At 36.6% G+C, this 130,490-nt stretch overlaps 18 protein-coding genes across 20 annotated transcripts; 9 read left to right on the top strand and 9 right to left on the bottom strand.

Annotated features, from left to right (window-relative positions):
* The first annotated feature begins 6,403 nt into the window (after window positions 1–6,403).
* LOC149400024 (F-box/RNI-like superfamily protein) lies at window positions 6,404–7,752 on the top strand. The gene is made up of 5 exons (XM_089612841.1): window positions 6,404–6,677; window positions 6,789–6,935; window positions 7,014–7,149; window positions 7,230–7,328; window positions 7,405–7,752. The coding sequence occupies exons 1-5, from the start codon at window positions 6,583–6,585 to the stop codon at window positions 7,615–7,617; spliced, it is 690 nt and encodes a 229-aa protein (XP_089468967.1). The 5' UTR covers window positions 6,404–6,582; the 3' UTR covers window positions 7,618–7,752.
* Window positions 7,753–10,198: 2,446 nt separating this feature from the next.
* On the bottom strand, window positions 10,199–14,028 carry LOC149400023 (serine/threonine-protein kinase/endoribonuclease IRE1a-like). The gene is made up of 9 exons (XM_089610380.1): window positions 13,487–14,028; window positions 13,252–13,417; window positions 12,936–13,141; window positions 12,701–12,866; window positions 12,367–12,590; window positions 11,871–12,174; window positions 11,704–11,790; window positions 10,367–10,443; window positions 10,199–10,232 (listed from the first exon to the last, which is right to left on the bottom strand). Exons 1-9 carry the CDS (start codon window positions 14,026–14,028, stop codon window positions 10,199–10,201), a joined length of 1,806 nt encoding a protein of 601 aa, XP_089466506.1.
* A 3,887-nt stretch (window positions 14,029–17,915) lies between these two features.
* Window positions 17,916–20,806, top strand: LOC149400022 (PLC-like phosphodiesterases superfamily protein). Its single transcript, XM_089613142.1, has 8 exons — window positions 17,916–18,126; window positions 18,211–18,333; window positions 18,798–18,938; window positions 19,060–19,158; window positions 19,234–19,537; window positions 19,652–19,875; window positions 19,960–20,046; window positions 20,131–20,806. The coding sequence occupies exons 1-8, from the start codon at window positions 18,022–18,024 to the stop codon at window positions 20,323–20,325; spliced, it is 1,278 nt and encodes a 425-aa protein (XP_089469268.1). The 5' UTR covers window positions 17,916–18,021; the 3' UTR covers window positions 20,326–20,806.
* Window positions 20,807–22,398: 1,592 nt separating this feature from the next.
* Window positions 22,399–29,110, top strand: CLF (SET domain-containing protein). 2 transcript variants are annotated; one of them, XM_089611959.1, is made up of 17 exons: window positions 22,399–22,735; window positions 23,529–23,630; window positions 23,757–24,070; window positions 24,158–24,319; window positions 24,406–24,490; window positions 24,648–24,803; window positions 24,892–24,939; window positions 25,019–25,090; window positions 25,188–25,924; window positions 26,493–26,625; window positions 26,722–26,945; window positions 27,125–27,256; window positions 27,698–27,788; window positions 28,084–28,131; window positions 28,244–28,372; window positions 28,456–28,533; window positions 28,632–29,110. In XM_089611959.1, the coding sequence occupies exons 1-17, from the start codon at window positions 22,673–22,675 to the stop codon at window positions 28,821–28,823; spliced, it is 2,766 nt and encodes a 921-aa protein (XP_089468085.1). In that variant the 5' UTR covers window positions 22,399–22,672; the 3' UTR covers window positions 28,824–29,110. The 2 variants fall into 2 exon arrangements, with proteins under 2 accessions (XP_089468085.1, XP_089468086.1); XM_089611960.1 differs by lacking the exon at window positions 22,399–22,735 and having other exon boundaries at window positions 23,762–24,070.
* A 1,792-nt stretch (window positions 29,111–30,902) lies between these two features.
* LOC149400020 (phosphatidylinositol 3,4,5-trisphosphate 3-phosphatase and protein-tyrosine-phosphatase PTEN2A-like) lies at window positions 30,903–33,872 on the top strand. Its single transcript, XM_089610379.1, has 12 exons — window positions 30,903–31,235; window positions 31,317–31,418; window positions 31,503–31,559; window positions 31,661–31,726; window positions 31,857–32,033; window positions 32,110–32,196; window positions 32,286–32,350; window positions 32,433–32,509; window positions 32,713–32,759; window positions 33,015–33,145; window positions 33,267–33,336; window positions 33,419–33,872. The coding sequence occupies exons 1-12, from the start codon at window positions 30,903–30,905 to the stop codon at window positions 33,809–33,811; spliced, it is 1,605 nt and encodes a 534-aa protein (XP_089466505.1). The 3' UTR covers window positions 33,812–33,872.
* A 1,737-nt stretch (window positions 33,873–35,609) lies between these two features.
* On the bottom strand, window positions 35,610–37,487 carry SKIP2 (SKP1/ASK1-interacting protein 2). The gene has a single exon (XM_089612960.1). The coding sequence runs from the start codon at window positions 37,312–37,314 to the stop codon at window positions 35,704–35,706; it is 1,611 nt and encodes a 536-aa protein (XP_089469086.1). The 5' UTR covers window positions 37,315–37,487; the 3' UTR covers window positions 35,610–35,703.
* Window positions 37,488–39,985: 2,498 nt separating this feature from the next.
* On the top strand, window positions 39,986–42,071 carry LOC149400018 (cyclin-D3-3-like). Its single transcript, XM_089611848.1, has 4 exons — window positions 39,986–40,741; window positions 40,852–41,053; window positions 41,147–41,277; window positions 41,391–42,071. Exons 1-4 carry the CDS (start codon window positions 40,283–40,285, stop codon window positions 41,640–41,642), a joined length of 1,044 nt encoding a protein of 347 aa, XP_089467974.1. The 5' UTR covers window positions 39,986–40,282; the 3' UTR covers window positions 41,643–42,071.
* A 7,916-nt stretch (window positions 42,072–49,987) lies between these two features.
* Window positions 49,988–50,628, bottom strand: LOC149400017 (uncharacterized). The gene is made up of 2 exons (XM_089611210.1): window positions 50,426–50,628; window positions 49,988–50,344 (listed from the first exon to the last, which is right to left on the bottom strand). Exons 1-2 carry the CDS (start codon window positions 50,444–50,446, stop codon window positions 50,120–50,122), a joined length of 246 nt encoding a protein of 81 aa, XP_089467336.1. The 5' UTR covers window positions 50,447–50,628; the 3' UTR covers window positions 49,988–50,119.
* A 1,936-nt stretch (window positions 50,629–52,564) lies between these two features.
* On the bottom strand, window positions 52,565–54,770 carry EB1C (end binding protein 1C). The gene is made up of 6 exons (XM_089613817.1): window positions 54,521–54,770; window positions 54,275–54,430; window positions 53,952–54,058; window positions 53,338–53,557; window positions 53,143–53,256; window positions 52,565–53,044 (listed from the first exon to the last, which is right to left on the bottom strand). Exons 1-6 carry the CDS (start codon window positions 54,626–54,628, stop codon window positions 52,769–52,771), a joined length of 981 nt encoding a protein of 326 aa, XP_089469943.1. The 5' UTR covers window positions 54,629–54,770; the 3' UTR covers window positions 52,565–52,768.
* Window positions 54,771–63,660: 8,890 nt separating this feature from the next.
* LOC149400015 (putative LRR receptor-like serine/threonine-protein kinase At4g37250) lies at window positions 63,661–67,252 on the bottom strand. Its single transcript, XM_089611823.1, has 2 exons — window positions 65,390–67,252; window positions 63,661–64,575 (listed from the first exon to the last, which is right to left on the bottom strand). Exons 1-2 carry the CDS (start codon window positions 67,074–67,076, stop codon window positions 63,896–63,898), a joined length of 2,367 nt encoding a protein of 788 aa, XP_089467949.1. The 5' UTR covers window positions 67,077–67,252; the 3' UTR covers window positions 63,661–63,895.
* A 3,539-nt stretch (window positions 67,253–70,791) lies between these two features.
* Window positions 70,792–73,542, bottom strand: LOC149400014 (FAD-dependent oxidoreductase family protein). 2 transcript variants are annotated; one of them, XM_089611309.1, is made up of 3 exons: window positions 73,104–73,542; window positions 72,159–72,618; window positions 70,792–71,263 (listed from the first exon to the last, which is right to left on the bottom strand). In XM_089611309.1, the coding sequence occupies exons 1-3, from the start codon at window positions 73,512–73,514 to the stop codon at window positions 70,848–70,850; spliced, it is 1,287 nt and encodes a 428-aa protein (XP_089467435.1). In that variant the 5' UTR covers window positions 73,515–73,542; the 3' UTR covers window positions 70,792–70,847. The 2 variants fall into 2 exon arrangements, with proteins under 2 accessions (XP_089467435.1, XP_089467436.1); XM_089611310.1 differs by having other exon boundaries at window positions 70,793–71,218.
* An 8,428-nt stretch (window positions 73,543–81,970) lies between these two features.
* Window positions 81,971–83,107, top strand: LOC149400013 (transcription factor MYB44-like). The gene has a single exon (XM_089611311.1). It carries the CDS (start codon window positions 82,052–82,054, stop codon window positions 82,745–82,747), a length of 696 nt encoding a protein of 231 aa, XP_089467437.1. The 5' UTR covers window positions 81,971–82,051; the 3' UTR covers window positions 82,748–83,107.
* A 1,475-nt stretch (window positions 83,108–84,582) lies between these two features.
* On the bottom strand, window positions 84,583–91,439 carry HMA1 (heavy metal atpase 1). The gene is made up of 13 exons (XM_089612304.1): window positions 90,750–91,439; window positions 89,306–89,456; window positions 89,050–89,234; window positions 88,811–88,957; window positions 88,153–88,348; window positions 87,504–87,616; window positions 86,902–87,143; window positions 86,413–86,518; window positions 85,958–86,122; window positions 85,582–85,798; window positions 85,307–85,494; window positions 85,130–85,216; window positions 84,583–84,986 (listed from the first exon to the last, which is right to left on the bottom strand). Exons 1-13 carry the CDS (start codon window positions 91,239–91,241, stop codon window positions 84,804–84,806), a joined length of 2,472 nt encoding a protein of 823 aa, XP_089468430.1. The 5' UTR covers window positions 91,242–91,439; the 3' UTR covers window positions 84,583–84,803.
* Window positions 91,440–93,044: 1,605 nt separating this feature from the next.
* LOC149400011 (putative cinnamyl alcohol dehydrogenase) lies at window positions 93,045–94,905 on the top strand. The gene is made up of 6 exons (XM_089612305.1): window positions 93,045–93,129; window positions 93,258–93,342; window positions 93,413–93,526; window positions 93,650–93,877; window positions 93,978–94,417; window positions 94,504–94,905. Exons 2-6 carry the CDS (start codon window positions 93,266–93,268, stop codon window positions 94,719–94,721), a joined length of 1,077 nt encoding a protein of 358 aa, XP_089468431.1. The 5' UTR covers window positions 93,045–93,129; window positions 93,258–93,265; the 3' UTR covers window positions 94,722–94,905.
* On the bottom strand, window positions 94,846–99,966 carry LOC149400010 (MRG family protein). The gene is made up of 11 exons (XM_089612306.1): window positions 99,729–99,966; window positions 99,516–99,569; window positions 99,370–99,383; window positions 98,736–98,881; window positions 98,109–98,144; window positions 97,144–97,184; window positions 96,431–96,532; window positions 96,193–96,272; window positions 95,714–95,883; window positions 95,424–95,508; window positions 94,846–95,251 (listed from the first exon to the last, which is right to left on the bottom strand). The coding sequence occupies exons 1-11, from the start codon at window positions 99,864–99,866 to the stop codon at window positions 95,161–95,163; spliced, it is 957 nt and encodes a 318-aa protein (XP_089468432.1). The 5' UTR covers window positions 99,867–99,966; the 3' UTR covers window positions 94,846–95,160.
* Window positions 99,967–104,796: 4,830 nt separating this feature from the next.
* On the top strand, window positions 104,797–105,890 carry LOC149400009 (uncharacterized). The gene has a single exon (XM_089613078.1). It carries the CDS (start codon window positions 104,861–104,863, stop codon window positions 105,623–105,625), a length of 765 nt encoding a protein of 254 aa, XP_089469204.1. The 5' UTR covers window positions 104,797–104,860; the 3' UTR covers window positions 105,626–105,890.
* A 5,571-nt stretch (window positions 105,891–111,461) lies between these two features.
* Window positions 111,462–112,933, bottom strand: LOC149400008 (large ribosomal subunit protein eL31-like). Its single transcript, XM_089610246.1, has 3 exons — window positions 112,787–112,933; window positions 112,254–112,361; window positions 111,462–111,853 (listed from the first exon to the last, which is right to left on the bottom strand). The coding sequence occupies exons 2-3, from the start codon at window positions 112,334–112,336 to the stop codon at window positions 111,574–111,576; spliced, it is 363 nt and encodes a 120-aa protein (XP_089466372.1). The 5' UTR covers window positions 112,337–112,361; window positions 112,787–112,933; the 3' UTR covers window positions 111,462–111,573.
* Window positions 112,934–126,131: 13,198 nt separating this feature from the next.
* Window positions 126,132–128,520, top strand: LOC149400007 (putative indole-3-acetic acid-amido synthetase GH3.1). The gene is made up of 3 exons (XM_089612314.1): window positions 126,132–126,585; window positions 126,673–126,774; window positions 126,854–128,520. The coding sequence occupies exons 1-3, from the start codon at window positions 126,263–126,265 to the stop codon at window positions 128,208–128,210; spliced, it is 1,782 nt and encodes a 593-aa protein (XP_089468440.1). The 5' UTR covers window positions 126,132–126,262; the 3' UTR covers window positions 128,211–128,520.
* The last annotated feature ends 1,970 nt before the right edge of the window (window positions 128,521–130,490 follow it).

Below are 130,490 nucleotides of genomic sequence, written 5' to 3'. Positions count from 1 at the left end.
CTATTTTTCTAATGAACCAATTAAATTTCACATGTATAATCATTCGAAATGTAACTAAGAACATGGTTGTATGTAGATGTAAACGAATGCGGTCAATCATTGAACATATATTTCTCAATTTTTAGAAGATATGTTTTTTAAGTTTCCATCGTCGATGTAACTAAGAACATGATTGTAGACTTAAACAAATGCGGTCATACCTAATAATACCAATTACTTGGAAATCATCGAACATATATTTCTCAATTTTTAGAAGCTATGCTTTTTAGGTGTCCATCATATTTGAGATATTTTGTTAAAAACCATATGATAAAAAGTACCAATTTTTTTTAAAGTGTAAACTATATCCTCAAGTGTACCTAATCTTTGATGCTAACATAAATAAATGCACATAAACGTATGGTTCCACTAGTAAGTATGTGCTTAGTTCCGAGCTCTTGTCCATGTGAGCTCCTCTCCTTATGTCACCAAACCTTGCAACAATCTCCGAGTTTATGTAACGAGATAGAGTTGGAACATCGAGCACATTTATAATCACTTCATCTGGTATTCTCATACATGTGATTCCAAAAAGACTAATAAAACTTTTAGTGTATTTTGTACTCCTTTTACTAATACGTTCTTCACACGTTCTTCATCAATTAAGAGAAACATTTAAGAGGAATCGGGTCTTCGAGAAGTACAACTTAATACATATTCCTCTTATAATACGAGATAGAGAAAGAGAGATAGATTGATAGTATACTCATCCTTCATTGGGCCGAATCCCATGATTCCTCGAGGGTGTATGCGTAAATGGAAGATATGATGCCTTTTTTATCAACTAAGAGGAGCTACTTATAATACAGTTATTGAGGGTTCGAGTGTTGTACCTCTCATAGTCAGAGGGCACGTCTTCGAGTACATGCTCTCACTTTTCCAACCCACGACTGGCATTCATATCGATATGAGTCTTCAACGAATGTTTGAATATTAGTTTGATGATCAAGTAGGGTCTTATGCGAGACTAACATATTTTCGTCTCTTCTCAATTCAAAGTAGGCCATTGTCATGTTGGACTTTCACAATCTCGAGGCCCTCACCGAATGCCCATTTCCAGCACCAATGAGTTGAGCGTGGACCGCTTGAGGCGGAAACTCTTATATTTTTTCAATACACTATCAATAGAAGAAGATATCACTTCATATTAAAGCTTATTCATGTTCACTTAGTTTAAAAGAGAGAAACGGTAAAATTAAGTCAATTTTGTTATGATTGGTTAATGAAAACGTGGTATTTCAATTCAAAGGGTATACACGTCCATTTAGGATTGTTGATATTCGCTAACGACTATTTTTGCACCATTAATTAAATGTTGGCTATTTTGCAAAATCCACGTTTTAATTTAGCTAGCTAGTCAGACTACCCAAAAATAATATCAACTATCATATCGTACGTAAGGCTTAAAAGAGAATTAGCCCATTAAGGCGTGTTGGACTTACTCAAACCTTAAAGCCCACTCAAATTTATTATTAACATATAAAGAAAATATTAATTTCGCAATATGCTCCGTGTAATTGAATAAAGGGTAATTTAGCAAAATAGCCAACTCAAACCTTTAAAATTGCTAAATAGCCAAGGTTTTGTAAATACTAAGTAAATAGCCATTCCGATGACGTTGCCCAATAATAGGTTTTTTTATTTTCGAAAATTGTCCATGAGCGTTTGAATTTTGAATTACTAATTTGAATTTTCGGATGAAATTTATTCCCGAAATTTTTGGAATTGTATTTCCTGATATAAATGTGAACATGATTTAGTCTATTAATGATCATTTTATTTTAGGAATTAAATGGACGTGGCAGTTGTAATTTTTTTGTTTCTTTTTATATATTATTTCTTATATTTTTCGTCCAGATTTATATTGCATTCTTGATTTCTGTAGGGATCAGTGAACTAATGTAAATAATGTTGGTTGAGTGTTCATTTACATTTGCGTCGATAGGTTATTTACCCAGATTTACATAAGTCAAGTTTCAGTTTAACCAATAACATCAAAATATATAGGTCTTAGTAATGACAAAGTTTACTCATATATATGTTTCTTTGGATTAACGAAGAATCCAAAGTACCAAAAGAGTTAGCAAACATTAATCTCAAAATGCACATCATTAAGTAATAGAATAAATTTTGAAATCCTGATGGTGAATTAAAAAGCAAGATAAACGGTTTAGACATCGTCGATGTTGAGTGAGAAACTAGGCTGGCTGCTTGGATTCTCATCAACCTGCTTTGTTACTTTCTTCTTCGTGACATATGGTGAATGTAGCATTGCCGGTTTCTTTATAACGCGTTTTGGTCTCTCATTGATGGCAAGTTTCACTGCAACTGGTTCGCCGTTCTTCTTGCGATGTAAATATGTGTAAATAAAGAAAATGTCAAAAAACTTAGACTGTGTGATATTTACTCAGATTTACTGCAAAATATGTCGACTACTATTATTTTCTTCTAACATCCAAACTCAGCAGTAAATATGTGTAAATAAATATTTGATCCAAAAAACTTAGACTATCCAATATTTACTCAGATTTACTGCAAAATATGTCGACAACTATTATTTTATTCTAACATCCAAACTCAGCAGTAAATATGTGTAAATAAATATTTGATCAAAAAAACTTAGACTATCCAATATTTACTCAGATTTACTGCAAAATATGTCGACAACTATTATTTTCTTCTAACATCCAAACTCAGCAGTAAATATGTGTAAATAAATATTTGGTCCAAATAACTTAGACTATCCAATATTTACTCAGATTTACTGCAAAATATGTCGACTCCAATTTTTTCTTCTAACATCCAAACATCCAATTTTCTAAACGCATTCACAATGGTATATCGGGAAAACTAACACACTGATACATGATTTCATTTTACTGCGCATCAAGATATAGATATAACACATCAAGATTTATACATCAAACCCGTTCCAACAACATTTAAACATTCAAAAGGATTTACAATAAACATATTGTAATCACTGAAGAACATGCATTATGTTTTTAAATCACAATAGTCGGTTCCCCCAAATTTCGTTGTCATGAATAGGGTTATGTGTAAATGTTAGGATTATAGACCAATAATGCACGGACTCATAATACATAGGGAGAGGAATGTTCAATACCGTATATTTTCATAATCGATTCCAAAAAAGAACAATTTTTTCATAGTTTAATATGTAAATCGAGGTTGAATATTAGTAAATAAGAGTTCCAATTGCCAAAAAATCACACATGCATACCTGTTAGAGCCGGAGAGAGGAGGTGGTCTGAAAAATCGTTCCAGTTCGTCGGTTGTCGCCAATGGAGTTCCTGTTCGTCGGAGAGAGGAGATGTTTTGAAAATATTTTTTAGATAGATTTTTTCTTAATGGCAGATTGAATATTGGTGGAGAGATAATCAGTAATTAATTGCAGTTATTATTCCTCGATTCTCGTTTACACGTTACCTCTTTTATTTTATTTTTTTAATTTTTTTTAAGTCAACCGTGTGTTTATGGACGGGAAAGCATGGGCTTTTTAGTAAATGCAGATGTGTCTTACATGATATCTGGCTATTTACTTAATATTTACAAAACCTTGGCTATTTAGCAATGTTAACGGTTTGATTTGACTATTTTGCTAAATAATTGTTGAATAAAACTAGCATACCAAATATGATAAAAACAATTCAAAATTCAAACTATTTTTTAGAATATGTGGAGAAATTAAACAAAATACATTTTTTTCTAAAAATGATGGGGCATAATAATACAAGAGAATGTGTATGCACAAAGAGATTTACATGGCGCTTGTTAATTTTTTGTCTTAAAACCTTAGCCACATATCCATTATGTTATGTATATGCATTACTTAAGTTATAAACATGGATTTTTTAAAAACAATAACTCTATTGAATGTTTCCTTAGATAACCTTCCTTCTTATTTCCAATGAAATATCATCATGTGTCCAAAGGAAATATAATACATTTTACTTAATATTAAAATGAGTCAAACTCATGGGTTTCACTCAAGCTTACAAACAAACAATAAAATGATCGAGATCAAATTATTTTAAATACAATGACATGATAAAAGAAGACAAAACTTCGAATCGCGGTTTGATTGGACAAAAATTTATTTTACAATAAAAGAACTAAATTCTCTATTCGTTTTCGAACATTTCTGAATTAACAATATTCACAATTCACATTCAAATTTTAATATATTTTGTATGGAAATCCTGAACAAACCAAAAGCTCATTTAAGCAAATAAACAAAATTAACAAAGCAACAAGTAGTATGCGTGGATCATTGCTACTTATAGTAGTCTTTCTAATTTTATGATGACATCCCCTTAGATCTTTTTTATCTTTTTTTTTTTTTTTTTGGATACCAGCCGACTTTTGTAGTATTTTCTATTCCGTCGCTCTCTAGTTTCTAAAAGGAAATGATGTTGCGTATAGAACTTTTGAAAGTTTTGTTATAATTTTATATTGGTTATTTTATTAATTTCATGTGATTAAATGCCAAGTCAATTTTTATTTGTTTAACATATACTTTACTTTCTATCAAGCCAAGTCAATTACTATTTCATGGACTTTCGTTTATTTTTTGAAATACACATTCAATAAGATAACGCATAACTTATACGGTATAAGAAAAAAATGTATATTAATTTGTGAAGTGTATTATCTCAAGATTTGAAAACTACTGAAGGCACATGGGTGCGCGAACTCATTGTAACATTTCGGAGCAAAAAAAGAAGGAAGAAAACTTATTGTACAAGGTTCTCCAACTTTTGGCAAACATTTCAATAATAAAGGCAAGAAAATTATACAAGTTCTTCATGTTCTTTGTCAGCCAAAGAAATAATTATAAAGTTGATTATTACTCAATTCCACTGTAGATAAATACTATATTGTAGAATAGTCGTTGTTAAATAAAAACACGTGTATTGAGGGATATTTATAGTGTTTTGGAAGAGAGAATTTTTGAATGAGTTTGCTTAGGTTTTTTCTATTATTGGGAGAAAGTGGTGGAGTGCGAATGATATTTATAGTGTTTTGGAAGTGTGTTGAGAGTTTTGTGGTATTTTGGTGGGCCCAACCGATAAAAAATGATGAAAAATGCACTTTGGACAAATTAATTTACATAATTTAGTGGGCGGGCGCGCCGCGGAGGCAGGCTAGATGCGTGGCAAGTGTGTGTGTAGCGTGCTGGAAGGGGAGGCTTTTGAGCCAGGCGAGAGGGCCCAATCCGTGTAGAATATTTATTTTGCTTAATGCAAAATAAATATGCGTTTTCTAGGATTTGATCCTAGATGACTTCCGTCGCGAGATATGATAAGCAAGCCGCTAGACCACGCCTTGTCTTTGTTTACTTTGGGAAATTTATGATATAACCTAAATTATATAGTTAAAACGAGAGAAGTTTGTAGAGTCAATATTAAGGGGATGACAGAGTGGAGCTGAGGAAATCAAGTTTTTTTTTTTTAAAATATCCTCACTGTGATCATGCTGGGCCAACGGTACGGAAGTTAGCGGAAGAAAGACTACCATTTACTTTTTTTGTGCCTCACGGAAGTACCATATCCGTAGCTAACGGTATCGGAATGAACTCTTTCAATAGTGTTTTGAAAGTGGAAGAAGGCTATCGAAAGACATTCCTTTTCCTTCCATTAATTTCTATTAGTCATTTGTATTTTTTAATTAAAAATTATAAACCGTTGATAATTAAAGATCATTAATTTTTTTAATTAAAAACTGGAAATTACCATTTTTGTTAAGTAAAAAATTATCTAAGAGAAATACCACTTTCGATTAATCTAAAATTCAAAAAATTATGTAACAGAATTGAAAATTTTCGTTCTATAATGACAAGCAAAAAAGTGGTTTGTCCAGTGCTACTACATGAGCGAGGAAATAATGTCTGTTTGTTTGATACTATGACGGTATGACCTCATTTCTTTCCAGTATGTGAATGTGATGGGTGATTTGCCTTCTGCTAATTAATTGAATTCTCCCAAATTTTCATTAAAAAAAAAATAACGCTACTCACTCATGCAGTTAATTCTTAGCCAATAAAAAAAGGAAAAAAGAAAAATAAAATGGATGCCATTTTATGTAAAGATGACAATAACATGAGCACATCCCTTCAGTTTAGTAGTACCATACTACCACCATTATTAATCCTCTCTCTCTCTCTCCATTATTTTATTATGTGACAAAGTACATCCCTTGATTTGATAAATGTTTATTGTTTGTTTGCCTGTATTTTTCATATTGATTATATATAAACCTACATTTATCATCTTGATACCTATTAAAACAATTTTTTTAATATTTATAGAATTATCATTTAATAATAAGCACCGCAAAAACAAAAAAGTAATAAGTTTTACAAGACTACGACATTTTTTATGTTTCTTCTGCGTGTACGTGACCACAGAAAGGAACTAATCAATATATCTTCTAAGAAGAAGAACAAGGAAATACGAAAACTTCTGGAAACAAAGAAGAAAGAGAGAAACAAAGGCAATTGAATAAAATAAAATAAAATAAATGGCGATGGAGAGCGAGGCAGAGATTGATCGGCTTCCGATAGACTTGCTGGCTCATATCTTTCTCATGATCACTTCCTTCACTGATTTGGCTCAGTAAGTTCATGTATTCCTTCAAATTTCCCTATTTTATTTGTCTCACACTTTTTTCTTCTTCTCATAGTTTTTTTTTTTTTTTTTTTTTTTATGTTTGGTTTTGGGTTGCAGAGCAAGCGGTGTTTGTCGGAAATGGAAAAAAGCGGTGAAAGAGTCAATGGGAGGAAGAAAGAGTCTGAGCTTCGCTGGATGGAAGATGGACGATGATTCCACAGCTCGCCTGGTTCGCCAAGCGAATTCCCTAAAAGAACTTGACATGTAAATTTTTTACCTCTCTGTTTCTCTCATGTTGTTGTAATAAATGATCATTATGAACATGTCAAACTTTTTTCCCAGATCGAGAAGCCGTTGGGGATGCCAAATCTCAGACGATGGATTGAACAAAATATCATTGGCTAAGTGCGTCGGAAATTTAACTTCCGTATCGCTCTGGGGTATGACTGGAATCACTGATAGAGGCGTTCTTCAACTGGTATGCAATGCATGTATGCCCTTTATTTTCAAATTTTATTTACTCATAAAATGTGTTAAATATTAATTTATCATTAACAGATTTCAAGGGCTAAGTCTCTGCAGCACCTAAACATTGGTGGTACGTTTATCACCGATCAATCTCTGTATGTCATCGCAGATAACTGTCCGGAATTGAAGGTGCGATTTCAAAATTAAGTCCTCAGGAATTAGAATATGAATTTTTTTTTAATTTTTTTTTTTTTAATATTGGTAGAGCATTGTTCTCTGGAGCTGCCGTCACGTGACGGAGAAGGGGCTTGTGGCGGTGGTGAATAAGTGTCGGAAGTTGGAAGTGATCAATGTTTGGGGAACGAGAGTTCCGATGGATTGCTTCATTGCTTTAATGGCTATTAGCCCAGCTCTTCAGATTAAGTCCAGACTACTTCTCATGAATGTTGGAAATGTGTCCATTCCTTCAATTATGTAATTACTTATGTCTTTGTGATTTCTCATGAATACGGCTATTTGCTGTTTGTTTGTAAAGTGAAGTGGTGTATGATGTTTTTAACATCATAGATTTGGAAACTTTTGTTGGGCAAATATCACAAATAATATTGCGGAATACTAGACAATTGCGACTTTTTTAGATAACTTATAAAATAAGTCCGAACTCCGAAGTAAACATTAATTGGTATAAACGAAAAGGGATCGTTGAGGCAAGTTGGAAGTTTTTTATTTTTTTATTTTATAAAATTTATTTTCGGCCTTGAGCTGAGGTAATTGGTACAAATGGAAATAAGAAGAAACGAAAAAGGATCGTTCATTGGACGAAATTATTTCATTTTTTTCGTCCTTGCGCTGAGGTCTGTGCAATAATTATTGAGCGAAAACTCTCAAGATACAACGACGACGATGCGAGAAGTTCAGCACAAGGTTTTTCTCCGGAAAACTTGAACTATACAAGTCAGATAGTACCACACGTTACGTATTTAGCCATTAGAGATGGACAGTCTAGCAAATAGCTATATTGAAACGTTATAATTATAATATGACCAATATGTCAAAAAAACTAAAAAAAATAGTCGTTGCAATGACGTGTCAATAGTATATTGCTGATCAAAATTTCATTTTTGTCTTTCATTTAAATACACGTTTTTTTCTTCTTCAAAGTTTGGGATCAATTAGATGCATTAAATTCAAATAATCAATTTTCTTTTCATATTTCTTTTCTAAATGCCTAATCAAAATCCTAAATTCGTAATAATAACAATACATAATTATAAAAATGAATTGCAATATTTAATTAGCCTAATTTCATAAATTAAAAGTCCAATTTCCATAATTAAAAGAGCGCTCTAGCAAAATAGCCAAATCAAAATGTTCAAATTTCAATTCGGTCAATGTTTTATAAGTTTTATTCAAATAGTCATGTGATGATGTTACAAAAAGAATTGCGTGTAAAAAAAATCAATTTTGTCCTTACTTAAAAAATCGCCCTATATACACAAGACATGATGTCAATATCATAGTACATGTATTGCAATTCAATTTACCTCTCATTAACTTACAACTCCATGTCACTAATTTACAATGATGATGTTGCTATTGATGCCAGGCTATTTATTCATGTATTTTTTTTCCTTACCAATTTTCCTCATTTCATTTGCTCAATACACTAAAAAAATGTGGTTTCCTTACCAATTTACTTCATATGTCTGTCGCTCAAAAACAATCACGAACAGACATTGCGATTTATGTCGCGCAATATTTTTTTTGAACTTTTTGCGCAATAATATCCGTGCTCTATGTGCATCGGTCAATGAGTGTGCTGTGCAAATACTAATTTCTGTAGTGATATTGAGTTGCAATTTTTTTTTTGGATCAAGCGGCTAAATGGCCAAATAGAACTTAAGGATTTGCAAAATAGCCAAAGTTTATCAAGTATAAGCAAGATAGCCAAACTGCGATTAATCTATGCAGGATTAAATTTAATCCAGACAGAATTTCTGGATTAAATTTAATCCAGGCAGGATTAATTTAATTCAGAGATTTTATTCAGCCCTAAAATTTAATCATCGACTTCCTTCTTCTCCAACCTCCTTCCAGTCACCGCAATCGCACAGATCTTACCTCCCGTCGGACTCTCCGTCACGGCGGCGAAGGCGAGGAGATCGACGGAGATTCGGGACTCTCCGTCACGCTACGGCGATGAGGAGGGCCACCAGGTCGGAGCTGCTGCGGAAGTGCGCGACGCAGCTGGCTGACGCGGCGGTGGAGGATCTGGTGAGGAAGATCGGTGACGACGTGCCAGAGGCAGGCGACGGTGAGGAAGGTCGGGAGGCTGGTTGATCGGTATCTTCAGGTGGTGGCCATGGATGTGAACATGCATGTTTCCAAGTTCGTGACTTTGGCTGAGTGTGTAGTGCCTGATCTGGGAGACTATGGCTATTTTTCCTAACCTGATGAAACTATGTCTATTTTGCAAAAGCCATAGTTTGAATTGGTTAGTTCATGCCATTTATCTTTTTTTTTTTTTGCAAGAGGTCGTGAATTAGAGCACAATAATCTAACCTTCAAATGCTTTCTCCTCTAAATGACTACGTTCTTACTAGAGAAATGGAAACAAACCACTTCATGGTCATGCTTAACACCAATTTAATTTACAATGGCGAGTAGTAGTGTTTGCAAAGAAGCCAAAACGCGCTCATATTAACTTTATTACCAAAATAATAATAATATAAGTAAAAAAAAATGGTTGAAATTTTACTTGAAGAAAAAGAATATTTATGATTGTCAATGTCTATGTCCATACGTGCAAAATTGAAGCTCCACAATATATTACACCTAAGAGCATAAAGTCGTCTTTGATCACTCAAACATGCCAAAAGTAGCAAGCTCCAAAGCATCAAGCGCTGAATTAAACGGTATCAATAGCGGAATAATCCAAGGAAGACTATCGCAAGGCCATGCGAGCATTTTCATTCTGATACGGTATGATTTGTTGTCTTGGAATCCAAAACTAATAAAACAATAACAATCCTAAGGGGGTTGGTCGAATGGTCTAGGGGTTAATTATACAACCTCTCCACGATCTCCATGTAACTGCCAAAGCTCACATATAAAGACAAACTCAAGGTAAAAAGCGGAGGTGAATTCATTTTACTCACAATTCCACTATTGATTTAGATTTATAGAGCCTCGTGTAATATTTTGTATTTTTTCGCCCAACTCTTCACCGTGCCTTCACCAGAGTACTTCCCAACGACCACTGATGATTCAAGTCTCTATACGTTTGTGTTGCGAAATTGTTGTACTAAAGTACACGTAGTAGTACAAATAGTATAATCGTAAAAATATGTCGATCCTACAAAATCTAAACTAAAATTAATAACTTGATTAACTAATGACGAATTGAACCCAAAAGATTGATGATGATGATGATGATTATGACTAAACTGCACGAATAAAATAAATAGCAAATTAATGTGGATTTTACGATAAAGAGAAGGCAAAGACAATGATTTACAAGTCTATCATATGATCGGGATTAACGCTCGATTCAAACACTCATACTTTGCTAATCACGCTCACTTACTCGTATCGCTAAATCTCTCTCGTGCTCTAACACTTTAAACATATGCTAAAATATTATCTCTCGATCTCAGCTCCTAAAGACACAATTAACATTAATATCAAGAACGTACATACGACTCCATGACAGTCTGGCTATATCTAGTCATTAAAAATGTATAACCGTAAATTTTTATGGGAAAGTTGAACATCAAGGCTCTTGGTGATAAAATGAATAGCATGTGTTTCACTGCCCGTGATCAAAACAGCAACTACATATGTATGTAATGTCTATATTAGTGCTTGATGTTACCTTCATCAATGTCTAGAGCAAGAATTGACTTTTTGGGGAAACCACCTTACCGGAGATGACCGGTACCTGTTCGACATTTACTGTTTTCGTTCCAATTTATCGGTGCTTTCCGGTACTTTCCAGTGCTTTCCGGGGGTTTTCGTTCGTCGCAGGCTTTTTTTTTTTGTCAACTTTCATTGGTTTTCGGTAGGTAAGTTTCGGGGGTTTCTCAAATTTTGGGATTTTTTTTCATTTTTTTGATCATTTTTTTTACTTTAATCCATGATTTCAAGGGTTTGAGCAATGAATATTTATTGGTTGTTTTGTATGGTTTTCTATGTATTTTTAGGTTTAATCCGAATTAAAATGTTGATTTTTAATCAGAATTTGAGATTTTTGATGTTGTAGATGATGAATATGATGATTATGGTGTTTAATATAATTAATGATGTTCTTGAGTTGAATATGATGATTTGATGATTAATATGATGATTTGTGATTATGAATTGATATCATGTATTCGTTGTATGAACTATGAAGTTTAAACTATGAAAAGTATGTTTATTTTTGCAAAATATTTGTTTGAATAACGTTTCCTACATTTTTTGTTGTTTTCTTCTACGATAAGCGGTTTCTTGCCGGTACCGATTTCCTCATCCTGGAAAATTATCTGTAAAACGTTAAACTTTCTAACATCTAAACTCTTCAAACCATTAATCTGTACACTTCAACCACCAATTTTGGGAATCTTTCGGTTATGTACTTTTCTAAGTCAGCGTCTGCAGGACCTACCAGCGACTGAAACATAAACAATAGCAGTGATTAATGTTTCATATGATCAACTCAAGGTCACATTTTACAATAAAAAAATAACCTACCTCTAGCGGTGCTGGTATTCTTTGGTAATGAGCGAACTTGTTCCTTATGCCACGCAATAGATCTTCTACGCTCCTAAAATTATATGGACCCCTAGTTTGAAGCTCCATGATAAAACTTTGGTCGAGCTTTACACCCCATGTTTCCCCAAAAACTTCAGAACTAATACTCTCTATTGTAGGCACAAGGACAGAGTGCTTCTTATTCTTCTCTGTAAGTAGCCTCTCATTTGCAACAGACAGAAAATTCTGGCTATTTTCCGAACACCAAAAGAGTGGATGACATAAAACCTGTGTGGCGTTGGGCCTGAAAAGATCAACGAGAGTTCAATATCCTTAGATTACTTACAATATATACCATACGGGGGAAGAGGCAGTAAGTAAACTTAAGGAGGGCCAAATGTCATTAAATTGGGGCAAAAACTAGAAGCTAAAGATCATTTTATAAGGACTCGAAAATAAATCTTAAATAAGGTATATATGTCTAAAAGATGCTTACCTCATATCCGGATTGAGATTCAACAGGCGTTTAATTAAATCAAATGCTTCGGGATAGTCCTCCACCGCCTTGAGATCATACAGGTTTTGCTTGATATTCAAATCCCGCTCAACGTGATCCCCAAAAGGGTATTGACCACCAGTTACAAAGTAAGATAGAACACACCCCAGTCTGAACATGTCTACCTTTTTCGTTTGCCTCTCTTGACGATGCACTTCAGGAGCCTGCCAACCCAACGTTCCACATCATAAACATATAAGTAAATTGATTAGGCTTAATGAAAGACTGTAGGATTTCTGAAGTTTGGGGTTGCTGAACAATACTTGCCGGTTACTGTTTGACCCAAGGAAGTCTTGTTGCCAAGTAGACGGTGGCTTATTCCAAGATCAGCCATCTTTGCTCTGTTTGATGAGTCTCGACTAATCAAGATGTTCTGTGGCTTCAAGTCCCGATAGATCATGCCACCATCATGCAATTGTTCGATGCTAGTAGCAATCTCTCTACAAAACAAGCCATGCAGTTACGTGACTGACATTTCCATTTGAAAAAAAACTTGAAATTTTATATACCTTATACAAGCTATTATCCAACGTGTAAGGCGTTCATTTTGATCCACCGCCTTGAGATCATACAGGTTTTGCTTGATATTCAAATCCCGCTCAACGTGATCCCCAAAAGGGTATTGACCACCAGTTACAAAGTAAGATAGAACACACCCCAGTCTGAACATGTCTACCTTTTTCGTTTGCCTCTCTTGACGATGCACTTCAGGAGCCTGCCAACCCAACGTTCCACATCATAAACATATAAGTAAATTGATTAGGCTTAATGAAAGACTGTAGGATTTCTGAAGTTTGGGGTTGCTGAACAATACTTGCCGGTTACTGTTTGACCCAAGGAAGTCTTGTTGCCAAGTAGACGGTGGCTTATTCCAAGATCAGCCAGCTTTGCTCTGTTTGATGAGTCTCGACTAATCAAGATGTTCTGTGGCTTCAAGTCCCGATAGATCATGCCACCATCATGCAATTGTTCGATGCTAGTAGCAATCTCTCTACAAAACAAGCCCTGCAGTTACGTGACTGGCATTTCCATTTGAAAAAAAACTTGAAATTTTATATACCTTATACAAGCTATTATCCAACGTGTAAGGCGTTCATTTTGATCCAATAATTGAGCATTCGAAAGGCTACTTCTCCACGATTCAACCTTGGCTCTATGTTCAGCCAAAGCTCCATCTGGCAACTCCGAAAATATCTTTATCACATTTTCTAACGAACATATACACCTCTCCAAAGAGATGTATATGAAATCTTTATCATCGCTCACACCATAATATTTCACGATATTCGTATATGGTTCAAAACTGAGAAGATTCTTGATCTCCTTTGTTGCGGACTGATAATGTGCTTTAACGAGCCGCTTCACAGCAACATCCCGACCGTTGTGAAATCCTTCGAAAACAACAGTTCCGTTGCATCCTTTGCCGATCTCTACTTCAGTTAAAAGCAACTGTCCAACTCTCTTTCTGTCTTTGTCAAAATGCAATATTTTCCTCAACTCGACACACCAAGGTTCTTGATCCTCGTTCCAACTTATTTTCGTCATACCATTTCCTTTACTAAATCGATTGCAAAAAACACCAATCAAGCCACCGAGAATCATTGCGCAACTAAACAGATTGTTCATCACAAGCTTCCGAAATATTTCAGATCTTCTGTGCTGATCCTATTATGGATTCGGTTGAGGACACCACAGATGGAAAATCTAATGCCCTGCTGAGAGGGATGGGAAATTCCTTCGATTCACATGGAAATGGAAAAGTGATTTCGTCTTTTCCATTTTCAATTTCACACATTGTAACAACTTTCACTTCAGCAGCTGTCATACCCCACGACACGCGGGCTGAGTCCGGTAGGAAAGAAGAGAGCGTATAATCTGTCCTAAAAATCCTTAAACGCACGCCTAAAATACTAGGAGTGAAAAAAAGTCCCACATGGGAAATGGAGAACAACTTTGTGAACTCTAAAAGTATATAAATAGGGGCCCATAGTGTGTATTCTATTCATCCCAAAAACAAGAAACACTTGTATACTGTAAACACATCCCTATTGGGTTTATAGTGATTTTGCAGCGGTAAAGTGGCATCTAAAGCATAAACTCTAATTCTATGTATTATACTCCCTTTACAGTATAAAAGTGTTTCTTGTTTTTGGGATGAATAGAATACACACTATGGGAGGAAATGGTATGACGAAAATAATCCTCAGAACCGAATCCATAAGAGGATCAACATAGAAGATCTGAAATATTTCGGAAGCTTGTGATGAACAATCTGTTTAGTTGCGCAATGATTCTCGGAGGCTTGATTGGTGTTTTTTGCTATCGATTTAGTAAAGGAAAGGGTATGACGAAAATAATCCTCCCTGAATTTCGACGCGTTGCAAGGAAGCTCCGACGACCACACGATTGTAGCCCATGGCACAGAAATCCTTTCATCGCCATGAAATGAAGTTGTCTCCGATTTGGGGTTTGGTTTCTGTTTTGGGGTTTCTAGGTTCGATAAGGTATTTCTCCTATTGGGTTCTTGGATTTCTCGTTATCCTTCATCGCCTCCGATTTGGGGTTTGGTTTTAGTTTTGGGGTTTCTCGATTCACTCTGATTGGGTTCTTAATTGGTCGTTATACTATGAAGCTCGCGTATTTATTTCCTCGTGTATACCCATTTAAACATTGATCTCTCTCTTTAATTCATTTAATTTTAAAATATTTCATAAATACATTGTTATTTTTATTTCAGATGATTTCGCCAAAATTATAAGTTACTAATAAAACGTGAAATGAAAATGTAAAAAGTAAAAAAAAAAAATACGTCTAATAAAACTATAAACAATAAGATTTTTTTATATATAAAATGAGATACCTTTATCATTAAATAAAGTATTTCCGTAATAAAAATATAAAGTGAGTTCTCTAATTTCCGTAATAAAACCCCTACACCATTCGACCAACCTCTTAGGATTGTTATTGGTTGATTAGTTTTGGATTCCAAGACAATAAGATCATAGGTATCAGAATAAAAATGTTCGTATGGTTGCGATAGTCTTCCTTAGATTATTCCGCTATTGATACTGTTAAATTCAGCGCTTGATGCTTTGGAGCTTGCTACTTTTGGCTCGTATGGCCAGCGCTTTATGCTCTTGGGTGTAATATATTGTGGAGCATCAATTTTGCATGTATCGACATAGACATTGACAATTATAAATATTCTTTCTCTTCAAGTAAAATTTCAACCATTATTTTTTACTTATATTATTTATTATTTTGGTAATAAATTTTATATGAACGTGCTTTGGCTTCTTTGTAAACACTACTACTCGCCATTGTAAATTATATTGGTGTTAAGCATGACCATGAAGTGGGTTGTTTCCATTTCTCTAGTAAGAATGTAGTATCATTTAGTGGAGAAAGCATTTGAAGGTAAAATTATTATGCTCTTAGGTAGAATGTAGTCATTTTTTGTTTCTTTTTTGAAATAATACACTATTAAGTTATCATCAGTCTCATTTCGTTCTTATAAATCCGACAATTGATGAGTTTTTTTTTTTTTTTTTTTTTTTGGTTCTTTACAGGAAGACATTGCCCTTGAAGCTGAAACCGGTGAAATCTACAGAGCCACAACACTCATTTGAAATAAGTTTATATAGGTCTAGAGTACGAAAGCACCATGATACAAACAAAAGGCCTCTTCCTTTCGATACCCGTCGTCGTGAATAATTTTTACTTGACTTTAGGCCATTACATTCGAGGAGTTATAATGATTTTTTTCAAAAGGTCTATTTAAGCACGATTCATGAGGTACTACACAAAGACAATAGAGTCAAGCAGGACTACTCAGGTCGCTTGTCAACCTGTAGATGGGGATATGGGCATGCATCGACAAATTCATCGAACTATTGACCAACCTAAAGGTCAAGACCTATGTTCTTATTTGGAGAGTCGATACATAATATTCTTTATGAAGTGGCGGACCTTCGAATGTTTACCTACAAATAACAACATATGATATGTGTTGACGTGATAATTCACATCAAACAATCTCGATATTTCAAAGAATGACGTCTATTTTTTTAAAATCATATTTTCTCATTTTTAAAGATTATTGTTCTCACTCGATTTATGAGAATAGTATGATAGAGGTAATACGAGTTCCTATAAAATAAAATTGCACTTAAGGAGAAGTAAAAAGATAAACAACGAAATAAATGAGATGAATACTTTTATTAAGATCAAGATTAAACAATACACTTAGAGAAAAATGAGCTCGTGAGCTTAGTATACAGAGAAGATGAGATATGCGTGAATATTGATAATAATAATAAGAAAAACAGATACATTTTTTAGGATCTGAAATCTATTTATAATTGTTGGACACTTCTTCGAGCTCTATCTACTGCGAAGCATGAGTCGTGGTTAAATTAGTTTTCTCCGGCCATCTCGCAATACTGTTTTCCTCGACCCATAGTGAACGAAGTAGTTGAGGAAGCCTTTATTGACTGAGCTTGGTCTTCCGTGTAATTCTCTATTCGTTAGAAAATCTTTAGCTTGACACTTGAGGATATAAGCTTCCGCTTATGGGGAGTGTGGTCTGAACATTTAGAAAGAAAGACGGAAAGAAAAAAAAATAAAAAATTGAAGGGAGAGTAAAAGAGTAATGACATTGTGCTCACTAGTATATTTGTCCAAATTATAATTTTTGGTGAAAAATGATAAATAAATTATCAAATAGTGAATGATCAATTTCTCTTCGAAAATATTGTCCAAAAAAAAAACTCCAACTAAAGCAAGAGAGAAAATAAAGTTATTTAGAACGTTTGACTGAAAAAGAAAGACAGAATAAAGATCCTAAAGCATAAAATAAAAATGGTCATTATCTTCGCTTCTTTAGGTTTGTCTCTATATTACACTTTTAAACCAATTTTCACTTGCGTTTAATTGTTTAGTTGATCATGTAATGAAAAAAGCTGGAGATTAGTTAAGCTCGTCTATTTAAATATGACATGCAAAATATTTAAAAGTCTATTTCTTTTCTGAGCGACTTTTTTTTTAACATAGAAAGATTCACTACAAAAATAAAATTCACTATATATATTCCCAAGTGAGTGAATTTGAATGTCTATTTAAAATATCCAAATGACCTATCCATTTGTGAAGTTTTGAGTACTTTCCCATCATTCCTGATTGGCTCACCGGTCAATCAATACCCTATTTTTTATTTATTTTTTTTTAAAATTTATACTGGAATAACTTCACTATTTTAATAGATCGGTTTTATACTGTTAATTTCAACCGTCTTTGTAAAGAAATCTTAGCTAATGTTTTAACATCTAAGTAGTGATTTAAAATTAAAATAAAAGATTAGATCGTGGGAATGATGCTACATTATGTAGAAGACAGTGACAAATAAACGCTAGATCTCTCATTAAAGAAAACATTTGATTGTTAGATTTAAGACAATAAACGCGGGTTTAAGAACCAAAAAAAACTTTTGTCTTTTTGTCCACAGTACAAAATTCTCTTCCATTTGTACCATCAGCACAAAACACGGATTCTCTCTTCTCTCTCTCTCTCTCTCAGCTCTGCACGGTCGAAGTTGCCATGTTTGCGTGCTTCGCTCAACACCGAAGCTCACGCAGTGCCTCCGCGTCTGGCTTACTCATTCTTCTCTCGCTCTTCATCGCTTGCTTCAATGGCGATTCCCAGGTTCGTCTCTAGTTTCCTCTTTCACTGTCGCCAATTCCATAAGATCTGCGCGAAAGCTGAGCCGAATCTTCGAGAATTTTGCAGGTTCGACAGCCATGTACGCCAAATACGAACTGTGGGCCAGGAATGTACTGTGGAAGCTGCCCAGCCTCTGCATTGGTTCAGCCAGTGTGTACCAGAGGCCAAGTCACCTTGCCTCACACAATTGTATTGCTCTCTTTTCCTTGCTTCGAATTGTGTGAATTTTATTCAGATTTTTTGTTGTTGTCGAATTCAGTCTTTTCTAGTGAGGTTAGTTTAAGAATTTTGAAGCTGGTCAGTCATGAGTGTGCAATTATGAGAAACGAATATCTTTGTTTTTCCGGATTATAACGTATCACACATTGCCAAGCAACTGGGCATAAAAGGAGAGTCATTTATGTTATGTGATTTTATTTTATTTTATTAGGTGCTGATACTAAAGCAATAATCTGTGTTTTTTTATTTTATTTTTTATCTTTTTATTTTTAACTACAAGTCATGGTAGATCAGTCGCTTTGTATTCTGTCTAAAATGTTATTGAAATGGTACTAGTTTCTGTGAAGTTTGCCGAATTTGGAGGTTGAACATGTAATTTTTGTATTGTTTGTCATCTTATACTGTATCTATGTGCAATATGTTCGACATTGTAGATTCAGGGCTTGCCGTTCAACAAGTACGCATGGCTAATGACTCACAACTCATTCAGCATTGTCGACGCGCCACCGATCGCTGAAGGGGTTCAGAGATTGACGTTCTATAATCAAGAAGACACCGTGACTAATCAGTTAATGGTATTCCCTTTTGATAATAAACCATTCCTTTGCCTTTACTGTTCTGGCATATATTTAACTCTTCATTTGTAGACCTTTTGCCAACCGTATATAATTATTTTGTTTTCTACTTTTTTTCTAGAATGGTGTCAGAGGATTAATGTTGGACATGTACGACTACGAGGATGATATCTGGCTGTGCCATTCGTTTAAAGGGCAATGTTACAACTTCACTGCTTTTGTAATCCAATTTCAAACTTTCCGATTTCTTTCGATTTCCTTTTTTAGCTAGTTTCTCATAATATTTGTTTTTCAGCAACCTGCAATCAACACGCTGAAGGAGGTGGAAGAGTTTTTGAGCAAAAACCCGGCAGAAATTGTGACCATTGTGATTGAGGACTATGTTCACACTCCCAAAGGCTTGAAAAATCTATTCATAAAGAGTGGATTGGACAAATACTGGTTTCCCGTGTCGAAGATGCCGGAAAAGGGCGAAGATTGGCCGACAGTGACTGAGATGGCTCAAAAGAACCATCGACTCCTCGTTTTCACTTCCGACTCTTCAAAGGAGGCAAAGGAGGGGATAGCGTATGAATGGAGGTACATGGTGGAAAACGAACGTAAGTCAACACAAAGGAGATAAAAACTGCATCTGATTTTTTTTTTTTATCAGATCAAACACATTGTGAACCATCCAACTAAATTTCTGACGTGGTACAAAAATTTCGTTTCAGCTGGAGACCCTGGAGTGGTTCCAGGTTCATGCCAAAACAGGAAACAATCGAAGTCGTTGAAGTCGAGAAGCGCGTCCCTATTTCTGCAGAACTACTTCACTACGTATCCAGTTGAGTCGGAGGCTTGCAGAGAGAATTCAGCTCCACTTGCTGCCATGGTCGGGACATGTTATAAAGCAGCTGGAAACTTGATGCCTAATTACGTAGCTGTTAACTTTTATATGGTATTATTGAATTCTATAGTGCATTTTTTCTTTCTTATTTTCTTCTAAGATTCAACAATTGAGCATACAATGATCCCAATGCAGAGGAGCGACGGAGGAGGCGTATTTGATATTTTGGACAGAATGAATGGCCAGATGTTATGTGGCTGCAGTACTGTAGCTGCTTGCCAGGTTTTGACTTTTGAACATGAAACTGTATCTTTGCTAATACTAATTGGATTGGAAACTTGTTCATTATTATGTTTCTTTCCACAGCCCGGTGCACCGTTTGGGTCTTGCAAGAATCTCGCTGTATCCAATACTAATGTTGGGACCAACTCTTCGGCCGAATCTTCGGTTGGATTTACTGGATCTGTTCAGTTTGAGAAATCCGCTTCAGCTATTCCCTCCCACACTCGCCTGATTTCCACGTTCTCGTTTCTGTTATTGGCAGCTTGGCTCACTAGTTAGACCAACACTTGATGCCATTTCTTGGCAAGTTATTTCAGGGGAAGTTGAATATATATATATTTATAGTGTCTTAGTCCTTACGTAAACTTTAGGGTAGTGAGAGTACTATAAATTTCCTTGCTCGGCGGGAGGTCAAAGAATAGTAGCTATTGTTGCGTATCTGTTTATGACTATAGTGGGAAAAAACTTATGTGGTTGTACTTTAGATGGTACGGACTTGTTTAATCATATCACACGGACGTACAGAGCCGACCAAGAGAAACACAGAAGGCTGTGGAGTTGGTTTATGGTACGAAAAATTGCTATTAGGAGATAATGCGATCTTCAACACCTCATCCAGCTTTACCTGAACGACATTGTGATTTAATCGATACCAGTCGTTTCAATGTATGATTAATGTCTTGACATAGTTGTGGTATGTATGGATGATGATAGGCTATCCTCATTTTGTATTCCAGCTTAAAAAAATATTTTTAGTTCACTTTTTGTTGTACCAGAAAGCCTTGTGTCTGTTTTTTAACACAATCTCCAGCTATATTTTGAGAAAGCATTGTTAAAACCTCGAGAGAGAGCAAACCAAACAAGAAAATCTCTAGAATTAATGTCAAGGTAACGATGTGTATCGAGAAAATGTGGCCACCAAACCAAGTTAGTCTTTACGCAAAAGGTCATGTTTAGCAAGAGCACGGACCACGCAAAAGGCCATGTTTAGCAAAGTCGCTACATGAATCGAAAATGTCATAAATGACCAGGCAGGGCGAAGAACCAAGACGCCGAAGCCATGGTGATAACGAGCTCATCTCTCACGATGGTACCATAACCCACGCTGTTTCTTTATTCGTTACATTGGCAGCTTGGAATTAGCTGAGATAACCAAGTGCCCAATGGAAGATAAGTCCTGCAGAGAGCAAAATAATCCCCTTTTAAGGCTTGTTCCAAACATACAAGTTAGCGGGAACAAATATTACTTCTTTCAGGACCAAGCCTTACGAAAATAAAAGGATGTCAAAACAACAAGGTATCCGAAATCAAGGTTTGACTTTCCGAGAAAACCGATCGGAAACCGGCCGAAAACCGTCTTACAGGAGAGGACCGGCAACGGTTCGCTAGTAACCGTTTTCGTTCCAATTTTCTGGTGGTTTTCGTACGGCGTAGTTTTTTTTTTTTTGTCAATTTTCCTTGAATTTTGGCAGGTAAGTTTAAGGGGTTTCTCAGATTTTGAGTTTTTTTTTTTTTTTTTTTTATAATTTTTTACTTTAATACATGATTTTAAGGGTTTGAGAGCAATGAATATGAGTTTATTATATGTTTTGTATGATTTTTTTATGTATTTTTAGGTTTAATCCGAATTAAATGTTGATTTTTAATCATAATCTAAGTTTTTTGATGTTGTAGATGATGATTTGATAATGATTATAATGTTCTTGAGTGGATGTTTTTGAGATGAATATGATGCTTATGATGTTTAAAGATGATGAATGATGTTCTTGAGATGAATATGATGATTTGTGATGATGAATTAAATCATGTATTCGTTGTATGAACTATTTTATGTGCATGAACTATGAAGTATGAACTATAAAAAATGTATGTTTATTTGTGTAAAATATTTGTATAAATACTCCTCCGTTTCTCATATTTTTTACCGGTTTCTTCTACGGTAAACGATTTTCTGTCGGTACGTGTTTGTTTTTTGTTGTCTGAATATCCCTCCTTCCGGTAAACGGTATACCTCTAAAATTGAAGTTTCGATACGATAACGGTCAAACGAACTTTGTATGAAATAATAAGGTCTACGTCTGAATAGCTTCATAGTTCATACTAGTTCCTTTAGTAGCTAAAAACAGCCATTAATAAATAAAATAAAAAATTACAGGCTGTCCAGTTTTGCAATTACACAGTTGTCTATGAAAATTCAAAAGAGGTTGACGCTCCTCTTTTCCCACCAACCTCATAAAATAAAGAAAATAGTTTTTTTATTTTAAAGGGAAATAAAATAGATTTATGGAACAATAATATAACTTTATTACGCTAAAAACCCAGAAGTCAATAATTCTTTACAGTATATTGTTATTCACCGTAGAATTAAAAACATAAACAAAAAAAATTATAATCCTTTAAACCAACCTATCTCCCCCCAAAATTGGAAGTTGTGGCACCTCCTAGGGTTTCAACATCCGAAGCCCACAAACCCGCCAAATCATCCCGCCTCGGAACCCTAAAACAACAATCTCTCCCTCTCTCTCTGTATTCCTTGACATTGTCTCTGCATGAATCGAATCCTGAATCGGACCGCCATTTCCGACCTGCATCCGAGCTCCCTTCCTTTCCTCCCCCTTGGTTGCCAATGGCCTCGGAGGCTTCTCCTTCCGCTTCCCCCGACGGATCGGAGCCTCGTCCAGAACTTCCTGTACGTTTGCTTTGCGATTTTTCTTGTTTTGTATGTTTGTTCTTCGTCGACTCGGATTATTTTAGTTTTTGAGCTCCGTCTCTGATGACTGTTTTTGTCGTGTTTTTCGTTAGCATTGTGAAATTGAAACGGGCCTATGTGCGATGGCTATGAGTATTGTCAATGTAGGTTGCTTTAGATATGAATTTTCTGTGATTCTTCTTGGTATTTTTTAGGTGAATTTTAATCTGGCATTATGCCTTTTCCATTTACAGTGTTACATGGATAAAAGTAAAAATTTACAGTTGTTCTCCTTGTAACACACCTAGCTAAGTAAATAAATTCATGTCTTTTAGCAAATTAGCCAGTTCAGGAAGACCAGCTTTAAGTCCAGCATATTTGCGCCGGAAAATAAATTCTATTTCATGGATTTGAGTATTTTTTTGGTGCCAGAATTATTTCGCAATGATCACAAACTAGCTGGTGAGTATCCCCTCAAGCAGTGTACAGCGTTGACCGTGCTGTGCTTTTTTATTTGGAACTTGTTGCAGTGAATAGGATTGTTAAGAATTTTTTGCTTAATTTGCAACATTTTTTTTAATGTGAAACAGCCACTCGTTTGAGGGGATATATTTCAAACATCCGTTGATAGTGATTTCATTTGACGATTTATAATTTTTGGTGCACAGCTTACTCAAATTTGTGACAAGAAATTATTTTGGGGTCATTTAAACTTTGATTTCGATATGACTTTGATGAGCTGACTTGCTTGCTGTTGTTGGTTGATCATTTTGCTTTAAATACAATAAAACAGATAATTAGACCGGAAGAAAATGCTTCTGATCTTTTGGAGATATCATCACTCATAGATTCACTGAAGAAGCAAGTTGTGTCCAGCCGCTGTCTCTATGTGCAGGTGTGCCTTTCTGTTTAAAAGTTGTGTTTTTTAGATAGTTAAATGCTCTTATTTTTCCTGTTTCCTTACCCCAAAAAAAAAAGGTTAAATGCTCTGCCCTGAATTGGATTGTAATTTTACATGTAGAAAAGAATGGAGGAAAACAAGAAAAAATTAGATGGTATCACAAACTATCTGTATAAATTGTCTTCGGAAAGAAAGAGTCAGTCTATAGATTCTGGTAAAACTATCGATCTACTGTCAAAGAGGATGAAAGATGCTGTTGATATGCAAAATGGTAACGATCGGAGCAATGACGAAGATGATCTTGAAGAAAACTGCCATGCGTCTACAGCTGTTCTTCTGGGATCTAATGTTGCAGTAAAGAATGCTGTTCGTCCTATTAAGCTTACCGAAGTTCAAAAATTACCCCCTTATACCACATGGATATTCTTGGACAGGTTTGCTGAACCTCCAACATTGTTCTCAGGCCTTTTTTGTGGTTGGATATATTTGAGGATGCAACTGATTTTTGGATATTCGTGCAGAAATCAAAGAATGACCGAGGACCAGTCAGTGTTAGGTCGAAGAAGAATTTATTATGATCAAAATGGAGGTGAAGCTCTAATATGCAGTGACAGCGAGGAGGAAGCAGTTGATGATGAAGAAGAAAAACGTAACTTTGTTGAAGCTGAAGATTTCTTACTTCGGTAAACTATTCAACTGTAGATTGAATTTGGTACATGGATATACATCTTTTTCATTGTAACTAAATGTTATTTTTTGCCTTTACAAGTATGACGATAACGGAAGCCGGCCTTTCCGATTCAGTTCTACTATCATTGGCGAAGTGTTTTTCTAGAAGCCCCAGTGAAATTAAGGTGCGTAGTTCTTATCTTCCTGGATCTCATGCTCAGCTTCCATGTTTTCTTTATCATGTAATGAAAACTGGCCAGTGTAAGCTTTCGTCCAGCTGTTTCCCATTTTCTTTTTGCTGGCTTTACAGAGATATGAAACACCATCAAACATCTTTTACAGGCAAGATATGAAAATATTGTAAAAGATGGAAAAGCGGGGAAGAATTCTGCGAATGGAGATACTGGAGAAAATTCATATATTGGAAATTATTTTCTTGATAAAGATGTAGATGCAGCTCTAGATTCATTTGATAATTTGTTTTGCCGTCGTTGTCTTGTAAGTATACAACCTACCTATGTTAAGTTAGCTGTTACTCTGTGTTTTGTTTCTCTACTCATTCTTTCTCTTTTAATTCGTTGGGCAGGTATTTGATTGCAGATTGCATGGATGTTCCCAGGACCTTGTATATCCTGTTAGTATGTGGTTTATTGTCTAATAGTTGTCTGACTATCTTAATTTATTATATTTGCTAATATGCAATATATTTCCAGGCTGAGAAACCAACTCCGTGGAACCATGTAAATGTTGTAAAAGAACCTTGTGGTCCACATTGTTACCAATCTGTAAGTGTCATTCATCAAGCAGTATGGCTGGTTGATTTTTCTTTTCTCCGCTTTTGTGGTTGGTATTTAGAGCAGTTTGTAACTCTAATGATGACAGGTACATAAGTCCGACAAAAGTGTTAAAGTTAGCTCACCCGTCAAGAGTGATTTCACTGAAAAGGTGGTCACGAGATCAGATAGTACTAGTGCTAAGATATCATCCAGGAAAAAATCGGCTGGTCCATCCGCTAGAAAAAGGGTCAAGTCTAGTCGAAGCGAAAGTGCTTCATCTAACACAAAGAACATGTCAGATAGCAGTGACTCGGAAAACGGACCCAGACAAGATTCTAACTCTAACCCTTCACCATCGCCCTCCAAGTGTAAAGTCGGGGGAAAGTCGGGAGCACTTAAGAGGAACAGCAAGCGTGTAGCAGAGCGTGTTGTAGCATGCATGCAGAAAAGACAGAAAAAAATGATATCAACTGATTCCGATAATATTGTTAGTGGGGTTATTACCCCCAGTAGTGCAAAGCTTAGATCCAATACGTGTAAAGGAAATGAAGATTCTAATTCCTCACAAAGGATTGTCAAATCTCCTGTCAGTGGTAGGTCTAGAAGGAAGCTTTCACCTATGAAAGACAGTCTTATAGAGATTCAAGGAGAGATGCCTGATGGTTCATCAAATGAGATCATAACTGATCGGCATGCTGCTAGTTGCAACGATAGCTTACATAAAGACGAGTTTGCGGATGAGAATCTATGCAAACAAGAAAGGAGTAGTGATGCTGCGAAATCTTGGAAAACTATAGAGAAAGGCCTCTTTGAGAAAGGTGTTGAAATTTTTGGTCAGAATAGGTCAGTATACTTGAACATGATTTCTCTAGTCTTGTCTATACTTTTCATTATACTTTGTAATGTGATCAGACACCTAAATTTTATTGGTTTCAGAGGCTTCATTGTTACAATTGGAATTTGTCTTTTAAAGGGCTAAAAAAAAAAAAATTATGGGGTCATGTTCTCGTATTACATAGTAACTGGTTTTCATTCGTTTGCCTTTTATACTCGGCCAACTTAAAACAACGATACAGTTATTTTTATTTTTTTTTAATTGTGATGCCCCTTGAATGGGAATGCTAAGTGACCTGGTATCTCCTTATTGGTGAAGTTGTCTGTCCAAGTGAAAATATGTACCTGGGAGCTTCACTTTTATTTTTAATGTGATTTAGTAAACTGACTGTGCTGCTTTGTTTGTTTCTAAGCAAGTCATCAGCTTTCTTGGAGTTTAACGGTTACGACTTTTTTTTTTTTTTTTTTTTTTTTTTTATGTTAATTCACGTTAATAAAATATTTCAATCCCTTGAAAACTGATAATAAATTGTATTTTCTTATGTTGCGACTGATTGCTGTTCATCTTTTGCCACAGCTGTTTAATTGCAAGAAATCTTTTGAGTGGCATGAAGACTTGCTGGGAGGTTTTTCAGTACATGAATAACTTCGGCAGTAAGATGTTTGGCCAAGCCGGAGATGGCTCAAACTCTCTTGAAGGCTATTCCAAGGTTTGACTTTAATGTAACCATTCCGAGTCGTATACGTGATATTCTTCCGAAAAGGACAATCCTTTAGGCTGTTTACTTCTTTTGAATTTTTTTTAGGGTAACAATGAAGCGAGGAGAAGGTCAAAATTTTTGCGCAGGAAGGGTAGGGTTCGTCGTCTAAAATACAGTTGGAAATCCGCTGCTTATCATTCAATCAGGAAACGTATTACTGAGAGAAAGGATCAGCCGTGCAGACAGTATAATCCATGCAATTGCCAACCATCTTGTGGCAAGCAATGCAGTTGTCTTCTTAATGGAACTTGCTGTGAAAAGTATTGTGGGTGAGCTTTTCTACTCACTTTACTTTTTGTCATCGCGTTTTAAGTTTCATGTTTTATAGCATTAGCTATTCACAAATTTCACCATCTAGAATTTTAGATACACAATTGAATCATTTACTTTACACCTGAAGTATATATGGGTGCATAAAACCTGAACCTTTTAGTAATCATTTCTGTAGATGTTCTAAGATCTGCAAGAACCGATTTAGAGGCTGCCATTGTGCGAAAAGTCAATGTCGAAGTCGTCAGTGTCCATGCTTTGCTGCAGACAGGGAATGCGATCCAGATGTTTGTAGGAACTGTTGGGTCAGGTAAGTTGATACTTTCTGATGGTTTTGTTCAATTGAATTCTGTCGAATCTGTTCCTTAGCTGTAAACTGGTGTCAAAATATTTGTCAATACCTTTTATAAAGTTAACCATGTTGAGATGACCTCGATATCCTACTGATGTTTAGAGAATTTCAAGCTTACCACGTGCCTCATAATGATTTACCAATTTTTTTTTTTTTTTTTTGGTGGGTATTATAGCAATTTAAACTAAACCTTTCGCAAAATAGCCAAGGTTTCAGAACTCTAACAACCTAGCCAAACTGACAACAGTCCTACTCTTTTTAAGCTGTAATACGCAAGCTCCACACTGGTTTGTTCAACATCAAATAGGAATTGTGGGTTGTACTTCGCTCTGTTTAAAAAAAATTAGCCTATTGGATAATTTTTCTTCTTTAACTTAAATCATAGAATTGGTTTTGCAGCTGCGGTGATGGTTCTTTGGGAGTGCCAAACCAAGTAGGTGACAACTATGAATGTAGAAATATGAAGCTTTTTCTGAAGCAGCAACAAAAGGTACTCACATTTTACCTTCCCTTTCCTTTTGTCTTTCGAAAACATTGACGTTATGTAATAATGTGGAAGCTGTTCGTTGTGTTAGGCCTAGGCTTTGTACTACTTAAGATCTCCTGCTCCTTCACCGTGTAGCTCGAGTTATTTAGATCTTTATTGCTTGTTGGTGGAATTAAATTATCAAAATAAGTAAATGTGGAAGGAAATAAAAGCTTAAAAGACTTAATGGATGTTGATGGGCTCTTTACGAAAGATCATTGTATGATTATGGATTTTTTCGCATCCAATTGGTGTGCAGGTGTTACTTGGAAGATCTGATATATCTGGCTGGGGAGCTTTCCTAAAGGTAACAGGCTAGTTGCCGTTAATGGGCATTTTTTTATATATATATATTATTTGCTTCGTATGTTTCTTTTTCTTTCACGTTTAATATTTTCCCCATTTATTCACCGTAACAGAATAGTGTCAGCAAGCACGAATACCTAGGGGAATACACCGGAGAACTAATCTCACATCGAGAAGCGGACAAGCGCGGGAAGATATATGACCGCGAAAACTCATCATTTCTCTTCAATTTGAATGATCAGGTATGTCGATCCCATTTTCAATAGCTAAACTTACATGTAACATGCTTGGACAGCTCTGATGGAGCCGAGTTCTTTCTGCGCAGTTTGTTCTTGACGCATACCGGAAAGGCGACAAACTGAAATTCGCCAATCATTCCCCAGATCCAAATTGCTATGCGAAAGTACACTCTCATATCCTCTCTGGATGATTCCTCGACCTGATATAGTCACGATTCGTCTTTGATAGAACATAATATAAATTTGACTTTGCGTAAAACAGGTCATCATGGTTGCCGGGGATCACAGGGTTGGCATATTTGCCAAGGAAAGAATCGGTGCCGGAGAGGAACTCTTTTATGACTATCGTTACGAGCCAGACAGAGCTCCTGCTTGGGCTCGAAAACCGGAGGCGCCCGGGTCGAGAAAGGAGGAAGGTGGTCCTTCGACCGGCCGTGCCAAGAAGCTCGCCTGATCATATAAAAAATATATAATCTTGAGACTCAACGATTTTTTTTTGTGATATTCTTGCACGCAAGAGCATCATCATTCTAATTGACGGCGCATTCTCATCGGGTTTTTGTCATAGGAGAGAGAGACCATTGCATTTCCTCGGTAGAGAAATTGTACTTTCATTTCACGATTCATATTCGATTGCACTTTGTAATGTTTGGTTGGTGGACATGTAACTTCACTGTTAAATATAACCACAGAAAGAAAGAACAAAAAAAAATATTAATTGAAACATTTCCTATTTCTTTCCCTGAATTTTCGCGATTATCCATATTTCTTTTGTGCCAAAAAAAACGAGGATTGTCTATTTATTTAATTTAAGGAAAAATGATATGAAGTAGCCAATTCAAATTATGACTTTTGCAAAATAGCCTTAGTTTCATTAGGTATAGCAAAATAGCCAATTGAGAGTACTATGACTTTTAATCCTGCCTCGATTAATTTTAATCCAGCCTTTATAAAGCTTACATTTCGTTGGTATTAAATTTAATCTAGCCTAAATTAATCTTATTTTGGCTAATTTGCTTATAGTTGGCAAACTATGGTTATTTTGCAAAAGTTTAAGTTCTATTTGGCTATAAGGTAGAAAAATGTGGTTTGTTTGGTTGAAATCAAGATTCGAAATAGAGGTCATCTTTTCAATTATACAAAAATTGTTGATGAAAGTGGCATAAAGATTTTAGTGAGTGGTTGATGGCCGGAAAAATTATCTGTCGATGGAAATTTTGATTGTAATAGTTTTAGAGTAGAAATTACCCGAGCTACATATCTAGTTTTTCATTCTCATTTTGAGAGTGTCTCATTTTACTTCGAATATGTTTCATTTTTATAGTTTATACTTTATATAGACATTTTTTTTATTGTTTACATTTTTATTAATTTTTTATTAGTTGTTTATCACTTCATTATAACTATCACGAAAATGATCTTTAAAATAAAAATGATTTATGGAATACTTTAAAATGTAAAACATTCAGAGAACCACCATCTTCTTCAATAAAGTGTTTGTAGGATTTTAAAGATTTAACATTTTTCTATAGTTAACTACAGTACATATATATATACACTAAAGCAAATAAACATGGTCTAATTACCATTTTCATAATACATAAACGTTAATACATACGTGAATTTTTAATTATTATTATTTATTTATCGGAATACGTGAATTCCACTTGAATTTGCTCACAAACGATTATCCCGGTTTGGTTACTTATTTTATCCGAGCCGGTACGATTTAGAGACTGATTTGGGAATGTACCAAATTAACTCGCCTAAACTACGTTGTTGTTGTTTTTTTTTTTTTTTTGGCACGGAACTAAACTATTGTCATAGGCCGAACCATTTGCGTCTGAAAATGACAATTACATTCTGTTCTTTTCTTACGTAAGTAACCAAATAGTAGACAGAAATTAGTATGCTATTCCTATTTCGATCCAAGACAGAACCCAATCGAAGCGGTGATTTCACCCACTGCAATCTCTCCCTCTCTCTCTCTGAGCTCGTAAGTATTCCCAGTTAGTTATTTTCATGGATATGCATTTCATCCGTCCCTGTCAATGCCGTAGATTTGCAATGCTTTTCATATCATTGATTCCAGATCTCTATCGCATGGGGATCTATAAAACCAATCTCTATATGCTTTCATTTTAAATTATTCTGAAAAAAAAATTCTCTAAATGATCAGTGTAAGTCATCCTAACGAGCCATGTTGTTGACCAACTACTCTTTAACACTTTAGCAAAATCCCCAAGATCGGATCATCAAATAAGTTTGCTTTCAGTTTTGGAGAATATAGCCTTTAGATGCTAGCTTTTAACTCTGGTGCATACAAATCTGTTAAGGCGAAATGTCCAAGATTTCATATTTATCTTATTCTGGGTATCTGAAATATTAATTTTGGAGCTTCAAAGAGAAATGTTGTCCAATAGAAATTCACATAGTTTTAAAGAGAGCAAAGTATTTTTTTTTCTTCATGTTTTCTTTCCTATTTTATTAACATTGTCTTATAGTTAGTCTTATGGCATGTTGAATTGGCAGAATGGAGTCTAAACCCGACTCATTGTCCGAGCCTCATACTAGTGAGCCCGCACAAGAAAAGAGTGGTCCAAGCGAGTCTACATCTTCGTGGGCTTCGAGACTACAAGAAAGCCAACCCGTGAATGCCGGGATTTCGGCATTTTCCCGCTTCACCAGAGGGTTTGGTTCACAGAAACAAGACAAGGACGACGAAGGCCACGTCAGCGCTGCGACTCAGCAATTCGCTTCCCTTGAACTGTTCACCAAAGGGTTGGTTGATTCGTCTCGAAACGCAGTGAAGGCTGTGCAGGTCAAAGCGCGCCACATGGTCTCTCAGAACAAAAGAAGATATCAGGTCATACTCTGCTTGTATTTGGATGCTTTGGTGCGACTGTCTGTAATCTCGTCTAAAGAATGTACGTGATTTCATTTACAGGATGGGGACTTTGATTTGGATATGACGTATATAACCGACAACATCATTGCAATGGGCTTCCCAGCTGGCAGTTTAACCTCTGGCTTCTTTGGATATCTCGAGGTAAAGAAAGTGTAGTGTTGTTTGTTTTGTTCCCATTGAAGAGTATCATAGGTGATGATGAGAAAAAACTCGGTGCAATGCCAGGGGTTTTATAGAAATCACATGGAGGAGGTCATCAAATTTTTCGAAACCCACCATAAGGTTAGATCGGTTTCTGTTCATTTATAGTCTTTTAAAAAAAAAGAAGATACAAAATCATATGTTGAATTCCATATCTCTAAGGTAACTGTTATATATAACAGGGGAAGTACAAAGTGTATAACCTTTGTTCGGAGAGGTTATACGATGCATCGCTATTCGAAGGGAAGGTGTGTTATTTGACTTTTTATTTATTTATTTATAAAGTTGCCTTTAGATAAGAATGTTAGTACAAATGTCAGATTTTTCTTCTGGGCAATAAAAGATAAAAATTGGTACACTTAACCTGTACTCTTTCAGGTAGCAAGTTTCCCCTTTGATGATCACAATTGTCCCCCAATTCATTTGTTATTATCGTTCTGTCAAAGTGCATTCGCTTGGTTAAAAGAAGATATTCAAAATGTTGTGGTGGTTCATTGCAAAGCTGGTATGGGAAGGACTGGGTTAATGATTTGTAGCCTCCTCTTATACCTAAAGGTGAGTTTTCTATGCAACCCCATCAAATATGTTTGGAGTTCCCAATACGAAATTGATTTGTTTCTCAACTCTGCAGTTCTTCCCGACAGCCGATGAGGTCATCGATTACTTCAACCAGAAAAGATGTGTCGATGGGAAGGCTCTTATCCTCCCAAGTCAGATTGTCAGTTTTTCTAAAATTGAAGAATGTTTTCTCTTTTCAAGAAGATGTTTTCAAATCAAAGTGATCGGGAACTTTCCTGTGTTGTGCAGAGGTATGTCAAGTACTTTGAACGTATCTTGACAGAGTTCAAAGGAGAATATCCGCCTGGTCGTAGGTAAACAAATGCAGTACATGTTTCGTAATCTGTCGCGTTACTTGAGAGTCAAGAAAGTCCTGAAAGTGATGTGTTCACACAGGTGCATGCTTAGGGGCTTTCGGCTTCACAACTGCCCTTACTGGGTTCGACCGTCTATAACGATCTCTGATCACAATGGTATTTTTTATATTCGCATCACTGAGTCTTGTACTTTGTCTTGTACTTTCTATGAAATACTTTGATGTAAAAGTCGAACACTTTTCTCTTGCTTTAGGCAGTCCTTTCTCAATCCTATAAAAATAAAAATAAATTGTTTTATGTCCATGCCTTATCTATTGTTTCATGAAGTTTAAATAGCTCTCTGTGATTTTGATCCACAGGAATTCTATTCTCCTCGAAAAAGCATCCGAAGACTAAGGATCTAATAGTAAGCATCAAATGAGATATTTTTTTTTTCCTCTTGAAATTTATAAGTCATGAAAACTACGAACTTAGAAGCAAGAGAGTACACTAACACTAACGATTACAGTTTTCACATAAGATATCCGACAAAACCCTATTGTCCAGAACTGATTGCTCTCATTACTATACATGCACTTTTTGTTTTTGGTTTAATCCCTATACCCTTATTTTAGAATTCCTTGTTTGAATTTAGATATTAATCTCACCATTTCATTGACAGCCAGAAGACTTCTGGATAAAAGCCGCAAGAAAAAGGGTTGTGGTTTTCGCTCTACCGGGGGAACCTGGTGTGACAGAGCTTAATGGAGACTTCAAAATCCATTTTCATGACCGACAAGGAGACTTTTACTGGTTTTGCTCATACTCTTTTTCTCTTCAATATTGAAATCATATAAGGCAATATACATGATTTGTATCTGATTTACAAACATTGTAATGCAACTCAACCAATCAATCTTTAATTTCGTTTCAGCTGGTTTAACACAACACTGACAGAAAACAGGCAAATCCTAGATGCCTCCATGCTCGACGATTTTGACAGGGTAAAATTCACGTAAATACTCAAGTAATACAATCATCTTCTTTTTCTTGCATCTTAAGAGACGAGTTGGTTGTGATTCGCAGAGGAAGCTTCCGTCTCCAGGGTTTCAGGTTGAAATTGTGATGATCGACTATAACGGGAATTTACCGAGTTCTAGTTCGAATCCTGATTCTGGCACAAAGGAAGTGCATGACGCCCCTAGCCCCGGTCATGGCTCGAGCGTCGGGGTCAAAACAAACCAAAAACAATCTTCTTACAGTGAAGACAATGATGATGTGTTCTCAGACAACGATGACGACGCAGAGGAAAAAGGTGAGCCAAAGAGCACGAAAGAGGATCGTAACGTCTTGCAAGAAACCACAAAACCCGCCCCCGAAACTGAGGTGCTTCCAAAGCCAGATGTAGATATAAAAGCCATGGCTGCTGATGCTTCAGTTTTCACTTTTGGAGATGATGAGGATTTTGAAAGTGACTGAATTTATTTGTAGTTTGGACTCTGAAATTGAACTGTCTAATTCATGGTTTTTGTGAACTTCATACTAGTTTATTGGGCTTACAATTTTGGCAAGCCCAACAATCATTAATTGCTTTGTCTTTGATTGGTTTGCAATTTACTTCTTTATTTATAATACCTGATAGTTGATATAACACAACTACACAAACCATGTGGGATATTTTTACGGTTCACATAAATATATAATATAATAAAATATCATTAAAAACAATAAGCACACAGCCATTAAGCTAACTAATGGTCCAATCTATACATTACGAACATAATATAATATAATAAAATACCAGTAAAAAAATTAATATCAATTGTAATTAAAGACAATGATGTATTTATTAATGTTTATATTAGATTTATTAATGATGTATTTATTTGTCCATGTGCTATTAGGTAAATAAATGTGACAAACTAAATAATTATATATTTTTAATTTATATGTATTTTTAGTGGAAAATTTATACCAACCCTACTAAAAATTCACTAAATTTGTAGACTATGATGAGTTACATTTTTTAAAGAATAGGTGACACATTTTAAGTGACATCTATTATTTATAATAGCACTTAAAATCCGCCATCTTTTGTCATCTTTTTAGTAGTGACTTTTATTATGAATTGTATTTTTATCATTTATGTGTTTGAAACTTTATGTCTGAAAATTCTATATTTAAATTTATCTTTGAATCTCTATGTATCATGAAAATTAAAAGGTATTTTAAAAAAAATGATTTGTTGTTCAAATACCTCACGAGATACCCTCTTTTTTGCGGTATACCACACGGTAAGAGATACCCCGAATGTTCATTATATATCGGGGAATATCCTGATACGAGACGAGATACCCTCAAAATCAGAAGTGCGGTACGACCGCGAGACGCGAGATTTCAAGCCTTGGTTAGAATGTGATGAGTTTTTGTGGCCGGTCAAATGAATCCTATCACAGGATAACATCAAATGAGTTACCACTACAAAATTAAAAACAGAATCGCACTGAATGAAGTGGAACCATACGATTTTCCAGCAGGGACCTAAGTTACAAATGATAGAGACATGATTCGTGCTTCCATTTCTATTAATAGTTCAATGTTTGTAAATCAATGAGATTTAGCTCGCATCTTTACTCCCATCCCTTCCAGGCTGTTTATATGCTCGTTTTGCTTCTTTTGGAGATTCAAATACAGCACAGGGCAGACAGTTCTGAAATAGACAACTCTGTTACAGATGCCCAGAGTTTTACAAGATAGATTTAGCCAAGTCATCCTTGACTAATATTGAAATTCATAAATGCTAATTCATAACAGCATTCTGTTCTATCCTAGCAAGAACAAGCTTCATCGTGGCGTGCCAAAACTCCACAAGTCATAGCCAGACAGTGATTGTTAGCTGGCATGGATACAAGTCTTACAATAAGATATTACAGACCATAGGACGAGGGAACATAGATAAGTTAACAGAATTGGATCATTTGCAACATTTTCCTTTTTTTTTTCCATTTTAATTTTATTTGTTTTATTATTGCTGACACATATGAAAGCTGTAGTCATTTTTGTCACGACTTCCACGATAAGCAGACGAGTGCTTAGATTTATTCCAATAATGCAGTCTAATTAGAGAAATTTATTAGGTTATCCACTGAAGCAGTATGAATAATAATTTTCAGCAATAAGAGAACTAGGTCTTCAAGTTTTTCCAATCTCAGCTTTTCGTGCATCCATTACTTTGCAACTAAAAGCCTAAAGAGGAAGCCCATGAACGGGAAAGAAATTACACACAAAAAAATTCAATTGTACTGTAGAGAAAACAAAGAAGAATCGTAAACATACATAGATCAATTTCGCAGCCCCTGCACAGTATTTACTTATACATTCCCGGTGATGCTATTCTCCGAATTGGGACACCTTCTAAATGCGCACGAGACTAGATTTTTATAAGCAAGGAAAACAAACTTTGTCCTCCACATAGCCATTGAAGCATTACTGCTGCTTGAAGCTTCTGCCGGGTCAGCTCCTCGGACAACAATCTGGGGGATTTCGATTTCGGTTTGCTGGGCTCCAACAGCTTGGCTTGAGCCAGTGTCCAGCTGCTGAACTTCGACATCGTCCCAATTCACGATCAGTGACACTCTTCGCTGTCGCAGCCAATCCACGATCCCGCAGCTCACTGCTCTGCACTTCTTCACCTTGATCTTGGTCAAATTGGGGCAGCCCCAACCTAGGGATTTGATCCCGGCGTCTGAGATCGGGCATCCCTTGATACACAGCTTCTTGAGCGCCACGCACTTGTCGGCGATGCAGGCGATTTCTGCGTCACCGACGGAGCCGCTGCCGCAAAGTGCCAACCTTTCCAATTTCTGGCAGTTGGAAGCCACCGCTGCCAATCCGAGCGAAGTGGGATTGACGCCTATCAGGACAAGCTCTTGCAGGTTTAAGCTCTGTTTGGCTACAGCAATCAAACTCTCGTCGCCGATTTTATCGCTCTTCCATGCATCGATGTGAAGCTTCCTCAACTGCCTGCAGTTCTCGGCGACGCTAATAAGCCCGAAATCCGTACACTCTGTGGTCTTTACAATCCTTAGAACCTCCAAGTTTGTGCATTTAGAAACCCCGGAGAGCCCTAAATCGCCGACGTGAAGCCTCTCGAGGTGGATTTCTGTCAGGCCAATGTTTCCGCTGCCAATCTTCTCCAGAAAATTGTCCCAGTTTCCCAAACACCGATTCACCTTCAAAGTCACTAGCTTTTTCGACCCGACAATCAGTGGTTCGAAGCATTGTCCGTTGTTCAACTCCTTCAAGGAGACGGACTTGAGTGACGGAGCTGTGATGCCCGTTCCAATCATTTCCGAGCCGTCTTGGATTCCTCGCAGCCGCTTCACCGATAACTCTTCCAGAGCCTTGCAGTGGGTCAGGATAGAGTTCATTGCTTTGGCGCTAAACATGCAAGAGCAACAAGACAGCTTCTTGAGAAGCTTGCAATTCTGAGCGAAGATCTCCATTCCGACGTCAGTGATCTCTCTGCAGCCACGAAGCTTGACTCGAACCAAGTTCGAGCACCGGATAGAGATCAAAATCAGAGCATCGTCGTTTAAGCTAACCGATTTACGATCACACCTCAGAGCTAACTTTGTAACGGAGTCGAATCGCGTAAACAAAGAAGGTAGGACTGGAAGGATGTCAGACTGACCGTTGAGAGACAATCGGAATCGGTTCCGACCGTCGACTCGGAGCCACCTTTTGCACACCAGAGAGCACCGCTTCCGATCTCCGGCGCTGAGGAGTTGAAACACCAGAGCCAAACACTCGTCAGGAAGATCGGCTGTGAAATCGCGAGCCGATCGTTCGAAATCATCGAACATTTCCGAAGATGAGATCACCACCGCCAAGGACGATCGGAAACTGAACCGCCGGCTCTGAGAGACGTCTTGGTTGTCAGGCTCAGAAGGATTTCCGAGCGCCGATGAGGATTGTCCCATCGATTTTAGGTCTTCAGCGAGAGAGAGAGAGAGATGAGAGTGATTTGGGTTTTTTTTTTTTTTTGCTTCTTCTTCTTTCTTCTGTGAGTTCAGATTTGGGGGTTTTTTTTTCCAGGAAAAAAAGCGGAGTGGTGGGGTGAGGAATATATTAAGGGAATCGAGGACCGGTTTGCCCCGTCAAAACCGCCACCATTTTGCCGTCTGGGGACACGCTTTTTCTCATTTGTTGTTTCTATAATTGTGCCCACGTGGCCGTTAGATTTGACGACTTTTGGAATAGAAAGTATTCGGCATTTCATTTAGTTTGACTGCGACTTTTTGACAAATTTAAATAGACAATTGAATTTGAAATCAAAGTTGTTAGACTTGGCTAGTATTTCATTTGACTTTTTATTTTATTTTTTTTAATAAATAGCTTCATTGACTAGTAAGAATAAATCAATATAACGTTTCGGAATTACAACCCAAAACTTAGATCATCTTACTCATTGATAGAGTTAGCGAACGCTTAAAGACACCATCGCATAAAATCTTGAGGTTCATAGTCGGGAATGTCAAAATACACTCATACCCCCAAGTATAGTGTGATAATAAAACCCGAGAGGGAGAACTTCGATTTCAAAGTTGATTTGATCTTTGCATTCGTCTTCCAAGTCTGCACCCGTTCCATGAAGAACTTACACGCCACATTATCTCATGCATGGTTGTTGAAGGTTTTGGGGTCGTCCACCATCTTCATGTAATCGATGTTGATGACGTTAACAATCTTCTTCCATGAGAGGATGACGTTACACATAATATGGAGGTAGATAAACTTGGCTCTATTCTCGTTTATCCAATCCTTGATCACGTCAACCATACGATGTTGCTCATTTATCCATATCGCAACCTTGTTGTACAACTTTGTTGTACACGCATTCCTTGTACAACTTGTCCAACCGCAACCTTGTTATATAAGCAAAATGTTGCTTTGTAAAGTCCATAAGTTTACCTCCGATCTCAAACAACAGCACATTAGAAGATTCATTGGACCTTTCAAAGTGTCTCGTCAGCAAGATCAAGTGGCCAACGATCATAGAAGAACATGTTACGACTAACATGACAATAAATTGTTTAAAAAAAAAACAAAATTGCGTGAACAAAATTGTATAGCTTTCAATCATATTTGTATCAATTTCAAATTTATCGATGTTGTCGTAGAAGGCGAAGCAGTGTTGTCATATAGCTTTTTCACTAACATACTTGTCCAACCGTATACACCAGACACAAATAAATTTGATAAGTTCCAAAACATAATAATTTTAATTATGAATTGTCTATCGACGTTGTCAAAAGGTTTGAAGATTTTATGACAATGTTGTCAAATAGTTTGAAGATTTTGTTACCGTGTTGTAAAAAAATACATATTTTTTTTAACTACATTGTAAAAAAAACAATTTTTGTAATAACATACACACTACATATTGTCATAAAATCTTCAAACTTTTTTGAAAATGATTTGAAGATTTTTCTTGACAACATTGTCACAAAATGCACACGATTTGTAGACATGTTGTAAAACAAATTTGACAATATTATTCTTTCTTAATGATAATTTGACAATAGTCATAATTTTTTTAATGAAAAAGTGTGCTTTTTCCCTCTCCACGCGGTTCTCTCCCCCTCCCTTGCAAGTATGGTTTCTTTTTTACATATCTAGATCTAGATCTCTTTCTCTCTCTCCCATGAGGTCAAATTCGGCGGGGACTTCGGTCAACGACTGAGCGCTTTTCGGCCTCGAAGGAGGAGATACGGAGGAACGTGGTTGGGGGAAGAGAGGAAATAGCGGAGCATGGTGATGGAGGTGTGGTGATACGGCGTGGCTTTTCGGCGACGGTGGTGTGGGGTGGCTCCTCGACGACGGTGGTGCGCCTCTTCTCCTCGGCAACAGAAAAATTGCGACGTGGCTCCTCGGCGATATCAGTGCGGAAATGGCTTCTCAATGTTGAGTGTGCGGCATGGCTCCTTGTTGAATATTCAAACAAGCTCATGTGTCAACAAATATAGACTTGTTTGAAGATTCAATTTTTGAGATTTAAAACACTAATTTTAGCATTGGCGGGAGAGAATGAGAGATCGACGAGATGAGGCGCAACGAGAGAGAGAGAGAGCAATGAGAACAAAATTAAATATAAGGGTGAAATTGTATACAAATTTTTATTTATCTAAATTTTATTAATAGTTTTATTTTGAGTATGCTTTTAATTAATTTTGGTAAAAGTTTTCTAAATTGTTAATATTCCCATCCAATCCCTTAATTCTCAATTTTCCGACCTACCCTATAGTGGGATTGGGCTTGGTGTGTGCCGCTTTTGGTTTTCTTATTTGATGGGTTTAGATCTATTAATATGATTCGTTTAATTAACAATCTTCGAAGGCTATTTTTTTCTTTCTTTATAATTAGACTATTTCGTTAGAGTTTAAGAAAAATTAGCTTTAGGATGATCTCATCTCTCATTTTTAATAAAAAAATAAAAAAGTTATCTCATATCTCAAGACCTCGAAAATAATAGAGGATAACGCTGGGTCAGTGTGCCGTTACGTTCCTCTACTTTCATGCGCGCCAAACACTCCCTGAGTTGTAAAAGAAATATAAAACAATTATTATGAAAGTATTTATTTCGCACAAATTCACAAAAGGAAAGAAAATGAAGAAAAAATAACACTTGATTTTATAAGAAATAAAATAAGGCGATTGGAAAGGAGGACAAGGCGTGAAATGCCTTAGCCTCCTCTCTTTCTCTCTCTCAGATAAAACCCTTCGCTTCCTCTCTAGCGTTTTGGCTCGTTCTCTCTCTCTTCGCCCTCTAGAGAGAGAAGCTGGTTCAGATATGGATATAGCCCTCAGATTGAGCCTCTCCGATCTCCTCCTTATGCTCACAGCATAGCAACAGTAAAAAGGCTCTCTCTTTTCCACAACGCGTTTGCCATGGCTTTAAGTGACGAATCTCAGCAGCTTCAAAACCCTCCGATGGCCCTCGACGCTCTGTTCTGCGAGGAAGATGACTTCGACGAGGCTCTGGCCGACGATTCCGACGTAATGGAGTCGATTCTCCCTCCGGTCCTCCTCGAGAACGACCTTTTCTGGGAAGACGACGAGCTCACATCCCTAATCGGGAAAGAAGAGGCACAGATTAGCGATCTGAGCTCGGACGCGTCCGCGGCGAAGGCTCGGCGAGAGGGCGTGGATTGGATTCTGACCGTTCAGACGCATTACGGATTCTCTTCTCTCACCGCCGTTCTGGCCGTGAACTACTTCGACAGGTTCGTTTCGAGCCTCCAGTTCCAGAGAGACAAGCCGTGGATGAGTCAACTCGCCGCCGTGGCTTGCCTCTCCCTCGCCGCCAAGGTCGAGGAGACCCAAGTGCCGCTTCTCTTGGACCTTCAAGTAAGTTGCACGCCAAGTGCTTGTTGAAATTCCCCAATGGCGGCGATGATCTCTTTTTTTTTTTCTCTTTTTTTTCCTAACCTATTAATGTGAATGGATGGACTTTTTAGGTTGAAGAATCTAGATTCGTTTTCGAGGCGAAGACCATCCAGAGAATGGAGCTCTTGGTGCTCTCGACTCTCAAGTGGAAAATGCATCCAGTGACCCCGATTTCTTTCTTCAACCACATCGTAAGGAGGCTCGGTCTGAAGACCCATTTGCACTGGGAGTTTCTGTGGAGCTGTGAGAAGCTTCTCCTCTCTCTCATCCCTGGTAAGCAAACTCTGAAGTGATGAGCCACTAGGGTTCTCTATAGTTTCCTTCCTTCTAGTCATATCATTTATTTATTTATTTATTTATTTTCAGATATTAGATTTGCGCGATATCTCCCTTCGGTCTTAGCTACCGCGACAATGCTCCTCGTGATCAACGAGATCGAGCCGTTTAATCTGGTGGATTACCAAAACCAGCTTTTGAGTGTACTTAAGATCGATAAGGTCGGGATTTAATTATTCGAGATCTTAATTATTATTATTATTATTCTTGTCTTTGTTGTTGTTGTTGTGATTAGTTGGCAATAAAGTTGAATTCTTGTTGATGGTGCTAACAGGACACAGTGAAGGAGTGTTATGCGCTGATGTTGGGAAGCCATGGAAAAGTGTCCCAAAAGCGGAAGCACGTGTCAGTGCCGGGAAGCCCGAGCGGAGTGGTCGACGCTTTGTTCAGCTCCGATAGCTCCAACGATTCTTGGGCCTCGTCTGTGGAGCCTCGTTTCAAACGGAGCAGAGCTCAGGATCAGCAGATGCGATTGGCTCTGCCGATGAACTCTTTCTCCGTGGACGTGCTTACGAGCCCTCGTTAGTCTTTTGTCCCTTTTACTCTTCGTTTTTCAAAGATTATGCTCTGCTATCTCTCCCGTGATGTGCAAATGCAAAAACATTGTGTCTCTGCTCCATATTTTTTGTTCAAATTTCTTTTGTTACAAATCCCATTGGAAGCATGAAGCAGAACAACAAGATGGGAAAACTCTGGTCATTTAATGGATTATTCAAATGGGGGTAGGGTTGAAGGATTGGGATTCTAGACTAAAAAAAAAAAAAGGAAGAGATCTCGGGTTTCTTCATGAACTCCCGGGGTTTCCAAATTTGCTGCTTGTTGTCTCGGCATTCTTTTTATGGAGTTTCTGTGATGAAATATATATCATAATTCTTTTAACCTAACAATAGTCCTCGTGAAGTCTTAATGTTGATCAATCACCCTTGTAATATAATCGGTTCCTCACTTGGTTGAAGGAGTTTCTAAAGAATAATAATGTGCGCTTGCTTGTATAAATGACAGAGAGCTGTATTGACAAAGTGTTGCATTGTTGCAAAAGGAGTCCCAGTTTAAAAATAAATCGAGGTCATAGGAAATTTTGTTTTTGTCTAAAAATTGAATCCCTGATTCATGAATTATTAATTCACCAGCGTCCTGTGTATTATTACTCATTTAAGTAGACAAATGAGAAGGTACTCAAGTCATTCATTTCTTGTTATTATTTTTCAGTTCAATTGGAACCAGATTCATTAACTTAGATCCATTAGTTGGTAAAGTTTAAGCGATATAATTACGATTTGCATGTAATGACTAGTTTCCTATAAGTCAACATCTTTAAAGTGACTGGTTTTGCACGTTCGTACACTGCAATGCATATTGCTATTGCATTCATCAATCTTCTTCTTCATTTATGTATATATTATATAATATATTTTTTTATGGAGAGCATTGATCTGCTGTCTAAAGCAAACTTGAGCCATCAATTCTCGCATGACTGCAAGTTCAGATTTTACAATTCCCTTTTTAGTTTTTTTTTTTTTTTTTTTTGTCGAATTTCTTAACTGGATCACGTGAATGTTAGGTGGTGTTACTATTAATTGCCGGGTGAAAAATCTTTGATAGAAGGTTCCTAAACTTATAAATCTCTGCTTTTTTCTTCATTGCTTATTTTTTTTTTTTAAATGCATATATTAGGCCATCTATGTATCGTCCTATATATTGAGTTTATTTTGGAAAACCGTAAAGTCTAAATTTCAAAAATCATAACACGCTACTCATGTAACGGGAACATATTCTCATGTAATTATCTACAATTTCGCCATCAAAATGCTGCTATTTATTTATTTAGACCCAACAATAGCTTTTATCACCTATTCATGCATAGAAGTTAGAACTAAATAACAATATGAAAAGCTAAGATCATTTTTAAAAACTAAAAAAAAAAAAAAATTACTAATAAATCTTTGTAATTTCTTTTAACTATGCTTTCTATTTTGTTAACAACCATCAGACATATCATGAATCTTACTTTCTATTACATAATAATAAATACAAAGTCACGCTTACAAGAAGTTGTTAGTGAAAGAAATTAAATCATATCAATTTGGAGCGAAGAAAGCTAAAATTTAGAGATGTAAAACATGAACCTGGATGCTGAAATACTCATCAACTAGAACAAAAGAAATTGTGGAAAAAAAAATCTTAAACCAAATTGAAGATTATAAAATGTTTTATTGAAACACGATTTTTTTACACGTATAATAATTTATTATTATTACTACAAAAACTGGGAGGGTAAGATAAGACTTATCTAGTGCTCGAATCTCACCGTGGTCCTCTCTCTGCCTAGCTTTAGAAAATTATAACTCGAGTTTGTTATGTAGTTTCGCATGGAGCTCTTTCTTGTAATGATTCGTTTTCAACAATCGATTGTTTATGTGTGACCACGCGTGAATAGATGTTTGCTTTTTCAAACAGAGGAGTTTCGATCATTACAATCCAAAGCTACAATCGATTGGAAGAAAAATTATATGAAAAGAAAGAAAGAAAGAAAAAAAAAGGAAGAAAAAAAAAAGAGTAAAACACCAATCAGAATTCCGGGATCCTTTTGGTTGTCATTCGCAGTTTCGCACACTCAAAAGTCTCAAATCAATAGTCTGATATTTTTTTCTCTGTTTGGTAAAAAAATAAAGAGCTTATTTAATTGGACTTTGAACATTTTCTACAGAGGCGCCCAGAGTACTTGAATTACTGTTACCATAAAAGTATATAAAATATCTTGTGTGTTCAGTTTCTATTTTTTTCTCTTTTAAACCAAATTATATGCCTCTTTAATCTCAAGTTCTCAACCATGTTCATCATCAATTTTTTTTTCTTCTGTAGTTTTCGTTTGATAACTCAGCATGATTGGCTGGCATAATAACTGACATGATTGAATTGATAACACTCCAACCAGGGGTGAAAAGTTATTTTATGTTATTATTATTTTATTTTTTTTATTATCAAATTAGTAAGTAAAGTTAATCGACAATTTAACTTTTACAGCTAAAACCTGACTAACCAGATTCTAACATAATCTCATTCTCGATTTCTTAAACGAAAAACTCAAGTTATATTTAAACCAACCTCCATTTTTTACACAATCGGAGTCTGAAGTTTAATGTCAATCTAAAAATTTAATTCAACCCAATCTCAAATTCAAAACAAAATCTTAATATCTCAAACAAATTGAAAATTATCCGAGTTATTTCATTTTAAAAAACAATTGTGATAATACCTGACTTTTCAAAAATATTCAATTTTTACTTTTTTTTTTTTCGTTTTTAGCTTTATGCGATTTTTTTTTAATGCTTATAGTTTCATTGAACTTTCTCTTAGTGGTTTACGGTTTCATTTAAGATAACGGAAAAATCATCTAAAATTAATAGTAGAAAAATTAAGTATTCAATATATTATCATCTTCAACGAGATATTTGAATTTGTAGAATTTTCTGTCAATCAAACCAACCCAATATCTCAAGCAAATTAGTTCACTCTCAAGTGAACTTTCAAAAAAAATTAAGCCAATATAAAAAGGGAATGGGTCAAACGGCTATAAAGTCAAATAGAACTTAAGCTTTTGCAAAATAGCCATAGTTTGCCAACTATAAGCAAACTAGCCCAAGTAAGAATAATTTAGGCTGGATTAAATTTAATTCCAACGAACTATAAAGATAAAATATAAGTTTTATGAAGACTTGATTAAAATTAATCGAGACAGGATTAAAAGTCATAGTACTCTCAATTGGCTATTTTGCTATACCTAATTAAACTATGACTATTTTGCAAAAGTCATAGTTTGAATTGGTTAGTTCGTACCATTTTTTCTATAAAAATAAAACCCAAAGAAACTTACCCATCGTCAAAATCGCACACAATAGACTTACCCGATATCAAAATCAAACAAAATGTCAACCCAGTACCGGCAATAATCTAAGTCTAACATCCTTTCTTTAATCTTTTTAGTTTGTTTTAACGAATTAGATTTTGCCATTATTCAGAAATTTGAACTTACGATCAGATTATTTTATAATGAAAAATGATATAAGTTAATTTAACAATAATAATCTTAATTATCTTAAATAATTAATTAATTTAACCCAACAATTGAATTGAAAGTAAAGTAGCATATATTAATTTAACAAAATTAATTTTAAGCAATTTCATTAAAATGTATATATGATTGATATAAATTGTTTATGATGTAATCTTAAAAATATTCCAAGTAAAAAATTATGAAAAAAAAATCAAATAATTTGGAGTTCTGATGTTCAGTTCCAACTGAAATACAAACAAACCAAGAGTAGCAAGTCATATAAAATAAGTAGCAAAATATGATAAAAAAAATTTTAAAAAAATATATATAGCAAAAATGACAAAAACAAAATGACAAGTGTTACGAGACGATGGGACCAAGTTTGCTCATGCCTGATGATAGTCTGCAAAAGTCAATATTGAGTATAGACTCTGTCCAAGCTTAATGAAACAGTACACTTCAATTTCGGCGAGGATTTACTGGCATATAAGGTTATTATTGACTCAATAAAATTACAATTAAACAAGCAGAAGTTGACGAGTGTGTGATATTGATATCTATTCCAAACTTTCATTTTCGCTTTTCTTGGTGAAACGGAAACCTCACGAGGAGTAACGACAATAAAACGATTGACACGTCATATATGCATATTTATTCATTAGTAGTTCCACTTCCAGTAGAAAATAATCAAGAAATCGTACACCATGCATGTGAGGGCACAGAAGTGTTAAAGAGTCGTCTAATTGAGAACAGCTAAGGTAAAAATTAAACTTATGTGAGAGGATGGTTTGGAAATTTTTTGTGTACTTATTTGTTTTCTTTCCTTTTTTATTTTATTTGAAATTTTGATTGAATTGTTGCCAATAAACACGGGTAAGTAGGACCAGGAGGGAAACTTTCAGGCAGCTCTACTTTTTTGTAATTGTTTCTGCCTCTATTATTTTTCAATTTTGCCCGACTTTTCAGAGGCCTAGTTTTGGTATGGACAATCTGTACTCTATGGAAAGGGTAAAAAAAAACGAGAGACAATACAAATAATGTCTGAATAAATCAGCAAGTGATAAAAATCACAAGTCAAGATCATATATATTGTGATTTTTTGAATTTGAGCAACGTTTTTCAGGGTCCCACTTCCGACGTGCAATTTTGGCCGCACCTATAAAACAATTTGTAAAAGAAAAGGATTTCCCTCTTTATTTATACTTTATATTTATGGTAAAACTGTATATCTAGGAAATTTCCGGTGCACTCATTTAGTTGTCTTATTACCATAATAATGATATATGCATGTAATTATAACAGTACATTTCTAAAGAAAGGGGTCAAAATTTCTCAAGAAATTTAGAAAAAGTACAGACAAAATTATATTGATGAAGAAACCAAATATTTGTACGTGGTGGGAGGGACACATGAAAATCTCTCTCCATAACATATTTATAATAATTATTGGTGTGCGATGTTTCCATTCGAGAAGGCCGTATAATTGCATGGGTGATAAATCACGTGATTTGAGATTGGGAAACTACCGTGTTATCGATGGTATTGTCTTTTGGCAGTGACCTACTACGATTGATGATATATTGCAAAGGTCAATATTGTTTGGTATGTTATGATATCCCAATGAATGAAAAATGTAATTAAATAATCCCAACCGACGCTTTTGTTTGTGTTGTTCCTCTTTGGATCGATAAACACCGGCTTTAATGCTCATTTTTTTCCAAATTTATTCTGAGAATAGATAAGACCGAGCGATAGAGATAGAGTCAAGGTTCAGTACTCACCTTTGTCCTCCCATTAGGGTTCTATATTCTCAATGTGCTCAACATACAAAACTATTGCCTTTTCATAGGTACTCCTCTCGGAGTACACATTATTATTCCCAAGATTAAAGTACTCATACAAACTAAATATCCAATGTCCGAGATCACATACTTATACCGAGTATCGAATGAATGTCCGATTTTTATGGAGATATAGGATACCAACAAAAATATCTAGTGATTCTTATTAAAATTTGAAATTGCGAGCTAACGGTCAAGGGGCAAATTTGAAAATGTTCAGGGTGAGCAATTTAAAAAAAATATAAATTTAGATTAAAAATGTAAAATTGATAAAAAAAAAAAAAAGGATAAAAATTGTAATTTTGTTAAAGTTCAAGGGGGCCCCCTCGTCCTCTAGCAACTCGGTCCTTGAACGAGATACTGATGCCAATGGAAATTAAAAAAAAAAAATATCATGCAAAAAATAAATCAAATATATGTATATATATATATATATATTATCATAAATAATTTAATAAAGCTTAGTTTGGTAGAACTAGAAGCATGTTATTTCTTGATATGAACTCATCGGAGGTTGTTCGCCGCAGTTTAATTTTTGAGCGGACCATCCATCAAAAATTTAGATACATACACAATTTTCGTGCAAGAACCTTTAAATTAAGATAGATGCAGAATCTCTGTCGAATGGAGTAATTTTTTTTATTTTTTTTAATGAATTATAGAGCTAAGAGAGTCCTATCTAAACACACATTCACACACTACTTTATATATATATTTCAATCTGCTTGCCGACTATAGGAAATATATTTTCTTTAAAACAACCAAAATACTTGCACACTTGCCAAAGATTTGAGAGGGCTTGCAAAAGTTCCAAGTGCTTGCAAAAGAGTTGGGAGTGTTTGATTGACGATTTATGTTTCACTGTTAGTATAAGGATGACAAGTTCATGAAGTAAAAATAAGTTTTGTACCTAACCCCACAAAGTTTATCAAAAGTAGCGAAGAAACTTCGAGTCATGGTCGGAAACGATGATCTTGGAATTCTGTGTAATCTAATATTTCGTTGAAACACACATTAGCAATATTGGAAGCATCAATAGTTTTTTTAGAACTTATCAACAACAAATATCAAATCATGATCATGTTTTGTATGCGAGAGTACTAAATTAAAAGTGATCGAATTATCCATCCATGGTGCATATGGAAAGAGTAGTGTGTGTACAGGCGTGGCTACACTTTTGACTTGGATTGTTTACAAATCACACATCGTTCACAAATTCCATATATATCTCTAAGCAAGGTTTGGGAAAAAGAAAGAAAGATTGGTGAAGTGTGCCTAGTGTTTTAGGCTCTTCGGAAGAGTAATGATATTTGTCACGGGTCCGACTTTTAACGATCCACTGAGTGTATAACAAGTGGAATCATTTTAAACAGTTTTTGCTACTGATCACTTTTGGTAGGGAAGTCGTCAGTCGTCAATCATGACAAAAATCATTTCCCTTTTGAATAACAACCCATCATGTCTATAATAACTTAAACATCACAATTTTCAAAAGGGTGATATAATTAAATAGTCAATTTAAAGTTATGAATTTGCAAGATAGTCAAAATTTATCTTAATTTAATGAAATAGTCAAAATATACAGTAATCTGATTTCAAAAAAATTTTTGATCCTAATAATAATGTTTTTTAAAGTGATAAATTACTTAAAATAATAATTAAAAATTTTAATTCTTACTGAAAAAAATTTAAAAATATAAATTTGGCTATGTTGTTGAAAAATTGAAACTTTGACTATTTTCTTAATCAATAAATTTAAAATGTGTATTTTATTTTATGCAATTTTTCATTTTCAAAATGGGGTTCATATTCATATAATTTTTTAATGTTAATACGAACTGAGAGCTCGTCAGGTGTCCACGGCCATCAGCAGGGAAAATATCGACGCCGTCACTTTCCGTGGAAGCTCCGCCCAGTTCCGCCGATCCTCTTCCGCCGAAGACGCCATTGACAATCAGACGAACAGGACAAATTAAGTATTGTAAAAAAAAAAAAAAAAAGATTGAGAGCTAGGGTTTTTGTTAGCAGCGGGAAGACCGAACGCCTCTGCAAACAGTCCTTCCCCTCCTGCCACCTGTGGACTCGTGCGATGGTTGAGGAATTCAAACGAAAAAGAACCCGGGAATAACAAATAGAATTTGAGACTGACGAAAATGTCCCAAAATGAAAATACTAAATGGGCTTGGGAGAGCCCAGCAAAATGTACTTCGAAAATATTAAAACAATTAATTCTAAAACTATCCCTTCAAAAAACAAAATTCAAAAGTTTGACCATTAATTTTTATTTTTACCAAAATCTATTACTTGCTTTTAATTCTAAAAGTATCATTGAATACCATATCATTCTTATTTATTCGCATTATCAAAGAAGCATACTGAAATATATATTTTCAACAATATTGTAGACGAATTCTATATATGTGACTCTCACAAGTTCAATGAGACCGGGCTATATCACAAACTAGCATTTGAGCAACTATCTCATCACGTATTTAGTAGTTTCTTATCTTGTAAGTGAGGGAGAATTTCTTATGTTTATACGGACGTAAATAAAATGAGGAAAAGAATTCCAAGTAGTATTGGGAGAATAAGCTAATTAGGAGCCTATTTTTATTAGTAAAAGAAAAAAAAATACAATTGAATCATTTTTCATCTCTTTATGTGGAGCTTTAAACATCGGCCGCTAGAACGAAACATATTCAAAATTTTGTTTTGTTCCGGCCAAAAAATGGCACGGAATGATGTTCCAGCACAGTTTCGATTTAATTTTTTTAAGAGTAGAGTTTATTTTAATTTTCATTTTTTTTTATTCACGAACAATACCAGCACTACCCGGAATTGGAATTGGAATCGGAATTCCAGTAAGGCCGGAACAGGTAAGCCCAGAATTTATTTATTGTCAAGGTCTAGGAATACGCGTTAACATAGCATCATGTAAGTGGAGCATCAACATATCATTTAAAACTCTCTGCGGTATTATTTTTGCGGGTATTCAAATTGATTGTAAATCTTTTATTAATATAGAAAGCATACATAAAACAAAGGTCAATTACGCTTAAAAAAAAAGGAGTAATTATTGAACCCTTGGAACTAAATTATAAAGTGCGATCATTTCCCGGTCACGGAGTCCTTTGCAGCCTGAAACGCTTCTCCGGCAGAGGAGACAGCGCCGACGACGACTCCGGCGACGGTGGTGGTGGGATTTTCTTCAGGGCGGTAGGTGTGAGTGACCTGCACATCCCTCTTCTCTTCCTCTTTTCCAGGCAACGTCTGATAATCCACAGTGTTCACCTTCGTTACCTCTTCACCGAGCTCATTCACGTACTCACTCTCCTGAAATACACAATTTTTGTTATGATCAAGTAATTAGAAGATGATGCTAAAAAAAATGCCGTTATTAATTTCATTGCTTGCCTTTGTTGCTCCTGAATCCATGTTGAATTTTTATGCTGATTTAATCAGATCTGAGTTATAAGCTGCTATGTATATGGTGTTGTTGACGTGTTTGGTTTGTATTCTTATTTCCAAAAGTATTGGTCCACAATTGCTTGAAACTGATGCTCTGTCCACAATTGATAACACCTTTCCTCTCCCTCCATAACATTTTGACATGTGTATCTTTTTTTATAACTTAAAATCATTCCGTTAATTGACATATTCTCTTAACGCTGTTATAACTTATAATCAGATTACCCAGCAAGTTGTTGATTTCCAGATTGTATTGTTTATTTATTTTTTAAATGAGATTTTTTTTTTTAGATATGTCTGTCCCTTTGCTATTGATCTACCCAACAAAAAAGAGTTCCAACTTTAGTTATTTTATATTTTTGCGATTGAATTATTTTTCTAACTTTATGGACAAAATAAAACTTATATTATAAACGATCTTGTTAAGTTGAAATAACATATTAATATTGTATCTAGGAAGAAATTTCCTCCGACCAAATAATTTCATTCATTATACATGCTTTTTGGGGTTGCACTTGGGTTCGTAAGGTTTGCAAGATGGCCGGGTTTGGCGATGTGACTAAACCCCTCCATGGAATGGATGCTATCGACCACTTCTTTAAGGCGATGGAGGCTCTTGAGGTTAGTAATCTTGAATTTTTTTATTTTTGGTTTGGGAGATATGGAACCACAGGAACAATGTCTCCTCCGGCAAACCTCGTTGGACACCCGAAAATCTCGTGGAATGGTGTGGATCCTATTTGGAGGAATTCCAAGCTGGTACTAAAGGGCCCGCTGCGGTGGCCTCTTCCCCCGAGACCTCCTTGTGGTCGGCTCCGGAGAGGGGTTGGGTGTCCATTTGTGTCGACGCGCAACAAATAATGAAGCGGGAAGCTTCGGGTTGGGCTGCATCATTCGCGACCACGTTGGCAAAGTTATTGAGTCCGGAATCTCGTCGAAGACCCGGAAACTTTCCCTTGTACTTGCGCGGAGGCCTCGGCGGTGCTTTTCGGCTTAAAATTGGCTAGACAATTTGGGCAATCCCATGTGGTGATCCAATCGGACTGTTTGGAGTTGGTGGCCGCGATCAAGAAAGGAAGTATCCCCGCAACGGAGCTTGGTACGATTCTTAAAGATATTGAGGTGTTGTCTTCTCTCTTTCATTCCTTCGAAGTTGTTTTTCTTCCTAGAGCTAAAAATGTTGTTGCTCACAAACTTGCTCGTTATTCGCTTAGTTTTCTTTCGGAGGTTTGTTGGTCGGAGATGGTTCCTCCGTGTGTGTGGAAGGAGGTTATCTCCGAGCAAGTTACCCCCGAGTTTAATGTAACCACGGTATTCCTCCGCTACTAAGTGAGAGTTTTAATGAAATTTTGCCGTGGTGTTGCCCACGTTTCAAAAAAAAAAAAAATTCCATTCTTTATGAAAAGAACGAAAACTCTCACGCAGGCTTTTATTTTAGTAAATAAGGATTGATTTATTACTTCTAAAAGTAAGTGAAATCTTAATCCAAAAAGATTAATATTAAAAATAGAGCCTAGTTCTTCTCGGGTTACAAGACTTCAATATATTATGCCTTGACGACAACTGTAGAGAGAAATATATGATACATAAAAAATAAAAATAAAAATATTAATTTGTTCAAAAAGTCACTTATTTACACCAAATATTCGACGGAATGACAAAATATGCAATATTTAAAAAGTTAAAGGTAAACACTTGATAAGATTTATATTTCAATAATCAATTTGGTAATCGGGTTGGACAATTCATTAATCGGGTTAAAGTTCAATGAGAATTTATGTAATTGATCGTATAAGCCTCTCTAAAGATACGTGGCGATTTGACTCTTGGAAAATAGATAATAAATCAACCTGTCCAAGTACTAGATGTGATTGAGATTTATTTAATGAATTTATTATTTTAATACTAATTTAAATAAAATATGCAATTCTAAATTAGTCGCTTAATCACAGGTAGTAAATCATGTATGATTATATTAAATCGTTCGCAACAACTTTTACACTTAAGTTTTGATGAAGGTTATAAACACTAATTAGAATTTAGGATAGCTAGTTTGAAACACAGAATTAAAAACGAAACAGCGCATGTGAAATAGACAATTGATATGTAACATGTTGTGCCAAAGGAATCATTCACCAACAAATATAGAAGTTGCCAGATCAACTTACATACGCTTTTACCGCAAAAGAAATTATGTGTAAGTAATGACATTTTACCAAATGATTCTCCAGCTACAGAGCTGGAAATGTATATATTTTTTTCACAAACACAAAGGTGAGAGCAGCACTACTAGGTCATAAGGGGTGACCCACTGCAATGAACATCAGAAGCATCGGAAACCCTATGCCTCGGAGACAAAGAGATTACACCAGCCGCATCGAAATCTCTGTTGATGATGTTCTTCCTCTTCTGGTTTTCCAAGCTTGTTCTCTCCTCTGATACCTCTGGAATCGGACTCAGGAGATCGACTTCTTTACTCTGTCGGGAGACCATAGCTTCGGCTTCAGCCACCACAGATGCATCGTCATCTGTGGCGTACAATATCCTCTTGATAGCTCCAACAACCTGTTCATTATATGAAAATCATTTATTCGATAGCATGGTCTTCTTTCTAGGAAGTCAGATATCAGCTATAAGGAAAAATGGATTCTATTATGGTGTACTTTAAGGTGTTCGATTTCTGAGCTCTGACACAGTATCTCAATGTCCCTCAACTTGGAAAAGTAGAAGTCCCTCTCTTTCTCAAGGCTATCGACAGATAGTTTCAGCTCAGTGATCTGCATTTACAGGTCTCAGTGTTAATTCAGCAATCACCCTTGCATCGTATACCATATTTATATTAATCATCAACGAAATACCTGTTTATCATATTCAATGCCTTCACTCGAAGAAGGACGCGAGGTCTTTCCTGATTGGGTTGGCTGGTTGACAGGATTTGGGTCGTTTCTTCTAGGATGGTGATTGGCCTGAGCTTTTAAAGCAGCTGTATTGCCTTTTAGGGCTGTATGTGATTGAACATGTTTCTTGCTTGCTTCTTTCCCTCCCTTGCAAGATTCTCTCCTTTCCAGGGGATTGTATCTATAGCATGAGTAAAAAAAGGAAGAACATAAATTGTCAATCTACATTTCCAATTTGAACAAAATCTATGAAATGCATTCCCAAAGTACACCTTTCAGATCACCAGAAAGGTATCTACAGCCAGATTCCAGTACAAAATAGTAATTAGGCATGCTTTCTATATAAGCTTCTGCTTTATGTTTTCATCATAAGACCTGGTCATTTTCAGGCCACTGTAACAGAAAGGCAAAACAATACCAACACAGAAGGCTAGGTTCTATCAAAACTGATATCTATTGTTTCAAGTGCTTTACAATTCATCGGCACTACTAGCGAACCAGGATTTTATCCAAACTAGAATCAAGCTTACGAATTAGAGCATTAAATAATGAAACTAGCAAATTATAATACACACCCCTGATTAAGTCCTCCGTTGACAGAATCACAGTAACGCTTCAACCATTGCATGAACTCTAGATTATCAAGAGGCCTTCCTTTCGTCAATCGGTTCACCTCAATGTGCTGAAAGAAATCATAGTGAAGAAAATTTCACAAAAAAAAAGAGAAACCACAACAATTAGAAATGCAGAAATAAATTAAAGCATATTTAATTAAATCGTGACATCCGAATCTCGAATAACAATAGAGAAAACACAACAAAAAAAATATTGACATAAATCTTGAAATTAAAAAAATATTTTGAATCACAGAGAGGGGTTGAGAAATTAGAATTCAGACCTTAGTGATTTTGAGTTTGTTAAAAACATCTTGAAGGACCTTGTAATTCTGGATCATCTCGTACTCGCTCTTGGCGTCGAAGTTGACCTTATGCATTGGCACCATCCCCGGATGAGCCGCGTCCATCAGCTGGCAGTGAACCGCGCCAGAACAAGCCTAATTTTGAACGAACCAACTCGAAAAAATATCATCAGAAAGAAACTCTAAACTGAACGAGGCCATGAAATTAGGGTTTCGATATCGTACCTCCTCGACCTTTGAAAGGTTAAGATGGAGCGTGGAGTTGATCCACGCTAAGATCTCCGACCGTCCTACGAAGTAAGCGGAGTCCATCATTCCGATGTTCGTCGCCATTGAAGAGTTCTCTATCTCTCTGATTGATTCGATTTGGATGGTTTGGAGAGAGAGAGAAACAAGCGTTAAGTTCGTTCTTTACTTTTCTTTTAAAACTGAAATAGGCGTTTTAATTTTAAAACGGCTATTTTGGAGAAGAGAGTGAATCCCAAATGAGATTTAAAAATGAGACAGGAGCGGGAATCTTATTTTTCAAAATCTGGTTTCGGACCCAATCAGGCTTGTCCTAATTTTCTCTTCCACTTTTTTTTTTCTTTTTTTTTTTTTTCATGTTTTATACTTCTGAAAATATTGCCCTCAATAGCATCATTTTACAATTTTTATTCATTGATTTTATTACCTTTGAAATCTATGATCGAAATACCGTTACCATTACCATTACCGTTTCGATACTCTGATTTTAGTGGTATTCGGTGGTAAACCAGTGGTATATTGTGGAATAAAGAAAAAGAAATGGTAAACAGTACAATTAAAGTTACCGTTACCGTCGATAAATACCGTCAAATACTGTATTTACCAAGAGGAATGTAGTTAATAAATATTTATAAAATAGAAAAATTCTACAATAATTGTTTAACAAAGTACAAAATCAAAATAATGATAATATTTATGTTAAAAATAAATTAGTTATACATAAACATTTATATTCTACAACTAGTTAACAAAAAAAACCGAAAAACACATTCAAATCTAAACCTTATTTCCGGATCTAACAAAAAATTTGGATATAAACTCATATTAAACACAATAATGAAGTTAGAAACTAAGAATTTGAAATAAATCATCAAAACTAATAACAAATTCCATGAAAAACACTAAATATCATCTGATTTTAAGAATCAGTGTTATTTGACCACTTAATGCGAAGTATCCGTCAGATCGCAGTGAGGATTTGCTGGAAGACAATCGAAAAGTGGAAGTATTCCCCGAAAAACGTCAGAATGACGGAAAAATGGAAGGATTCATGTCCGGGTTTCATCGGAATCCAAAGAAAATTCAGATTTCATGCGTGCCGGTGCCGAGACTCTAAAAAAACGGATTCCAATCCAGTTTTCGTCTAGAATCCTCGGAATTTCAAACTTTGTTTGAAATGCAGCTAGCCTAAATAAACATGGACATTTGGAATTCCCTAAAATTATTTACTGATTGAATATAAATATTGGGAGCAATTCCATATTTTGGTATCATTGGAACATAGTGCTTTTTTTTTATTATTAACATTATCATAATTCTAGATAAATTTGGATTAAGCATTTGCTAGAGCAAGTGATAGATAAATTATGGTCTAGTTTCAAATATTTGTGGCATATTCAGCTTCCACAAGTTCTGTAAATGGTACCAAAACAAAAGTTATGTTTTGGTTTTGCCGAAATTTCAGCCATTTCAAAGAGAACATTCTACTTTAAGTGGAGGTCAAAATTTCGATTCAAAAGGTACAATTTTCTTATTCTATCCGAATATCTGTGTTTAAACTAGTCTAAAACATTTTTTTTTTTAAATGGCTTGAGGCACCCACAGATACTACTTTACACTTTCTTGATCCAAAGAACAAAAGAGACCTAGATCAAAAAAGATCAACCGCTAACACTAACGTCAAATACAAGTAAAAGCTCAATTTGTGAACCAGAGGCACAATAAGAATAGAGCAAACATCAAGCTCTTTTAGATATCCATTTATGAATGTTGGCGAGATCAAATCTTTTATGGTCCATTGACCAGGAAGAAGACGGGTCTTCAGTTTGCATAAACAAAAGTCGAACAGAGATTCCCGAATGAGAAGTTGGACGATGGCTAACCTTGTTGGAATTGATCTAGGGTATAAGAAAAAGTTTAACGCTTCGTTAAGCGGCGGAATTTTAAAAATTTTCTTTTACAAGTAAAACAGTTTTTACTAACCTAGACAAAGAGCAAGTACATGTAAATAAAAACTAATATGAGCATAGGAGTTTACTAACCCTTTAGACGCTTGAACGTTGAGAAGTTTTTGGAAAAAGGTTGCAACGTTTGTCTCCCCTCGCAGCACGTCTCTCTTCCTTCCTCGGCAACTCGAGCAACCACGAAAGTTTCTATCACTAAATCACTCGAGAGAAAAGGAATTAGTGAGTGGGCACTTTTAAACACTACGACTTAAGAACGTGCCTTGAAGTCGCAGAGCTAAACACTAGGTCAAATGAGGACCTAGGTGCCAAAACAAAAATCGAAAATTAACTAGAGAGAGATAGAGGAGTTCGGCCAAGTTCTAGAGAGAGAGTCTCTCAAATCTCTTAAACTTGGATGAATGAAATGTGAAGAATGAGGCTCCTATTTATAGGAGAGGTCTCACCTTCAATAAGGTAGTTTCCTCTTCTATAGAATATCACATATTCATGAGCCAATTTCCTCTTTTCCTCTATGAAATACTCGGCCAAGGCAGCCTTCTAGAAGGTTTTGGATTTGTTTCATTTTTTGCTCATTGCCTTGCCTTTTTGTCTACTTGGCCGAAATTCCTACAAGCATGTGTGGGAAATTTGTTTCCTCTTTTTCTTTTGGCAAGTATCATGATACATTTATGCACAAAATATTCTCTCTTTCTTTGGGTATGTTGGGCGCCCATATTGTCTCTAGAAGGAGTTTCTAGAAGCTTCTTCATTTGTTCATGACAACATGAAAAAGACCCATTAAGAATTTTCAATAAAATTCTTCTGAAATGAAATTAATCCACAAGGCCCAATGATCAAGTCATGGCCGAGTGTTATTGAGTCATCAAATGACCTTGTCAAAAAAATTATTGACATTCATTTCATCCTATGTCTCAAAAGACAAAAATACCATTTTGACAATTTTCGTTCTTGTTTTGACTTAGCTTCCAGTTTAACTATTCCTACTCGATGTGATTCGTGACAGTGACCTCATGGATCCAAATGAACAAAGCTTGAGCTAAATACTTGGACTCAAAAGTTCACAAACCTTTTGCAAGTTTAGCTTAATGTCAACTGACTCCACTAAAGAGTTGACACTGAAAATCTCTCGGTTCAAATGAAATTATTTTCTACTCAAGAATTCAACCTAATTGTAACGAGTAGATCCACAGAATATTATCAGTGTTTACCCTTCATGAATATCATCAGCTAGTCGGGATTTACAAAATTACCATTTTACCCTTCTGGCTGTTATTTCCTCAACTCATTTGTCGCTTGTGAATAAGTTAGAAACAATGTATTGACGAGGAGCTAACAAGTCACATTGTTTCATCCAAAAAAGTCAGAACTCAATTTGGACACTGGCCAGTTCATTTATTCACACTCCAAGGAACAAAGCATGAGGTGATATACATTGCATTTCAGCAATCTTGTACATGAATTCCATATCTATGAGAACTTCACAAAGTTACTCATGACATTCTCACAACTTAGTACTTCACCAATAGGCCTTGTTCGGAATCACATAGTGAGTCCGAACTCTGACTTTCTCAAATGAGAATACGTAAGCTGTGAAATGGCATGTCTCTTTTCAGGATTAAGGTAAGCACGATGCAATTCATACGTAGTGACTTCGAGACATAAGAGGTTAAATGGTTTGTTCTTATCTTGTCTCTAGAAGTGCACTGGTCAATTCAGTACCTTCGGAAGATACCTAGAAGAACTATAGAGTCTCCAACTCTCAATGCCTCATAACCAGACATCATAATTCTTCTAACAATCATACTGAGGTCAATAGTCATTTGACCCTTAGATTGCGAATATATCGTTTTAAGCAAACTACGAAGAGTTTGTTCATGCAAATCTACATTTGTCTCTTCGTAAGTTGTTTAGTTTGTTTATGGACTAAAGACTAATGTTTTATCATAAAGCTTCAAACAGACAATGAAGAATGAATGAACGTTTCAACTTTTTATTAATGAATAAGCAATAACAAGCAAGAATATTCATGAGACTTTATTACATCAAATGTACAATATAAAGATTACAACTCTTCTTGTGGGCACCATTGACAACAAACCTGACTCCAAAACAAAATATAATACAACTCAACAAAATACAAACAATGTAATGAAAATACTAAAAACTAAAAGCTAATAAACGCATCACCAAGAACCTATAGCCATATCTAAAGTACCTTTGAATCCAAAACATCTAGAAAAGCGGAACGGACCTCCGGTTGACAATAACCGACACCGCGAAGAGACACCTACAGTCAGCAGCCCGAGACAAGCGGCGCAACAGAACTTTCGTCATTGTAGAAATGACGGACGACTACCCAAAGCCAAAAGCCCGACGAGAACAAAGGGGGAAGGGCTGCGAGGCCGCATGGAGCATACTTAAATGTTGACGAATGACGGAGCTTCATACCCTTGACGACACAGAGAGACTGCCGGAAAATGCACCGTGTTGGATCTGAGAGACTGACTAGATTTGGAAAAAAAATGGTTCAAAGAAAGAGAGAAAAAAAAACTGGTAGAAATTATAAAGCCTAAAGGGCTCCCCCTCAGGTCGGAGTTTACTGAGGGGTGGTGGCGGTAGCGACGTCCAAGCTCTTGAGGGGTGGCGGCGGCTAAAAAAAAAACTAGGGTTTACTGAGGTTTTTTTTTCTCTATTTTTAGAGAGAGAAACAGAGCGTGTTGGTAATCAATAGTCTAAAACATTATTATATATCTTTAAAATGAAGATTTAAATATTATTATACAAACTCACAAAGGACAACTAATTTAATTTTTAACGTCATAGTCCTTTTTATAGGTACTAAATGAAGAAATGACGGTAAAATTCACGGGAACAAGACTAGCATAAGATGCTCACCTATCCACCTTATGTTCACCGATAATCTTTTTTATTTTGACGAACAAGTCTCCGGGAGGTTGATGCCATCCAAAGATGTCTTAGAAAGTACACATCATGGTCCGGCCAGCTTGCGAACTGATAAACCAAGGGATCTTTTCTCTAACACGACATGGGTGTTGATGTCGGATTGGTCCCTCAACAATCACGAAACTATAGATTATATTTAGTGTAGCGTAAAACTTATATAAATGTGGATCTCAAAAATTCGTCATAAAAAATTGAAATAAAGCAAAAATAACAGACGAATATAAGCAACAATGATTTTATTGAGTGCGAAATCGAGTAATACAATTGAAAACGAGCTCGGTTGATTGATGAGCTAGTGAGTACAAAATTGAAGAATGTAGCGGAAAGTAATAATAATCAGGTAAAAAACCACTTGTCTCCACTTTGAGCTGATCCATTTCTATTTGTAGCCGAGGTCGTCGATATGGAGGACACGTAGTCGGGATGGAGAGCTTAGATGAGTTGTACGCGAGTTGACCTGCCTTAATGGTGACGAGAAGACCGGCTGAGGACAGTGACTTTGTGGAGAACTGGACCTGGTTTTGGTGAAGAGTTGAGGTTATCTGGACAAGATGGACCTGGACCTGTGAAGAAACATGTTCATTTTTGACGAGTTGGGCTTGGGCCGAACATAACTCAACAATGCCAAATCAATTTGTGGGCTTTGACTTAATTGAATATTTTAAGTGCAGAAGTCGGATCCTACAAGCGAAGTCCCAATTGGTACATCATATATAGGAAATATTGTTTTTCCTATGAAAAATAAATCAAATAATTGGCTCATGACAAATATCGGGTCACGGTGACTAGAAGGATGGATGTGTACGAATTTATCTCAAGCGAGCCATTCTACAATGGTAATAAATGTCATCCAAAATATTAGGGAAAATAACACATTTATACCTTGTGTTTTAGTGAAATGTCGAGTTTAACCCTCGGTTTTCAAAAATGTCGAGTTCATACCCTCTGTTTAACTAAAATGACGAAATTATACCATCTGTTTAACTAAAATGACGAAATTATACCCTGAAATGAATAACAACCTCATAAATCTCCCTTTCATTGATATTAACTCTTATATAAGAAAAACCGAATCAAATCTAAATCAGTACCCTAACTTTCAAATTCTCAATTTTGAAATAAAAATAGCCTTAAATTGAAATTAAATAATAAAACTCATACCTCATAAGAAATGACTTCATTCCGTGTTCGAATTGTAACTCTAAATCCTGGATTCTCTGTTCGAATATGCGATTTTGATGACTATAAACTATCGATGTTTACCACTTTGCATCTTTCTGTATTTTTCACGATTAAGAGACTGTTGTTTATTTTTTAGTTTTTAAATAAATTACATATATGGCGCGAATGAATAAAGATAATTGGTGTTTATATATAAATATTATAGTCAACGTAAATGAAAAGTCAATAAAAAGAATATTCGTGACACTGTTGTCTATTTCAGGGTATAATTTCATCATTTTAGTTAAACAGATGGTATAATCTCGTCATTTTAGTTAAACAGAGGGTATGAACTCGACATTTTTGAAAACCGAGGGTTAAACTCGACATTTCACTAAAACACATGGTATAAATGTGTTATTTTCTCAAAATATTATGACCTACTCCTTCTCGACTTTTGAGCTCATAACCTCTAACCAAATACTTGGGGGTAAAACTGGCCATATGGAACACGGGAAATGGGATCCCCTGGTCCCGTCCCATATTTTGCGGGAAATGAGATTCCCGGAACCATAAAAAATGGTACCGGGAAATCCCGGAACCATTTTCCACGGTATCGGGAATTCCCGGTACCATATTTCGCGGTTCCGGGATTCCCATATTTCCCGTTTTTATTTTTTTCATTTTATTTTAATCATGAATGCATTTAAAAATAAATAAAAATTCATATATTTTCAATTAAAAAATACAATTTTAAAAAATATGGTACTAAATGGTGCTAAACGGGGATCCCGGTTCCGTCCCATTTCCCGGATGGTTCTGGGACAAATGTCCCGGTATCATATTTCCTAATATGGTTTTTTCTCATTTCCTATATGGTACCAAAAATACGGGAAATGAGATCCCGTGGGATCCCATATGACCACCTTTACTTGGGGGCAGGGCCGGCCCAAGGGGGGGCGAGTGGGGCAAAGGCCCAAGGCCCCCACCCAAGGAAGGCCCCCTGAAAAAAAAAAAAAAAAAAAAAAAGTGGACAGCTTACAAAGTAGCGGGTTGGTTTGTGCTTTAAGTGGGGACAGACAGCATTAGGCTATCAAAAAATCAGCCCACTTATGCATATTATTGGGCTTGTGCTTTATTAGGAAATAAAGCCCAAATTTGTGGTTGCAACGGTAAAGAATCCAAAAGACACCATATTAGTTGCGATTTAATTGATTTTGATGCTATTAAATGAGCGATTTTATTATGATTTTTAACGTTAAAAAAATAAAAGGTATAATATTGAAAATCCAAATTTTTTTATACTGTTTAAATGATGTTTTGTTCCCCTATATAAATTTATCTCTAATCCAATTGCTTTTAAATACTCAAAGGTTACAAAACAAAAACAAAACGTTCAAGAGAAAAAAGAGAGATTGTGAGGTGTTTTTATATTAAAAAAAAAATTGAACATCTTATGGGTTTTTTTTTTTTTTTTTTTTTTTTTTTTTTTTTTTTTTTCAGGTTTACAAGAATTAGAGATCAAGAGATCAAGCTATTTCCACATTTCCGGGTTTTATCTTCGTCTTTTAACTCTTATAATTTGTATTGTTATTTTGGTTTCTATTAGTTTTGTTGTTTTTATTTTATTAGTTTTTCTTGTTTGTCTGTTGCGTTTTTTTTTTAACATATTAATAACTAGTGTTATATATGTCGAATAGGAAATATCCTCGGGATATGAAAAAATTCAAAAAAAAGAGAAAACTAGAAAGCTTTGTTAATTCACAAAAAAGGAGCGATTGAAAAATTTAATTTGTGTAATAAAAAAGGTCAAGCAAATTCAAGTAAAGAATCGAATGAAAAAATAAATGAAGACGTTTTAGGCGATAGCAATGATCCAATTGAAGAGATATACAAGAAATTCATAATACACTAGATGATAACGAAAATCAAGAAACCAATAATAAAGACTTGAGTCGTATTTACGATCCGGGAAGATGGAAAAATTTAGATGACAAGTCAAAAAATTTAGTAATTGAAAAAGGTCCAATAAGAGAAATAGAAATTGATTTTCCTAAAGAATTTAATTTTCCTAGAGAAAAATCTTAAATATAAGGATTTAATTTCTGAATTTGCATCTCAAAAAGCGAGAAAAGTGAATTTTGTGTAATTTTGTTGCTTTCTATTTTGTATTACGACTTTATTTTTAGTTATATTGAGTTGTTTTCTAATTTCGTATTTAATGTTTTGTTTAGTGATAAATTTATAATACATTATATTTTTAAAAATTAATTATAAAAGGCCTCTTTTTTTCCTCTCGCCCAAGGCCTCCAACTTCCTTGAGCCGCCTCTGCTTGGGGGGTGATGTCACATTGTTTTTGGTGGTTGATTAATAGTTCGAAAGCACATCTTGCTCAAGAGATGGTTTGGAACTGTAGCCTATTTCACCATAGATGTAGTGTTCAAGTCGATCGAGTGCTTCGATATTTTTTGTTGACCAAGGTCATATAATGTTGCTACTCATGAACTTTTTGAATGGGCATGGACTTCTTCTCTGATTTTCTATCTTTGGGATTAACCCCTCTCTTCGTGAGTGATGTTTTAAACTCCGAGCCTTTGTTGCTGAACAATTTATGATTTAAAAAAAAAAAAAAGTTTTGCAACTTGGGCTATACAATGTCTGTTGCACAATGAAGACTGAAGAGTAGTGGACGATCGCATAATTTAAATAAAAAAATTGTGGTTCCTTACGCCATTTTCATTTTTTTATTTCCTTATAAAAGCATTTTCATTTATCTTGGTATACCAATTACCAAACAAAGTGATAAAATAAAAGTCTACAAACGTATTGGTCAACGAGAATTTGTTGAGATTGATCTCCGAAGTTTGAACCGCTTTGTTATTAAACAAATAAGTCCAACATCGGATTTGGGAATGATCATATACTAAGTAATCTCAAAAGTCTAACAAATATACTGGTATTCTTATAAATGGGCATATAACAAGGTACTTGGTCAACACAATATTTAACGTCTAAGATACGAAGGGGAGAATAAAAAAATCATTCACTAAAGTGGGATAGTAGTGCCGTAGCCGTAGGGACTGGCCCAAAAATTAGGATAATCCACATATTAGTGTCACTCTCACACAAACACTTGATCTCACTCAACTGAAACACAAAATGTGACAAATATAGTAAATAAAAATAAAAAATTGAGACGAAAAGTCCTACGAGTCAACCATACATACATATCTCTACAAAAGGTATATCATTAGTGGCGCCCTAGTAATAATGCAAGGGAGATGATGAAGAAGGAAATTTCTCAAGAATCTGTACCACATCTTTCATTGTGGGCCTCTTTTGTGGGACCTGGGATGCACAATTGTAGCCTATCTTGAAGCAGGCCAGTAAGGCCTCTTCTCTGCCTTCCAAGTCAGCCCGAATCGCCACATCAGCCATCCGGAGAGCCCGGGTCTTGTCCTCGACCACGATCCCGGGTCCTTGGCCCGACTCGTCGAAAACCACGACCTTCCCGGTCAAAAGCTCGAGCAATATCGCGCCGAACGAGAACACGTCCCACTTCGGGTTGGGCTTGAGGCTTCTCAGCGACTCGGGCGCGTGGTACGGGGAAATCCCGAAAGCGCTCGGGCTCGGGCTCGGGCTCGGCCCGGATGCGAAATCGGGGTAGCTTTCTCGCGAGGCCGTGGACCTTTTGCTCCCGAAGTTTCGGGCCGAGCCGCCCATCCAGGCTTTGCTGTTGCTAGTCTCGCCGGTGACGAGCCTCTCGAGCCCGAAGTCTCCGATCTTGGGCTCCATATCGGAGCCCAAGAGAATGTTGCTGGGCTTCAAGTTGCCGTGCACGTGCTTCTTCTCGTGGAGATAGGCCAACCCACGTGCCACGCCTTTGGCTATCTTCAGCCTGGCCTCCCACGGAAGATGACAAGGCGAGGACCCCACTTTCCCTGCCACAAACACAAAAAAAAAAAAAAATTAGGTCCAAATTTTAGCGCTGCCCACAAAATCATCATCAAAACCTGTCCACACAGAGCATCTCGATTTACAAGCGACTAAAGTAGGAAAGATTTATTGAATAATAAATAAATAAATAAAATTAAACTAAAACGGGATGCTTGGAAAACGAGAGAAGAAAACGAAATAAAGTGGAGTTCGTCCGAATCAATAACCCAATTTCTCGCCCCGCGCATGGAAAACGACCCGACGAAAAGATAGGCTCACTCAAATCCAATAATACCAAACTAACTGCCATGATTTTTTTTTTTGCTTCTGATACGTGTACGTATTTCGCAATCAGAGAGCCCATCATGAAAAACAAAATTACGACCCGATTAAACGAAATTTAAAAATAAAAAGTGAAAACTCAAACTCAAAACAAAATAATACCAAACTAACTGCCATGATTTTTTTCCTTCTGATACGTGTACGTATTTCGCAATCAGAGAGCCCATCATGAAAAACAAAATTACGACCCGATTAAACGAAATTTAAAATAAAAAGTGGAAACTCAAACTCAAGCTCAAAACTCAAATTCGAAGAACGCATGGTTGACTTCCCAATCCCTATGCATTAATGACACACACAGCACACGTTTTTAGTTGCACCTACTCCACCGCGAATTTTGCATTCCTTTCCTCGGGTTATCAAAAAAATAAAATAAATAAAAGCTCTCAGCAGCGTACGTTAGCAAAAACCCGCGAAAACCCGGAAAGAAAAAAAAAAAGAAGCGCGTGAAAAAAGAGGAGAAAAGTAATGACTGACTGTAACGAGCGTTGGCGAGACTGCCATTGGGAAGGAAGTCGTAGATGATAAGCTTCTCGTCGACGCCCCAGTAGAAGCCCCGAACTCGGACCAGGTTCGGGTGGACCAGCTTGGCCACGATCCGGACCCGGTTCTCGAAGTCTTTGAACCGGTCAACGCCGCTCTCGCCGATCCTCCGAACCGCCAACGCCGTCCCGTCGTCGAGCACGGCCTTGTACATTATGCTCGAACCAGTCGCTCCCAGAATGTAAGCCGAGGCTTTCAGGAGAGTCTCTAGCTCGAGATCGTTCTCTCCGTCCACCGTGACTAGCGTCCCGACCTCCCTCTTCGGCCCTTCCTCTCTCCACCTCTTTTCTTCCTCTTCCTCGCCGGTGTTCTTTCTCAGGCACGACCACCGCGTGAACCGCCGAGACTCCGACGCCGACGACGAAGACGACGACATGGAATCCTCTTCATCATACTCGTCCTCTCCTTCAGCTTCCGACTCCGCGGCCTTTCTCTTCTTGTTGGACCTTTTTTTGGCTCTGTACGCGTAGAGGAACAGCAGGCTGAGGATCGCCACTCCGGCGATGTCTCCGGCGACTATGTACGCTATCTTCGCCGGTCGGAGGCCGGTTCGCTTTTTTGATCCCGGCGTGGCGGAGGGATCGGAGTTAATGGTCTTCGGGATGGCGGCGATGGCGGGGGGAGAGGTCGGGGCGGGAGGGATTTCGGCGGGGCAAGGCTTTCTGGCTTGCTCGCCGCAGAGGGTAGGGTTTCCGGAGAAGTGAGTGGGCTTCTGGTTGGAGAAGACTTGGGACTCCGGCACCGGGCCTTCCAGGCGGTTGAAGGAGAGGTCCACGACGGCGGAGACGGGGATTCGGTCGGCGAAGGCCGGCGGGATCGCGCCGGAGAGGCGGTTGTACGAGACGTTGAGGTAGGCGAGGGAGTCGCCGCCGAAGTCGGAGCGGAGCGAGCCGTTGATGAGGTTGGACGAGAGATCCAAGAATCGGACGGTGGTGAAGCCGCTCGGGAGATCGCCGGAGAGGTAGTTGTTCCGCAGCGACACGGCGGTGAGGTTCGGCGACTGGCCGAGGTTCCGCGGGATCCTTCCCGCCAAGGCGTTGTCGGAGAGGTTGAGGGTCTGGATTGCTGAGGCGGCGGCGGAGAAGTCGGGAATCTCGCCGGAGAGCCAGTTGTTGGAGAGGTCGAGGCGACGGAGCTGGGGGTTTCGGAGGAGCGAAACGGGGATCGAGCCGTTGAGAGAGTTGTTGGAGAGGTCTAGGGTTTGGAGGGAATCGAGCGAGGCGAGATCGGAGGGAATCGAGCCCAGGAGCTGGGAGTTGGGGAGGGAGAGTGTGACCACGCGCCGAGACGAAACGTCGCACGAAACGCCACTCCACAGGCACGGCGTTTCGTCGGTGTAGTTCCAGTTGCTCAGAACGTAGAACGGGTCTCTCAGGACGGAGTGCTTGAACGACAGCAACGACACGCCGTCGGAGCTCAAACTGCCAAACGACAGACCGAAATGAAGAGCAAAAAGCTGGAAGAGAAGACGAAGAAGTTTACTTCCATTGCTCATGACTTTCTTCTCTGTCACATTTCTCTTTTCACTTGCCAGAGAGAGAGAGAGAGAGAGAGAGAGAGAGAGAGATATACAAAGGAGAATGATACGGGGACTACTGGGAGTTATTATCAAAAATATCATACAGATGCCATGTGATGTGAAAGATTATTCAATAAATTAAAACAAAAACATAAGACATTATTACAGGTCTTTCTGGTACGCACTCATAAATTAATACACAACTTATTTTTGGAATTTCAGCCCCATCTCGCTCTCTCCCCATTTCTCTTTTATAGTACTAGTTGAAAACAAAATTTCATCTGGGAATGAGTATTTTCTCGTCAATTTATTAACAAATCATTTGTGACTTATGATTTGAAAAAAAATATATTTATTACTACAAGTCTACACCTAGTGCTATATTGGTTTTAAATATACCTTTGCAATTTATTTAAATCGGTAAGAGACTTTCGTTAAATATTGGTGCATTTAAAAAAAATACTTTACGATTCCGTAAAAAAAAAAAAAAAAACTTTACGATAAACTTTTTTTTTCTTTTCGACAAGCTACACTTTTTGTTTTTTAAGGGAGCCTGTTTTAGTAATAATTATTATGGTTACTTTTTTATTCAATAATTTACCTTTTAGTAAATATATTATAATTTTTCTTCAACAATCTATATATTTCTACCGACAAAAGGAAAATCTTTTAAATTTTTTGTTGACGCTCCGTAAAATACAACAGTGGCAATCGTACATAGCCAAGTGTAATTTTTTCGACCACTTACAACCGATATCTTTAAATTATTGATTACAAAGAATAATATGTTTCATTATTTATATATTAAGTTCGACATGATTAAATGCTGACATACTAGTGGGAATCTATACTTTGCTACTACATGACATGAAGATATAGTTGGAGAAAACATATAACTTAGATTGACTTTACATACCATATGGTCTGTTTTCATTATATTTTTTTAATATTCTTCGTTTAACTTGATATCATGACTGGCTGTACACTATAATTTTTAATACGAAAAACAGAGGATTCATAATTCTGTACCAAAAGGCTGCAGGAGAGGAATTGTATTTACGAATCTTACAAACATATAATAATGTGGTTTTTGGACTTGAAAATTGTATTTGTATATACCAATACATCTCGTATTTATTTTTTTTATGCATATTTGTCATAACGTTCTTAATACAATTTCTGATCCCCGTTAAATCAGTAATGTCCAATTTTACTATTGCTAACACATTTTTTTTAATCTCGGAATTATTTCAATCCAAACTGAGTGAATATAATTATAACTCATAAAGCATATGTTAGTATTATGGGGTTGGCAATAAAAAGAGTAACCCGTGATCTTTATAAAGAGCACAAATGATATAATCCCAGTTTGAAAGTAAATGCTCCCGATGAGCTAATCCATGAAATTCGCCACCGAGACCATCCAAACAAGTAGTCCTAGTGGTGATTCTATTATTGTTATTGAAAAACCCAAGTTAGTTAACATAGGCTTGTTCAAAAAGGCAACTGTTAGAATAGTTGATACAATTATAGAAAACGTATTGACTTCATGATATATGTTACTCTTGATCTCCAACATCTATTTGATATGCTAATTTTTTGTTTTAGCAATTCATCCTCTTTCTCATGATCAGTATCATAACAATAATATGTTAGAGAATTGTTGATAAATCTTTTACTAATAGCATGAAACATTTTATCATTACAAGGTTTGAGTTGTTAGAATATATCAACCACTGATCATATCATGAAGTTGCGGTGTTGGACGAACCTCGTTTTACTTGTAATCAGCGACTTCGTTTGGAAACTCGTTTTTTTACTGAAGGGAAACTTAAAATTGTTTATCGTTTCTCAGTCACAATCACTGTGTCTCACACAGAAAGTTTAGCTATATAAAAAAGGATGAGACATTAATGGTAATATCTTGAATGGTAATAGAGAAAATTTCAAATGAGATTGGGAGGAAGGAGGTTTGGGACCATCCACCAATTATAGAAAATTAATTAATATTTAAACTTAAAAAATGAAAATTCACCATTTAGACGGTGTTGGCAATCGTTCCAACGTCGTGGGTTTTGACGACAGACACAATTTAAAAGTGGTAATATGGGTTTCGCCGATGATCACAAATTTAATAAGCAATTGTTAACGGAATGCAACATAGGATACTAAGTGAGAGCGAAAGACTGAGGGGGAGTGAAAAAGAAATACAGAACGGAAAAGCATGTGTATTATTACTTCTTATAAGTATGTTGTACATAGCATATAGCATGTATAAGATATTTTTTTTGCATAAAACTTTTGCGGTCATCATAATGATCATCACCGTCAAAGTCGTAAAACAGAAAAAATTAAAACCCAAAAAAGTTGTGTACTACATAAACAGATAAAGTGTCTTGCAATTATAGCGTCCAATTACTATTATATTGATATTGCAATGGATGGAGACGAGTTATGTCAGTGTTTACTAGTGCTCAACAGTTACAGATTTTGACCATCTTGGCCCAATTCTTAGGATGCTACATAGAACCTAAAATAAAAATATAGTCGGTCTCTCTTTCTGTAATAAGCAGCGGTAATAAAAATAGATAGTTACAGCCTTACAGGATACGATGTTGTAAAGTTTCTGTGCTTTGGATGGTATTGGTGGTAAACTCTCAGTCCCATTATTTCTTTTGTCTGATCTGATCTAATCAATCTCAATTTTGTGCGCATTGATTTGACATGTTAACAAGCTTCAGGCTAGGTCTATTTCCTTTATTTATTTCGATTTTTTATAATAGCTATGGTCTATTTCAGCCAGGATATTTTAAGACCAGGTGTGTTTGTTGGTTTGTATGTATACGCTGTTAGATATAAGCGAGCAACCAATACTGATCTTTATTTGGTATTATTTTGTTGAGCATTTCATATATCATATATATATATATATATATATATATATATATATATATATATATATATTTATTAAAAATGGGATCTGATAAAATAAGTAGGTTTTATGATACAACATTCAGAATTCATATCCAATACAGGTTTTAGTAAAATGAAAACTTTCTTTGGTTTTCGAGATTTGTTATACACCAAATTGTTTTGAATTTGATAACTGTTAATAGAAATTATTTCGACAGAGTTTAACTTTTCAATAAATGATTTCGATTAATTATTTTTCACAGATTTTTTATTTAATATAAATTATTTTTTATGATAACATGTATATAGATATTTTATTTGAAACACTAAGATAGATTTTAGTAATAAAAAAATATACGCAAATATGTATTACTATGGGCATGGTGTGCAAACAAAGCAAAACACCGTAGATCGGACCTGACCATCAAATTTTTAAACCACCGATCTTGTTTAAAACAATTTTATCTTGAACAACAGTCTAATTTTTTTAGACATGTATAAAATAGTCAAATCCAGTTTCAAGCCTAAAAATCACGGTTCTGGATAAGATAGGTACTTAAGCAGCACTAGTATACTGTACACTGAGTTGCCACATCATATCAACTCATTTATATACACATCCATATATGATTAATCTTTTATAGAATTTTTACAACGATCCCTTAAAAATACACATTTATCGCCATTTATAAACATTAATGTATGAAAATACTATGAACAATCATGTAAAATATTAAATATTCTATATATGACTACATTTTAAACATATTTAAAACGTTTGCTAGATTGTAAATTCAAGTTTCAAGTGGCTTAATCCGTGTAATTTTTCTAAAATTTATTCATGGGTCCTGCCCAATGATACGAGAGACTAAACTGCTGGATGCAGGATTAGCTCCGCGCGCGCGCGCGCACACACAAAAAAAAAAAAAACAAAAAAAAAAAGAAGAATAAAAAGTCTTATTAACGCTTGTTCTTGTTGAGGCGGAGAAATCTAGCAGGGCTAAAGGGAGCGAGATCCACAAGTGAGGCGACCCCGTGGAGGATAAGCTGAGCGAGGGCGAGGCCGGTGGCGGGAGCATTGAGAATTCCCCAACAGCTGTGGCCGGTGGCGACGTAACAGCCTTGGATCCCCGGGAGGGCTCCGATGATGGGCAACTCGTCCTCCGTGCACGGCAAGAAACAAGCCTGCTCCGCCTTCACCGCCCTCAAGTGGCTCGACACGCTCCCGGCCACCCTCTTCAGCGCCTCAATGGCCTCCGCCTCGCCCCTGATCTCTTCCGCCTCCTCCGGCACCTCCTCCGCTCTAGACATTCCACACACGTATACCTCGCCTGCCACGCCACTCAAAGGATCGCAAGATTTCAGTTCAGGAGAGGCTAAAAAAGACTGACATATTGAATTCAATGTTGTTTGAATGATTAAATAAACAGACTAAGTGGAATTGAATTATAATAGCAGTATAATTCCAGCATAAACAGACTAAGTGGTACCTAGGATAGCCTAGTGGTAATTCCACACCACCTCCTGTGTGGAGGTCGTGGGTTCAATCCCCACTGCAGCAAAGCTGCCTTCAAAAAAATTATAATAGCAGTATATCTATTTTTCAAAAGCTATAATTAAAATTTAATGAAGCGCGAGTACACGGTTCTCGTTTTCAAATTCAAATCACCCGTTAATATTTTGCGAGGACTAAACTAAAAGTTCAATATGCGGCAATAGGTACCAATATTTTGGTAAGCAATTAACGGGTGATTTGGTACCAATATTTTGGTACCAATATTTTGGTAAAATTTAATGAAGCACGAGTACACGGTTCTCGTTTTCAAATTCAAATCACCCGTTAATATTTTGCGAGGACTAAACTAAAAGTTCAATATGCGGCAATAGGTACCAATATTTTGGTAAGCAATTAGTTCGAAACGACCACTTATAATACTTTCTCAAGAAAAAAAAAAAAAAAAACAGGCCAACCAAAGTACCAAACAACGCCACTGGCAAAAGCACCACAGCAAAGCTTATACAGCATAACCAATATGTAACTCAGTATTATGGGCTGACCAGCCGAAACACCCAAAAGAGCTCAAACAGCTCGATTCATATTGCTCGACATTACTATCCCACGATTCTATTTGCGACACAAAGTCATAAACTTTAAGCACAATTTGGACAGAACAAATCTTTGTATTTCCTTCTAAACAGCACCGATCCCAGCTTTAAAGATTAAAAAATAAAACAACCAAAAAAAAGAACTTGGACATCTGAAAAAGTTACCTGATGGACGAGGATAAACTTCAGGGTCCATGGGTTTCCCTCCTCCAGATGGGTGGTAAGTAAGGAAAAGCGCGTGGGGCGTTATCTCAACGCCCTCTTCGGGCTCCAACACGATGCTGTGAGCCTTGAGACCAGAGACTCTGAAGAACGACAAGAGCAGCTCGAACTTCCCAGACCACGGGCCCAGCGCCAAAACCACCGCGTCCGACTCGATGACCCGCCCGTCTTCCAGCACCACCGAGTCAACTCGCCCCTCGCCCGCCCCCCCGACTCGCTCCACTTTCCCGGTCACCACTTCCACTCCGTAATCCTCCACCGCTCTCGCCAGCAGAGCCAGCGTGAACAGCCGAGGATGAACTTGGGCCGTGGTTTCCACGTCCCCGATGGGCTTGGGCCTTCGAACCGACCCGTTTACCCACGGAGGTATGGAATTGGAGTTCGCAGATGCTGATGCTACGTCCTGAGGTTTACGAGCTAATAAAACTCAATTTAATGCTAGATTGCTTGCACCCAGCAGAACAATCTGATCTTTCCGAATTACTTCAATGATTTATCATTCATTTTTACAATATTGGACTTAACATATGAAGATCGTAAGTTCTGAGGTATACAAACTAATATAACTCAATTCAATTTTAGATTGCAGTTAAACAATCTTATCATTTATCACTCATTTTCACAATATTGGACTTTTTATTGTTCATTCATTCCAACTAGGAAAAGAGAACACACTCAGCCATAACCACATGGCCGAGCCAAACAGGGCAATTATCAACCCAGCTACAAGACACAGAATTCAAAAGGCCATGTTTGGCTACAAAATCTTGAACAACATTACAATCACGTTCTGATCTTTCTGAATTGTTTCAAACGACGTATCATTCATCCCCATAAGCGCTATTTCAGAAACATTGATAGCGTTGATGATATACGTTAACCACGTACCTTGGGGTGGGACGGTGACGTGGCGTCCGATTCGTCGACAGTGAGGCTGAGAGTGGTGAGCGGGCGATAGCCGTAGGATCGGGGCCCGTCGAGGAGGTGGGAGAGCGAACGGTGGAGATCGAAGCTGGCGCGGGCGAGGGAGGAGAGGGGACCGCCGTCGCACCAATCGAGGGCGAGGAATCCGCCGGCCTTTCCGGAGGCGGCGCAGGCCACGGCGGACTTTTCGACGAGAGTGACGGCGGCGCCGCCCTTAGCGAGGAAGTAGGCGGTGCACGTGCCGACGACTCCGCCGCCGCAGACGACGACTCTCTTGGGGATGGGATGGTCCATGGGCGATGAGGCTGAGAGTCTTGTCGGAGAAGTTGATAGCGCTCGAAGTGGAACTCCACTCGTCGGTGGGATTGCCGCCATCGCCTTTGCCGCGGCTCTCAAATATGGGCCTGCCTCTGCTTCCCTTGACTTTTGGGCTGTATAATCTTATTGCCATTCTGTGCAAATTGTTGCTAGTACCCGTTTTTTTTAATGCAAAAATAACATATTTAAATTTTTTTACTACGAGAACAGTCATTTTTTAAAGTTCTAAATAGTTAATTTCTTGATTTATCATCATTTAAAAAAAATGTGTACTGTATTGGACTCTACTTAATTTTAAATATTGTTTAAAATTTAATTCATAAGAAGAATAATTATTTATCGTTTTAAAAAAACTATTTTTGAAAGAATTTAAAATAGTCACTATTTTATTTTAAAAGTGTTATACTTATAAATTGTAATTTCTCCAAGGTGGCATTGTTGTTTGAAAATTTTCACGCACTTGTTTTTGGCAAATTATTAAAGGAAGAGTAAAGATTTAGGAAAAAAAATGTGAATGAAATATACCAATGAAGGCCGACTAAAAAAATATGATTTTATTTTAAAAATTAGAAAAATCATATCTTTTGTTTCTTATATTTTATACCGTTTGTTTACATTTTATTTCATTCTCGCACGCTTTGTCCAGTTTGCTTGGGTGCACTCATGCACCATCTTGCGATTCATGACCTTGTAATATGCCTCATCGACTCGTCTTCTCCTACTCGGATGCCTTGGCCTACACAACATGGTTCAGGCTCATATCGCATGGGCCCATGTGACACGTATTGACCTCTTTGTGAGACTAAAACTCCCTAAACTTTGCGGTACAGTCTAACCTCTCGGTACCTCGATCATGCGGTACGGTCTAACCCCCGAAATCTCGACCCGAGTGGCGTGGTCAAACCTCCTAGTGCGACCCAACATCCTTGCACCCTAGTCTACATGGCATGCCCCGATCTATCATCTCCTTCAACCCATTCGAGCTACACATCTATAAGTATAAGATTCTCTCTCTAGAACTTGAATTCGACATTGAACACAAATATATATATATATATATTAGAGGCGAACTATAAGCCTTCCATATCACATGGACTAAATACATAGAAAAAGATTAAAAAAAAATAGAGTTTGGTACGTTTTCAACAAGTATTGAGCTACAAAATTTTTGGCTATGATATTTTTTATTAGATACTTATATGAAAGAAAAAATAAAGTGGAAATTTACTTCAATAGTCGTTTTCATAATTATTTTCAATATTGACCGATGAACATTTAATTTTTCATAAATAACCGTTTTAATTTTGAAGAGTCCATTTTGTCGTTAATTAACTATTAACCCGATTTCAATAACGTTTGATAAGATTTCAATAAATGGTAGCTAGATTTTACCTGTTAACCAGATTTCAATAACTATTAAACGGATTTCAATGTATCAATCAAGGTTCGAAATGTCGTTTTCGATGCCGTTTCGAGTCTCGTGATTTACGAAAATTCGACACGCCGATGGAAAACCGAATGAAAAAAATGTGTAAAAGGGCAAATGAAATGCCGTTTTCAATTGCCGTTTTCGATGGAAAATCGACATTTCGATGGAAAACCGAACGAAAATATTGTTGTTGAATATGTTAATATATATATATACATATGATAATATATCTTTTAATTTTTATTTTTATTTTAAAATTATTTATTATAGATTTATACTATATGTTACACATAATTAATAAATAAAATACAATTATATTTTAGGTCAGTGTAGCGAAATAGCCAAAATGAAACTATGAAATTTGTTTTTAGCCTATGTTTCACAACTTTTAGGGAAATAGCCAACAGACTTACGTGGCAATAATTAAGGTCTGATTTACCCTTATTTATTAACAAATTCGTCACTTTCTCTCTCCTATTTTTTTCCTACACTTTTTTTTACATAAAAACTTCAAAAAACCATATCTATCTCATATGAACTCGAAATTGAGTGATTCCAAATCCTACGGATTCGTGACGCCGAGATCTTCAAAAATAAATCCATTGTGTTTAATGAAAAATCATGTTTAATATCATAGATGTAAAAAAATCACGTTACTACCTTAAATATGGAAATAACTGAAAATTTTTGAAATTATCAAAAAAATAAATGGAAACGTAACTATGATGCATTAAACATAATTTTTCTCAAACACAATGGGTCTATTTTTGAAGATCTCGATGCCACGAATTTGTAGGATCTGAAATCACTCAATTTCGTGTTCGTATGAGAAAGATACGAATTTTTGAAGTTTTGATGCAACAAAAAATATTTGAAAAAAATAGGAGAGATAAAGTAACGAATTTGTTAATAAATAATGGTAAATCAGACCTTAATTATTGACACATAAGCCAGTTGGCTATATCCCTAAAAATTGTCAAACATAGGCTAGATCTAAAATCACATGTTTAAAGTTGCATAGTTACTTACAAATCTCTATATTTTAATATATGTAATTAGACATAACTAAATAACTAATAAAATTAAGACACTTAATTTAAAAGCACCTTAGATTAAAATGTCTAATTAAAAATTATATTATTAAAATTTTCTTTTTAGAGTAAGATATATTAGGAAAAAAAAGTGGTTTAAAAATTACACCATATTTGGTGTAAAAATTAATCTTAGTGTCAAATTCTTTTGACAATGCAACTTGTGTCTATTTTGCTGAATTTTTTTCCTTCTAAATATCGAATATAATTAAAGATATATTGCATGTAAGATTCAAAAATGAAATTAGGAAATTTCCAGGAATTAAGTATATTTAATTATAAATTCCACAAAACTTGTCATATGTTACAACTTTAGATTGTTGATTATTTTTTTTATAATAGAGCCAAATTATTCTTACTGCTAGCGTATTGCCTTCATTAAACACCAAATTCTACTTCCATCCTTCATTATTTTGTAAATACAACTTTATATTACTCTCTTGGGCTTTATATTGGGTCTGGCCCATTAGGGCTTGTAATATGCCATCTTTTCCTTCATTCACGTTTTCACATCTTCTCCATTTTTCCATTTCTCCAGCCGCTCAGCCTCTGGTTAAGAAAAAAATAATAAAAAACGAAAAAGATTGCATGGAGAGAAACGTCAACCTCGCAGTCAGCCGTCGAACATCGCCGAAATAGTTACGTTTTTACACTCCACTGCGCCGGAACGACATCGAAGAGGTCGATATTCGTCTAACTCTCCTCATTAGTCACCGATTTTCGCCGGAAGAAACGGCACGTCGTTTCTTCAAAAGTCAAACGACTTTCTACGATGAAACGAGAAAATACAACTTCGTCGGCCGTTAGTGCTCCGGCAGCGGCATCGCCGACGATTTTCGACAACTTTCTCCGACATTTAGAACCTTGGTATCAATATTATGAACTAGATTTCAATAGCTGTTAACAAGATTTCAAAAATGTTAACTAGATTTCAAAAATTGTTAATCATATTTAAAAATATGTTAAACATATTTCAAAAGCTGTTGATCAGATTTCAGTAATTGTTAATCAAATTTGGAATACAACAGTATATTTGTTTAGAGAAAAAAGAAACAGTTATTGCTGAAATATTTTAAAAACATGAATGAGATATGAAAAGTTATGCACGTTTTAGACTAGTTATATAGTTTTTCCAAAAAATAAACAAATAAGAGGAGCGTAAGTTAAGGAAATAAATTGTTTAAATAGCCTACTAACTACTATCAATTAAAGTTATAATTTAATTATATAAAAAAATAAAAATATAGCCAGATTAAGTTCTTTTCTACCGTTCATTCTTACAGTTGTGAACTCTATTAAGTAAATGAAATTAATCATTACGGTGAATTATAAATTAGCCAATATTATATATTAATTTTGCGATATTCAACTATATTTTAATTTTTTGATTAAGGTTAAAAAAATTAATATAAAAGGAATAAATCATATGCTTGAGTTAAATTTACCAATTCCTCGACATGACGTTATATAATTATATTTATATGTACATATAACCAAGATTGAAGATTTCGTCAAGAGTTATATACATAAGAAAGCAACGCTAGTCGGAAACAACCGTAAAGGAAGTTTTTATTATTATTATTATCTTCATTCATATATATATTTGGTCGAAGTCACTGTAAAGGAAGTTAGTCATTGTCAAATATTATATAGAACAAAAGAAACGCCACTATATTTAAAAAAAGCATGACGAATAAAAACTCAGTACGCATATGAGTTAAATTAATATGAGCAGACCCCTACAACGGCATGCATAGTATTTTTTTTTTATTTTATTAAAATAAATAAAACGACGAGCATTAGGTAGTCGGTACGATTGTGCGAGTAACAGAAATGGATACGGATCATTCTATTATATATTTCTCCATTAAACAGTATCGCATACCCACGGCTCCAAGTAAATTCGGTTACCCAACGTCCCTTTAAAATTTGTCACTAAACTACAAGTCTTAGTTGGTTTCGAACAAAAAGATAATTTTCTTACGTTCTAAAAATTTGAAATATTCGTTATTATGATTACTAAAAATTTAAGTTAGGTAGACCCAAGGTTTAAAATATCGTCGATATCTCCCGATATATCGACGATATATCGCTACCGAAGACACCTCGGTAAAAAAACTTCAATAAATCGTTTCGTTTTATAAAATATCGCTTAAAAATCGGGATATATCGACAAAAATGTCAAAATATCGCGATATTTTAAACGTTATAAAACGCAAAATATCGTCCAATTTCGGGAAAATATCGTCCGAAATCAGGAATAAAAAAAATTTACAACTTTAAATAATCCCAGTTTTGAGCGGGCCCAAATCACAATAAAGCCCAATTCACAAGGCGTTACTATTTGTTGAGGCCGGAGATCTTTTTCATGATTTATAGGGGTTTTAACTAACACATTTTCTTATTATAAATCGATGTGGGACATTTGAAAATAAGCAATTGCCTATGTTATCACTTGTTGTAACTTGTAAACTTGTATCTGTCTATGTTCGCACATCAACTTTTTATTTCTTTTTAATGAATATACCTACTTTATTTGACTTATGTACATTACCTTCAAGATTATAAATACTGTATATGACAATGTACAGTTTTTATTTTTAATAGATTCGTGTAAATATTTTATAATACATGTAAGTGTATATATAATCATATATATGGAAAATACTTATTTATATATGTATATATTTATTACAATTTAACTATATATATTTGTAAAATAAAATAAAAATCAAGCTTTTGAATATATATATATATATATATATATATATTAATATGTAGCATTTAAGAACTATTTTATCTTTTAAATTTGAATATATATATTTTAGATTTTTTAAAATTATATTTTGTTATAAGATTTTTGTCGATATATCCGTCGGTATCCGATATATCAACGATATATCACCGATATAATCGGTAGTCGGTATTTAAATTGTTATAGAATATCCGTCGATATATCCGTCGATACTCGATATATCCGTAAAATCAGAACCTCGGTATGAATATCGGTAACGATATTTTGAACCTTGGGTAGACCAATTCAGTTGAATTTGAGGCATCTGTCGCTGATCGTGAATATGAACTTGAATAAAGGACTATGTCATCCCTGCACAAATTGATAACTGTAACCAGGGACGAATCCAGGATTTCACTTTAGGGGTTAATTTGTAAAAAAAAAAAAAATCAGGAGGGGCTAATTTGTAAATTTTAAGGGTATAAAATTGTAAAAATAAAATAAAAAGTGGGTAAAAAGTGCAAAAAAAAAAAAATCAGGGGGGGTTATAGCCCCCCTCAGTGGAACATGGCTTCGTGCCTGACTGTAACCCGTTGCCATTCCTAAGCCAGCCCTGTATAAATTGGTCAGAAATTGGAGTCATTCTCCTGATGAGCCCAAGACAAAGCGAAACTCGTCGAAAATGGTCTCTATTGAGAAAGCTAGTCCAACATGCGAGACTAGCGCCGAGCATCACAGTCTTTTAAAAGTAAGCTCGTGACATTAGGATGCAACAATGAGCATTAGAAGAGTCATGGACCGAGCTAGGGCTAGGGAAAGACCTTGGCCAAGGGAAGGTTGGCCATTGTAGGATCAATCTTGGTTAGGAAGGTTCACTCTCATCCGACGTGGAACAACTAGATAAGTATTAGAAGTGTAGGCCTAACTCACACTCAAAAGCTAACTCAAGAGTAAAGGGATGTCAAACACTTATAAGGAACTAATTTCTTAATTACCTAATCAATGTGAGACATTCTAATACACCCCCCCTTACGCCCAGGATGGACAACTGGATCGTGAAGTTTGTGAGAATGAACATTCACTGGTGGTCCCACATTCGAAACTGGGTCCCGCTCTGATACCATGTTAAAGTATCAGGGTTCCATCTTAAAACCAATTGACAATAAGAGGAGTAACTCATGACTTTTATAAGGAGCACAAAGATACATCACCAGTCGATGTGGGACCTCCTGTTGCCAATTGGTTTTAAGATGGAACCATAATACTTTAACATGGTATCAGGGCGGGGCCCAATGTCGAATGTTGGACCACCGTGAATGTTCATTCTCACAAACTTCACGCTCCAGCTATCCATTCTGAGTGTGAGTGAGGTGTATTAGAATGTCTCACATCGATTAGGTACTTGAGCAATGTGCTCTTCATAAGTGTTTGACATCCCTAAACTCTTGAGCTAACTTATGAGTGTGAGTTAGACTCACACTTCTAATATGGTATCAGAGCTAAACTCATTCTCGATGTTGGGCCACCCGTTTTTACAAACTTCACGCACCAGTTGTTCAATCATGGGCGCGAGGAGGGTGTATCAGGTAGTCCCACATCAACTGATAATGTATATTTGTGTTCCTTATAAAGGTCATGGGTTACTCCTCCTATTACCAATTGGTTTTAAGATGGAACCCTATGATACTTTAACAATAAGACACAAATGGGGCCATACAAGACGTGAGCGGAGTTGAATAAGCTCGAAGCTTGGGTTGAGTTCAAGATCAGACGCGATTGTCTGGAGGCGAGACGATACAAAAATGAGGTTCAGACACATGAAGACTCGACGAGACTTGGATGAAGCATAGATAAGGCATGGCAAGCCCGAATGAGGTGCGAACGGGACGGGAGCTTAGGCCGAGCCCATGGAAATAGTAACTCACAAATCTAGTCCAAACGAGGTTGATCTTCCGTGGAAATAGTAACTCTGAAATTATGCTTATTGTTTTAGTTTTGCTGTTTTAAGAAGAAATTACTGCTTATAATAATGATAGTTAAAAACTTTTTTCACCGTTGTGATAAAAGTTAAAAACAGAATATTAAAAGAGTAAGAACAAAAGGGTTGACGATTCGTACTATTAGCAAAAAAGAGGACTGATTGACAAAAGAAGAAACACAGGCTGTTATTATGTTACTAACTTAAATTAAACTATATAATTAAAAAGAGCAAGTTGAAGGGTAGAGTCACATGAGGAGGAGGAGGGTGGGAAGAAAGTCCCGATTGTGTGTCTTAGAGAGCGTGCAAAGCCGTGTTCCGTACGAGAGAGTGGTGACCGCCAAGTGTCGGTGGAGGAGAGAGAAAGATGGTGTGTGGGTGAAGGGTCCAAGTGGTGGCAGGTTTTGACAGCCACAAGCCACTAATGATTCGCCTTCCAATTCGGCGACCAATCTTGTCGTTTCTGCCACCTCACCATTTCCGTGCGGCCGTGCCTTTCATCATTAAATTATTCAATTTCAATATATATACATATATAGACCTTAAACGCTTAAACATCCTAGCGTGGTCTCTCAGTCAAACTCAGAACAAATATATATTAAAAAAATAGAGAAACTTTACTCAACCGCTTTCATGGTTATCCTAAAACTAAAACCCAACGCTTTACCCGTTTATATATATATATATATATATATTTTTTTTTTAGTCGTCACATATAATTTTAGTTCTCATTGTTCGGTTCTCAATAGCTTTCTTCTAAAGTGTCGCTGTACAAGTCCTAGCCCACGCGCACAGTAAGCGCGTTTTAAAAACTCGTCTATGATCAATCCACCTAGTTTATCTTTTTTATAGATTTATTGAAATTGGAGTCCCTAGTCGTTGTTGTTACTTGTTAGTTAACACCCAAAGTGGGTTTATATATAAAAATAAAAAGTAATAAAATGAATTTAAGCACGCTCGCATTAATTCAAAAGGATAGGAAGAAGAGGACAAAATAGACGGTCACTGCTGGTTCTGTTGTTTTAGGTGGGCCACACTTAAACAAAAGCTAAGAAGAGCTCAAGATAGATTTCGATTTCAAAATTAAAAAAATATATATTATTTATGCATGTAAATCAGTGAAGAGAGCTGAGATGCGACGCGTGTCTGTTTTCCAGCTGTATCGCAAAACTAACCGCTTAGACAGGAAGAGTCGGTGGCCAATCAGGGAACGGGCCTTCCCATTTCCCAACAGAACGTGACCGGCTGAGCCGGTCGCCCTTCCGCGCCCTTTATATTCACCCTATCCCTCTCTCTCTACTCATACAGACACAGACATATCTTCGTCTTATTTTCTCTTCTTCTCGTTCTTCTTCTGTGGCGATGGATCGGATAAAAGGGCCGTGGAGTCCGGAGGAGGACGAGTCGCTGAAAAAGCTGGTGGAGAAGCACGGCGCTAGGAACTGGACGGTGATAAGCCGGTCCGTGCCGGGGAGGTCGGGGAAATCGTGCCGGCTGAGGTGGTGCAACCAGCTCTCGCCGGAGGTGGAGCACCGGACCTTCACGGCGGAGGAGGACGAAACCATCATCAAAGCCCACAAGCGCTTCGGCAACAAGTGGGCCACCATCGCCCGCCTCCTCTCCGGCCGCACCGACAACGCCATCAAGAACCACTGGAACTCCACGCTCAAGCGCCGCCGCAGCGACGACCAAGACCCCAACCCCTCCGCCGCCAAGCGCCACGTCAGCCCGTCCGGGTCCGACCTCAGCGACTCGGCCACTCCCGTTGTGTACCGGCCCGTGGCGAGGCCGGGCGGGGTGGTTCCTCCTCCGCCGTCGTGTTCTTCCTCCGACGAAGACGGTCCGGTGACTTCTCTGACGCTGTCGCTCCCCGGAGTGGAGTCGCCGAGCAGCTCCTCCGGGGTGTTCAGCAAGGAGCTGGTGGCGGTGATGCAGGAGATGATCAGGAGCGAGGTGAGCAGCTACATGAAGGTCTTGGAGGAAGAGCAACACCAGGCTCGATTGCTCGCCTTCGATGGCTTCCGAGGGAACAGGGTTCAGATTAGTAAGGCTGATTAGAATCACAGCTGTGATGAGATTCAAGCTCCGGCTTGGATTGGAGAGGCTAAAGAAATGGACAGAGATTTTTTTTTTCTTTTTTAAAAAAATGGATCTGGGGTTTAGTATTTGAGGGAATAATGTTCCTCGCAATGTACAGAGAGAGAGAGGTGAAAGTTCAGTGGTGTGTGGAGTAATGGACCGGTAAAGGTTCTCGGAGAAACGAAAGTGAAAAAAAAAATATTGAAGAAAAGAAGCCAACTTAGGAAAAAAGAGGAAATGGAGATTTGAATATGCTTTCAAAAAAGAATCTGAAATTTCAGTGAGCTTTCTAGTTTATCTCACGTGTTAAAAAAAATAAACAATCGAATTCTTTAGTGATCTGTGATATTGGTAAGTGTTCTGTTTTCTTCCGATGATGACTGAATTCACATGATCGGTAGTCATATAATACACAGATAAAAAAAAAATAAGCCCCAGAATTTGGAGTGAAATCGAGCATGGACAAGTGTTTTTTTCCTGGGATGGGACCATTTAATTAAGTCCTGTGAACTCAAGTTATAATCAATTGGCATCATGAATACATCCAAATAATTCAGTTACAATGGCATGATATTCGTACGCGAGGGTTTGTTGAAAAAGTGGAAGCAAAACAGAAGAGCGGTTTGGCCTTGGCGGTAGTTGGAGATGTAAGGGAAGGTATAACATGCCAAGTCTGTTACTCGTTTTCTGGTTCAACCGGCATAACATGTTTCGGAACGATAACTAACTTATTTTAATATTCCTGAGATTAGATTTATGTATAATTCAGCTTAAAGTCTTAAACTTATCTTGAATTTGGACGACTAACAAAAAACACGTCTCTCCCAGCCGCCAACCACTGACCGAAAATAAAGCATACATGAAATGTCAAACTTGGGTTTATTCTTTAAGAATACACGTGTTCACACACACATTCCCACTTCGACTCAAATTTTATCATACTAGTTTTAGCAACACTCGAATGATTTTATGATATTATCATTCGATTTTATATTAATATTAATGATGTGTTATCAAGCTTCTTAAACAATGGACACTAAAAAAACCAACGATTAAGAAAAAAACCATTAAAAATCATGAATAAATAATAAAATGTAAAAAATTTACTTTGTACATTGGTTAGATTTTCATGGGTAAATAAAACTTGCGTTCGCTTTCAATGAAATATGGAGACCCATATAAGGTGAACGGAAATAAATATCAAAGAGAAAAAGAAAGAGAATTTAATAAAGAAAATATAAAACTATTTAAAGATATATATATATATATATATATATATATATATATATATTTATATATATAATAACATACCCTCAACATAATGTACATAATATATTGTATGTTATTGATGTAGTATAATATAATATTAGTAATTATGATTATAAAATACATAAAAAAAAAATTATACAAAATATATTGATGAGAGAGGGAGAAAAAAAAATAATATACATTGAAAAAGTTTTACAAAATATATTAATGAAAAAAAAAGCTAAAGGCAAAAAAAACTAAAGGAAAAAAGAAATAAAGGCGAAAAAAAAATAAAAGAAAAAAATAAAATAAAGGAAAAAAACGAAAAAAATAAAATAAAATAAATTAAGGCCGTCACGTGTCGTCGCCTGGTGACGCCACGTGACTGACGGCGACACGTGACGGCCTAAGGATGAAAGTTGGAGAAGAAGTGGTGTTTATTATCTATGTTATAGATTTTTAGCGTCGCGATAAACAAAGTGAAATGGTGGAAGTAATCGTCTACTTACCGTTATTAATTATCCTTGGTTTTTTCTTAATTAATAATTGGCTTTACGTCAAAATGATGAGAGTTCGCGCACAGATGCGCCGCGTGATCTTTTATGAAATTACACCAATCCAAAACGAAGACATTTAATTGACAGGCTATAATTAAATTCCTGAGTATGGACAATAACTACGAATGGAAATTCTGGTTTTTATAGTTACATTAAATTACTAGCCTGATATTACTTATTTCTATGAACAAGCCTGATGAATGAAAATTTTGAGTACCAGCAAGATTGAGTCACAATGGAGCAGCGCGCACATTTGCCGTAGCCTTGCTCTCGTCTCTTCTCAAGAACACGAGTCTAGATTTGATCTCATTGAGTAATTGCCAGATATCTTGCTTCCAAGACCATGTTGGGTTGTTTAGAGCGCGTATCGAGTTGAGGCAAACAAGAAGAGTACCACCTTCATGTAGAAGAACCTGCATTGTATATCATATATCACAACTGTTGACAGAAAAATAGTTTCACAGCATGTGTAGCTTCGTATTTTACTTATTATAGTAAGAATCAAGGGCTTCGATCATCTATTAAATTTTACTATCCGAAAAAAAATAAAAAATACCGTGAGCCACAGTGGAATAAAACCCAAAACAGAAGAAAGAGCTGCCAAAATGATACAAGATAGTGCGAGGGCAACGTTTTGCTTAATCTGCATAGAAATATGGAAATATCAGTAACCCTCGCATAACATAACGAGAGAAGAAAAGAAAACGAGTCGAAGGTGGAAGTAGTTATATACGAGTGAAGTAGTTTGGCGGGACTTGGCGATACAGAATGGAACCTCGGAAATATTGTCCCGCAGCAAAAGCACATCAGCAACAGCCGTGGCCGTTGCACTAGCTCGTTGGGCGAGAACAATCCCTACTGTGGCCGCTGCGAGAGCCGGGGCGTCATTAATGCCTTCCCCGACCATGATCAGACCACCCCCTGGAAAACAAAATTAAAAGTAGACCCATGTGGTTGGTGAATTTGTACACACCAATACACCAACTACATCGGAAATAGATTACTTACCCGTATCCCTAGAAACTTCCTTCACGTGACTCAGCTTATCCTCGGGCTTCAGGCTGCAGAAAACTTGTTTGATCCCAACAGCATTTGCCACCCTCACCGCACTTGACTTGTGGTCCCCAGTCAACATCATCACGCGGAACTTCCCTTGCTCCTGTAATTCTCTTATCACCTCTACGACTCCAGGTCGTGGTCTATCCTCAAAGTGAATCAGAGTGACCTGTTTAATCGTGATGCAGTTCGATAGGTAAATTCACAAGAAGTTCACCTTTGTTCAACAGCGAAGTTAGAGCGAACTAGAAATCGTAGCAAGTGGTGTAATTTAAAGATTTTGAATGGTGAATTTAAAGATCATAACAGCCTACAGCTGAAAACTTGCCTTTTCATCGACTGCAAGTGCGGCCTGAACAAATTCACTTCCATAAGATGAGGTATATACAGCATCTTTGATCTTTTCCGAATCATTTCTTGATTTACATCGTGAAGTGATAAAATCTACAGACCCAAGCGACGCTCTTAGGATTCTGCCACTACCAGAATTTGACTGCAAGATCAAGCAAACAAAACGACATAACTTAAAAAAAAAAAAACTAAAACTAAAAACGAAAGGATATTGCTGCCTGATTTTTTATTTTTTATTACAGAAGAAACACATATATTCATATAGAAATTAAGAGTATGCTTGGTTAAAGTCAAGACACAGATCACAAAGAAGTGCACTAGATCAGTCCGGGAAAGTCTAAGCAGGTCACCTTAAAGTGCACTAGCTTCCTGAATTGCCATCATATATATAGAAAAGAGCATAAACATGATAAATTATTGTGTAGAACATACCTGGATGCTATTAAGAGTGGCGATGAGACCCCTTCCAGGGAAATACTCAAAACTCTCAACAGAGACAGAAGGAAGATCTTTGCCTACACTGTGGTCTACCACAGCTCTGTAAGAAGCAGAAATTGGAAATTATAGGACAATAAAGATATGTTTAACAGAATTTTTTTTAAAAAAGTTGAAAATTACTGTCACTTTTTTAAACTACTTGAAGTAAAATATTTCATAAATACCCACAAACCATCTTTTTATCAGTTTACCAAGGGGATTTCCTAATATATAGCACATGAATGAAGATAAGAATAGACGGCTTTAGACCATATATTCTAGATTCTCCGAAAATTTCTCTGTATTTATTCGTGCCTAATAGTGTCTATAGCTGCGAAGTTTGGAAAAAAAAAAACTGCAGTAACTTCTTTATACGCATTTTATATGATTGCTAATGCCTTCATGATCTACAGAAAGGAAATAAGGCTGGTTTGCTGAGCTTACCTTCCAATAGGATGTGTGGTACCTTTCTCCATAGCAGCTGCAACAGCAAGAGCTTCTTTCTCACAACTGGGGTTACAGCATGTATCAATACTTGGGTTCATTTTCCCAACCTGATGTCCATAAATTGGTTCAATTGCCTTGAACACTAGTTTCCCTGTAGTCAGTGTCCCAGTTTTGTCAAATGCGATAGTCTGGCAAGAAGATAGAGCATCTAGTACATGGCCGCCTTTAAGCAATATTCCCTACGACACAATAAAATGAAGTCATTTATCGCCAATGAAAGGGACAATCACGTTCTTTTGTATTCGGATAATATAAAGGAGTAAGGCTGACAATATTAACCGCGTACACTTTCTGGGTGAATCTGTGTCTTGGCTTCTGCCATGCACTTTTATTTATATATATTTTGTTTCTTCTATATAATAATAAAAGGCTGACACATCGTAACCATATTCAAAATGGCACAAGACAATGTTTATTGACATTTGATTTACAGGAATCCTTAGAGCTACTTATATTACTGGCAACATAAGAACTCACTAAACAAGAAATGCACTTTTGGAAATGCAACATTTTTACTATCAAACATAGACAGTTATTACCTTTTTCGCGCATGAACTAATTGCAGTAGCGTATGCCAATGGGGCCACAGCCAATGCACATGGTGAGGCTGCCACCATAAGTCCCAAAGCCCTGTACACTGATCCTCTGCAAGCTACACGATCAAATCCATATCAATTGAAATGCAAAATATGGATGTCAAAGATAACGTGCAAATAAGGGTATGTGTTTAGTTTTTATGCAGCGGAGGGTTATAAAGAAGAGACCTAATATGAAGATTGACGATCGGAATGGATGATCTAGTCAAGTGCTGATGAGAGATAAAGTTTAGATTCGGAAAGGAGATCAATTGAACACATCTCCCCTTGTGGTTTTCGTATAATTGTAGGTTGAAAAAATTATGCTGTAATTGAAACCATTCATTAAAAGAACATGTAGAACCTTTTTTATCTTCCAGGTAGCAGTATATATTCATTCAGTAAAAGCATGATGCTCGTTCCTTTTTATTTTAATTTTTTTAATCTGAAAGCAACTTGAATATGATCTGAAACTTCAGAGCAGAACAAGAGAGACGGATAAGGTATACTTAGGAGGCACAAACACACAAAAAAAAAAAAGCACACATTTGAAATGAAATGATTACTTGATTATTTGCCTTTCATTGAAAGCGTTGCCTAAACTAAGTACCACCTGCGGTGCTAAAGAATGGCCACTTGAAGAGAAATGGACCAAGGACTGCAATAGCAGCAGACAGGACAACAACAATCTTGCTGTATTGTTCGCCAAATTGATCCAGCCACCTTTGAAGTTTTGGTTTATTTAAATGCGCTTCTTCAGTCAACTGTACAATCCTGCTAAGAGTAGATTCTGTCCATGTCTTTGTAGCCTGCACAAAATGTAATTATAACTGAATTGAAAATGAGTAGGACAACTTACGAATATACTAGATCAGTAGCACTTTCAGCTACCATACACATCCGCTATATACAATCAGATTACTACCACAGCTTAATAATGTCATCAAAAGCATCGATAGCATTATCATTAATGACAACATACGAACCATTTCATGGTATACCGACTTTTATTGGGCACAGACAACCAATAGAGAGAGGAACATCAGTAACATCACCAGTTCAATTAATTTTTAAGAAACTTACTTTGTCAATCATTTAAAAGAAAATTCATTTACAAATTCTACCATTTAACGAAAAAATTACTTTACAGGAAAATAATTACACGAATGCACTTTTATTTCCCTTGTTATGGAGAGGAAATTTATGTATAATTTACAACACAATATGTGCATTCTTAAGAATGTGGGAAAGTACGACTAGGCGAGGCATACCTTTACAATCATCCTACCGTCCACATTTCTTGCACCCCCAGGAATCATGTCACCAACTTTTATCTCCAATGGTTTCACTTCTCCAGTCAAGTGCTCAATCGTAATAGTTGCACTACCTTGGAAAACTTCACAATCTACAGGCACAGACTAATAACAAGATAATATCAGTTTTTCTATGACATTTTTCTGGGGTATGGAGTCTCCTTGCCCATTATATATTTTCATTAAGCATTGCATACCTCGCCAGCTCCCACTAAAATATAAGATCCCACTTCTAGCTTGTGTACAGGAACCCTTTTATATGCCAGATCATAGGTGTTGGGAACATAACCTTGATCAATATCCAGCACAAGGGAAAACTCTGGATGATTTTCCTTCAACTCTTTTACATCAATCATTGAGCGACTGGTGAAATATTCTTCAGCTGTAATGAATTAATATGTTAATTTAGTCGATTTCCTTGGAGTACAAAGAAGATGATTGTATAAGGGTTACCTATATGAGACAAATTAAACATGGCAAGAAGTAACCCTCCTTCCAAGGCATTCCCCATAAATGCTGATGCAAAGGCTGATAGAGCCATCAACACATGTATATTAACTTTTCCACCGGCAATGTCAATAAGAGCATCGTGTAATGCAGAGACCTATATTGAAAATTGTACATCACCTTATTAAACTACCTCACTAGATGCATACTTTATGAACTGGAAACAAATAACCTCAGATAATTAGCTTCCATTATCAGGCACAGGAAGTATTGGTGGCTCAAACATTATATTTAGACAGTAAAAGAGTGGTACTCTAAAATGAGAACAACTAGAATAGAGTACAGTTTGATGGCATATGCTCATAACTTCATACAAACAAGTTAACAAAGAGGACATCAAAGATGTTTAAATCTGTTCAGCAATTTTAGCGAGTTCGGGTATTTTCTTATTTATAAGTTTGGAATCCGAGAAGGAACGACAGGAGAGTGATTTGTTAAGCTCTAAACCTTAGTTTTAAATATCTTAATTATCTAGTCAGTTAATTTTTTCCTAGCCTTATGGATCAGATTTCAGGTCCTACAATATTATTATTTTATTCAATTTCAAAAAGAGACATATCATTTAGAAAACTTGAATAAGGGCAAGTTATTAGAGCCTCTCTAAAGATCACTCCCTCCTACATCAAGTTCGGCTTCTTCATGGCTGACCCAACTAATTCTTTATCGGAGGTTACGCCTCCTTCGGCCATAATATCCTGTTTATTCACCAACCACAAGCTCTGCTCTAGTATCCCCCAATGGTCTTAATCATCCATGCTCTTCATTGGAATAGGGATGATCCAGTAAAGCATCTTTATCTCCAAAAGAAAGAACGTCATTGACCTCCTAATGTCGAATCGGGAGACGACTTTGACGGTAATACCGTGGACAACGGGTGATCTTAACATCTGATAGGAAGGCTGATGTACTTGTCTTATTCATGTCCTGACCAAGATCACCATATGGACTAATACTGATAGGGCTTGAGCAGTCAACTTCAGGATGCGATGGGCATATACTGTCCAACTTCAAGGGAAGTGTTGAGCGATTTCAGCTATCTAAAGCAGTTTTGTGTTTTTCTCATTATTGCTTTAAACTCCGAGTAGGGTCAGAAGGAGAAGGGTTAGTTATGCTATAACCCTCATATTTGAATATTTTAGCCTACCAACTCACTTGCTTTGTTATCCTAGTCTTATATGGAACAGATTTTCAGCCCTATTTAAGGACAAAAAAACGATTTGTGCAGGATGTAGAATGCAACTAGTTTACTGTCTAAAAACACGAACTTTATGTTGAATTTTCAATTGATAATCTAATAACATCGGTAAGGTCAATTATTAGAGTTGTATTAGGCTATTCCTAAAAATAAGAGTACGTGAAAGAAATCACACGCTACGACAATCAAACTTACTCCAACTAGAGGAAAACCCATGATCATGAAAGCATGTTGCATCGGCTTCACGACAGGCATCGGAACCAAGTACGGGCAAGCAGCGGCGGCGAGAAACAACGCCGCCGAAGCGGAGCACAAATGCAGGTTCTCGCGCAGGAAATCCGCCAGCTCAGTCCACCTCACAGCCTTTGCAAACCTCACAATCACTTTCTGAGCCTCCGTCAGCTCTGACTCTTCCCCGCTCCGATTCCCACAGCAGTGGTTGTGATGCTGGTGATCCCGATCGTGATTATGGTCGTGATGAACGTCTTCATCGCGGTGGTGATCGGACGCTGCGGCGGAGCAACGGAGGTTCGAGAGAGGTATGGCTTTAAATCGTACGGACGAGAATCGCTGGGGTCGAGGGAAGAAGATAAGCTTTTGCGGCGAGGTGATTCGGAAGGTTGATCTGCGACTCGGCAGGAACGGGTTGTACCTTCCGATTCCGATTGGATAACTTATGGTTTCCATCTCCGCTAGGGTTTAGTTGAGAGGAATCTAGTTCATGATCGGAGAGACATCTCGGAGAACGAGAGAAAGCCGGAGCGAGTTTCGTGGTTGTCGACTTTGGGCGTTGGCTGTTTACCGATGTAGGTCAAGGTCTGGTGACATTCCGTCCACACTATGACCTCATTTTAGGGGTAAAGTAGTCAATTTGTTATTTACCTGATTTTGTTTGTAGTTTGTACATCGGGAAAGAATGACACCGGCTGGTTATTCGAGGATGGTAAAGATGGTTGGTAAAATAAAATTTTACGTAATAGAGAAACGAGAGGGTCAGTTGTAGAAATTTTGACGCAGTTATTTTATTTTATTATAATTTGCTTATTTTCTTTACTTTTAATTTCGAAAATCTAGAATATTATTTGGTTGTAACTTGTGAGTTTCTTATGAGAATCAAATGCCGAAATAATAATAAATAATAAGGGATAATGATATTTTTGACCCCTCAACTTTGTTGTCATGAAGCCGTTGTTGCCACCATCGATAAGTAATTAATCTCTCTCGAAATGGGTCTTTCTCGAATTAATTTCTTATGTTATAACTAATATAGCATTGTTTTTCAACGCATGATAAACACACGATCGAATCTCGTTTATTTTGGCGATATAAATAACATAAAGACCAAATATGATGCAATTACAATGATGAAAGGGTAAAACTACAAATTTTTTTATTCATGGACCAACTTGTTACCGGTGACAAAGTTGAGGGGCCAAAAATATCATTTTTCCTAATAATAACAAGTACAAAAATTAAAAAGCAAACTTAATTATACTAGTTTATTACCTCTTTTTCTTAGACGAGAGATGAATGATCATTTTTTTAAACACATTTGTAGTTGATAAAGAATAAATTTACTATCTCTATTTTAAAAATGTGTGAAATTATCAGTAGACCAAATTAGTTCTCACAAATAAGGATGATCATTGTACGAAAAATAAATGAATGATCATTTACAGATATTTTCATAGGCAACTTTTGATGTTTTAATTTTCTTTGTGAGTCGTAAACGTTATGCTCATTGTACTAATGTTATATTTACGCGATTATTGTCATATTGCGAGCATAATTTAAAAATATAATGTTTCAAGTATTTTGCAAACTGTTTTTTCGTTCAAGAAGAGAGAAGACGCGAAAAGGAAGAGAAAGATGACATGAAGAAGAAGAAGAAGAACTTTCAGTCCCATAGAAAATGGTTTTAGGATTTCTCTGTATAATTTTTGACGATTTTTGGAGTCCTAAATATGAGATTGGATTAAAAAAAATCTTATTTCCTGATATTCATATGGCCGCATGGTTTGTTTGTTGCACGATCTGATGCTAGAGAAGAGGCCATTAAAAATCGGTGGCTTTTTAACGATTTTGGGCGATTTTAGGCAAGATTGAAAACATTTGGTCGTGCAACGACTCGTCCGAAATGGCAAGGCCGATATGACGTATTTCCTTAGCAAACAATCTACTAATTTATATTTGTTTATATATCAATTAGGCCATCTCAGTTACAACGAAATACAATTGCTCAAGTTAGGTTGGAAAAGAATGATATTTCACGATAAAAGTTATTTCCACTTTCCATAATAATATGTCGTGCGCAATTACAAGGCCGATATGACGTAGTTGCTTAGCTAACAATCTACAATCGATTGTTTTTAAATCAACTGGGTCATCTAAGAAACAATAAAATACAATTGTTTAGGTTGGAAAATCTTGGAAAGTCATAGTGCATGCATTTAAATAAATAGGTCAAATTGAATTTAAAACCTTACTAAAAACAAAAATAATAATTTAGCTGAACTTTAGTGTTCCTCGCTTGAATTCAATTGCCCGCATTAGATTATATTATCTTTGATACAGGGTAGCACGAAAATCTTTAACCCATATTCCGATCGCTATTAAATCCTGAAATGTCAATCAAGTTTTTTTATCCATTTCTCCTTTCACTTCCATATTCATTTGAGTGAATCTCGAGTTTCTGTGTTGTAGTAATAATAATGGAAGGAACAATGCAAGTTGGTTTGGCTGCAAGAGACACCACCGGATTTCTATCTCCCTATTCATTCAATCTCAGGTCTCTCACTCTAAACTTGGATTGATTTTTGTCCGTTATTTTCTAATTTCCAATGTCTATTGAATAACAGAAAAACAAGTTCAGAGGATGTGGTACTAAAAGTTTTGTACTGTGGACTAGATCACACTGATCTTCATCAGATGAGGAATGAGATTCCTAGTACTAACTACCCTTTGGTCCCCGGGTAATATATCAACTAGGCTTCCATTTTTTTTCTTCATCATGGACAAGAAAAGTTCCTGTTTTATCAAAGACTTCATTGCTAGACTACAACTATGCACTAAAGTGTTGTGTCTCATCTCGAAAGGCACGAAGTAGTAGGCGAAATTGTGGAGTTGGGTTCAAACGTGAAGAGATTCGAGATCGGGGACAAGGTCGGAGTCGGCTGTGTGATCGGGTCATGCAACGAATGCCCTTCGTGCAAATACGGAAAAGAGCAATACTGCGCCAAGAAGATCTTCACTGTTAATGGGACCCACGACGACGGATCTCCAACTCACGGCGGCTTCTCCACTGCCATGGTGGTTAACCAAAAGTAAGGTCCATATAACAAATATCTATCAAAACTCAAGCCATTTCTTGTTCTAGTCCATCTTCTAAGCTTTTTTTTTTTTAATGGTCGAATGTCGTCACAGCTTTGTTGTTAAAATACCGGAAAAGCTAGCGCCGGAGCAAGCTGCGCCGCTTTTGTGCGCTGGAGTGACTGCTTACAGTCCCCTCAAGCAATTCATGGGACTGAACAGAGTAGTGAAAGCTGGGATTTTGGGTCTCGGCGGAGTGGGACACTTAGGCGTATTGATAGCAAAGGCGATGGGACACCATGTGACGGTGATAAGTTCCTCGGATAAGAAGAGAGAGGAAGCTTTGGACCATCTCGGGGCCGACTGTTTCCTTCTGAGCTCCGATACGGCTGAGATGGGAGCCGCGTTTGGTAGCCTCGACTATATACTCGACACCGTACCGGCTTTTCACACTCTCCAAACCTTTCTTTCGCTTCTCAAATTCGATGGGAAGTTCATACTTGTCGGGCCAGCTCCCCAGCCGCTGGAGTTTGTCGCGGGAGACTTAATTACGGGTACCTCCATATAATCCTAGCGTTACTCGGTCCATTTGTGTGTGCGTTATGTTGTTGTTGGTTTAAATTATTAGGACGATTTGCAGGGCATAAGACGATCAGCGGGAGTTTCATTGGAAGCATTGCGGAGACTCGAGAATTGTTGGAGTTTTGGGAGGACAAGGGTCTGAGGACAAGGATAGAGATAGTGAAAGCAGAGTATGTGAACGAGGCGTTTGCGAGGATGGAAAGAAACGATGTTCGGTATAGATTTGTGCTCGATGTGGCTGGAAGCAACCTCCTGTCAAGGAGCGAAGGGCAGTGAATGAATGAGAAGACATGAGTGAACTTGTAGCCATGGGTTTTACACAGACCACACCTTTTTTTTTTTTTTTTAATAATAGTTGCTAAACAAAAAGAGTCAAAACACAAGGATTGTATCAAGCATGTACAAGGCCAAAAGGTGTGTATATTCACCATATTGAAATAACAATTTCATCATTCGGAAATATGTTAGCTAAATTAGAAGAACCTAACGCAAAGCGATTGTGGGTTAAAGTCGTTCACGTGTGACTGTGACAAACTGAAAGTTAACAGACGAGATTCCCAAAGAATTCGGAAGACGATTACACATAAGAAGACGGTTAGAACGGAACCGGGGCTGAAGAAGAGGGAGGTTGATACAAGAAAGAATGATGCGATGCTACTTATACAACAGTTGGATGGAAAGTCTCCAGAATTTCACAGCCTTTCATTTTGGTTAATCAGTCGTCTTTTCCCTTGCCCTTCACTTCGACGCCTTTTGTGGTATCATAGGCAGAAAGGAAGAATGTACTCTGATTTTTCTGCATAAACCTGAAATAAGCATATATAGTTATATCAGTTCTTACATTCACACAAGCTTTTGAAATCCGACCAAGATAATGGTGAAGGCAATGTTTTAAACCCTTTCTGAGTCACCAATTCAGGACGCTAACTAATGGAATGACGAACTGTCGATAAGCAAGTCAGAACAGGGATTGGATACCTGAGAAAATCAAGAAGTTTCTGTTGTAAGCGGCCCAGGGTTTCCTCTTCAATGTTCGCATATCCTAACAACTCCGGGAACTTAACTGCAAAAGCCATTAATAGATATTAGGTCCTAGAAAAATCACGAATTTAATAGATGTTAGGAAAAGTGAAGTCATGTACTTCAGGCGCATCAAAATGAATCGATCTGGCAAAAAGGCTCCCAATAAAATTGGTATCAATAAGCTGCTAAAATATTACATGATGTTCGAGGCCATAGCAAGTAATTGTGAATGATGGGATTTATACCAAATAGTCGTAGTAAGTGCTCTGCACCGTAAACAGTTGATGGAGAGACATCATCTTGAACCACTTCACTAAATTGTTTCCGCTCTTTCTTATACAAGAGCATCACCGGCAATGCTTTGTCGAAGTAACACCGTACTCCTTTCAAGATTTCTGAAACAGATTCAGTTATCCTGTGTAACAGAAAACATCGTGCACTCGTATCACTAGCGTACTTAGTACTTACCAAAGTCGCATAAGTTTAATTGGAAAGCAAGCAGATATGTGAAATGATTCAGTTATAATCAATCGAAGGATTTGACCTACCATCATGCAGAATTTACAAATGATGGAGTTCTAATTAAAGCAATATCAAGCTGAAAATTATAATTAAAGATTAACCGACAAACGAAAATAATGAACAAAAGAATAACAGAAATGCATAACATGAAAACGCAATTGTAGTGCACTCCAAAATGTTCTTAATATTAAAATATACTTACGAACTATCTTTCTTTGAGCGGTAATCGAGGTACTTTGCTATAATATCATCGACTGTAGGTGAACGAGGAAGCTTGACAAGCTATAAGACATAAAAGCAGATATCAGATAACAAAATAAAATTTATTCATGAACATGTATAATCACTTCTTATTTTACATTTTAATAAGAAATTACATGTATCGATTAAGAACTTCAAAAAAACATCACTGAAACAACAGTGAATACACCGCAAGATACCTGATCCTGCTGATTAACATATTCCCAGTCATCAACAAGCTGCTTTTTTAGCGTTGATGGGATTTGAATCTTCACTAGCTTCTCCAATGGCTCGCTGTCCTTCTAAAAACATTAGTTATAGTATATTAGGCTTTTTTTAATCAAGAGTCTAGACCACTAAATGAAAGCTAACATAACAACAGATATCCCAAATTTGAGCATCTCATGGAGTGCTGAAGCCTTGTCTATATAACTTTTGAATCAACGCGTGGACAAAAACTCAACCTCTTACAAAAAAAAATATTCAAAAATCTCCATGTTCTGTTAGTCTTTCATGTTGCCTATAATGCTTATCAGTCATCATTAAATTAAATTCAAACATATCAGACGGGAATATTAAAACATATCAGGGGTAAAAAAAAAAGGGAAAGCTAGGCGTATGACCCATTTAGAACCCTAAGATAATATTCTAGCCAACTATCTAATAATTAAGAAAACAGCCCGAACTCTGATAAGACGTCATACTATGTGAGAGTTAGGCATGAGTTGAGTTATTTATATTTACTTAGTTTGGCTATATTTTAATTGAGAGCAGCGCTATTTCAAACAGTTTCTTCAACAACAACTAAAAATACATTACTATAACAATTGGCACAACAAATACATAGGAGTTACAGAAATGCATGTTTTCATAAGGAAAAAAAAAATACAAAACGATCACATGAAATACAGACCTCTGTGCTGGATTCATTCTTTCGCTTCTTCCCTTTTGTAGCTGCCCAGGACAGGAAGTAGTAAAATAAGAAAAAGGAAGTACTTTCCTACTGTATTTTTATTTGTATTTTATTGGAAAAGTCAGATTATAGCATATTTAATATTTTTCAATACAACACGATATATGCTATTTTTTATTCCCAGATAAAACCTCCATTCCAGAACCATTAGAAACAAGGAAGTAATAGAGCATAAAGTGGAGAGAAAAGTGAGGGCATACAAAATGGGAGATAGAACAATTATAAAGTACCACTCAGATTGAAAAACAGAGTCCTTTAACGACCCTTTCAAGTGGGACAAAACTCAATACTTCCGATAAGATCCAAAGCAGAAACAAGCCTCAATTAAGAAAGTGCACAATGGAAACCATGTATTCCTTCATTATGATTAGCCTCTAAATTGGGGAGTGAGCTGGTATGATAAGCATGTTTCAGAAGGGTCTTTGCAAGCTAACTGTAGTCCTGGATTGGTGAAAGAATATCCAGGTCTTGTGACGAATTGAAGAATCCGATCGCTAGCACTACGGATACAAGTTTTTGTCCTCTCTTGGGTGAAACAAACAAAAGGAAAACTATAAGTGTTTGAGGACAAGGCTTCAACCTAGCAGGATCTGTTTAAGAAGGCAAATTTTTCTGCATTGCCTTCAATCCAGAAAACAAAATCTTTAGGAATTCCCAGGATCTCAAATTGTACAAATAAGATATCGCTATGGGATTTTAGTTTGAATTTAAAGCAATGCATTTATACACTTTTCTTTGTTTCGTTCACAATATATACTATTTTTCTGCTGTGTTTTCCATCATTTTATCACTGCACACTCTGACTCTGCCATTAGATGTTATTATAATATAGAAATAATATGATTTTTGGCTTTTAATGAAAAAGGCAAGTATTGTATGAAAAAAAAAATTAAGCTAACTCTCACCGTTTTGCTTAGGCTCCTCTTTCTCAACTTTTGCATCTGCCAAAGCAAGAATAGTAGTAATAAGTAAAGACAGATGTGTATCAAAATACATGAAATACTTTTAGTTCGAGAAACTTGAACCAATAACCTCATGCAAGTACATTTTATGCCCTCTACAAACTGATACTTTAAGCAAGGAAATTATAGTTCCTAACAAAATCAAGAAAAAAATAACTCCGATAAAAGAAAATAATCTCACAAAAGTTGCATTATAGAGTGGCGCCAAGAAAAGGAAAAAAAAAAAAAACCGTCAAGAGACTCTTGTGTTAAGTTCCTTCATGGCAACTTCAATTGACATCAGGCTATGAGATAGTTAAACCTACAAGGCTGTTGAGTAAAGAGCAAGAGTGCAACATAAACTATTAGACAACCATATCCCAATACCAGGGCGTTAATTTCAAAAAATGCATCCCTTATACTTTCTCATCATAAGCCAGAAAATACGAACCAATTTGCACAATCCAATCAGATTCAGGAACTAAGCCACACACATACTCAGAAAAAAATAAACATGCAAAAGTGGAGAAAATAGAAACGTTGTACACAATAACAGGACATGATGACTATATACATAAAAGCAAATTTTACCGATAGAGGTTTTTGGTTTTGACTGAGACGAACGGCCTGCCTTGGGGTTCTTGTCTTCGCCCTGTTTTAAGTCAAGGGCCTCCTGCTTTTTCAAGTTCTCTTCATTATGCTTCATCAATCGGTCCGCCCCTACCCACTCATCCCAACTGTTGCCAAGATGTCCAACTCACATGACTGATTGTTGTATACCCAATCGGAAAACAAAGTACTCATATCACATCAAACCAAAAAACACAGTTCCCTCAAATTAACACAGTCTAGACACCCCCTAGATCGCCTCAACCTGTTTTTCCAGAACCCGTAGATCTCTTAAAACTGTCAATCCTATTTCCATCACTGCTATTTTTCTCAACCCCTCTCAAACCTATATAGAATAAGCGACACTGTCTTTTTTCCCCCGCTATTTTCTCTTTCTCACACATTAATACAACAATGGTTATTAATTGAACAAAGAAGAATCACATTTCCTGAACCTCCTTTGTAAACACTATCCACTAGGGTGACTAAAGTATCAAAAAATGAAAACATCTAATGTGGTTGTACATACTGTACTTACTAACAGTTGAAATTAACATAGAAAGACGGAGAAAAAAAATTAGAGAAAAGAGAGACGGACAGAATAGAAGTCACTCACTTTTTATTCCAACCCTGCAATAAAGGGAAAATTTGTAAATCATTTAGAAAATTATTCTCTCAGCCAAGCTATGATGAAATTTTCAAAACAAACAAATCTAATCGACGCGAAATTAAAGAAATCCAACGAGACGCAGTAGAACTTACAAGGTAGTGTACATAGTATCTCCACTCTTTCTTCCTCAACTCAGCCTTTTGAACCTTCAAAAGTTTCAAAAAGCGAAACACTTGAGAAACGAAAAACAACCGAGGAAACAAAATCCATTCTATCAAAACGAAATGAACGGAATAGAGAGCCAGGTTCAAACTGAAAAGCAGAGAAGGGCGTTGGAAGACGAGATCGGAAGAAAGAGGCGAAACCTTGGCTTTGTAGATTCGAGGTCCGTGGAAAGCGAGGACTTTCTCTCCCTCGACGAATAGTGTCGACTTCGAATGCGTAGCGTCGCCGCTGGAGGTGTCGCCGTCGGTTGCTGAGTCGTTCTTGGACGAGTTTCCCATCTCCGAGTCCAACTCAGTAACTGGTTTCGCTCTGGGGTTTAGAAATTTAACTCTACGCGATTCGAGTCTCAAATTCACGTGATTTGGTACGGTTATATCATATATCCACGTGGGTGTTATTGTGCTATGAAAATAGGGGTGTGTTTTGTACGAAAGGGTGTTTAAATCGGATGATGGTTCTATTTCTACATTTAAATTTCTTCCAAACTATCTGAAAATTACGTTATTCGGTGACTACCTGAGGTCGGTAAATGGGTTTGCTTGGTCAAGCATTTTTTTTACGCCCTGAGTAGAGAGACAATCGCTGCAATACCATGATCAAGTGCGTGCTACGTGTAAGTCGACAATATCTCTCGCTGCAACGTAATTTAGTTGGTTAATGTTAATCGCGTTTTTGGATTAGCACTAAGAACCGTCCGTGGTTTGATCTAGGGCCAGACCCTATGACCGCACGTAGGTTGGGTTTGGTGAAGTTCTTCTCTTCTTGTCGTTTCCATCTCGTCAATGAATTTCCTTCGTGATTCTCGCGTTCTTCGTGTTCGTCGTGTTCTTCAATCTGAGAATCAAAAAACATGAACTAGGGGCGCGGATGGTTTTCCCCCGACGCGCGCTCCGACGCTCAACATTAGTAGAGGTGGGGGGTCTCATCTCGTCTCTAGAGGTTAGAGAGAGGAAATATTTCTCTAGTGAGAGAGAGGCGGAGCTTTTTCAAGTCCAAAGAGAACTTACCTTGAGAGAGAGTTGAGAGAGGTATTTATAGAGGATTTAGACTTGTCTTGATCATGAGTTGAAGGAAATAGATGTTGGAAGCAAGTTTTGCCTTGTGGCAAGTGGGGTTGGCGACAAGAAGCTTTGGGCAGGTTGGCGGCAAGGAGCCTTGAGAAGGTTGGCGACATCACAGCTAGATGAGTTGGCGACAACTGCCTCTAGGTGGATTTCTGGGGTTGGCGGCAACCTGGAGTGGACGACATTTTGGGTTGGCGCCGTCAGGTTGGCGTCACCTCAGCTTTGTGCCAGCATCAAGTTGGCTGCGTCATTAGGTTGACGACATCAGGTTGGCGTCACCTCAAGTTGGTGTCACCATCAAGTTGACGGCATGACAGGTTGGCGACGTCATCAAGTTAGTGGCATCGTCAGGTTGGCGTCACCTCAAGTTGCTGCCACCATCAGGTTGATGGCATGGCAGGTTGGCGACACTATCAGGTTAGTGGCATCGTCAGGTTGGAGTCACCTCAAGTTGGTGCCACCATCAGGTTGATGGCATGACAGGTTGGGGCCATCAAGCTTGTCGTTTTTGCTCTAGGGGCGTCATTTCTACCTTGCGAGAATCTGACCCAACAGTTAACAACCTCACTTCATTGGACTATTTGAGCAAGGAATGTTTTTTTCTGCTACAACCAAATTTTAATGCATCACGAAGATTAGAAAAAGATTGTGTTCTTTTTTTTTTTTTTTTTTGAAAATGAGGAAAAGATTATATTGTGTTCAAATCATAATAGACCAACAGATTTATTAGTGTGAAGTGTTGTCATTTGGACCCATGAACAAAGGCTAGTGGAGAACATGTTCTAAGAGAAGCTTGGCAATGTTCTAAAAAAAAGTTTGGTAAGACGATGAGAATATATATAGACAATGTGTTGGTGAAATCCATAGGAGATAAATATTATGTATCCCATCTATAAGAATACTTTGAGGTGGATGAATCGACAGGACTCTTGACAATAACAACGCTCTTATAGGGAGATATTGGCTGAGATGTTGCCCCCTGAAATATACCAACAACAATTGAAAAAATAAGTTGGAGATCGTTCGAACATGTGCTTTAATCTAAACGATGACGAAGAGAGCTACTTTATCACGCCGTCATTGGTAAAACGCGACTCTTATAATTATTGGAGCATTAGCCTTGTTTTAGACTTAGTATGTTTCTTATAGTTCAAATTTCTCTGGTTGAGTCGTCTAGCTTTGCTTATTTTTCTTATATGTGTCGTTTAATTTTTGTTCAGAATACATGTTTTGTTTCTTTTCTTAAATGTCCTTTAGTAGCTTTCAGTCTTTTTTGTACACAAATGATATGTCGTTTGTTAGTCTGTTATTTTTACTCCTTTGTTGTCAAACGACTCAGCTATATAAGCTGATATCTTGTACAAAGTTCATTTAATCAAATGAATTCATATTCACTCTGATTCTCATTCAAAGAACAAACTCTGATTCCCCAAATTCAATTCTCTAAAACCTAAAAATTCAAAATGGTATCAGAGCAATTTTTTGCAAGATTCTATGAGATTAGGTCGTCGTTTTTCGTCCCCAATTCTGTTATTCGTTTCTTCTTCATCATCTCTTCAACGACGACTCAATAAATCTTGACAGAAATTGGATCAGATACTCTGCTAAATCTCAAACCGATTCTAGGTTTTACCTTCTCTCATTTCTCGATTGCACATTCCGATTCTTTTCCCGTACTTCCATGGCGGAATCAAGAGATCCATCGACGATGAGCTATTTTCATCCGAAATGCTATTGAAAGTGTTCTTGCGAAGAAAAAAAAGGCTCAATCTTTTCATTCGTTCAAAATATGTTAAGCAAATCTTGATGGGAATGAGCGAGTCAATCACTCATACGCGGGGTCAAGTTCTTTAGATCCGCTTCCTCCGATATACAAGATGTATTTCACAATTTCAAGAAGAAAACAACTCTCTGTCGGAGTGGATGTTCTTGGTTATACTGATTCAAACCTTTCACAAGCTAGCGGACATCTTCGCCAAGCTATTGTTTCCTACGTTTCGTGTTTTGCAGTCCAAGATAAACTTTCAAGAAAGTCCATCAGAAAGTTTATCTTGAGGGATGTATTGGAGCATTAGCCCTGTTTTAGACTTAGTCTGTTCTTGTAGTTCAAATTTCTCTGTTTGGGTCGTTTAGCTTTGCTTATTTTCCTTCTATGTGTCATTTAATTTTTGTTCAGAATACATATTCTGTTTCCTTTCTTAAATGTCGTTTAGTAGCTTTCAGTCTTTTTTGTACACAAAACGGTATGTCAGTCTGTTATTTTTACTCTTTTGTTGCCACAACTTATCTATATAAGTTGATATTTTGTACAAAGTTCATTTAATCAAATGAATTAATATTTACTCCGATTCTCATTCAAATAACAGAATTTCTGATTCCGCAAATTCGATTATCTAAAACTTAGAAATTCAATAACAATCACCTGATCGAGGCGGTGAAAAAGTGAAAGTTTTTTTTTTCTCACAGTGAAGGTTTCATTGAAATGAGATGTCATCAAATCGGTCCAAACCTCCATTGAGCTCTCCGATCTCCCGTTGTTGGTCATAATGTAAGTGAATTTTTTTGAATTTTGATCTCTTTCCTCGACTCATTTGGTGTGAATCCGTTGCGGCCAATAAGATTCATTCCAAATGTGGAGTCTGTAAAATTCGTTAGATAGTTTAAACGTCCTACATACTTATGTGTTCCTCATCGATCAATAACAATTTTTCTCTATCGATGTTCATGACCCGCAATCCTCGCCATAATATATTATTTCCAAATTTTATTTACCCCTTCTCTGACTTTGTCCCGCACCACCAACAATATGTCCCGAATGGATGTTTTCTAGCTCTTTCTAATAAAATTAAATAAATAAATAAAAACTAGTCAAGACTAGAGTTCAATTAAGAATCTAATAAGATGCATATTTATTGATACATGTCCCAAGTTGGAACATGCCAAGTGGCAGTTCCTACTTTGCTACCGCAGCCTGCGGGCTGTGTTTGAACTGGTCAAGAAATCCCAAAAGAAAATATATTAGTTTAATCCTATGAAAGTGAACGAATATTCCATGCTTCTTTGAAAAAAAAAAGGAAAAATATTGCAAACTCTTCATCCTAAGTCCAGTAACAGATTTAGCAAAGAGAATAAAACTTTTATATTTGTGTTAATCAATGTCACTGATGCTAAATAAGTTTGTAATTAAATTTTCTTGTCCAAATCTTTGACTTTCAAAACTCATCATTTTCAAATGAAAACTAACTGGAAAATAATTTATATTGTATTTTAATTGCCAAAATAAAGATTAAAATATTGAGAATTTGTTTTGTTGTGGATTATGTGTTCCACTTCCATAGCATTATGCATCGTAATCATGATTCATGCTTAGCTTGGCAATTGAAATTTGAGAGAGGTTAGGGAACAGGGATGGGTGTTGGAAGTTAATTTTGAACGCTTAACAAAATATTTCTGGTCCCCTAGCTCAACTACTGTCAATAAAATGGACTTGAACGATAAATGAAGACACAAGTGTGCCAGTTTATTTACGTGTATACCCTTAACATAAAATAATTACGCTTTTACGAGAATAAAAAAAAAAATTATTATGTTGAACATAGATAAAAAAACTAATAATGAAACTGTCGAAATTCAAAGTTTAGACACTAGAATATTGCGAAACACTACGTTCAAAAACTAGTTTTGTTGGTACCCTCTCTGGATTCAGCACATAGGTTCAATGCAATTTTTTTTTCTTCACATTAAAATCTTTTACTTTTCTTTTTGTTTTTCTATATCCAACGTCGTACTTTGACTACAATTAATTTCTTCACATTTTCATTATCCTTGGCTTGAATTCTTGGACTCCAATTTACGTGACCAACTTTGGTCTCACATTTCTGGATACAAATTCTTACCAAGAACCATCGTAGCAGCTTCCTATGCTTCTACCCTTTTTAACATCCACATCACATTCCACCTTGGAAATCTGAACCTGGAAAATTTTGTAATTTATTCACGTTTACAATAATAATAACAAATTGAAATTTCAAGCACGCCCATCCCTAAAAATACTCCATTTTTACAATCCAAGATTGGCTCTCCCCAACTAGTATAAATATATAGCAATACACATCCTCTTTGCTACAACCACACTTGACAATAAAAGTCCTTGAAAACACATACTTGAATACCTCTCTCTCCTTTGCACCTCTCACTCTCCCAAAGACATGACTACTATGATCAAAAGCATTGGTTTCATCTTGTTGATCACGCTTCTACTCGACTTCAAAGCCATGGAATGCCGACCATTATCGGCCGAAAACCGGGCCCACGTGGCTCGCGGAGGAATATTATTCATGGGTTTGTTTGATGGGCTATCTCTCGAGTCCATCAAGCATTCTGGGCCGAGCCCGGGCGGTGGTGGACACAAGTTCACTAATGCCCAAACACTTGGAGGGATCAAGGACGGGCCTAGCCCCGGCGAAGGGCACAAGTTCACTAGTGCCCAAACACTTGGAGGGATCAAGGACGGGCCTAGCCCGGGCGGTGGAGGACACAAGTTCACTAGTGCCCAAACACTTGTAGGGATCAAGGACGGGCCTAGCCCCGGCGAAGGGCACAAGTTCACTAGTGCCCAAACACTTGGAGGGATCAAGGACGGGCCTAGCCCGGGCGGTGGAGGACACAAGTTCACTAGTGCCAAAACACTTGGAGGGATCAAGGACGGGCCTAGTCCCGGCGATGGACACAAATTTACTAGTGCCCAAACACTTGGAGGGATCAAGGACGGGCCTAGTCCCGGCGATGGACACAAATTTACTAGTGCCCAAACACTTGGAGGGATCAAAGAAGGTCCGAGCCCCGGTGAAGGACACAAGCACACTAATGCCCAAACACTTGGAGGGATTAAAAACGCCAGAGTGTATTCACCGGAATGGAGGTACTTGGGAGGAGTGAAACATTCTGGTCCAAGCTATAGACGTGATAACTAGTTCACCATTGTTGACTTTTCTGTTTGAGGGAATCAAGCTCGCTGACTTTAATTAGCCACTTGATCAACTCCTTCCTCGTAACTACATTTCAGTTTGGAGGTTATGGAAATATGGATTCTTTATTTTATTTTTTATTTTTTTATCATCATTGTTTTATTTTATTTATATTTTTATTATACTTTTGGTTGTTGATGATTATGGTATCCAGTTTGGGAGTCCCATTGTACTATTTAATAAAAAAATAAATATTTCTTTGTAACTGAAGTGCCGAGTACCTTTCTATCTTATTGAGTTTGTTTACTATGTATTTATTAATTATTTTTTGTCTAAAACAAGTTATAAAGTTCTTACCTTGAGAAATATAATAAATCGGCCTAATTTGACTGTGAATCCTAGTCAACTTAAACTCTTCCGTCGTGTCACTTGTGTGCGCGCTTGTTATTTAATTGAATAACAATAGGAAAAAATTATTAAAAATAGTCATTTTTAAACTAATTGATTAGCAAAATAGTCAAAATTTCAAATTTTCAGTACATTAGTCAAAATTACGTTGTCAAATTATTTTTGACACAAAGATTAAAAATTTTGACATTATTTATTAGCAATTTATCACATTCAAAAAAATTAATCCTAAAGTAAAAAAAAGTTTTTGTAACTTGATTATTACTCATTTTTACTATTTCACTAATTTTAGACAAATCTTGGCTATATTGTAAATACATTACTTTAAATTGACTATTTAGCTAAATCACCCGTAACAATATCTCCACGCCAAACTAACTCTTATCATCCATGTCTTAGTCAAAACAAAAGCTTCTAATATATTGTATTACAATCATAATTTAGGCTGGACGTTTGTTGTAAAAGAGGAAATGACGGTATAAATACTTAAAAAAATAATAAATTATACACGTATACATTATTTTTTCGGCGGCATAATACATATTGTCTTGTTTTTATTGCACCGTTATTACCAAACCGTTAAACTTGGACATAAAGACACGTGCCGGCCGCCGAAAAAAAGAATGAGCATATGAGTGTATAAACTATAAACTCAAAAACATTAGGTATTGGGTAAATTGATCTTTTTTATAAATGGATTGTTTGGATTAAAGTTAGAATCTAAGTTTAATTATTATCTTGTGAAATAAAGTTTCTCTTTGCAATAATCTACTTTAACATATGTTTAAGAAAATATTCTCAAAATTTTGCATTAAATTAGAGTCAAACTTATTTTTTTTAAAGAAACAGCGGCATAAATACCTAACATTTTTTACTTTACACACTTATACACTCGATTCTTTTTTCAGCGACGAGCACGCTTTTCTTCTCTGTCCGTCCAAATTTAACGGCTTGATAGTAAGAGTGCAACTAAAACAAGACATTAGGTAACTACGCCACCGAAAAAAAACGAGTATATAAGTGTATAAAACTGAAAATGTTAGGTATTTATGTCGTTATTCCCTGTATTGTAAAATTATCTTTTATGTTTTATTATGTTAAAATTTATTCCCAGATGATTACTTGAACATCATTATTAGCATAGTTACAATAAATATAATAACACAATTGTAAAAAACAAACTATCTATTAATCGACATTTTTTTATTATTGATTATTGCTTGTTAATCTATTAAAATGAGTGTAATAAAGTAGATATTATCATATCAATTTAAATTAGCGTATTAATTTGGAAATCAGTTCTCAATATACATTGTGATATTGTATATTATTTTTACTATTTCATTTGGTTAGTTAACGTGAAAAGTCAACTAAAATATTAATGAATTGGATAACTTTTTAAAGTTAATAAAACATAAATAATAATTTAAGAATAAAGGATATATAACGTAGTTATGATGAGTTTGAAAACGCAAAGTGGAAAAGAATTTAGGAGTGTGGAAAAAATATTTGAATTAATTCATTTTTTACCCCCTAGACTCGTACCTCGATTACATTTCACCCCTGGACTCGGAAATGTTGCAGAACTAATCTCTGAACTTAGACACGTGTTACAACTTGCCACTTCCGTCAGTATTTGGACGTTAAGTTTAACTTTTTGATGACGTGGCAATATTCTTAATACTTTTAATATTTAAATATTATTATCAGATTAAATAATTAAATATTTCTATCTCTCTCTCTCTCCTTTCTCTCTCTCTCTCTCTCTTTCCTTTCTTCTTCTTCTTCTTCTTTTCTTCTCTGCATTTTTTTTCTTTTCTTCAATAATGAACAAAACTCATAAAACAATTCGAGTTTAATCATAACCTCAACAATCAAACCAACCTGAATCCATAAAAACATCACAAAAATCCGAAAGCCCCAAATTCCAACAAGCCAACTGAGTCTCAATCGGTCTGATCGAAGGCAAACAAGAAACCAGAAAACCTGCTTCCTTTGGATATACCTGAGCCAAGTAAGAACGCCAAGAGAAGAGCTCCGGTGGACTTGATGACGCGGCGCATATCGGCTCGGAAGAGCAAGAGCGGAACGGCCAATGGATTCGCGATACGACAACACGATCGAGAACGTCGGAGCTTCGGAGGCGATGAGCCCCAAATTGCTCGCCGCTAGTCCCAGAAGCGTGCTCACCAACGCGCCGCTCAACGCGCCTCCGATCTTCGTGTTTTTCTCCGACCTTCAAAGAAAGGTCAGTTTCTCCGAACAACATTCCCTTCCGATAGGAAAATCCGAAAGTGCGTGAGATGGTTGAGACTCGAGATTCAAAATTACCAGAGACCGAAGGCTCCGATGGAGAAGAGAGTGGTCCAGGTCCCCCATTGGTCCTGCGGCGAAATGAGAGGGACGTTGAATTGTGACCTAACTGTCAGACTGCTCTGCTTACTCTTCTTCTTCTTCTCTGCGCCGAGACTCGGAAGAGAGCGAAATGTCAGGCTTCTGTTGGCCCAGCGATGAGTCGAAGAGCTTGGACGGACGGTGGAGACGGAGTAATCTTGGCGGGAAGAGAGACAGTTGAGAGAGAGAGAAGCTTCGACGCCATTAGAGATCGAGATTCAAGACCGACTGAGACTCAGTTGGCTTGTCAGATTTGACTTCGATCAGAGTTCGAATATATTCGCGTATTAATTTTTTTCTTTTTTTGGGATGGTGCTTATATAAGACCGACTGAGACTCAGTTGGCTTGTTGGAATTTGGGGCTTTCGGATTTTTGTGATGTTTTTATGGATTCAGGTTGGTTTTGATTGTTGAGGTTGTGATTAAACTGAATTGTTTGATGAGTTTTGTTCATTATTGAAGAAAAGAAAAAAAAATGGAGAGAAGAAAAGAAGAAGAAGAAGAAAGGAAAGAGAGAGAGAGAGAGAGAGAGAGAGAGAGAGAAAGAGAGAGAGAGAGAGAGAGAGAGAGAGAGATAGAAATATTTAATTATTTAATCTGATAATAATATTTAAATATTAAAAGTATTAAGAATATTGCCACGTCATCAAATAGTTAAACTTAACGTTCAAATACTGGCGGAAGTGGCAAGTTGTAACACGTGTCTAAGTTCTGAGATTAGTTCTGCAACATTTCCGAGTCCAGGGGGTGAAATGTAATCGAGGTACGAGTTCAGGGGTAAAAAAAGAATTAATTCAAAAAATTATGAAGTAAACCGAACCACTAGTTATGTAAGTTATTGATCCAATCTATAATTGTTTTTCCAAATCAGGTCTGCTCCGATTTTTAAACTGATCTTAAATGACCTAATTCGGAGGTGTATACTAAAACCGCGGTTTAGATCTGACGAAGATTGGACCGATTCCAAAAATATTGAGGTAAAAATTCAACAAGACTTCAAAATAACAATAATCTCTCAAGTATAAACATCATATTTATCGAGTCAGCTCAAGGCTACAACATTTGCCATACAGATTGAACTACATGCTTATGCTTAATTTTAGTTACTGATCTATTACTCTAACGACAACCCGTAACTAAATATAATAATTAATCAACAAACTAAACCTCATCCCTTGCTAGTTCATTCTCCAGCCTTGCTCGTCGTCTGTTAATCACTTCCCAATCTAAATGGCAGATTATGAAAACAACTTGTACCTCTTTCCTATTCCAAGACACATAATAAAAGTTGAGAAGTTGACACATAAATAGAACCAACAATATTTATATAAAATCTTATTTACATGTGGACTTTTGTTGTCGTAATTCTACACTGATGTAAATAGAAAGTAAACTTTTTACACATTAGATCAAGGAAAAAAAAACACAACAAATGCAAAGAGAGTTATAAAGACTCAACGACACAACAAGTGTCTAGTGACCCGAGCCTTTGCCACTGGGTCCAGAAGCGAGCTTGGGGTTGTACACTTGATCGCTCGCTAAAACCCGACCGCGATTCAAAGCCGACGATGATCGAGCAGATTTTCTCCGGCCACTCGTCACAATCCCGGTCTTTCGAACAGCCCTAGTCTCAACTTGATCAATCCCTGAGGAAACTAGCAGTAGTACCAAGAGCAATAGAGCAATGAGAGAGTAGAACCGTCTCATTGTTTTTATGTTGTTTTGTCCTAATTAGTTTCTCGGTTTTTTTTCCCTTGAGAGAGTGGTTGAGTTATTTCTATTAAAGAGGCCTTTGTTTATATTTTGTTTAATCGGAGATTGTGATACGTTCAAACAATTATTCTCCTCGCCAAAAAGGATGGAGCAGAAGGAGATTGGCTTGGCATCTCCAAGCAATAAGCCAATGGCATTTAAATAAGAGTTTGGTGGTCAAGGACGGTGCTTGAGTGGGGTCTAATAAAGAAGAATTTGACTACAAATTTCCCCTTTCCGTATTTATTGAGGCGCTGAGATTGCAAGCTTTTGTTGGTCTAGCGTTTTGCACGCTTGCCATTTGTCCACTTTTTTGCTTATTTTTTTTTCTTTTTTTACTTTTGTTGATATTAAGTGGTATCTATTAATTTTGTTTTAGGCCCTTTTGCAAAAAAAGAATCTGTTTCTATTTACTCATTCGGCAGCGTAGAAATATTGATTCTTTTTGCTGCTGACTTGAAGAGGAATATAAAATCAGTAATAATACATTATTATGCTTCTTTCAGAATATAAACTATTATACTTGATTTTTCAATTCCGATCCATGTAGATGATATCTTGTCGAGCTCTGGTCTTGTGAGACCATCCTGACGCGAGCCCATAGTCATTGCTCTAGTTCGAGTGCATGTCTGCCTAGCAGATCTTCGCAGCCCTACAATTGCTTAGTCACATCATCCACTAAAGAAGATACCACAAATTGCGGATGGCAAAACGACTCATGGTGTCACACCAAGAAATTAGACGTTGCAGCCCTAAAAGAAAAAGAAAAGAAAAAAATACCAAAACGTTGAACATATTTACTCGAAGCAAAGCTTGACCGTAGTCTTCCTAACGTGGACGGTTACTTTGCCAATTGGAATAGAAGTTGTGCCTATGATCTCGCTAGGGAATCTAACGGGACTTTGCAAGATCAAGAATCCGGAAGTGATGTCCAAAACTTAACAACAACAAAAGTATCTATTTATATAATTTTAGAATAGTTTTTTAACTTTACTTATTTATTTCTTTTTCATGATTTTTAACAAATGGTATTCAGTCTTTTAATCTTTTTGAATATCAATAAACAAACCAACCTCCGCTAAATTCTGTTCGTGGCAATTGATGATGCGAAGCCAATCCGGTTGAATCACCTTCAATCTGTGGCCTTCCTCTTCAGCCATATTCAGTCCATGGAGGATTACTTAAATTTCAATCCTTTTCTTGGAAAATCTACCCAAATAAACTGAGCTAAAGTAAAACTATAGCTGTGCAGATCAAACATGAACTAACTAGGCAAGGTAGATGAAAAAAATAATTATAGATCTCAGGCATTTGAAACAACATAGTCTTCATAATGTATTATAAACTCTCCAAGACTAGGCGAAAAAACTCTTTCATCTTCACTTTAAAAGAGAAATAAATCAATCTTCCTCGTCGATGTTCTTGGTGCCCAGTCCCTTGAGCCCTTCGGCCGGGGTCTCTGCCACGGTGACGAGAGAGTATAGCTCTTCCTTGGCATCTTCATCGTCGTTTCTCTTGCGAGCGATGCGGACCCTGATCCTCCTCGGGACGCTCCTGATTCCCCTGCTCCAAATGTGCTTGTTCAACTTCACGTCTACTCTCACGTCCTTGGTTCCCATAGACTTTTCGGCGAACTTCCTGATCTCCTTGATGGCATTCGGAGCCTTCTTCTTGAATGTGCTATTCGTGAAGAGAACCAAGAAATTACAACAACCAAAAAAAAAAAAAAAAAAAAAAAAAAAATCACTCAGGCTAGTTGAGGCAGTAATAGAGAAGGAACAAAGTGATGTAGTGTGATGCCATTAACAGGCACAGGCAATGCCATTCACAAATGGAATATCAGAGCTAAATCTTCTGTGTTATACTTATACTTGATTTAATCCATGTTCATTCATGTCCCTTTTATCATGTTGTCCATGAGGTGAACTCAATATATCACAATAAAATTCAAGGTAATGGATGTAAAGGTTAAGTGAACTGTAAAAGGAGGGATTTCAGAGAAATCACGAAAACCAACAAAGAGCCAAACACAGGTCTTATATCACCACAAAATATAAACAGAGAAAAGAGGAAAGCTTACCATCCGTGCAATCGCTTGTGGAGATTGATGGTGTACTCGCGAGTAACCACTTCTTCCTTCCTTCCCTTATTATTCCTGTTCATTTTTCTCTCCTCCTTTCGAATTCACCTGCAATTTCATGCCCAAAGATCAACAAAACTACGCAATTTCATTTTACACAAGTTTCTTATGCCTTTTATATACTATACCCCAATCATAACCTATTATGTTTCAGAAGAAACGGCTAGGGAAATAGAAAGAGTGAGGCGATGGAATATGCATCACAGTCACCATCTCCAAACTACAACGCAATATAGATGAATTACTACACACAGATTCAAGCATAAACTACAAACATTGAAATTCAAACGCTGCTTAACGCAATCGCTCAGTGGTAACCCAAGAAGAAGAAATTTCCATCTATTCATATCAAACTGTTCCACAGGCACAGAGAATCAGAAGAAGTTTGGATGACGGTTTAGGGCTCGGGCGGAACTCCACTATGAAGAGAGAGAGAGAGAGAGAGAGAGAGAGAGAGAGAGAGAGAGCAATACCAGTTAAGGCTGCTGGGCAGAGACGGCGGCCAGGTGCTCGAGCGTGAAGTCTGGAGAAAAACGAGATAAACGAAAAACAAATAACATACCTAAGCTTTTTTTTTTTCTTTTTTAATTATTAATTTGGAACAATTACGTGAAAAGCCCGATAACTCATCCTCATTTTGAAAAATATCACAAATCTTATTTTATCAGGGAAATAAACGGTTAATTTAATTAATTGAATAATTAATTTAATTAACTTCGATCTGATGAGCTATTTTTCTTAGAAAATAAAATTTGAACTAGATATTTAAAATGATGTAGATGATTGACTAGTTACAACAAATAACATTTTTTAGGAAAAGTGTGTGAAATGGGATTATAAATTTAATTATACAATTATTATTTCCTAATGTCATAAAAAATAAATTAAATTAATCTAACCAAAATTCATCAAAATTAGTTCGATCAAACTTTGTTCTCTAAATATTTTTTTTTCGCAAATGACACTTTTTTAAAGTAAATAAAATCGGACATTATCGTTAATTAAATCTTGAATTAAATTAACCATCATAATAAATTCAATTCATCAAAATTGAACTACATACTTAAAACAAAAATTTTATATATCAACGTACATACATTGCTGATTGATAGGTGCGTTAATCACGCGAAAAACTCTTATTTTCCCGACTAAATCCGAGCTTGTTCTCGAGTATTTGTGATGTTTTTTTGTGTGTTTTTTAGAGACTTGTAGGTTTTAGAGGTCAATGAGGTATTAAGGAGGTTAGTAGAGCATCACGTGAAGTAACGGAGCAATTTTGAGAAGATTCGAAAACTTCTCGCCAAGTTAGAGCAAAGAAGAAATACAGCGTCCTCTTGTGAACAATTCTGAGAGTGTGAAGTAAAGATTTTGGATTATCCAATTCCATGATTAGATCGATCTCTCTCTTAGCTTTCCAACGCATATTTATTTGCAAGAATCGGACATCAGAGCTAGGAGTTATGGCCGTTACAAAAACGGTGTGCGCGGGAAGAAAAAGCGCACGGCGCGACCCAAGGACCTCGCGCCGCGAGGTTCCGAAAATCGCCGAAATCGATCTCCGAGCATGAAGCGCGGAACGCGATGTCCGCCGGGATGTCAACCTCGCGGCGCGACCCTCTAACTGCGCGCCGCGAGGTCCGCCGAGACAAAAAAAGAGGAAACGCGGATTTGGAGTCGATCTGAGCCGTTGGATCACTTTTAATTACCCAATCTGCTCCGAAAATTAAGAGAAACCCAATGATTTTGACCTAGGCCTATAAATACACCTCTCAATCTCTTGTTTAGGGAATCTTAGCACTTTTTTTTATTGTTTTCACTTAGTATTTGGGAGAGATAGAGAAAAAGAGGAGAGCCGTTCTTCATCAATTCGCGCCAAATACAGTTTTATTATTCTCATTTACTCTTGAACTCCCGTATTTTAATTTACAATTGAGTATTTAATTATGGTTTCTTCTTCTTCCTATTCTTTTATTTTATTTTTGTTTTCTCGCTACGCCATGAACTAATTCCATTAAGGACTATGCGTAGCGGGTTTAGGATTTGGTTATGGATATGATTTAATATATTGAAGTTCAATTTCCACTCTCTACTACTTTGCTTAATTCAAATGCTTGATTGAGATTAGCTACCTTGTTCATGATTTTATACTTCAACTTGATGCTTGAGAAAGATTAAGTTGTTAGTGTTTTGGTTTGAATTACTATGATGCATGCCTAGGCTAGAGATAGTTAGGTTGCCATAGAATCACGTGAATACTCTTGATATTGATGCGTGTTTTTGTTAGGGATTGAGATCGAGATAAGATTTTCCTAATTTTGACATAGGTTGTTAGATGCTCGAGAGAGATCTAGCAATATTATTCTGTGAGTATGGTTAGCAAAGAGTAGTGAGTTGATTATTGATTGTGCGTCAAATTCGTGTATCCAAACCGTTGAATAAACCCGTGAAGCCTTGGTCCTTAGCCTCTTTTTCTGCTTACAACTTTTATTTGAGTATTTTGTTATTTAATTATTTTAAAACTTGTCAGTAATTTGTGACATCTTTACATCTCCTATTTAGTTCAATTCATGCTAGTTGATTTGTTTGTTAATTAAGCTTGTTCCTCGTGGGATCGACACTCTTACTTAATACACTATATTACTTGAGCGACACGTGCACTTGCGCGTGTAAAAATCGCAATACTGATTCACTTAGATAAAGTGGGATTCACATGACAGGTGAGACTCACACATGTGAGTACTGTTACGCTATTGTATATCAATGTTCTACTTAAAAAATTAAGGTTTAAATAGGTCAAATACCTAGTTTTTCTTTTTATTTCATCCGAAATTAGAATATTAACTCACAATTATTTTGATCTTATGTAATTATGTCATCAATTATATTGTATCTTTAAGCATAAATTACAATGAATAATCTTTAAAAATTAAAATTAAAATTTAACAATAATGATATAATATTTTTCAACTAGCATTTTGTTGTTTTGATCAAAAGTGTATGTTTTTAATTAAAAAAAATATTTATTTATTATTTTTTCATTGATTGATGTTTATACCTTTTTGGGGCCTAAATTAGTGCAATAGTATAGTTTGTGAAATATTGCATTGATATGTATAAGATACATTATATAATATTGGCGTTGCATGTGATTTTGATTATACAAATTCGATATGTGGATGATCATATTATTAACGTTGCATAATAATGGTTGTGAAATATCAAAGTGATAATACATATTCCCTAAACGTTTATGAATTTCTTTTTTAAACCACACTATTTTTCTTCACTATGATTTTTATCTCGATCTCCCAAATTTTACTTAAAAAGAGCTTTGTTTCGTGAATTTAGTATTGTAACTCTTTTTATTTTTATCGTATCAACTTTGTTTAGTGATTTTTTTTTCATTTTTATTACAATCTATCAACATTTAATTAACAAAAGAAATATAAAACATGCAAGCTCATATAAAGGAAATCCGGATCTTCTGTTTACTTTTGATGTCACCCTCTGCATCCCTCAATAGCATTTTGCCGCGTTACTCACTTTCTTAAATGGTAATTGTTTGGTCTGTTAACCACATTACTTCATTAAGTAAAATATATATATATATATATATATATATATATATATATATATATATATATATATTACCCTTACTTTTTTCTTATTATTCCACTTAAAAAAAAATTGTATTCTGCCCTTTAAAAAAAGGACTCACGGCTGTCAATTTTTTCTCTGTCGCCCATCATCGGAGCACATTCGGGGATGCTATTCTTCTCTAATGCTCCACTATCGATCCGCCATGATACATGATACTTCTATACAGACACGAAGCCAGGTGCACTCTAAGGTGGGCTGTATCTCCCCCTCATTTTTTTGTGCACTTTTTGCTCATTTTTATTTTATTTTTACACTTTTTTACCCTCAAAATTTACAAACCAGCTCCCCTTAAATTTTTTATCGCAAATTAACCCCCCCTAATCTAGATTCCTAGCTTCGTCCATGCTTCCATCTGTCATATGTTCTTCTCCGTCGATATGCCGCCATCATGGGCTTGAAACTGCCACTCCGCTACAACTCATACAAGAACGTCATGAGGTTATACAAGAGACAAAGAGGTCGGAGCTGGCAAAGGGAGATGAAAAATTAAACATAAAATAAAACGGTAACATAAATAATAGTGAAATAACGGTGGTTGAAACGTTAATAAACATAAAATGAAAAATTAAAAAGGGAGATGACGTGTCATTCCAAATGAAGCCTTTTTAAAGCCCAAAACCAAGCCCGTTTATTGTTGGGCCTATCGAGGACCTTTTCTTGGGCTGGTCCCAATTGACAGGATCAGCCCCACTAACCAACTCCTCAGCCCATCACCACCAAGATTTCATCTCGGAATTGGTGCCATTTTATTTTTTTCGTATATGATGTTATTATTCAATATTGTTGACATGATTTATATGAGCAAGATTCTTGTATCTGACTACAACAAGCATGAGTGGGTCTGAAATGCACCTCTCCTATAACATATAACCAACCCACTACTTTGAATTTGAAACTCCCCAAAAAGATACTCTTGTTCCCGAAAGAAACCTTGATTTGGAAATAATACACAATCCGTCTCTATGTGTAAAATTTCTCTCCCCATTATCATCACCTTAGTGGGCCCTAACAAAATTATTCAAAAACTGCATGATCTCATGTTCAATGTAGAAAATGATTTAGCATCTCCACTCACTCCACCACTTTCTTTCGTACGTACTTGGAACTTGGAAGCTTGTCGTTAAACTTGTTTAATTACTAAGTATTAGTACATTTTCTGTGAATAAAAAATGTGATGTTTTTATCATTATATATAATTTATATTTTAGCATTAACAATAGGTGACGTGTCCCTACGTTGATCACTATTAAAAAAAATTTGCTCCCAGAGAATTTTCTGAATAGCTACTCATTTCTCCAATAAAGAACAGGTTACAAAATAATGTACAAAAGGCGCTTTTATTTCAGCTTTTAGGCTTTTGTGTTGAACGGAACTGGAACACAATACTCAACCATTACATAACTGCAAAATAAATAGATTAAAATTAGGGTTATTAAGTTATATATCATATAACTCACTTTTCGTTAATTTCTTGTAAATAGCCAAGTTAACTTATTAACAGATTAATAAAAGACTTATTTAATCCAGTCAAACATATAAAAAAAGTAGTTAATATGTTGCCACGTATGCAAGTTGGCTATTTACAAAATATTTACTAAAGGTTGACTAATTTACAATTCATATAGTTTAGGTGGTTTAAGTAGCCAATTTTTTGTTAAAATTATTATAAAAGAGAGGATAATAACGTGTGGACATCCATTGTGCACATATGCAGCGTGGTACAATTAATTCGTCTTTCGTGATCGCTTCAATTCGGGAAAAAAAAAGAATTCAGAGCCAAAAAAAAAAATCGAAAAAGAATCCAATACTAATCGATGCTATTTGAGGTACATATATGAATGAAAAAACGAGTCGATAATCTAAGATATATAATCAGAGGATTCTTTTTTATCCATCTCCATATAAGGTCGATAATCTACTTGACAGCCATGACGTGGCGGAGATTGTGTCCCGACCCATAGTTTCGTGGATCGATCCTGACCCGTTCTCGACCGAGGATATGGCCTGGCCGGGGAGTTTCCGAGTCGGCAAAAGATTCGCCGATCAACAAAATATAACCTCCGGGGTCTTTCTTATTAGTAGTAATAAGCTGGACTTAAATCTTAGCCTGTGACTTTTTTTTTTCTAGCTAGTACTGTTATGTAATGTGGTAGAGTCGTGAAGCGGAAAGAAAAGAGAAAAATGTTACACAATGATAATCAAAATAGCATTAGTATGGAGTGAGAGAAGATTCATACTCCACATGAATAGATTGTCATTGTTGATACTAAATTTCGCCGGCGCTCAAATATATGAATGGCTAAGTGGACAAAAATTTCATTTGATAGTCCTTTGAAAAGAAAATAGAGATGAGCTTATTTTTTTATTTTTATTTTTAGTTTGTATGAAAGCTTATTTTTTAGTGTCCACGGTTAATTTGAAATATATATTACATATCAGAAATACCTCTCCCTACAAAATTTAGGATAATTTTTATATTTTATCAAATATTATTTTTTCGTTACATCTCTACAAAATTTAGGATAATTTTTTTTAATCAAATTTGCCTCGACTAAAAATGGTGGCCACTAATCACTGGCCATCAGTATAAAAATATAGGTTAAATTATAATTAATTTTACCCTATACCAACATATTCACCGTCATCGTTGGTATAGACAAACTAATACCAGGACGATGGATGTGGGGCAATAGTGCTGTTGATATCACTTTGTAAGGATAACAAGAAATCCTTTACTGATCGTCCTTACACGACTTAATATTATGATAATATTAGGGCCGCATAAAATCGAACAAAAAAATCAGATAACACCGATTCGAATCAATCCAAAACAAAAAAATCGGTGTCACGTTATATAACCAAAATTTTGGATTCAGATAATCGATCCAGTTTGAAAAATTAGACTTGATATCGATTTTAAATTTTAAAAAAATAGGATATCAGATATTTATCGATAATTTTTATTAAAAGATAAAAAAGACAAATCACCATAGGATTGTATGGTTTATTTTTACTTGGATTTTGATTATTTTAATAATTTTATAATCGGGTATGGATTTAAAAATTAGTTTTAAAGTGATTATGGATTTCAAGTACTGGATAACTGATTTCTTTAGATCTATTTTAAAATTAGATCCGGATTTTAAATAATCGGATAACCGAATTTTGAAAATCGGATATTAAAACTGGATATTGAATTTAATAAATTAGATAATCGAATTTCGATTTTGGACTAAATTAGACCGATTATTTTTAAAATTGAAAATTCGGATTCGGATATAAAAAAGAAAAAAAATCGAATTGAACCGATTCAGTTTAAATAGTCATACTTATGGCGTCCCTCTTACTGCATATAAAAGAAGAAGAAAAAAATTGAGTAAATTATATTGCGTGGTCCAATTATACATACCTAGGAATTGGAAAGTAACGCAGTTGTGTACGCCGCCACTTGTTTGACAAACTTGTCTCACTAGAGACTATGCAAATTAATTAGAATTTGGTGCGCGTTGAATAACTAAGTCAACAATAACACAAATAAATTCAGATTGCAATATTATATTTCTTTCTCGCCCCTGATATTGCGAGGCAACGTATGTGTTCATGGTCATACCTCTAATAGATGTATGGTCATGTGCCATTTTATTTTTCTTTCATTCATAATTCATGTAATTGTGTACAGATCATGACAACCGATCGAGTAAGACCTGAGTTTACTATCATTGAATCTTTGATGGGCGTGAGTTTTAGTTTAATTAGAATGCAATATCAGATATGAGTAATAATTTCTTTTCTATGTACGGATCACAACCGAACGAGGAAGACCCAACTTTAAACAAGTGAAGGTATGAATTTATGCGGGTGGAACGAAGTACTTTTTTTTTTTTTGAAAAACGTGGACGGTGCCACGGAAATATCATAAAAGTCCTTGAAAGCACCAAAAATTTAGATTTATTATAGTAATTATATTTGTGATCTAGTTTTAATTTTCTTTTTTTAGAGTTTATAGTTAATATTTTCTTGCAATTTAGTAATAATAATAACCAAAAATTAGTCAAATAAGCCACCGAAAGTTTAAGAATTACTAGATAGCCAACATTTTGTAAATTTTTTGTAAATAACCACGTCAACTTATTTACGGCACTAAAAAAGATAAAAATATCCAAAAACATTCTCGCATATTTTGAGTTTTTTTTTTTTTTTTTTCTTTTGAGTGCTGTAAATAAATTGATGTGGTTATTTACAGAAAATTTATAAAAAAATTGACTATTATACAAAACGTTATAAGTCAAATGACTATAGATAAAAAACTTACTATTAAAATAAAAAAAAAAAATATGAGATTGCAAAAATAAAATGAAACCCGTAAACGGGTACAAAGAACAAGTCGTCATATGAGAGTACGTATTAGCATACGTAAGAAGAAGAAAATTAGCAGTCAAATAAACAAACCAGAAGCCGAATAAGACACGGACGGAGTAAATGTTTGCCCATCGAAGGTCGACACATTTGTCTGAAATCGAATAGCCCTCTTATGAATACGATGTTTTTTGAGATGGTTGACTAAACTGATTATGTACGTGGCCAATTAGTGAAGGCTAGGCTTGTACTTGATGCACTTTTTCTTCACGCATGTGCCTAATGGCTAATACGGAATGATATATTCAATTTGCAAGTCATCACCATCGCTCAGAGCATTTTTTTTTTTTAAGGCATCGCTCTGAGCATTTATGAGCATGTTTTAATCATGTAACTTGTCTTTGATGCATAATAATAATATAAATAATAATAATAATAATAATAATAATGATGATAATAATAAAAAATTAAAAAAAAATTCACGTAACTTGCCTTTCTCATGTTTGTTGTGTATTGAACCTGTATTTTTTTTCATGAAACATTATCTATCACTGTAAACATAAATATAAAAAAAAAAAAAAAAAAAAAAAATTTCAGATCAGGAATAAAATTCAATCTAAGATGTATCCGCTATTATATTTCCGACATACTTATAAATTATATTGTTATTTCTGAGGGCCAGGAAACAAGTACAGAACTAATTATTTCAACTTGTTTGTTGTACCTAATTCGTATAGATATTTATACATATATAATATATTTTACATGACACAAAAACAATTTTTTTGTAAGAAGATGTTTATAGAGTGAAACTTATTTTTTTTTCCAATAATGAAATAGGGTGAAACTTATGCTTGTGCAAAAACTCGCTAGCCGTGAATAGTCGAACGTGCAAAGTATTGCATTTTTATTGACTTGCATTCAAGTATATATAGCCACTACAACAAATAGAGTCATTACCGACGATTTTTTTCGTCGGTAATAATATCTTAGTCGTCGCTAAATAGATTAGCGACGATATTAGCGACGATTATTATCGTTGCTAAATGTCCGTGCCTAAATATCTTATTTCGTCGCTACATATTTACCGACGACATTAGCGACGATAATGTCGTCTCGAAAAGTATAATGACGATAATGTCGACATTAGCTGCGAACTCTGCGGAAATTGGGGCATAAACGAGCTTAGGTTGAGGCCGGGCACCTGACTCTGTATTGCCTCGGCGAACGAGGAGAGGGTCGACGTGAACACCTCCTGCGAGATATATCCTGGATGCGAAGTCCCAGCCTCCGAACCGTAGACTTCGACGATTTCAGCCGCCATCCGTCCTCCCTGTGGCACCAAGCGTCAGACACCGGTCAAGTGATCACTCCGCGAACCCATAATATCGCGGATCGCCTGCTGCTCTAGGATGGAAATATCAACGTTCACTCCTTGTTGCTCAGCCTCCGCTCGCAACGTATTTAACCTATCGACCAATCGATCCTGATATAATTAACTAGTTAGTATATATTAATCGAAAAATAAAACAAAATAAATGTAAACTTACGTAACGTGCAGAGGCTTCAGGAGTCAGCCATTCGTAAACAAGCTCTCGAAAGCGCCTGTCTCGGCGCTCTTCTGCATGTAAACAAAATTTCAACCGTTACTTTGAGTTCCTCGTTTAAATTCAATCCTCATGCCTTTATTTGTTGAGCTGAGACGAGCCCATCCCCAGTTGTTTATCCTCGATTATCTCTACCAGCGGTCAATGCCTCCAGGCTCATTTAGACGTTCTTGCCGAATCTAGCTCAATTTATTATTCGGTCACTGAGGACAAAGTCCTACACCAATAATATATTTTACTTGAAAATGAGACAAATTATCTCCTATCTACACACACAAAAAAATCTACTATCCACAAATATCCAATTGTCCAATCTCCAAATCAACATATACAACAAACTACTAATTAACCAAAACGTATGAACGTCGATGCATAATCACCATTCGACTCTAACATTATATATCTCATCTCGTATGTGTGTGTGTTTTTTTTACTAAAGGTTCAACCTATATCGGGAGCCTAAACAGAAAAAATGATAGGGACCCCAAGGTCCTAAGAAAACAAGGGGACCAACGACCGGCTCTACTTCGGCAAAAGCAGCGCATGGGGTATTCGATGCGAAGGTTGTTAGGTGGGACCCAATCAACCAAACCTTCTACCAGGATGTAAGGAAAACAATAAAAAAGGTAGGAGTATTCAACAATCGCGTCAGCGCTTTGGTGAAAATCCATATCCCGGTCACAGTTCGTGATTGGAATGAAGTGACGCCCCAGATGTTGGGCAATATTATGAGCGCACTTCATTCCGAGTATACTTTCGTGTACAAGGATGATGAGACCGAGGAGCTGCTTCCGGCGGATTGCTTTCGTCATCAGATTGATCAGACTATCATTCGCGATGCAAATAGAATGAGGCGCAACCAAAAGTCTAGATTATCAGGGACGTTCTTAGGCCGACATCCCCCGCGATATGCTACACCCTGGGACGACGCCGCCATTAGCTTCAATGTCGAATGCTCAGACGCCGCCATCAGCTTCAATGTCGAATGCTCAGACGCCAAATTCGGTAGAGTTTCAGCGGCATCGTCTGAGCGGTAGCGCACGAGGAAGATCTGGCGGAAGAGGAGGTCGTGCATTGAAGAATTGGAACCCTCCGAGTGAAAAAGGGAAACAAAACTAATAGGTTGTATTTTTTTTAATTTATTGAACGTAAATTATCAAATTTTATGTTTTTAATATTATAATTTCTATTACATGATTTATATAATTATTATATGAATCAACATATATATAATTATTATTATAATTAATATTATATAATTATTATTCTAATTAATATTATATAATTAATTTTACAAAAAAATATTGATTCTAATAGAATCTGATTCTATTATAATCAGCATTTAAAAAAAACTAAAGAGAATCAGATGCGACTAGTCGCATCTGATTCATTCGCCCGAAACGTTTCTGATGCGACTAGTCGCATCTGATTGTATTGTATCTCGCCAAAGTATTAGGAGAGGATGAGTATCAGATGCGACTAATCGCATCTGATACTCTATATCCCGCTTTAATATATTGTTTTGGAGTAAATTTAGGTGCGACTTTTGGTGCGAGAAGTCGCACCGAAAATGTCGCACCTGATAGTAATGACTTTCAGGTGCGGAAAGTCGCACCTAAAATCATCAGGTGCGGACTTTCAGATACGACTTTGTCGCATCTAAAGTCGCACCGGAAAGTGTCATCAGGTGCGACTTTTGCACTTTCAGGTGCGAAAAAAGTCGCACCTGATGCTATATTTTGTACTAGTGTGAGACGGACCCATCCCCAGTTGTTTCTCCTCGATTATCTCTACCAGCGGACAATGTCTTCAGGCTCATTTAGACTTTCTTGTTGAATCTAGCTCAATTTATTATTCGGTCACTGAGGATAAAAGTCCTACACCAAAAATATATTTTACTTGAAAATGAGACAAATTATCTCGTATCTACGCACAAAAAAAAAATCTACTATCCACAAATATCCAATTGTCCAATCTACAAATCAACATATACAACAAACGACTAATCAAAACGTATGCATGTCGATGCATAATCTCACCATTCGAGTCTAACATTATATATCTCATCTCTTATGTGTGTGTGTTTTCTAACTAAAGGTTCAGCCTATATCGGGAGCCTAAACAGAAAAAATGATCGAGCTAACAAAATTTTCTTCAAAATCAGAGGGATAATGACTAAGGGAACAAGTTAAATGAAGAAAATGAGTTATTCACAAAGAACAAAGCATGGTGGTTACAACAAAATACGTCTTTATAATCAGTATCGCTCCTAAAGTCATAAAAATGTCGCTTCTAAGGGTGATTTAAAAGCTACATATCTTGCTTATAAGAGTCCGTTTCTAAATCACATTTTTAAGCGACGAATCGCTTTTAAATTGTCTTATAAGGTCATAATAATGACTAGTATATATGCAAGTGGGATTTCACTTTGAATTCGCGTCCTGCTATACTTTTATTATAAAGTATATGTTTGGTATATATTAAATTGACTCTTATGTTTTATTAATATTACAAAATATCTTAGTCAATATTTTGATAGACTTTTGGATATTTATTTACCAAAATCAACATGATTAAAATAAACAATACCACAATACTTATAAACTCATCATTAATTGACATTTTATTTTTTTGTTTGTTTACCAAAACGATCATAAGAACAGTTTATATTTTATCATGTATTTTTAGATTACTCTTAGCCATTTTAGGTTTCAATTCTTTGTACACATTGTAATATATATGATACTGTATAGTTTTATTTTGTTTATTTTGGAAAATTAATAAGCAAAATTTCTTTTGAAAAATCTATAAGGGGGACTCAATTAATCTATGGAATATGAATGACATTTGTAGTAGTGGACTCAAATCTATGGAATATGAATGACATTTTTCGTTTTTTATATTCCAAGAACAAGTTGCCAATAATAACTGACAATAATCTAACCCTCATATTTTGAATGATCACATGCACTACTCCTGAGAAAACACCGGTATACGTTTTTCAGATTTTAACTATATCTGCATAGAATTATTTTCCATCGGATTCCTTCAAGTTGAATGTTGTATTTAAAATTGATAAGTAAATAATAAAAATCCATTGAAAAGTATTATAAGGCCCCACAGTAAGATTGTAATAAAAAAAAACATGAAAGTAATCATATTTCTATACTTGATATATGTACACAGTGAGTGTTTAATATATATATATAGCGATGAAAACAATGTCATTGCTATTCAACCGGATCATGACGTAAAATCAACAAAGATACTTCACCTAACGCATAATCCATATATATTATGTATATATATATATATATTATGCAGTGCTATATATATCTAAACACACCCTAGACAAACTATATCCACAGGGTACTGTACAGAAATTATGAAGATAATATGGATGTTCACGTGATCGCTGCAGCGCTATATATACTATGTCTTTTTTTTTATATCCTATTCAATTATCAGTCAAATGACTATTAAGAGCTAAACATGAATGATTTTACCAGCAATCTATGTTTCCTGTTAGAAATGTCGTAATAACTAATTAATCCGTAACTAATTAGTCAAAAGTAATTACATCATCCGAATTAGGCGAGGACTTTTCTCTTTCTTTAGTGTTTCTAGCTGGTGATATAAGTTATTATGTTGGCTTTGATTTCATCATCACATCAAGACATTTTATACAACTTGTCTACATTAACTTATTATGACGAGTCAACCCATACGATATCCTTCGAACCTGCTTCCACACTTAAACGTCTAAATAACGAGATAATTAATAAGACTTTTATCTCTATTACTTAATAAGTGTATACAATCATCTGAGACACGTATATATTATGTAAAAAATAATAATAATAATAATAAAACGGAGGGAAAAAACAGCCGGCAGAGGCTATCGTTGTCAAAGGTCGCCAAAAAACAGCCGCGTGGTCCGCCTGACGAGATAAACGAAGACAAGGTGTGATGACCTGGCAATCAGCGTGGGCCCACATGTCGGGCAAAGAAAAGCCTCTGACGTGTAGTGGACCCCACCTTGCCTCCTACAGCGCCGACACAGTTGGCAGACAAAAAATATTTTGTATGTCTGTCTGTCTAACACACCACCTCTACGTCCCTCACGGATGCTGACGTGGACTTTGCCACTCCCCAGACTACTATATATACCTCCTCTTCTCACCTCAGCAATCACTACCAAATTAACCACAAAAAGAAAAAAAAAACTTTGTTGTACGATCGAGCAAGAAAGTACGAAGAAGAAAGAAAATATTTTTAAAACAAATACTATTATTTCCTTTTTTATATAACAAGGCAGTAAATATCATGGCCGTTGAATCTGTGGTGACTTCCTCTCCGCTCGGCCCTCCGGCCAGCGAGAAGGACGCCAAGGCCCTCCAGTTCATAGATGAGATGACTCGGAACACCGACTCGGTCCAGGAGCGAGTCCTCTCCGAGATACTCAGCCGGAACGGCGAAGCAGAGTACCTCAGCCGGTTCAGCCTCGCCGGAGCCACCGACCGGGCTACCTTCAAGTCCAGAGTCCCCGTCGTGAAGTACGAGGATCTCCAGCCGGAGATTCAGAGGATCGCCAACGGAGACAAGTCCAAGATCCTGAGCTCCCACCCCATCTCCGAGTTCCTCACTAGGTACGTAGTTAATTTCTGGGCATGCAGAGACGTGGTGGTGTTTTAATTAAATATCGTCTGAAACTGAATAGTATTGTTCGTTTGCAGTTCCGGAACTTCAGCGGGAGAGAGAAAGCTCATGCCGACGATAGCCGAGGAAATGGAGCGTCGTCAGCTTCTGTACAGCCTCCTCATGCCGGTCATGAACCTGTAAGCAAATCTCTCTCAATGAGTCAGCGAATCAAGCTTTGACTTCTACTTTGACTGAATATATGATATGAATTTACAGATATGTCCCTGGGCTGGACAAGGGGAAAGGGCTGTACTTCCTGTTCATAAAGGCGGAGTCGAAGACAGCCGGAGGGCTGGTGGCTCGGCCGGTGCTGACGAGCTACTACAAGAGCGAGCAGTTCAAGAACCGTCCGTACGACCCGTACAACGTGTACACGAGCCCCGACGAGGCCATTCTCTGCCCGGACTCCTTCCAGTCCATGTACGCCCAGATGCTCTGCGGCCTCTCCCACCGCCTCTCCGTCCTCCGCGTCGGCGCCGTCTTCGCCTCCGGCCTCCTCCGCGCCGTCAAGTTCCTCCAGCTCCACTGGCCCCACCTCGCCCGCGACCTCGCCGCCGGCGCCCCCGACCCCCGCCACGTCACCGACCCCTCCATCGCCGCCGCCGTCTCCGCCTCCCTCCGCCGCCCCGACCCCGCCCTCGCCGCCTTCCTCCGCGCCGAGTGCCAGCGCGACGACTGGGCCGGCATCATCGCCCGCGTCTGGCCCAACGCCAAGTACCTCGACGTCATCGTCACCGGAGCCATGTCCCAATACATCCCCACCCTGGACTACTACAGCGACGGCCTCCCCAAAGCTTGCACCATGTACGCCTCGTCGGAGTGCTACTTCGGCCTCAACCTCCGCCCCATGTGCGACCCCGCCGAGGTCTCCTACACCATGATGCCCATGATGGGCTACTTCGAGTTCATCCCCTCCGGCCCGGGCTCCGACGCCGCCGACCGCCTCGTGGACCTCGCGGACGTCGAGGTCGGCGAGGAGTACGAGCTCGTCATCACCACCTACTCGGGGCTGTCCCGGTACAGAGTCGGGGACGTTCTCCGGGTCACGGGGTTCCACAACTCGGCGCCCACGTTCAGCTTCGTCCGGAGGAAGAACGTGCTCCTCAGCGTCGACGCGGACAAGACCGACGAGGCCGAGCTCCAAGCCGCGGTCCAGAGCGCGTCCTCGCGGCTCGGCGTGGGCGTGGCCGAGTACACCAGCTTCGCCGACACCAAGACGATCCCGGGACACTACGTCGTCTACTGGGAGCTCCTGGCGCGGGACTCGGCGGCGCCGCCCTCGGGGGAGGCCGTGGAGATGTGCTGCCTCGCGATGGAGGAGGCGCTGAACTCGGTGTACCGGCAGTGCCGCGTGGCGGACGGCTCGGTGGGCCCGCTCGAGATCAGGGTGGTCAAGCCCGGGACGTTCGAGGAGCTCATGGACTACGCGATCTCCCGCGGAGCCTCGATCAATCAGTACAAGGTCCCTCGCTGCGTCAGCTTCACGCCCATCATGGAGCTTCTCGACTCGAGGGTCGTCTCGTCTCACTTCAGCCCAGCCCTGCCCACCTGGACCCCCGAACGACGCCGTTGAGACCAACACTACCACGCACGATGCTGTGTTGTGTTGTGTTTGTGCTGTGCTGGCATTGATTATTATATATGTTGTTATGGTTCTTTTTGTTTTGCTTTTTATGTTTCTGTGGGAGTTGCGAGCCAAGCGATCGAGTCAGTCACAAGTTGGCAGTGTCCTTTTGTAATAAACTTTTTTAGTAACGTAGTCTTCTGTTGTGGTGTGAGAGGCATTATATGATATATGATGATGTAATTCTCACAATTTAGGGTCAGAATCTGTGTAATCGAATGTTAAAGCTATGACATGTGTGTTGTGATTTGTGTGTGTTTATGTGTCATGTCCTTGTCTTTCTTTTTCCTTTTTTTTTTCGTCTCAGCATTTCTTAAAAGTTGAGGAAAAGGCGTGATCCCAAAAGTGATGATAATGGCCACAGGATCTTGGATCTATACGTGTATGAATTTTTTTATTTTCTTACTATTGTTTGAGAGTCAGTAACTTCAGTGGCGACCATGTAAAACATGTCATGTTTCGCGGTATTCTAATTAATTAAAATTGGATATTTAATTAAAGACCGTTTAGGATTTATGTGCATGGATTTTAGTGCACGTGCGATATATTCCTCTCCGATAGCTAGGTTTTGATTTTGATGCGATTCTACGACCTGCGAATCTGCGATTGAGCGTTGGAGTTGGACCATTTGTTTATTAATAACAGGCCACGCATTTCATTTAATAATTTTTTTGTCTCTTTTCGGGCATCTTGCTTTTTGTTTGGAAGTATTATTTAAGCAGTTTTCGCGGTCTTGAAATATTCTACCGGTACAATTCTTTTTTCTTTTTCTTTTTTTGGAAAAAAGCAGAATTTTCGAATACTAATATTAAAATGTGAACAAAGATGATTCACCAATAACACTCACATATGACAGAACGAGAAAGTCAGAGCATCTTGAATATGTAAAATGCTTTGTTGATTTACTCTGTAATTACATTCTTCAATACGTCGAGTTGTTATGAGCATGGTACATATTTTAACTAACAATCTTAGCTATCTTAATTAACTATCTTTGACTAATGCTGTAACTGACGTCAGATTATATCTTGATTTGCCATCCGTCCCAACATGACCTTCGAGAGACACTGACTTTGAGCTTGTAGTTTTTCAACTTCAAAAAGGGCAAGCAACATACTTCTGTGCTTTGCCACTAAGTTGATTTACTCAACTAATTTAATTTACTTATCGCTATGTCCGAACAAAGTGCGTTGGTCAAGATAGGATTTGCCACTACCAAAAAAAAATATAACTATACTACAACTGTTTCTGTTTAAGACTGCATTTTAGCTATATAAAAAAGTAATAATTCGTGATAGACCATTTAACAAGGAAAACTTGATTTTCCAAAGGTTGTTAGGACACAATATTAAAAATCCATGTCCCTACACTTTACAAAAATCAAGGTTTTAGGTATGAGAAATGTCAAAAATGCCTTTAAAATAAAAAAAAAAAAAAAAAAAAAAAAAAAGGCGACTACTTGAACAAAACTTCGAATACAATTGCTTTGAGTTTGGAAATCGGGTTAAATTTTTTGAAATAAATGAAAACTACAAGCAACTTTTGAAATAGAATTTTTGAAACTGAGTCCTTCTAAATTTTGAAATATAAAGGAGAACCAATTCAAAATTTCGAAATAGGTTTCGAAGTTTTCACCTGGATTTGTTGTCCTCATAAATCTCGAAATATAACTGTAAACCAGTTCAAAATTTTGACATATTGATATTTTATTTTAAGTATTCTGATGTTTTTCATATGTATATTGACTACTAAATTGTATTCTGAAAGCTGTATACCGAAAACTGTATACTGCGACAATATAATGTATACTAAAAATTGTATACTACTGAAAACTGTATAATAAAATGTATTATCGTCCTAAATTTTTTTAAAAGAATATATTTTCGATATATTTTAAAATTATGGTTTTTTTTTAAATGGAAAGCTCCAAAAAAAAATGTTAGCCCTGTAATTCTCCCACAAAAATTGAAGCACATAAAAATTTGGGTCAAAATATGTGTGTTGAGCCAGAGTATTTTGAAAGTGAGAAGAATTTTGGGCAAGTTATTTAGGCCCAACTTGAAGCCCACAATCATGTTCAAATTGGATAAGGGTTCCTACTATGTGTTGACAAGTCAATGGACATCTTGCAAAGTCACAACTCTTTGAAGTCCCGTCTTTGCAAAGGTTAAAACGTTTTTGAAATGTTACTTTTGGAAGTACATGGCAAAAAAAAGAGCATTCCTATCC

This window comes from Urtica dioica, chromosome 4 (assembly GCF_054948205.1).
Source record: "Urtica dioica subsp. dioica isolate 48M chromosome 4, U.dioica_male_clone48M_v1_H2, whole genome shotgun sequence".
NCBI lineage: Eukaryota > Viridiplantae > Streptophyta > Magnoliopsida > Rosales > Urticaceae > Urtica > Urtica dioica.
This window is presented reverse-complemented; position numbering and strand designations above follow the sequence as displayed.

Coding starts and splice junctions, on each gene's coding strand:
- LOC149400010 (XM_089612306.1), bottom strand. CDS start 99,866: ATGGGAAACTCGTCCAAGAACGACTCAGCAACCGACGGCGACACCTCC. Junction 97,185..98,108: donor AGAGGAGCCTAAGCAAAACG/GTGAGAGTTAGC, acceptor TGTCCTGGGCAG/CTACAAAAGGGAAGAAGCGA. Junction 96,273..96,430: donor ATGTTAATCAGCAGGATCAG/GTATCTTGCGGT, acceptor TATGTCTTATAG/CTTGTCAAGCTTCCTCGTTC.
- EB1C (XM_089613817.1), bottom strand. CDS start 54,628: ATGGCGACGAACATCGGAATGATGGACTCCGCTTACTTCGTAGGACGG. Junction 53,558..53,951: donor AACGGAGGACTTAATCAGGG/GTGTGTATTATA, acceptor CTCATGCTATAG/ATACAATCCCCTGGAAAGGA. Junction 53,257..53,337: donor GCATTGAATATGATAAACAG/GTATTTCGTTGA, acceptor CTGTAAATGCAG/ATCACTGAGCTGAAACTATC.
- LOC149400013 (XM_089611311.1), top strand. CDS start 82,052: ATGGATCGGATAAAAGGGCCGTGGAGTCCGGAGGAGGACGAGTCGCTG.
- CLF (XM_089611959.1), top strand. CDS start 22,673: ATGGCCTCGGAGGCTTCTCCTTCCGCTTCCCCCGACGGATCGGAGCCT. Junction 22,736..23,528: donor AGCCTCGTCCAGAACTTCCT/GTACGTTTGCTT, acceptor ACAATAAAACAG/ATAATTAGACCGGAAGAAAA. Junction 24,491..24,647: donor GAAGCCCCAGTGAAATTAAG/GTGCGTAGTTCT, acceptor CATCTTTTACAG/GCAAGATATGAAAATATTGT.
- LOC149400014 (XM_089611309.1), bottom strand. CDS start 73,514: ATGGCGGCAATCCCACCGACGAGTGGAGTTCCACTTCGAGCGCTATCA. Junction 72,619..73,103: donor CGTCACCGTCCCACCCCAAG/GTACGTGGTTAA, acceptor CGTAAACCTCAG/GACGTAGCATCAGCATCTGC. Junction 71,264..72,158: donor AGTTTATCCTCGTCCATCAG/GTAACTTTTTCA, acceptor AGTCTTTTTTAG/CCTCTCCTGAACTGAAATCT.
- LOC149400007 (XM_089612314.1), top strand. CDS start 126,263: ATGGCCGTTGAATCTGTGGTGACTTCCTCTCCGCTCGGCCCTCCGGCC. Junction 126,586..126,672: donor ATCTCCGAGTTCCTCACTAG/GTACGTAGTTAA, acceptor GTTCGTTTGCAG/TTCCGGAACTTCAGCGGGAG. Junction 126,775..126,853: donor CTCATGCCGGTCATGAACCT/GTAAGCAAATCT, acceptor ATGAATTTACAG/ATATGTCCCTGGGCTGGACA.
- LOC149400008 (XM_089610246.1), bottom strand. CDS start 112,336: ATGAACAGGAATAATAAGGGAAGGAAGGAAGAAGTGGTTACTCGCGAG. Junction 111,854..112,253: donor CACAAGCGATTGCACGGATG/GTAAGCTTTCCT, acceptor CTTCACGAATAG/CACATTCAAGAAGAAGGCTC.
- LOC149400020 (XM_089610379.1), top strand. CDS start 30,903: ATGGAGTCTAAACCCGACTCATTGTCCGAGCCTCATACTAGTGAGCCC. Junction 32,034..32,109: donor GCCTCCTCTTATACCTAAAG/GTGAGTTTTCTA, acceptor TCAACTCTGCAG/TTCTTCCCGACAGCCGATGA. Junction 32,351..32,432: donor GAATATCCGCCTGGTCGTAG/GTAAACAAATGC, acceptor GTGTTCACACAG/GTGCATGCTTAGGGGCTTTC.
- LOC149400022 (XM_089613142.1), top strand. CDS start 18,022: ATGTTTGCGTGCTTCGCTCAACACCGAAGCTCACGCAGTGCCTCCGCG. Junction 19,876..19,959: donor TAGCTGTTAACTTTTATATG/GTATTATTGAAT, acceptor ATCCCAATGCAG/AGGAGCGACGGAGGAGGCGT. Junction 20,047..20,130: donor GTACTGTAGCTGCTTGCCAG/GTTTTGACTTTT, acceptor TTCTTTCCACAG/CCCGGTGCACCGTTTGGGTC.
- LOC149400009 (XM_089613078.1), top strand. CDS start 104,861: ATGACTACTATGATCAAAAGCATTGGTTTCATCTTGTTGATCACGCTT.
- LOC149400011 (XM_089612305.1), top strand. CDS start 93,266: ATGGAAGGAACAATGCAAGTTGGTTTGGCTGCAAGAGACACCACCGGA. Junction 93,343..93,412: donor CCCTATTCATTCAATCTCAG/GTCTCTCACTCT, acceptor ATTGAATAACAG/AAAAACAAGTTCAGAGGATG. Junction 93,878..93,977: donor GCCATGGTGGTTAACCAAAA/GTAAGGTCCATA, acceptor ATGTCGTCACAG/CTTTGTTGTTAAAATACCGG.
- HMA1 (XM_089612304.1), bottom strand. CDS start 91,241: ATGGAAACCATAAGTTATCCAATCGGAATCGGAAGGTACAACCCGTTC. Junction 89,235..89,305: donor GTTTAATTTGTCTCATATAG/GTAACCCTTATA, acceptor AATTCATTACAG/CTGAAGAATATTTCACCAGT. Junction 86,519..86,901: donor ACCACACATCCTATTGGAAG/GTAAGCTCAGCA, acceptor TGCTTCTTACAG/AGCTGTGGTAGACCACAGTG.
- LOC149400024 (XM_089612841.1), top strand. CDS start 6,583: ATGGCGATGGAGAGCGAGGCAGAGATTGATCGGCTTCCGATAGACTTG. Junction 6,936..7,013: donor TCCCTAAAAGAACTTGACAT/GTAAATTTTTTA, acceptor CTTTTTTCCCAG/ATCGAGAAGCCGTTGGGGAT. Junction 7,329..7,404: donor ATAACTGTCCGGAATTGAAG/GTGCGATTTCAA, acceptor TAATATTGGTAG/AGCATTGTTCTCTGGAGCTG.
- LOC149400015 (XM_089611823.1), bottom strand. CDS start 67,076: ATGATATTTTTGATAATAACTCCCAGTAGTCCCCGTATCATTCTCCTT. Junction 64,576..65,389: donor TCTCGCCAACGCTCGTTACA/GTCAGTCATTAC, acceptor TGTTTGTGGCAG/GGAAAGTGGGGTCCTCGCCT.
- LOC149400017 (XM_089611210.1), bottom strand. CDS start 50,446: ATGGATTCAGGAGCAACAAAG. Junction 50,345..50,425: donor TGGATTCAGGAGCAACAAAG/GCAAGCAATGAA, acceptor TGTGTATTTCAG/GAGAGTGAGTACGTGAATGA.
- LOC149400018 (XM_089611848.1), top strand. CDS start 40,283: ATGGCTTTAAGTGACGAATCTCAGCAGCTTCAAAACCCTCCGATGGCC. Junction 41,054..41,146: donor TCTCCTCTCTCTCATCCCTG/GTAAGCAAACTC, acceptor ATTTATTTTCAG/ATATTAGATTTGCGCGATAT. Junction 41,278..41,390: donor GTGTACTTAAGATCGATAAG/GTCGGGATTTAA, acceptor TGGTGCTAACAG/GACACAGTGAAGGAGTGTTA.
- LOC149400023 (XM_089610380.1), bottom strand. CDS start 14,028: ATGATTCTCGGTGGCTTGATTGGTGTTTTTTGCAATCGATTTAGTAAA. Junction 12,867..12,935: donor TGGATAATAGCTTGTATAAG/GTATATAAAATT, acceptor CTTGTTTTGTAG/AGAGATTGCTACTAGCATCG. Junction 12,591..12,700: donor AGACTTCCTTGGGTCAAACA/GTAACCGGCAAG, acceptor TTGGGTTGGCAG/GCTCCTGAAGTGCATCGTCA.
- SKIP2 (XM_089612960.1), bottom strand. CDS start 37,314: ATGGGACAATCCTCATCGGCGCTCGGAAATCCTTCTGAGCCTGACAAC.